This window comes from Amblyraja radiata, chromosome 12, assembly GCF_010909765.2.
Source record: "Amblyraja radiata isolate CabotCenter1 chromosome 12, sAmbRad1.1.pri, whole genome shotgun sequence".
NCBI lineage: Eukaryota > Metazoa > Chordata > Chondrichthyes > Rajiformes > Rajidae > Amblyraja > Amblyraja radiata.
Window position 1 is genome coordinate 6,488,164 of NC_045967.1, and position 118,313 is coordinate 6,606,476.

Consider the following 118,313-nt stretch of genomic DNA (forward strand, 5'->3'; position numbering starts at 1 on the left):
TGTCTACGTGGAGATGGTCGAATCACCGGTGAGGTAGACCGAACTCCTGGAGAGGCGTACGGACATGGCGCTGGATCTTCGCCGTCTGGCACGGAATGCAGGTGCGAGCCCAGTGGCCAACCTGCTTGCGCAGACCGTGCCACATGAAACGAGCGGACGCTAGTGCCGTTGGCGCCCGGATTGATGGGTGAGACAGTCCGTGGATAACCTCGAAAACCCTCCTGCGCCAGGCGGCAGGGACGATGGGGCGCGGCTGACTGGACGATACATCGCACAGGATCGTCGTTCCTCCAGGACCGAGAGGGACATCCTCAAGGCGGAGGCCGGAGATGGCAGTCCGGTAGGCGGGCATCTCACCGTCCGTGAGCTGTGCCTCTGCCAGGGCAGAATAGTCAATTCCGGGCGCCACCTCAAAAACGGCGTAGATAGCGGGGCGGGACAATGCGTCGGCCACCCGGTTCTTTTTCCCCTCGACGTAGCGGATAGATGTGGTATATTCCGAAATGTAGGCCAATTGCCGCTGCTATCGTGCGGACCTGGGGTCGGAAACCTTCGCCAGGGCGAAAGTGAGCAGCTTGTGGTCCGTGTAGGCGGTGAACGGGCGGCCCTCCAGGAAGTAGCGGAAGTGGCGCACTGCCAGGTACAGAGCCAGGAGCTCGCGATCGAATGCGCTGTATTTGGTCTGCGCGCGGTTGAGGTGCCGGCTGAAGAAGGCCAGGGGCCGCCAACCTCCGCCCGTCAGTTGCTCCAGCACGGCACCAACCGCCGACTCCGAGGCGTCCACCGTGAGAGCAGTCGGGGCATCTTCCTGCGGGTGCACCAGCAGTACGGCCCGAGCAAGGGACTCCTTCGCGCCGCCAAACGCTGCCACTGCCTAGTGGGTCCATTCGACGTTCTTATGCTGCCCACCCGCCAGAAGTTGATACAGTGGCCGCATGATGTGGGCCGCGGATGGCACGAAACAATGGTAAAATGCCACCATGCCGACAAACTCCTGCAAGCCGCACACCGTGCGTGGCGGGGAAACCGACGGATGGCGTCGACCCTGTCAGGCAGGGCAACCGCGCCTTGCGAAGTCACGCGGTGGCCGAGGAAGTCGATCTCAGTTACCCCAAAACGGCACTTGTCGAGGTTGATAGCCAAACCATGCTCGCTGAGCCGCTGACAGAGCTGCCGGAGGTGGGCGCAGTGCTCCTGCTGCGAGCGGCTGGCCACCAGGATGTCGTCCAGGTAAACAAACACAAAATCGAGGTCGCGACACACCCTCTCCATTAGGCGTTGAAAAGCCTGCGCAGCGTTCTTGAGGCCGAACAGCATCCGCATGAACTCATAAAGTCCGAATAGCGTGATGATAGCCGTCTTGGGTACATCAACCGGGTGGATCGGGATCTGGTTCGAGAACACTAACGCAATTATCAAAAAACCTCATCAGCGCCTCTACTTCCTGAGAAGATTACGGAGAGTCGGATTGTCAAGGAAGACTCTCTCTAACTTCTACAGGTGCACAGTCGAGAGCATGCTGACCGGTTGCATCGTGGCTTGGTTCGGCAATTTGAGCGCCCTGGAGAGGAAAAGACTACAAAAAGTAGTAAACACTGCCCAGTCCATCATCGGCTCTGACCTTCCTTCCATCGAGGGGATTTATCGCAGTCGCTGCCTCAAAAAGGCTGGCAGTATCATCAAAGACCCACACCATCCTGGCCACACACTCATCTCCCTGCTACCTTCAGGTAGAAGGTACAGGAGCCTGAAGACTGCAACAACCAGGTTCAGGAATAGCTACTCCCGCTCAGCCATCAGGCTATTAAACCTGGCTCGGACAAAACTCTGATTATTAGCAACCACTTTCTGTTATTTGCACTACCAGTTTATTTATTCATGTGTGTATATATTTATATCATGGTATATGGACACATTTATCTGTTTTGTAGTAAATGCCTACTATTTTCTGTGTGCTTAAGCAAAGCAAGAATTTCATTGTCCTATACAGGGACACATGACAATAAACTCACTTGAACTTGAACTTGGTTATAACCCCGTACCAGATCCACTTTTGAAAATATTGTAGCCCCAGCTAAATGGGCGGTGAAGTCCTGGATGTGGGGCACGGGGTATCGATCCGCTGTTGTTGCGGCATTCAGCCGGCGGTAATCCCCGCAAGGTCGCCAGCCCCCGCTTGCCTTGGGGACCATGTGGAGTGGGGACGCCCATGGGCTGCTTGAAGGGCGGACGATCCTCAAGGACTCCGTGCGGAATTCCTACCGTGCCAGACGCAGTTTATCCGGCGGCAATCGGCGTGCTCGTGCATGGATAGGTGGGCCGGTAGTTTGTATAAAATGTACCACTCCGTGACTGGGGGTCGATGACCGAAACTGTGGGGTCAGGATGTCCGGGAACGCGGCCAAGACCCGAGCGAAGCGGGAATCCACGGACGACAGGGGGCGTCCCACCGGCTGATCCAAACGTAACGTGATCGGCTCCATCGTAGCGGCGTTGACCAAGCGCTGACGCCTGATGTCCACCAGGAGGGAATGCGCCCGGAGGAAGTCAGCCTCGAGCAACGGCTGGGAGACATCAGCAATGGTGAACCGCCACGAGAAATGGCAGGAGCCGAACACGATCGGGACCATGCGCGCTCCATACATGCGGATGGGGCTGCCATTCGCCGCCGTGAGGACGGGCCCCTGCTTACCGGAATGAATGTCGGCGAGCGAAGGGGGCAGGACGCTGAGCTACGCTCCAGTATCAACGAGGAAGCGGATCCCGGAGCGCCGATCCCAGGCGAAGAGGCGGTGAATTTGGCTGGCCGCCGCGGGGACTATTGGCAGCCGGCCCAGGCATTTCCCGGGAACGTGCACGGCTGGCGGCATTGTCGTGCTGCAGCACCCCAGCGCTGATGGTAGTAGCACCAGCACCTCATGTTGGTGGTACTTGGAGCTTGCCGGCTCCTGTTGGTGGACTGCAGGTGCAGTACCCGACATGGCCGCGGGGGGGCGATTTTACGGGCCGTCGGGCTGGAGCTATCACTCCTTCCACAGCTCCCCTGCCCCACCGGAGGAAATCGGGAGCTGCCGGGGTGACGTCATCGGCGCGCCTGCCGACGGCCAGCGCATTGACGTCATCAGGTCGCGTCGTCCTCAGTACGTCCCCGTGGCTGCTGACGGCCAGCGCGTTGACATCATCAGGGCGCGCCATCCACAGCGCGTCGGCGCACCTCCCGAGGGCCCTGATATCGGCGAAGGAGACGTCCGTGAGCTGAAGACGGGTGTAGGCCGGCAGCAGATGGAGGTAAGTATACTCAAACAACAGGCACGGCGTGTGCCCATCCAGGAGAGCAACCATCTCCTTTAGGAGGCTAGATGGCCGTCGGTCGCCTAGGCCCTCCATATGAAGGAGCCTAGCAGCACGCTCCATCCTGCTGAGTCCATAAATCTGGAGCAGGAGCTCCTTAAGGCTGAGATATTTATCGGTGACCGGGGGGGGCTGCGAGGAAGTCTGTGACCTCATCAACCGTGTCCTGGTCGAGGGCCCCTACCAGGCAATAGAAGCGGGTGGCATCGACTGTGATGCCCCGCAGGTTGAATTGGGCCTCCGCCTGCTGGAACCAGATGTGTGGCTGGGTGGTCCAGAAGGTGGGCAATTTTACCGAGACCGTGTCCAGAGACAGGGCCTGGCCGGCCTGTGAGACGGTAGGGCTTTCTCCTTTCTCCATCATGACGACAATGGAGCGTCGGGGTCACTAATGTGGTGCGTAGATCTCGAAACGAAAGAGAGGAGGTATTTCGAGAGGCACCTTTATTTGTGTTCCTCCCGGTTGTAGGGAAGTCCACACGAGAGAAAGATGGCACCCAAACCCCTGCCTTTAAACCCTCTGGTTAAGGGCTGCCTCCGGACTGAACCACTCCCGTGCCGAGGGGTTCGACAGTTAGGGTGGCCCGACCCTTGGGAGCCGCCACATATGTATGTATGTGTATATGCATTATATATATATATATATATATGGGTGTGTCTATATACACACTGAACTTTTTTCTCGTTTATTATATTGTTTACAGAGTAGTATGTTTACATATTTTGTTGTCCTGCTGCAAGAAAGAATTTTGTTCAAATGAAAGTGTCTGGAGAAGGGGCTCGACCCAAAACGTCATCCATTCCTTCTATCCGGGGATGCTGCCTGGCCCGCCGAGTTACTCCAGTATTTTGTGTCTATCCTAAGAATTTCATTGTTCAGTCTGGGACATCTGACAATAAAACACATTTGACTAATTTCACTTATTTATCATGATTCCAACCGATGAAACTTTTTTTTTTTTTCCAAATTTGTCCTACGTTGGGTTTTCTCTGCACAGATTGAGTTAGCATATCATTAGTACCCAATTGTTTGACCAAACGTTTTACATGAAAATAAAATAAACATCAAATAGATTGTTCAAATAAACTGTATCCAAATTAATTTGTAAATAAACAAATGTGATCCCAATCACTCCACGTTGAAGAAACAGTACAGCTCTGAATGAAAACCAGAATATTTTGAAAGCAGTGTCGGCCACACAACCATACAATACAATACAATTTTATTTGTCATTTGAACCTCATAGAGGTTCAAATGAAATGTTGTTTCTGCAGTCATACACACAAGAAAAAGACCCAAGACACAACACAATTTACACAGACATCCATCACAGCGCATCTCCTCCTCGCTGTGATGGAAGGCAAAAACTTATCTCTCCCCTGCACTCCCCATTCCCCTCCCGATGTCAGAGTCAAAGCCCCCGGCGGGCGATGGTAATTGTCCCGCGGCCATTAATGCCGCGCCGGGTGATGCAAGGCCGCGCTCCAGGTCTTGTTGTTGAAGCCCCCGGCGTGCGCTAGCAAAGTCCCGCAGCCATTCAAAGCCGCACCGGGCGATGGTAAGTGTCCCCGCTCCAGGCACTCTTCGACCCCGCAACTCGGGCGGGAGAAGTCGCCGTTGCGGAAGCCCCGAAAAGCGGTCTCCCAGCAGGGACCCGCAGGCTCCCGGTGTTTCTGTCCACCAGACCTGCAGTTGGAGCCTCCGAATCTCCAGGGTCGGGCCGCAGCAGCGCGCCACCACAGCTCCACCTGCTCCGAACTCGGCCAGCTCCGCGATGGTGGGTAAGTCCGCAGCTCCGCGACTGGAGCCCCAGGTCGTTCCGGTTAGAGGCTGCTCCACGTTGCTCAGCCCCAACGACAACGGAGACCCGACAGGGAAAAGGTCGGGTTCTCCGGGCAGGGGAAAGATTTTAAAAGTTTCCCCCCCACCCCACACCCCCCACACACACATACCCCGTCAAAAATAAATAAAAACTACATTGAAACGAGACAAAAAATAATTTAAAAAAGACAGACGGACTGCAGAGGCCGCTGCGACGTGAGTCGCGCCGCCCACCGGAATGAAACAACACTTTAGTGAAAAATATATTCACCTTTCCAAATGTGGTTCATTCTTCAAATTCCCTGTGATAATGGTAAGTCAGACTCTCCAGCACTAGTATTATTGTAGTAAATGTATGCTTTACCTCAACCAGAACTTTTTTTTATAACCAAGAGATCCAACTACCTTTGGAGGAACAGCACCTCACATTTCACTTGGGCAGCTTACAGAAGTTATCTCTAACTTCAAATAACCCTTGCCTTCCTCTCTCTCCGTCCCTAGTTCTCCGACTACTTTCACCGTCCTTCTGATTAAATTTACTGATTGGATGCCTCGTTCTCACCTTCCCATCAGCTAACAATGAACCGTTCTACATTTTCTTGACCATCGTCTGCTTTGATTTGTCATTTTCACACCTTATCCGTCCCTGAGGGACACTCTAGTGTCCCTCTTCCCTGACTCTCAGTCTAAAGAAGGGTCTATCCCAAAACGTCACCCATTCCTTCTGTCCAGAGATGCTGCTTGTCTTGCTGAGTTACTCCAGCATTTTGTTTCTATCTTCGACTCAAGTGCAAGTTGAGTTCCAGATGTGTGCTATTCTTGTGTCATCGTGGCATTTACTTTTCTATACCATTTACTGCAAACTCCCAACATTCCATTTAGAGTCAAGAGTCAAGTGTGTTTTAGGTTAGTTTAGTTTATATTGTTTACAGTGCACTACGTTTACATATTCTGTTATGCTACTGTAAGGAAAAATTTCATTGTTCTATCTGGAACATATGACAATAAAACATTATAACTTTTAAAGATATAATAATTTCTATTGTCATATGTCCCAGAAAGAACAATTAAATTCTTACTTGCAGCAGCACAACAGAATATGTAACCAAAGAACATTGTAACAATGTAATAAACAAGAATAAACAAGAAAAAAAAGTGTATACACACACACACACCAAACAATAACAGTGCAAAAAGACAATAACCAATTCCCCAAAGTCTATGTAGTTCAGAGTTTATTTGAAGGTTGTAGTGATTGATAGGCTGATGGCTGTAGGGAAGAAGCTGTTCCTGAACCTGGACGTTACAGTTTTCAGGCTCCTGTAACTTCCTGATGGCAGGGATGAAATGAGTGTGTGGCTAGGGTGGTGTGAGTCTCTGAATATGTTGGCTGCATTTTTGAGAGTGCGACTCCGGTAAATCCCTTCGATGGTGGGGAGGTCAGAACCCGTGATTGACTAGACGGTGTTCACCACTTTGTGCAGTCTTCTTCACACCTGGGCATTCAAGTTGCCGAACCAGGCTGTGATGCAACCAGTAAATATGCTCTCTACTGTACACCTGTAGAAATTCAAGAGAATCCTCTCTGACATACCAAATCTCCACAATCTTCTCAAGAAGTAGAGGCATTGATGGGCTTTCTTTATAATTACATCAGTGTGCTGGGTTGAGGAAAGATCTTCAGAAATATGCATGCCCAGGAATTTGATGTCCCGACGATATAGACAGGTTAGTGGGTCCTCAGGTACACAAAAATGCTGGAGAAACTCAGCGGGTGCAGCAGCATCTATGGAGCAGAGGAAATAGGCAACGTTTCGGGCCGAAACCCTTTTTAGTGGGTCCTCATCCTTCCTCTTCCAAAGTCCACAATCAGTTCCTTGGTCTTATTGACAGTGAGAGCCAGATATTGTTCTGGCACAATTTGGTCAGTCGATCGATCTCATGAGACCATTCTTCAGACAGAAAGAAGATAAAAGTTCCTGGAACATCTTCAGCTGCAGATGCAGATGAAAGATCTTGTGTCTAATGGGTTGGCTAATGGTATTAAAATAACTGCAGTGAGCAATGTAACAACTTCATTTATAGTAGAGGGAGACTGACCAAATGATTTTCATCTGCATCCAGTAATCTTTATTATTATCTATTCTCCTCCTGGCTCCCTCTGCTGGTATACCAGCACAACCACAACCTATGTTAACACAACAATCTATCTATCTATTATACTAAAACTGTCATCTTGTTTGTTTCTATGTGTGTGTGTATGCGTGCGTGCGTGCCTGTCTGTGATCTCTGATTCGGTGATGTCATCAAATTACGGCAAAACGGTACACGATATCGCTACAATTTTTGGACCACCTTACTCACGGTTGGTTTGCATCTAGTTTCATTCAGATTGATGTCATATTTCACAAGTTATTCATATTTTTTAATTTACAAACCCCCAATCTGAGAAAAATGTTCTTCCCTCTGCACTCACAGCTATGACATCACAATGGGATTGTAGCCCTGCATGCTACAATATTGCTATCCCAGGACACTGAGTCCTGCCAGCCCTAGCAAGTGCAATCGCAAGCTACAATGTTGCAATCCCTTCTTTTTAATATCCCTGGCAGCAAGGATTTTTTTTAAAGTTTAATGAGGGAGGGTGAATAAGGGGAAATGAGCAGTTGGGGACTATGGGTCAGTGCTGGAATATAGCGTTGGGGGAACAGCATGTGTGGGGGAATGGGTGAGTGGTGGAATATTGCGTTGGAGAACGGGTTGCGTTGGTGGACCAGGCTCCCGTGGGAGCTATGGGTGAGTGGTGGAATATTGCGTTGGGGGTCCAGGCCTCCCATGTGACAGAGACCCAACGGGTCCCACTTGGTCTAGTACACTACAATACTGTATACAACAATTTACTACAGGCAAAACATACGGTGCTGGAGGAACTCAGCGGGCCAGGCAGCATCAGTGGAGAGAATGGATAGGAGACATTTCCAATTGGGACCCTTCTTTGGACTTCAGATTCAGTCTGAGTCTGAAGAAGGTCCTGACCCAAAACGTCGCGTGGCCATTCCCTCCACTGATGCTGCCGGACCCAATGAATTCCTCCAGCACTTTGTACTTTCCTCAAGATTCCACCATCTGCCGTTCCTTGTGTCTCCAATATACTACAGGCAACCACTTTTGTGTTTCTCTGTTTCCCTTTCTTCAGGTGTAAGCTGTTGCTTCTGTTCATACGTTCATAGGTCATAAGAGGAGAATTAGGCCATTCAGCCCATCGAGTCTACTCTGTCTCTACAGTAATCTACGGCAATTAATTCCACAGCTTCACCACCCTCACGCTAAATAAATTCTTACTCATCTCCTTTCTAAAGGTATATCCTTTTATTCTGAGGCTGTGCCCTCTGGTTCTAGACACTCCCACTAGTGGAAACATATTTTCCCCGTTCACTATATCCAGGCCTTTCACTATATCCAGGCCTTTCACTATTCAGCAAGTTTCAATGCAATCCCCCTCATCCTTCTCAACTCCAGTGAGTACACACCCAGAGCTGTTAAATACTTATCATACATTAACTTAATCATCCTCTATCATTCTCGTAAACCTCATCTGAACCCTCTCCAATGCCAGCACATCCCTCCTCAGATATAGGGCCTGAAATCGCTCACAATACTCCAAATGCAGTCTGACCAGCACCTTAATGAATGCATGATAACATTACGTAGTATTCCATACTACCGATTCAACCTGCAAATTAATCTTTCATGAAATCCTGTACCAGCACTCCCCAAACCCTTTGCACACCCGGTTTCTGAATCCTCTCCCCATTTAGAAAATAGTCTATGACTTTATTCCCACTACCAAAGTGCATAACTGCACACTTTGCTATACCGTATTCCATCTGCCACTTCTTTGCTCACTCGCCCAATCTGTTCAAGTCCTTCTGCAGACTCCCTGTTTCCTCCACGCTACCTGCCTCTCCGTCTATCTTAGTATCATCCGCAAACCTGGCCACAAAGCCACCAATTCCCTCATCCAAATCATTGACATACTACGTGAAGAGTAGTGAAACCAACACTGTCCCCTGCCGAACACCACCAATCACGGGCAGCCAATCAGAAATAAAACCCTTTATTCCTACTCAAGCTAAAAGGTTTTACTATAAGCCCCACTGCAGAGACTGTGCCACAGATTTCTGGACTGCAATTCCAGTAGACTACTGATGGAAAATTACACTGTTCATGGAGATTTAATAATAATAATAATAATGGATGGGATTTATATAGCGCCTTTCTAATACTCAAGGCGCTTTACATCGCATTATTCATTCACTCCTCAGTCACACTCGGTGGTGGTAAGCTACTTCTGTAGCCACAGCTGCCCTGGGGCAGACTGACGGAAGCGTGGCTGCCAATCTGCGCCTACGGCCCCTCCGACCACCACCAATCACTCACACACATTCACACACAGGCAAAGGTGGGTGAAGTGTCTTGCCCAAGGACACAACGACAGTATGCACTCCAAGCGGGATTCGAACCGGCTACCTTCCGGTTGCCAGCCGAACACTTAGCCCATTGTGCCATCTGTCGTCCCAGATTTACATGTAAGGAGTCATTGAATGGTTGACCTTTGAGTCTGTACCAGATCTATGTACGAGAAATTAATCTACATCTACTTCCTTACCTTCTCTCCATAATTCTGATTTTTTTTTCTTTCTGATACTGTAAGAAAGTTCAGATAAGACACTCTGGGCGGCACGGTGGTGTAGCAATAGTGCTACTGCCTTAGAGCGCCAGAGACCCGGGTTTGATCCTAACTGCAGGTGCTTTTCTGTACGGAGTTTATACGTTCTCCCCGTGACCTGCATGTGTTTTCTACAAGATACGATACGACATGATGGAACTTCATTTATCCCAGGAGGGAAATTGATCTGCCAACAGTCATAAAACACAAAATACATGAAACATGACATTAAAGTGACGAATGGAAAGGATTGGGGATGTGCGAAGATTGGGGATTAGAATTCCACCAAGCTTGATATTGTACAATGTGGTACTGCAAAACTTCTTAAACCTTTGTATTAGAAAGTGTGAATTTGTTCTTCTTCTTGCGTATGGCGTGCACAGCCTAAAGTTGGAGGACAACTTGTTCTATTTGATCTTATTTGATTGTGCATGCCGGGTTGATTGCATTCGTCGAAACAGGGCGGACCACGTGAAGGTTGCAATCTTCCACCCCTGTGAATTTGTTGACTGGAAAGGACCCTAACAGGAATGACAGTGGAACAGCAATGGCAGGAATTTCTAGGAACAATTCGGAAGATGCAGGATCTTTTCATTCCAAAGAGGAAGAAAGATACCAGAGGGAGAATGAGGCAACCGTGGCTGACAAGTGAAGTCAAAGACAGTATAAAGCAAAAGACAAGGCATATAACATTGCAAAGATTAGTGGGAAGCTTTTAAAAAAAACACCAGACGGTAACTAAAAAGGCAATATGGGGAGAAAAGATTAAATACAAAAGTAAGCTAGCCAATAATATAAAAGAGGTAACAAAAGTTTCTTCAGGTATATAAAGAGTATAAAAGAGGCAAGAGTGGATGTTGGACTGCTGGAGAAGTAATAACGTGGAATAAAGAAATGACAGAGGAAATTTAAAAAAAATTTGCATCAGTCTTCACAGTGGGAAACACCAGCAACTTGCCGGAAATTCAAGGGACTCAAGGGGTGGAAGTCAGTGGAGTGACTTATCACTAAAGAGAAAGTGCTTGGGAAGCTGAAAGGTCTGAAGATGGATAAGTCGCCAGGGCCGGGTGGACTGCACCCCAGGGTTCTGAAAGAGGTGGATTTAGACATTGTGGAGGCAGTAGTTGTGATCTATCAAGAATCACTAGAGTCAGGGGTGGTTCCAGACGATTAGAAAATTATAAATTTTACTCTGCGGTTCAAGAAGCGAACGAAGCAGAAGAGTGGAAACTATAGGCTGGTAGTGGTTTAGTGGTTGGTAAGATTTTAGAGTCCACTAGACCAAGTTGGGTCCCGTTCCCCCAATGCAATATTTCACCATTCTCCCACACACCCGCTCCTCTCCCTCTATCCCCCCCTCCCCCACTCTCCCTCCTCAACTCCCCCACTGCCCTCCTCTCCCTCTATCCCCCACTCACTACCTCCCCCCTCCTCTCCCTCTATCCCCCCCTCCTACCGCACTCTCCCTCCTCACCTCCCCCACTTTCCCCTCCCTCTCCCCTCCCTACCCCCCTCCTCTCTCTCTATCCCCTTGCTCCCCCACACCTCACCTCCCCCCTATCCTACCCTCCCACAATGAAAATCACGATGTTCCACCAAACTACAGCTGCCGCGTTCAAAGTTGTGCCGTTGTCGGCTGAAATTAAGTTAATGTTAATAAAGTGAATGGAGGATCCGTGGAGGGGTTTGTAAAGTAGAAGGAAACTTACCCGTGCAGCCGTTGGGTCCCCTTTGTGAGACCAGGCAAGTACAGCAAAAAAAGACATGGCGATTTAAAAAAAAAATTAAAGCCGGGATCCCGTTGTGATGTCATAACGTCGTACGCTGCTGACGGGCAGGGCAAGTGGAAAAGCTATTTTTGTAAAAGAGGTTTTTTGTAAAGTTTAAAATGTGAATAACTGGTAAAATATAACATCAATCCAAACAAAATTTGCCACAGCACACACCAGGACAATGGTAAGGTTGGCCAAAAATTGTAGCGCTATCGTGTACCGTTTTGCCGTGGTTTCAGGATCACACTAACACACACGCACGCATACAAACAAGATGAGAGTTTTAGTAATATACTAGACTAAGTGGGACCCGTTGGGTCCCATTTTCACACACGGGAGGCCTGGCCCCCCAACGCAATATTCCACTACTCACCCATAGCCCCCAACTGCGCAGGCGCGGCTGACGGGTTCCCGTTGTGACACTCCTGATCCCCCCTCACCCCTTCCGCCCCTTGCCCTTCCACCCCCCATACACTCACTCCATCCCCCCCATCCATTCTTAGTGGCTCTCCAGCGGCGCAGCCATTCCCACCCATTGGTTTCCCATTGAGACGTAGAATACGCAGGCATTACTGCACATGCACAGCTGACGGGCATGGCAAGTGGAAAAGAGATATATTAATGCTTAAAATGTGAATAACTCTTAAAATAAAACAACAATCTGAACGTTAAAGATGAGATTTATTCTGTTCAGTTCTTTCTAGTTGCGTCTTGTTGTATTCTGCTCCTCACTGCATCTCAATGTCTCTTTGCTGTTGATGAAAAAAAAGACAATTTTAATATAGAGAGATTATAGATAGAGGGAGAGGAGTGGGGTCAAACTTTAACGATGAAAATCTGAGAATTTACCTCAGAAGTCATCATTCAACCAAGCATGCCTTTAATGACACCATTCTTGGTTGATGTTCCATCCTTCAGGAAAACTCTGACATTTTCCTTCACCTTTCCTTGGCTAAGAACCACATATAGTTGTCCATACTGAAATACCGGTTTCTCGAGGTATATCAACACTTTCTCCATGGCTTGCCCTTGCATTTTATGGATTGTCAATTGACTGGACTGGATGGGGAATTGGGTCCGCTGAAGGGGAATATGTTTGCTCTTTGTCAAATTGAGCATTATCCTAGGAATGAGAACATTCCTTGATGTTGATTCTGGCAACGATCATATTATTGTGTCGCTCTTCCACAATCATCCGCGTTCCATTGCATAGCTTTGGGGGCAGGGCAAGGAGAATGAATCCAAGTTCCTCATTAACATGATCGGAGATCCTTTTTTCAACTCCAATTTGTGTGGTGGTAAACCAGAGATGTCGAGTGAATCGAGGAATTCTGTTGGGAAGTGAGTAGCATCAGTTCCCTCAGTGACAGCAATGAAAGAAAAGCACTTTAATGATTCGAGGGAAACGTCTGATGCATGGAGAATTGATGCTTCTCATCGTATCGTTCTGCGGAACCAAGATACAATTGTCAGAGAATAATTCTACAGGATTGCCAAATGCGGGATAGGTTAAATCAAAACAATCCTCCAGTGTTTTTGCTGATAGAACTATGTCTTGTGGCATTTCAATTTAATCGTCTTCATTCTTTAAAATCTCGTCTTCTCCAACTTTCAACAAAAATTGACAATAATCGCCTTCTCCCTCTTTCAATCGCATATTCATCTGCAATTGATACTTGGTGAAAAGTGTCCACAAGTAGGATTTCTTGATGCAAGAATTTTCAACATCAGCTTTCCCCTTTTCACTACATGAAGGAGTTGTCAAAAATCACCACAACAAATGCCGTAAGAATGCCGCCAAAAGGCTTACTGTTGGTGCATACATCTTGAAGAGTTCTGTCCACTGCTTCAAAGCTCTACCTCCTAATCATTGTGCATTCATCCCAAAAAATGAGTTTCAAACGTGCCGTGTTAGAGTTCTTCGCAATGTTGCAGAATGTATTCTCGTTCACTTGGATGGGTATTTTGAATCGTGAATGTGCATTTCTTCCACCAAGCATTAATTTAGCTGCTATCCCAGAGGATGCTACAGCAATAACCACATTACCTTGACCTCTAGCTTTGGAGAGGATCAAATTGGTGATAAATGTTTTTCCCATTCCTCCTGGTGAATCAATGAAAAACATTGAAGGAAGTTTCCTTTAAGGAGTTGCACACCTGGTTATTACACTGATCTCTGCTCAGCATTCAGCAGAGGCTCCTCAACAAATTGCTGTAGTTCAGTTCTATTGTATTGCAATTCCTGCAGCAATTCTGGATTGTCATCATCAAGGTGCATTCTTCCATTTCTTGTTTGTGGCAAATGAATGCATTCATTGTTTTGTTGTAATTCTCAAGCCTGTCTTGAATATACAACATAGCCTGATCATGATGCTTCTCTTCAATCATGATATTAGGATCACTCATTGTTCTCCATTCTTTGTACTTGAAGCGGGGGCTGTTGAGGGGGGGAGTGCAAGAGTCCTGCAGCCGGCTTGCGGACTCACTCAGCACGGCTTGTGGACTCACTCGCTCACTCAGCACAGCTTGTGTACTCAGTCACTCACTCAACACGGCTTGTGGGCTCGGTCACACAGCACGGCTTGGAGCAGAGGAGAACGGTGAGTAAGGTGGCGAGAAATCCTAGTGATATAAAAACAACGCAGACCGGAAGAGGACAAGATGAGAGTTTTAATAATAGTTTAGATAGACTAGACCAAGTGGGACCCGTTGGGTCCCTGTCACACGGGAGACATCGTCCCCTAACGTAACCCATTCCCCCAATGCAATATTCCACCACTCATGCATAGCCCCCAACTGCACAGGGGCGGCTCATTTCCCCTTATTCCCCAACACTCCCTCCCCCTCCTCTTCACCCTCTCTTTTTAAACTATAAAAATTTGACTTTTCACTTCCAAAAATCCAATTGCACTTGCTGCCAAAACTCAGTATCCTGTGATTGGCAACATTGTAACGGGCAGAGACAGCAAGTGCAATTGGATTTTTTACAGTGAAAAGTTAAGTGGGCAGTTTATCTAAATGAGATCCCATTGTGACATCAAAGCTGCTAACTGCCACTGCAACTTGAACTGATTTTTCTCAAACTGGATTTAGTAAAGTTCAAAATGTGAATAACGTGAAATATACCATCAATCTGAACAAAACTTGATACAACACACCACAGGACAATGTTGAGTAAGGAGGTCCAAAAATTGTAGCACCGTTTTCGTGTCGTTCTGGGAGCATATGGGCATGCACGCACGCAGACACACAGAATCACAGACAAGATGAGAGTTTTAGTAATATACTAGACTAAGTGGGACCCGTTGAGTCCCAGCATCACACGGGTGGGCTAGTTCCCCAACGCAATATTCCACCTCTACACCAATTCCAATATTGGTGGCCGGGGAAGGGGGGGGGGGGTGCTTTCTGGAGCACTAGTATGGGTGTTGTGGGCTGAAGGGGCTGGTTTCCAGAGGGTTACTATGGACATTGTGGGCCGAATGGATTCTTGGGCTGGCAGCTCAGTCACTCAAGCCTGTTCTACTGGCAGCTCACTCATTCACGGCTGGTGGGCTGTCAGTTGACTCACAGCTATTCCTTGAAATTCCATTTCAAGCTGGGTGCAAGGACACCAAATTCAAGTGCAATTTCGTACCATTTCTAGCAGGGTGCAAGGCCACTAAAGACAGCGAATCGTGACCTCTCCCTCCTCCATCTTGCAGAGACTGAGCCATGCCCACACTTCTGGGTTTTATAGGCCCTCCCCCTCCCACCAGAAGGGGTGTGGCCTTCATGGCGTGATTGACAGGAGAGAGAATCTCCACATTTTTTAAACATTAATTACTCTTATTTTTCAACGATGGGAAAAATCCTCGGCACCTGATGAGCGGAAGGGGGCCGAGGAAGATGGCCAAAAATCACAGCCGTACATAGTAGCGTTTTTTCTAAAATCAATATAAAGTGCAAACAGGAAGTGGTCAAGATTAGACTTTTAATTATATAGAAGGCAAGGCAACATTAATTAGGCAAGGCAACTTTAATTAGGCAACACAGCTTTAGCATTTCCAACCCAAATGCAACACAGCTTTAGCATTTCCAAACCAAAGGCAACACAGCTTTAGCATTTCCAAACCAACATATGTTCAGTGTTATTCACAGCTCAGACTGAGAGATGTGACCATCTCGCTCCCCCATCTTGCAGACTGACTGAGGCACTCAACACTTCCGGGTTTTATAGTCCCTCCGGAAGGGGCGTGCCCTTCAGGCGAGAAAATCTCAACATTTTTTTAAACACTAATAACTCTTTTATTTTTAATCGATGGGAAAAATCCTCTTGTCCTGCACAGCGGAGGGGAACTCTGAGTAAGATGGCCAAAAATCATAGCCGTAAGTGGCAGTGTTTTTTCTAAAATCAATACACAGAACTACAGGAAGTGGTCAAGATCAGACTTTTAGTAATATAGACTAGATTAATTGGAACCCGTTGGGTCCCAGTTACACGGGAGGCCTGGTCCCCCAACGCAACCCATTCCCCAGTGCAATATTCCACCTCTCACCTGTTACCCCAAGGCAATGGCGGGAACGTTCTGTAGCCAGGGGACGGGGCCAGCTTCAGGCAGGAAGCGTCCTGCAGCCAGGGGAGGGGGACGGCTTCAGGCGGGGCCAGTAGGGGGCTGGTGGGGGGGGGTGTGGGGGAGGGTGTGTGTGTGGGGAATGGGGTGGGGGGGGGGAAGGGAGGGGTGTGGGGGAGGGGGTGTGTGGGGGAGGGGGTGTGTGTGGGTGAGGGGGTGTGTGTGGCGAAGGGGGGGTGGGGGAGAGGGGGTGGGTGGGGGAGGGGGAGGGGGGTGTGCGGGGGAGGGGAGGTGTCCGGGATAGGGGGTTGTGTGGGGGAGGGGAGGGGAGATGTGTGGGGAGGGGGGTTGTGGTGGAGGGGTGGTGTGGGGGAGGGTGGGTGTAGGGGAAGGGGGGTGGGTATAGGGGAGGGGGTGTAGGGGAGGAGTGGGTATATGGGAGGGGGGTGTAGGGTAGGGGGAGTGGGTATATGGGAGGGGGGTGTAGGGAAGGGGGGTTGTAGGGGAGGGGGGTGTAGGGAAGGGGGAGTGTGGGAGGGAGGTGTCTGGGCTCACCGGTTCCCGACCCCGGCTCCGACCCCAGCCACACTCCTGGCTGCAGGACCCGGCTTCGGACCCGTCCCAAGCACCTGTCACGCTCACAGCCCGCCCCCGCCCGCGGAACACAGCCCACACTCCGCTGCTTCAACTTTATTCTCGGCGGCTTCTGGACGGGCTCACGGATTTAGCCCCGCCTCCGGGGTTTTGTTCTCCAGCGGGTGCCGGAAAGGGCGTTACCTTCACGGTCACTGACAGGTGAGAAGACAAATCTGTTGTTTTCACGATTTTATTAAACCTTCATAACGTTTGTAATCTTCCACCGATCGGAACAAAACATGGTGCCTTGAAACAGAGGAGAGCGGTGAGTAAGGTGGCGAAGAAATCCTAGCAATATATGGAACCGTTGTTCTCGGAGGCCCCACCACGCCAGGTTATATTTTTATCAGTGAAGTACCTGATCACCTGATAATTATCATAATTATCATAATTATCATAATTGGGAGATCTTTCATACTCTTTGCAGCAGATTACTGTAGGTGAATTATTTTGGAATAGCAATAGCCAAATCAAAAACAAACCTTACCGGCTGTAAAGTATCTTGTCTGTGTCAAGAATATATGTTTTTCTTTGTATTTTCCTACTCTATATTTCTAAATTACTGATCTTGCTTGTGGCCAGTATCAGAATAGCAGGTAAAACAAAGCAGGAATTTAAATTACTTTTGCAAATTCGGTAGGGGGCGCTGCACTGGCAGCAGCCTGTCGGCAGCGTGTCCGTTTTTTTCCCCAACTTTTTTTTCTTTTTTTAGTATGTTTAAAAGTCTGTTTTTAATGTTTCTTTGTGTGTTATGTGTGGGGGGTGGTGTGGGGGGGTAAGGGGGAAACCGTTTCGGCCGCCTCTTCCATGGAGAGGCGATTTTTTCAGGTCGCCTCCCCCGTGGCCTAACAGCAAGGTTCGGCGCGGACTTTCCCGGAGACGCGCCTGGAGCTTCAGCGGCGGGCACAGCGTGGACTCTCGTTGTGGAGCGGGTGAGACCTCGCTGGAGGGGAGCGCTCCGTTACGCTGGCCCGCGGCAGCCGGCAGCCTGAAGCCGCGGTCTGCAGAACTCCAGCTGGTGCGGCGTCTACAGCCCGGGATCCCTCGTGGAGGACCCGGGGGAAGAAGAAGCTTCCACCGCCGGCCCGCGGCCGTCTTCTACCGCGGGTGCGGCATGGACTTATCATCTCCCCTGGAGGGGAGCTTCGACCGCCGGCCCTGCAGACTGCGGTGCTTCCGGCTGCGGCACGGCAGGTACTTTAAAACTTTGACCGCCGGCCTGCGGCCTACACCAGCCTGAAGCCGCGGTCTCTGGTTGGGAAGAGCCGATCCTGGACCCACCTTGACTTTGACTTTGTCCCTTACCATCTGGACGCCCGCAGCAACGGCTGTGGAGGGTGGTGGTCCCGACCACGGGGGAAAATGGAGGAGGACTGGCCAAGCTCTGTGCCTTCCACCACAGTGATGAATGCTGTGGTGGATGTTTGTGTAAAAATGTTATTGTGGTTGTGTTCTTTATTATTGTACCGCTGCTGGCAACCCAAATACCACCGACCTTGGTTGTGTGGCAATTAAATTAAATTATTATTATTAAATATAGTCACGTGTCACTTGTTCATGCTGATCAAGGTGCCTACCTGAGCTTGCCCTATTTGCCTCCGTTTGCACCATATCCCACTAAATCTTCCCTATCCATATTCCTGTCCAGTAACTCTAAGACTTTTGCCTCCATCACAGTGAGGAGGTGTTTGGTGAACTCACTGTGGTGGATGTTAATTTGTGTTTATTGTGTGTTGTTATTATTACATGTATGGCTGCAGGGAACAGCATTTCGTTCAGACCGAAAGGTCTGAATGACAATAAAGGAAATCTAATCTAATCTAATCTAATCTAAATTTTGTAATTGTACCTGCCTCAACCACTCTGGCAGCTTTTGAAAAACCTGCCCCTTAGGTCCCCATTAATCTTTCTCCTCTCACCTTAAACCTAAACCCGCTAGTTTTAGATTCCCTTCCTCTGAGACATCAGACTTTTGATCATTACTCACTCACCATAAACTAAACCCGAGCAAATTCCCTCTTGTTATTGTTAATACAAAAATATGTTCCTTCTATACATCTGGAAATCAGTGAGATTTGCATTTATTGATCCATAGACCATGACTTCTCACTCAGAATAGTAGATGTTTAAGAAAAATAATGAAACAATAGCAAAGGAAGAGTTGTGCATTGAGAGTAAATACAACCAAAAACACAAGGAAAAAACAAACGGTTGGAGGAACTCAGTGGGCTGAGCAGTATATATGGAAGGAAATGGACCCATTATCTTTATGGTGAATGACAATGAGCAAAAGTTTTATCTCCCAGGGGAAGGGAGTCCACAACTAAAGGGTTTAGATTTAAGGTTTGTCCATTTCCTTCCTCAGATGTTGCCTGACCTAAGATCCTACAGCAGTTTTGCTCAAGGTTCCAGCATCTGGAATCAGTTTACACACATGATCTGGATAAACCACGTCTGCAGGAGGCGTCACTGTTTACCACAGGTTGTGGAGTTGGAGGTGGTCGCAGTCAAGGCTGTGCATCCGCTGGTCTGAGAGCTATGTGGTTTTGGGAAGTGGTCACCACACCATTATGTAACTAGAGAGACAATAGGTGACCACCAGACAAAAATAGCAGGTAGTGGAGGACATCTCTGACCAAACATCATTCATTTTTGAGTACTGGGAAGAGCAATGGTTTCTCTCAGAATTACAACAAGAGCCATATGCACACATCATGGAAGGCTCAGGTGCACGATTGGGTGGGTAGGGGAGGGGAAGAGAGGAGAGCTGTAGCAGCAGAGGATTTAACAGGCAGGTGTTTTTATAGTTACGGTTGGAATGTTGTCTCTGGATCCAGGGTCAAGGATGTCATCAAGGCACTCTGAAGAGGGAGGATGAACAACCAGAAGTCATGTTCCATATTGGAAACAATAACAAGGTAGCAAGAGGCATGGGTTTCTGCAGGAAGAGGTTTGGGAAATATGCAAAAGAAGAAAAAAATAGGACATCGAAGCTGTAGGAAGAAATTTCAGATGCTGGTTTATACCGAAGACAGACACAAAATGCTGGAGTAATTCAGCGGGACAGGCAGCATCTCTGGAGAAAATGAATAGGTGACGTTTCGGGTCGAGACCCTTCTTCAGACTTTTGCAGGACAAAAAACGTTCAGGAGCAAACATCAAACCATAGTTACACTTTGTCAGAAGAAGGGACTCGACCCGAAACATCACCCATTCCTTCTCTCCAGAGATGCTGCCTGTCTCACTGAGTTACTCCAGCATTTTATGTCCATCTTCGATGGTATTAACCTCTGAATTGCTGGTGAGTATCGCCAAAGAGAGATAGAAAAGATTAACGTGTCAATGGGGAAATGATATTAGGAGAGCGAGCCTTAAGTTTTTGATGAACTGGGACAATTTCTGCAGAAGAATAGGGCCTCTGCACACCAGTGTGGTTGCATTTCAAGGGGTATAGGGCCAATACTTTCATGCAGTGCCCTCCATAATGTTTGGGACAAAGACCCATCATTTATTTATTTGCAGCTGTACTCCACAATTTAAGATTTATAATAGAAAAAAATCACATGTGGTTCAAGTGCCATTATTAAAGGCCATTTTTATACAGTTTGATTTCACCATGTAGAAACTACAGTTGTGTTCATACACAGTCTCTCCATTTCAGGGCACCATAATGTTTGGGACACATGGCTTCACAGGCGTTTGTAATTGCTTAGGTGTGTTTAATTGCCTCCTTAATGCAGGTATAAGAGAGCTCTCAGCACCTAGTCTTTCCTCCAGTCTTTCCATCACATTTGGAAACTTTTATTGCTGTTTATCAACATGAGGACCAAAGTTGTGCCAATGAAAGTCAAAGAAGCCATCATGAGACAGAAAAACAAGAATAAAACTGTTAGAGACATCAGCCAAACCTAAGGCTTACTCAACTTACTCAACCAAAATCAACTGTTTGGAACATCATTAAGAAGAAAGAGAGCACTGGTGAGCTTACTTATCGCAAAGGGACTGGCAGGCCAAGGAAGACCTCCACAGCTGATGACACCTGTCATCCCCAAACACCTGTTTGACAGATCAGAAACACTCTTCAGGAGTCAGGTGTGGATTTGCCAATGACCACTGTCCGCAGAAGACTTTGTGTAACTCAGCTGGTCAGGCAGCATCTCTGGGGAACATGGACAGGTGACTTTTCGGGTTGGGAGCCTCCTTCAGACTCCTCCTTCTAGTTTGAAGTAGGGTGCTGACCCAAAATGTCACATATCCACGTTCTCCAGAGATGTTGCCTCCGCTGAGATACTATAGACGCACAAATATTCTGCTAACCAAACCACAAAGTGCTGCAGATGATACAAGCCTTGGAAGGGGTTGTAGCGAGATTTCTGTCCAGATGGCCTGCAAGTTGCTAATATGTATGGGATTTTGCAAAAGGAGCTATGCATTGCTGCAAAAGCATGCTTGGGATTGGTTGGGGAAATGTTGGGTTTCAATTATGTTGCAGTGCCTTCCCGCCGTTAATCGTGATTGGTCCAGGAGAGTGGCCTCACCAAAGATTATCTAGTGATAATGTTTCTTTATTTAATGGACGTGTTTCTCCCTAAGTGTTACATGTTGAAAATATGTTATGTGCTATTGTATGATTGGGCCAAAGAGTTGTCATTCTATGTATTTTGCAGCCGGTATCGGTAATTGGCTTGTAGAGGTTGCCTCCCCCAAGTACTTTCGTGCCTGTAGTTTGGAGGGGTATAAAGGGGGTGGGGAGCACATGGTGTGCCGATCATCTTGGGTCTGTTCTAGTTGCGCGAGGCTATGTTGGGCTCGAGTAAGTGGTAACAAGGATCGGTCCTGCGGTATTGTATACAATAAAATAGAGTTGGAATTCCAGTGCTCGTATTCAGTGTTTGACTGAACTAGACTGGGGGGGGGGGGGGGTTAGTTTAGATCCGGAATTAACTGTGGTATCAGAATGAATTCTGAAGTGTATAGACACATCTTATATGCTCAAGTTCAAACAAATGCCTTAAAACTCATTGGCCGGAGGTTCATTCTACAGCAAGTCAATGATCCCAAACATACTGCTAAAGCAACAAAGGAGTTTTTCAAAGCTAAAAATGGTCAATTCTTGAGTGGCCAAGTCAATCGCCCGATCTCAACCCAATTGAACATATGCCTTTTATATGCTGGAGAGAAAACTGAAGTGGACTAGCCCCCAAAACAAGCATAAACTAAAGATGGCTGCAATACAGGCCTCACCAGAGAAGACACCCAGCAACTGGTGATGTCCATGAATCGCAGACTTTAAGCAGTCATTGCATGCAAATGATATGCACCAAAATATTAAACATGACTACTTTCATTTACATGAGATTGCTGTGCCCCAAACATTATGGTGCCCTGAAATGGGGGGGGGGGGGACTATGTATAAATACTGCTGTAATTTCTACATGGTGAAACCAAAATGTATAAAAATTGCCTTTATTAAAATCTGACAATGTGCACTTTAACCACATGTGATTTTTTCTATTACAAATCTCAAATTGTGGAGTACAGAGGCAAATAAATAAATGATGGGTCTTTGTCCCAAACATTATGGAGGGCACTGTATGATTGGCGTTTGCAAGTGCTATTGGCAAAGCTTTAAAGTGGCTTGATGGGGGGGGGGGGGGGGGGGGGGGTGGGGGAGGTGAATGTGAAAAAAGAAAGGTTGATGGGGAGTCAGGTGAGGGGGCATTTATGAAGGCAGAGAAAAGGAAGCAATAGTGAGGGGCAACAACAGGAGCAGTTTACAGAAAAAGGAACAGGGCAAAAAGACTCAGTAAAAGGAAAAATGATAAGATTAAGTGCTTTTTATCTGAACACACGCAACACATAACTGAAAAGTTGAGTGAAACATAAACAGAAATAAAAAGTCTTGATCTGATAGACATAACAGAGAGAAATAGTTTAAGGTAACTATTTAAACTGGGAATGAAATATGGGAGATTTGACATTTTGGAAGAATATGTAGAAAGAAAATTTGGTGGTTCTATTAATAAAGGGTGACATCACTGTAGTGGGGGAGAATGATATGGCTCAGAAGAAATAGATTCAGTTTGGGTGGAAATTAAAAGTAGCATGCGTCGGAAGCCTTTAATATAGGTTGTATATAGATTCCCCGAATACTGTCATAGGATGGCGTATAAATCAAGGGGGGAGGTGATGGTAAGAAAATAATTACAATAATAATGGCTATCTTTAATCATCATATAGATTGGATAGGCTTAAGGATGAGTTCCTTACATTTTTGGAATTATTTCATAGTACAACTAAATAGGTTGACGAGAAAAAGGAGCAGAAGGGTTCTGAGAAGTAGAGACAACGTAATTGGAATGGGAGGAGAGTTTGTGGAGTGTAATGCCCTACTCCGCTTGATGGAACTGCTTTTCTGTGAATATAGACACAAAAAGCTGGAGTAACTCAGCAGGTCTGCAGCATCTTTGGAGAAAAGAAACAGGTCACATTTTGGGTCAAGACCCTTTTTCAGTCGGGGAAAGGAAATGAGTGATATAGATGGTGATATAGATAGATATAGACCAAATGAATGAAAGATATGCAAGAAAGTAATGATGATAAAATAAACAGCCCATTGTCAACTGTGGACTAGGTGAGAACGAGTTTTCTGTGGTCTTCATATTCAGTGTATCTGCATGTCATTCATGGAAGTACTACCTTATGCTACCAGAGTGAAATAATTGATTTAAACAAAACATAAACTTCATTGGAATAAGAGAAAATCCAAATTTCATTTAACTTCCTTTAGATTAAGCTCACATGCTGCTCTTGCAGTTCCCTCTTGTGGCTGAAGGAGATAAGCAGGAACTGGAGATTATAGATTGCTTGTCATTTATATTTGTTTTGCCTTGAATGTTAAAATATTTCATGATCAAACTATCTTTCCACTAGTCAGGTAATTGAAATGGCAACGATTTCTGACAATGGAGTAATTGTGAATGGTAATCTCTTGGGTTCTCAATTAACCGTTTCTTCTTTATATTAAATTCCTCTATGAACAAAGCTTTTCTGTTTGTGAACTCAATCATAATTACACATCAATCCATAAGGCCATGTATTATGACACTTGCTAGTGATTTAAATTACACTTCTGTTTCACTAGCTTGCTTGGAATCTTAACTACAAATCATAAGCTAACCAAGCTGATTGCAAGCAATTTAGTTTTCCTGTTAACGTTTAATGGAAGTTTTGCTTTTTTTTAATTATTCACAATTACAACATTTAATGCCTTTTTATATTTGTTGCTGAGAAAGTAGGGAAGAGTTCATTTCTTGATCTGCTATCCCTGGAGTAAATATATTCCCACAGTGCTTTCAGTTGTAGGTTCCAGGATTTTGGCTCAACAATGATGAAGAACAGTGATGCATAGATCAATTAGATCAAGATGGTGGGGCTTGGCAGAGAGTTTGTGGATGTAGTCTTCCATTACATCTGCCCTCTTTGTCCTTATTATGTTCATGTGCGCAACATATGGCATGGCCAAGAGGGCTTTGCCAATGACATGTTTTTTTGCCAGATCTTTTGGTTTGTTACTCATATTATGTACAGCATAATGGAATCATACCAAGCAAAATTCATAGAAAGTCACTGGAAAAGGTAAATTCGCAAAAAGAATCGTTTTTGAAATATGCACATTTTTAAAGTAACATATTGGAACTAAATTAATTTGGACGGTTCGCTAATATTAAGAAACTGAGAAACTAGGTAATTCTATGTGACAGGCTGAAAGACATTGTGTGGTTTTTCTACATCATCTTACAGTTGACAATTGGAGACACTAATAGAAATATATTTTTAAATAGGATATGTTGGAAAAGAACTAAATTACATCCAGGATCTAGGAGTAACATATAAATTACAGAAGTAAACTTTTCATTGAATATTTACTGCCTACACCATGATCCCAACCAAACTCATCTTCAAACTCTTAGGCCTGGGACCCAGCTCCCATCATTGCAACTGGATCTTTGACTTCCTGACCCATAGACCACAATCGGAGGATAGGTGACAAAACATCAACACCGTTGGCCCACAAGGACGTGTTCTCAGCTCCTTATTGTGACTCAGCAGCCAAACTCCATTTACAAGATTATAAATGACACCACTGTCATGGGTTGGACTCCAAACAATGAGACAGGGGACATGGTATTGGGGGTAGGCTACTGACATGGATAGAAAATTGGTTGGCAGACAGGAAACAAAGAGTAGTGATTAACAGGTCCCTTTTGGAATGGCAGGCAGTGACTAGTGATATACCGCAAGGCTCGGTGCTGGGACTGCAGCTATTTATAATATAGATTAATGATTTAGATGAAGGGATTAAAAGTAATATTAGCAAATTTGCAGATGACACAAAGCTGGCGGGCAGTGTGAAGTGTGAGGAGGATCCCATGAGGATGCAGGGTGACTTGGACAGGTTGGGTGAGTGGGCAGATGCCTGGCAGATGCAGTTTAATGTGGATAAATGTGAGGTTATTCACTTTGGTGGCAAAAACAGGAAGGCAGATTATTATCTGAATGATGTCAAGTTGGGAAAAGGGGAAGTACAACGAGATCTGGGGGGTCCTTGTTCATCAGTCACTGAAAGTAAGCATGCAGGCACAGCAGGCAGTGAAGAAAGCCAATGGCATGTTGGCCTTCATAACAAAAGGAGTTGAGTATAGGAGCAAAGAGGTCCTTCTGCAATTGTACAGGGCCCTAGAGAGACCACGCCTGGAATATTGTGTGCAGTTTTGGTCTCCAAATTTGTGGAAGGACATTCTTGCTATTGAGGGAGTGCAGCGTAGGTTCACAAGGTTAATTCCCGGGATGGCAGGACTGTCATATGTTGATAGAAGGGAGCGGCTGGGCTTGTATGCTCTGGAATTTAGGATGAGAGGGGATCTTATTGAAACATATAAGATTGTTAAGGGAATGGACACGATAGAGGCAGGAAACATGACAAACAAAGCTTGCGAACAAAGCTTTTCACTGTATCTTGGTTGGTACACATGACAATAATAAACTCATACTAAAACCATTATCAAAGATCTGCAAGCACTGGAGAAACAGAAAAATCTTAAATATAAATACAGTATAATGACACCACGCACAGGCTTATCCAATTTGTAAGATGAAATTATTCAAAGTTGGGAAATGGTGGTTGGACCAAAAACCCAGACTGTTATCGACTCTACAGTGCTGAAAAGAACTTCAATCAATTCTTTCTGGCACTCATAAAAATACCAGACATAATTTAAATAAGGAAACCACTGTTGATTTTTGATGCTTGATTGCTGTCTAAACAGAAACATGGCTAATAATAACCCCTAACATTTCCATCTTTACTTGTGTGACTAAAAATCATAGCATTTAGTTTTGTAAAGTTAAAATAACAGTTGTTTTAAGTGAATGGCAGTCAGAAGAGATTCACATCTTCATCACATTCATTCACATCTTCATCACTGACACTTTCAAATTCCTTGGAACCCACATCAGCAACAACCTCAAATGGAGGACAAACGCAGACCACAAGCTTTATTGTATTCGGATAAGGGGGAGAATGAGGGCCAGGGCAGTGTACTGTTCTGGATGTCAGATGTGGGAGGTCATGGAGTCTGAGTGCTCTCCAGACGTCCACATCTGCGCCAGGTGCGTCGAGATGGGGCTCCTAAGGGACCGCGTTAGGAACCTGGAGCAGCAACTCGATGACCTCTGTCTGCTCAGGGAGAGCGAGGAGGTCATAGAAAGGAGTTACAGGGAGGTGGTCACTCCAAGACCACGGGTGACAGAAAACTGGGTCACAGTTAGGAAGGGCAATGGGCAGAGGCAGGGACTGGTGAGTACCCCGGTGGCTGTACACCTTGAAAATAAGTACTCGTGTTTGAGTAAGGGTGGGGGAGACAGCCTACCTGGGGGCAGCGACAGCGGCCGGGCCTCTGGCACAGAGACCGGTCCTGTTGCTCAGAAGGGTAAGGAAAAGAAGAGGAGGGCAATTGTAATAGGGGACTCTATAGTCAGGGGGTCGGATAGGCGATTCTGTGGACGCAGACAGGAGTCCCGGATGGTAGTTTGCCTCCCTGGTGCCAGGGTCAGGGATGTGTCTGAACGTGTCCAAGAAATCCTGAAATGGGAGGGAGTGGAGCCTGAGGTTGTGGTGCATATAGGTACCAACGACATAGGTAAAAAAAGAGAAGAGGTCCTGAAAGAAGAATTTAGAGAGTTAGGTAGAGAGTTAAGGAGAAGGACTGGAAAGGTAACAATCTCAGGATTACTGCCTGTGCCACGCGACAGTGAGAGTAGGAATGGAGCGAGGTGGAGGATAAATGTGTGGATGAGAGACTGGTGCAGTGGGTATGGATTCAAGTTTCTGGATCATTGGGACCTCTTTTGGGGAAGGTACGACCTGTACAGAAAGGACGGGTTGCACTTGAACTCAAGGGGGACCAATATCCTGGCGGGGAGATTTGCAAAGGCTACTGGGGAGACTTTAAACTAGTATGGTTGGGGGGAGGGACTCAAATTGGGAAAGCTAGCAGTCAGTGTGTGAAGCAGGGGGCAGAGAATGGTAGCACTCTGACCCAAAATGTAGGGGAGAGAGAAGAAAAAGAAAATAATCAGAGAATAAGAGAGGGTGGGTTTCTTAAATGTGTATATTTTAATGCTAGGAGCATTGTAAGAAAAGTGGATGAACTTAGAGCCTGGATTGACAGCTGGAAGTATGATGTTGTGGCGATCAGTGAAACATGGTTGCAGGAGGGCTGTGATTGGAAACTAAATATTCCAGGATTTCATTGCTTCAGGTGTGATAGAATTGGAGGGGCAAGAGGTGGAGGTGTTGCATTGCTTATCAGGGAAGATATTACAGCAGTGCTTTGGCAGGATAGATTAGAGGGCTCGTCTAGGGAGGCTATTTGGGTGGAACTAAGAAATGGGAAAGGGGTAGCAACACTTATAGGGGTGTATTATAGACCGCCAAATGGGGAGCGAGAATTGGAAGAGCAAATATGTAAGGAGATTGCAGATATTAGTAGTAAGCACAAGGTAGTGATTGTGGGAGATTTCAATTTTCCACACATAGACTGGGAAACACATTCTGTAAATGGGCTGGATGGGTTGGAGTTTGTAAAATGTGTGCAGGATAGTTTTTTGCAACAATATATAGAAGTACCTACTAGAGAAGGGGCGGTACTGGACCTCCTGTTAGGAAATGAGATGGGTCAGGTGGCAGAGGTATGCGTTGGGGAACAGTTCGGGTCCAGTGATCACAATACCATTAGTTTCAATATAATTATGGAGAGGGACAAAACTGGACCTAGGGTTGAGATTTTTGATTGGAGAAAGGCTAACTTTGAGGAGATGCGAAAGGATTTAAAAGGAGTAAATTGGGACAGTTTGTTTTATGGGAAAGATGTGGAAGAGAAATGGAGTACATTTAAAGGTGAAATTTTAAGAGTACAGAATCTTTATGTCCCTGTTCGGTTGAAAGGAAATCGTAAAAATTGTAAAGAGCCATGGTTTTCAAGGGAAATTGGACACTTGGTTCGGATAAAGAGGGAGATCTACAATAGTTATAGGCAGCATGGAGTAAATGAGGTGCTTGAGGAGTATAAAGAATGTAAAAAGAATCTTAAGAAAGAAATTAGAAAAGCTAAAAGAAGATATGAGGTTGCTTTGGCAAGTAAGGTAAAAGTAAATCCGAAGGGTTTCTACCGCTATATTAATAGCAAAAGGATAACGAGGGATAAAATTGGTCCATTAGAGAGTCCGAGTGGCCAACTATCTGCAGAGCCAAAAGAGATGGGGGAGATATTGAACAGTTTCTTTTCTTCGGTATTCACCAAGGAGAAGGATATTGAATTATGTGAGGTAAGGGAAACAAGTAGAGTAGCTATGGAAACTATGAGGATCAAAGAAGAGGAAGTACTGACACTTTTGAGAAATATAAAAGTGGATAAGTCTCCAGGTCCGGACAGGATATTCCCTAGGACATTGAGGGAAGTTAGTGTAGAAATAGCAGGGGCTAGGCAGAAATATTTCAAATGTCATTAGAAACGGGAATAGTGCCGGAGGATTGGCGTACTGCGCATGTTGTTCCATTGTTTAAAAAGGGGTCTAAGAGTAAACCTAGCAATTATAGACCTGTTAGTTTGACGTCAGTGGTGGGCAAATTAATGGAAAGAATACTTAGAGATAATATATATAAGCATCTGGATAAACAGGGTCTGATTAGGAACAGTCAACATGGATTTGTGCCTGGAAGGTCATGTTTAACTAATCTTCTTGAATTTTTTGAAGATGTTACTCGGGAAATTGATGAGGGTAAAGCAGTGGATGTTGTGTATATGGACTTCAGTAAGGCCTTTGACAAGGTTCCTCATGGAAGGTTGGTTAAGAAGGTTCAATGGTTGGGTATTAATGGTGGAGTAGCAAGATGGATTCAACAGTGGCTGAATGGGAGATGCCAGAGAGTAATGGTGGATGGTTGTTTGTCAGGTTGGAGGCCAGTGACGAGTGGGGTGCCACAGGGATCTGTGTTGGGTCCACTGTTGTTTGTCATGTACATCAATGATCTGGACGATGGTGTGGTAAATTGGATTAGTAAGTATGCAGATGATACTAAGATAGGTGGGGTTGCGGGTAATGAAGTAGAGTTTCAAAGTCTACAGAGAGATTTATGCCAGTTGGAAGAGTGGGCTGAAAGATGGCAGATGGAGTTTAATGCTGATAAGTGTGAGGTGCTACATCTTGGCAGGACAAATCAAAATAGGACGTACATGGTAAATGGTAGGGAATTGAAGAATGTAGGTGAACAGAGGGATCTGGGAATAACTGTGCACAGTTCCCTGAAAGTGGAATCTCATGTAGATAGGGTGGTAAAGAAAGCTTTTGGTGTGCTGGCCTTTATAAATCAGAGCATTGAGTATAGAAGTTGGGATGTAATGTTAAAATTGTACAAGGCATTGGTGAGGCCAATTCTGGAGTATGGTGTACAATTTTGGTCGCCTAATTATAGGAAGGATGTCAACAAAATAGAGAGAGTACAGAGGAGATTTACTAGAATGTTGCCTGGGTTTCAGCAACTAAGTTACAGAGAAAGGTTGAACAAGTTAGGGCTTTATTCTTTGGAGCGCAGAAGGTTAAGGGGGGACTTGATAGAGGTTTTTAAAATGATGAGAGGGATAGACAGAGTTGACGTGGAAAAGCTTTTCCCACTGAAAGTAGGGAAGATTCAAACAAGGGGACATGACTTGAGAATTAAGGGACTGAAGTTTAGGTGTAACATGAGGGGGAACTTCTTTACTCAGAGAGTGGTAGCTGTGTGGAATGAGCTTCCAGTGAAGGTGGTGGAGGCAGGTTCGTTTTTATCATTTAAAAATAAATTGGATAGTTATATGGATGGGAAAGGAATGGAGGGTTATGGTCTGAGCGCAGGTATATGGGACTAGGGGAGATTATGTGTTCGGCACGGACTAGAAGGGTCGAGATGGCCTGTTTCCGTGCTGTAATTGTTATATGGTTATGGTTATCTATGGAAAAGCCCAGCAAAGACTTTTCCATCTCCGACAGCTAAGGAAGTTCAGAGTAAGGTCTCATCTCATGCTCCGCTTCTATACAGCCATCATCGAAAGCATCCTCACTTCATCCATCACAGTCTGGTTCGGCAGTCTCGACTCACTCTCCCGGAAGAAATTACAGCGCATCATCAACAGAGCATCCAAAATTATTGGCTTACCCCTACCATCCCTTGAATCACTTTACCACAAACGGACACTTCACATAGCCCGCAAGATCATCTCTGACCCCACTCACCCTGCACACTATGCCTTTCAGCTACTGCTCTCTGGGAGGCGTTACAGGACAATTGCCTCCAAAACAAACCGCTTCAAAAACAGTTTCATTCCCACTGCAATTAACTTTTTAAACTCTGTACGGTGAGGAAATACGAATAAGCATGGCCCTTATGTATTATGAAATGTGTCTGTTTGTATGTATATCTATGTTACAAGTTTAATGTTTGATGAAATGTTGGAACCTGTACCGAGCTGTACTGATGACAAATTCCACCAGCCTGGCTGTGTGGTCATTAAAATACAATACAATACAATACAATACATGATCAATCTGGTAATCTGGTTAAAATAGTTCTGGGGTCCAGATGTCAGCATTCAGGATATATAATCAAATTGAGCTTGTCGCATTCTCAAGATATATTTGTGCAGTCAATAAAATATTTCAGAAATATAAACTTTTGTAATGCACGAATAAATGACTGTTCTCTTCAACTTGCAGGTCTAGTCATATACAATTACAACTAAATTCCAAACGCGCCACAAAATTTCAATATTGCTTTATACGAAGATAATTAGATTTTATATTTTGTTAGATTTTAGAGATACAGTGCAGAAACTGGTCCTTTGGCCGACGAGAGATCACCCATACCCACGCGACACAGGGAGAATGTACACACTCCATACAGACAGCACCCATGGTCAGGATCGAACCCGGGTAAGGCAGCAGCTCTACCCCTGAGCCACTCTGCCGGTCTTTCAATTCAATCAAAGATAAATGTTCTTTTGTATAGTAGCATACATGTCACGGTGAAATTGTGTCAAAGGGACATGTATTTTACGAGTTATTTTACGATGTGGAATAAGTAAAAAGTGTTTTCGTAGTCAGAGATGGAATTTTGCTTTAGTTTTCATTACACCTTACAGGTAGAGTGCAAAGCAGTTTACTGATCAATTAAGTTCATTTGAAGTTAAATAATGCACAGACTGGTCCCACAATCAGCAACGTTATAATGACCTTGATATTTTGTTAATGTCAAGGAGCAGAAGGATTAGCAGATAGAATCATTATTGGGCCTGTCCCACTTTGGCGATTTTTTTCGGCGACTGTCATAGTCGTAGCAGGTCGCCGAAAAACCAGCAACTGGACCCCCCTACGACAATGTCTACAACAACCTACCTAGACAGTCAAGCTAACGACAACTGGCGACCCATTAGGACGTCCACCTCCGACCACACCTATGTCAACCTAGGTCCAAGGTACAAGCTACGACAAGGTAAGATTATTCAGTCGCCGGTAACTGTAGCCAGTTGACGTAGGTGGACGTAGGTAGTCACCAATGGAATTCACCGAAGTCAGCACCGGCGACAACCTACGTCATCCTGGCGACAGCACCTACGTCAGGCTACAATCGTTGGTGTCAAGCCAACGGGTCCCACTTAGTCTAGGTGCTAATAAAATTATTTGGACATGATCTTATGACATTCAGGGATCTCTTCAAAACTGCAGTGGGGTGCCAGTCCAGATTATATATTTAAATTCCCTGTGCACAAATTAATTTTAAAAGGGAGGAAATATTTTGGAAGTAAACAACAATTTTTTTTCCAAATGTAAAACAGTGAATAACGCTTATATGAAATAAAATTAGAGCATTCTAAAAATACTCAGCAAGTCTGACAACGACCATGAAGAGAGAAGCATCGTTAATGTTTCAGTTCAATGGCCATCATCAAAATCTTGTTCTCTCATTGCTCCAGGTTATTGTTTCGAAATATTAGGACTCTCAAGATTATTAATGATATTCTACCTCAGGACCATGTTCCTGCCATATCCCCAAATCTCTCAGTACCTTTCATATGCAGAAATCTGTTGAAATATGCTCTGAATAAGCTTAAATCATGGAGCTCCTACAACCATGCAGGGCAGTAAATTCCAAAGATTCATCACCCTCTGTGAATGAAGATTTTATTTTTCTCATCACAATTCTACATTGTCTGCCCCTTATTATGAGACATTGATTCCTGGTTCTAGACTCATCAGACAGGAAATAATTTTACCTGCATCCACCTGTCTGGGCCCTGTAAGAAGTATGTACGTTTCAATCACATCACATCTCAGTCTTCTAAACTTTAGTAAATGTAAGCCTAATCCTCACAATTTCTCCTCATATGACACACCTGTCACCTCAGAATCCAATCTATTGAATTTTCATTGCCCTCTTACTGTATTTAAAATGTATGTTCTTTTAAGTAAGGAAACCAAAACTGCACACAATACTTCACGTGCAACCCTACTGGGCATCACGGGTTCTGACCTCCCCACCATCGAAGGGGTTTACCACAGTCGCTGCCTCAATAAGGCAGCCATCATCATCAGCGACCCACACCACCCTGGCCACACACTCATTTCACCCTGCCATCGGGAAGAAACATAGAAAATAGGTGCAGGTGTAGGCCATTCGGCCCTTCGAGCCTGCACCGCCATTCAATATGATCATGGCTGATCATCCAACTCAGTATCCTGTACCTGCCTTCTCTCCATACCCCCTGATCCCTTTAGCCACAAGGGCCACATCTAACTCACTCTTAAATATAGCCAATGAACTGGCCTTAACTACCTTCTGTGGCAGAGAATTCCAGAGATTCACCACTCTCTGTGTGAAAAATGTTTTCCTCATCTCGGTCCTAAAAGATTTCCCCCTTATCCTTAAACTGTGACCCCTTGTTCTGGACTTCCCCAACATCGGGAACAATCTTCCTACATCTAGCCGGTCCAACTCCTTAAGAATTTTGTAAGTTTCTTTAAGATCCCCCCTCAATCTTCTAAACTCTAGCGAGTACAAACCGAGTCTATCCAGTCTTTCTTCATATGAAAGTCCTGACATCCCAGGAATCAGTCTGGTGAACCTTCTCTGTACTCCCTCTATGGCAAGAATGTCCTTTAAGGTACAGGAGCCCGAAAAATGTAACGCCCAGTTTCAGGAAAAGAGCCATCAGGCTATTAAACACTATAACCTCAAATAAGCTCTGAACTGCATAGACTCTTTTTCGTATAATTGCACTATTATTGTTTGTTTGTTTTTTATGTGTGTTTGTGTGTGTATATACACACATTGAACTTTTTTTTCTTATTTATTATATTGTTTACAGTGTACTATGTTTACATATTCTGTTGTGCTGCTGCAAGTAAACAATCATTGTTTTATAGAAACATAAAAACATAGATAATACGTCTGGGACATATGACAATAAAACACTCTTGACCTGCAAAAAAAAATCAATTTACCTTCCTAAAGGACCTGTCCCACTCTCCCGAGTTATTCACGAATTCTCCTGAGTTATTCACAAATTCTCCCGAGTTTTCAAACTCGCAGAATGTTCGTAACGAGTCCGTAGGAGTTGATTAATATATCGTAGCGGCTCATTATGCCAGCCGTAGGTACTCGGGACTATTTTTTTACTCGTGGACATTTTTCATCATGCTGAAAAAAACGTCCCGACTTACCTGATGCCCCGAGTACCTAAGCTGGCATAACGAGCAGCTACAATATATCCACGGACTCCTACGGCCTCCTATGGACTTGCTACGAACATTCTGCGAGTTTGAAAACTCGAGAGAATTTGTGAATAACTCAGGAGAATTCGTGACTAACTCGGGAAAGTGGGACAGGTCCTTAGCTGTTTGCTGGACCTGAATATTACCTTCCAATGATTATTACCTTTCAAGGACACCAAGGTCTCATTAAATGTTAACATATCCCAGACTATCTCCACATTAAAAATATTATTTTCCTGCATTGTGCACCAAAGAGGATGATCTCACATTTTTTTCAGATTATATTCCATCTACCAGGTTCTAGCCCAATCAATTATCTTGTTTATATCCTCTTGCCTATTTACACACTCCTAGTTTTAAAATATTGTTAAAGACATATTAGGAGGCTGTTTAACCCACCAACAGGTATGCTAACTCTCAAAGCAAACATATTCCCCATTAAATTTCCTCTAATCTATTAATTCTCACACTCCTGTCAACTCCACTGATTATTCAACCATCCACTTACACCAGGAATAGTGAACAGCGGCTAATTGGCCAACCAAGCAGCAACTCCTTGGGATGCCAGAGGAAATTGTAGCCTGTCAGATCCTCTGTTTGATCCGAATATAATAAACACACTCCAAGGACACAGAACATGTTGTTTATTCCTCCTCCATTCCTTTACATCCAGGTAACATGTGTCCTCTGACCTTCCTTACTCATAATAACACGTGATACATTTAAATACAATGTCAGTTACTTTGGCATCCCTCCCACATCAAACAAAAAGGATTTCCACATCATCATTTTATAAACTGAATATTCCAACACCATTTAGGATATGGCATTTGTTACATTGATAGCGCATCATTTTCACATGTCAACACTTCTCATAATCTTCATATTTCTTGGGTGGATTTCTCTGACGTTTTGGTCTGATCACTGCCTCTGTCTTCACTGGTACTGGATTCTGATCCATCATATCCCGTTCCACCGGTTCATCATCTCGATTCTGGTTTTGTATAGTCTCCACCTCAGACTCGTGCATTCTTGGCTCATCAATTTGGTAGTCTCCATTCTGATCCCTCAGTCTCAACTTCAGTCTGCAGTGTCCCTGGACTTCTTTCACAGCTTCAATATTGCCCTCAGTTGTATTGATGCCATTCCTGGTCACCTTGTGGCCCATAAACACCCATTGTGAAACACCAAGAAAACATTTGTCCACATTCACTGTCAATCCAGTGGCCTTCAACCGAGCTAGTGTCTGCCTGAACCTCTCATCATGTTCCTCATGTCTGGTACAATGAATAATGATATCATCTGAAATGTTTGCAGTTTGCTGGAATCCCTTGAATTGCTTTGTGAATTTCATATTGGTAAATTTCTAGTGCTGCATTGACTCTGAACAACATCTATCTATCTATCTATCTATCTATCTATCTATCTATCTATCTATCTATCTATCTATCTATCTATCTGTCTGTCTGTCTGTCTGTCTGTCTGTCTGTGTGTCTGTCTGTCTGTCTGTCTGTCTATCTACCTGTCTGTCTGTCTATCTATCTATCTATCTATCTATCTATCTATCTATCTATCTATCTATCTATCTATCTATCTATCTATCTATCTATCTATCTGTCTGTCTGTCTGTCTGTCTGTCTGTCTGTCTGTCTGTCTGTCTATCTATCTGTCTCATCTTGACCACTTCCTGGTGTTCTGTATATTGATTTTAGAAAAAACGCTGCCACTTACGGCTGCGATTTTTGGCCATCTTACTCAGTCCCCCTCTGCTGCGCAGGACAAGTGGATTTTTCCCATTGATGAAAAATAAGAGTTATTAGTGTTTTAAAAATGTTGAGATTCTCTCTCCTGAAGGCCACGCCCCTTCCGGAGGGACTATAAAACCCAGAAGTGTTGAGTGCCTCAGTCAGTCTCTGCAAGATTGGGGGAGTGAGAGGGTCACGTTTCTCAGTCTGAGCTGTGAATAACACTGAACACATGTCTACTAAACTGAGAGTGGTTTTACTGGCCTGTCAGTGCCATTAACGTAGTTTGAAAATATAGTTTGGAAATGCTAAAGCTGTGTTGCCTTTGGTTTGGAAATGCTAAAGCTGTGTTGCTTTTGGTTTGGAAATGCTAAAGCTGTGTTGCTTTTGGTTTGGAAATGCTAAAACTGTGTTGCCTTTGCTTTGGAAATGCTAAAGCTGTGTTGCCTTTGCTTTGGAAATGCTAAAGCTGTGTTGCCTAATTAAAGCTGCCGTGCATAATTAAAGTTTCCTTGCCTAATTAAAGTTGCCTTGCCTAATTAAAGTTGCTTTGCCTAATTAAAGTTGCTTTGCCTAATTAAAGTTGCCTTGCCTTCTATATAATTAAAAGTCTAATCTTGACCACTTCCTGTTTGCGCTTTATATTGATTTTAGAAAAAACACTACCACGTACGGCTGTGATTTTAGGCCATCTTACTCGGAGTCCCCCTCCGCTCATCAGGTGCCGAGGATTTTTCCCATAGATGAAAAATAAAAGAGTTATTAGTGTTTAAAAAATGTTGAGATTCTCTCTCCTGTCAATCATGCCATGAAGGCCACGCCCCTTCTGATGGGAGGAGGGAGGGACTATAAAACCCAGAAGTGTGGGCGTGGCTCAGTCTCTGCGATGGAGGAGGGAGAGGTCACGACTCGCTGTCTTTAGTGGCCTTGCACCCTGCTTGAAATGGTATGAAACTGCACTTGAATTTGGTGGCCTTGCACCCTGCTTGGGGTGGAAGATTGCAACCTTCACGTAGTCCACCCTGTTTCGACTAATCCAATCAACTCGACGTGCACAAACGGAAGATCAAATAGAACAAGTTGACCTACAACTTTACGTTGTGCAGGCCACACGAAAGAAGAAGAAGCACCCCGCTTGAAGTGGTAAGAAACTGCACTTGAATTTGGTGGCCTTGCACCCTGCTTGAAATGGAATTTCAAGGAATAGCCGTGAGTCAACTGCCAGCCCACCAGCCGTGAGTGAGTGAACTGCCAGCACCACGTGCTTGAGTGACTGAGCCGCCAGCCCAAGTCCATTCGGCCCACAATGTCCATACTAGCCCTCTGGAAGCCAGTCCCTTCAGGCCACAACACCCACACTAACACTCCAGAACCCCCCCACCCAGCCACTGGCCACCAATATTGGAATTGGTGGAGAGGTGGAATATTGCGTTGAGGGACCAGCCCTCCCGTGTGATGCTGGGACCTAACGGGTCACACTTAGTCTAGTACATAACTAAAACTCTGATCTTATTATCTTCCGGTTTGTGCGTTTTTTCTATTTGCGCAAAAACGGTATGAGATAGCGCTACGACTTTTTGCCAGCTCACTCACTGTTCTCCTCTGCTGCGAGTGCACCAAGTTTTGTTCCGATCGGTAAAAGTTAGCAAGGTTTAAAAATCTTAAAAAACGCGCTTGTGCAGATCGATCTCCCTCCTGCCAGTCAGCGCCGCGTGGATTAGTCTCTTCTCCTGTCACTCCCCGGGACGGTCCGCCCCTATCTGCGCCATCGTGGAGGTCCCCAACCGGAGACAATTTTCGGAGAGACCAGAAGCGGCCCAGCCTAGCACAGCCCAGCCCGGCCCGGCCCAGTCCGGTGCGGAGTCAGAGATGTCGCCAAACGGAAAGTGGGGACTCTGATCCCGGTGGAGGAAAACGACCAGCGACCAGCGCCCGCTGTGAGTCCCTATTGCACCTCCAGCTCCAGCCCCTTCCCCTCTAGTCCCCCTCGCTGGCTCATGCCCCCCTCCCCCGTGATACCCCCCTCTCCCTCATGGCTCTTCCCCGTATTTTCTCCGACCTCTCTCCACCCACCGCCCACACCCCCCCTCCCTCACACCGTCCACATACCCCCTCCTCCACACCGCCCACATACCCCCTCCCCCCACAACCCCGCCACCCAAACCCTCTGCCCACACCCCCCTCCTCCCAGACCCCCCCCCAGCCACAACCACCCGTCCCCCACAATCACCCCCGCCCACACCCCCCTCCTCCCAGCCCCCCCTCCCCCCGACCACAACCCCCCCTCCCCCACAATCCCTCCCGCCCACACCCCTCACAACCCCCTCACCCCACAACCCCGCGCCCACACCCACAACTACCCCGCCCACACATTCCCCTTCCCCCCCACAAACCCCCGCCCACACCTCCCTGCCCCACAACCCCCCCTCCTACACACCCATTCCCCCACAACCCCCCTCTGTCCACACCCATCCCCCCCCACAACCCCGCCCGCTCACACCCCCTCTCCCCCACAACCCCCCCCTGCCCACACCCCTCCCCCACCCACAACCCCCGCCCACACACACCCATCCCCCAAACCCCCTCCCACATCCCTCCTGCCCGCATACACACCTCCCCACCTACCCCACACACACACACCCATCCCCCACACCACCCTCTCCCCCTCTCCTACACCTCCCCGGCCACACACACACTCTCTCCTCACATGCCATACACACACACCCCACTTCACTCTCCTCCTCCACTCCCACAAATGAAGAGGAGGGGGTGGGAGTGCTGGGGGATGAGTGGAAATGAGCCACGTCTGCTTAGTTAGGGGCTATAGGTAAGTGATGGAATATTGCGTTGGGGACCGGGTTGTGTTGGGGGACCAGGCCTCCCGTATGACTGGGACCCAACGGGTCCCACTTAGTCTAGTCCCCTTATATCGGTAGAGTCCATAATGTACGAAAGTAGTTATTTTCTTTGACTCTGGGTCTAAATCCAACTGATGATAATCCCACTTTAATTCTAGCTTTGAAAATACTTTGCTTGTAGATAACTCATTGACAGTAGGTATGGGATGTCTCTTTCGTATTATTGCCTCATTTATACGTCTCGTGTTCACGCAAAGCCATACCTGTCCTTTTGGTTTGGTTACTACAACTGGACTGACCCATGACGCGATACTTCAACAGGTTCAATGACATCCTGTTCCATGAGCTCTTGGATCTTAGCTTCAACCTTTTCTCTTAATCTAAATGGAGTTCTTCTCGTTGGTTGTATTACAGTCTTAACATTTGGGTCTATCTTGAGTTTGACTTGACGATCACGCAATTTTCCAATGCCTTCAAATAATACTGGCTTGAACTTCTTTAAGTACGCATGAACTCCTTTAAGTACGCATATGTGTTCAGTGAGTTCACGACATCAGTTACCATGAGAGAGCCCTTGGGTTCCATGACTCACACGGGAAGATATGCAAACTCTACGCAGATAGCAACAGTGGTCAGGGTCGAATCTAGAGCACAGTAGCTGGGAGACAGGCAGCAAATAGAGGAGTACTGCAGAGCTTGGGCTTCAGCTATTCACAATCTATATGAAAAATTTGTCTGCAGGTACTACTCGTAATTCCATCTGGAGAATGGAGAAAGACTTCCTGTGGAGTAAGACGTGGATGCAAGGGAACTCGGGGAAGTTAATAGTTATATCTTGAAGAGTCCACATTACAGAAAAGAACGTGTTGAAGATCCAAAAACGCATTAAGATAGATAATTCACCAGGACCTGATCAAATCCTAGAATATTGTGGGAAGTTAAGGAAGCTATCATCGATAGCCATGGGTGCGGTGCCAAAGGACCGGAAAGTGGTTCATGCTGGTGTCTCTGATGAAGGCTGCAGGGCAAAACCTGGGAACCATAGACTAATGAAGCTTACATCAGTGATGCATAAGATAGTGGAGGCGATTTAGAGAGACAGAATATACATGGAATTTGGAAAGGCAAGGATCGATTAGCAAGTCATCATGGCTTAGTGCGTTGGAAATTGTGTCGCACCAATATAATTTGAGTTTACTGAAGAGGTGACCAAGAAGATCGATGAGGGTAGTGCAGATGACATTGTGCAAGCCCTTTGACAAAATAAAAGATTAATCTGGAAGACTAGAACACATGGGATCTGGCATGAGTTTACCAATCAGATACAAAGTTTGCTTGGAGGTAGGAGACAGAAAATGGCAGTAAAGGGTTGTCTTTTAGACAAGAGGGCTGTAACAAGTGTACCATCGGGATCTGTGCTGGGTCCACATTTATCGTTACATGTATTAACAATTTGGATAAGAAGGTAGGTGGCATGATTGGTAAGTTGTAGATGACACTGAAATTGGAGATATAATAATAATGGACAGTGCAGCTTATCTAAGGTTACAACGGATTTTGATCAACGTTCCAATGAGTCAGGAATGCCATATGGTTTAATTCAGATAAATGCAAGGCATTGCACTTTGCTAAGACAAACCAGGGCTGACCTACACAGGAAATGGTACAACTCTGCGGAGGGTTTGCTGAACAGGGAGACCTATGGATGCAGGTACATTTCAATGAGGTGGCGACAGGTGAACAGAGTGGTGAAGAAAGTGTTTGGTGCACTTGCCTTTATCCATCAGGGTATTGAGTACAGGAGTTGGGTCATCATGTTACAGGATGTTGGTAAGTCCACATTTGGAGCACTCTCTCCTGGTCTGGTTGCCTTGTTATAGTAAGGATGTCATTCACATTACATTTGATTTCCCTCTTATCCAAATCAGATTGTGAACAGACGGGGTCCCAGTGTTGATCCCTGCAAGACCAGTATTTGTTCCTGTTCTCTTTAACATGAGACAGAAACTATTTTAAAGGACCTGAGGTGCAACATTTTCACAGTGAGAGTGGTGCACGAGGTGCCAGAGAACGTGGCAGAGGTAATCTCAACATTAAAAAGACACTTAGACAGATACATCAATAGAAATGCTTTGAAGGGATATGAGCCTTGTGCAGGCAAGTGGAACCAGCTCAGTGGGGCAACTTGGTGGGCAGGGATGAGTAGTCCCAAAGGGTCTGTTTCCGTGATGTATAACTCTAGGACCAACTTAGAAATGTGATAATTTGGCCCTCCCAGCCAATTCATTCATATAGATTGTGAATTGTTTAAGCCAGAGCTCTGCAATAACCCACCATTCACAGCTTGCCAACCTGAGAAAGATCTGTTTTTGCTGCCTGTCAGTTAACCGACTCTCATTCAATGTCAGTACTTAATCTCTAATTCCATGCACTCTAACAGCCTCCTGTGTTTCGCTACTAAAATACTTAATTTTCTTAAAAAGATATCTTCAGAATCTAGGGGAAGGAACTCATTATCATTGTACATCCTGAATGCTGACCTCTACCCCTCAGAAATGTGGTTCTCATTTTTTTCTTCAAGGGAGGTTCAGAATGGCTAGCTAAACCAGTTCAAAAACACGTAAAATATGTTTTATTTTAAATATATTTACCTAGTGTGAGGATCCTCACCAACTGGTGGCAATGGATATAATATGGTGTCCCTGCCACATGTTTTGCACCATTCTCTTGAAGATGTTTTGCACCATTCTCCATCCGCTTCTTATTGGTTTAAATATTATTTTAAAATGTTGCTGCCCAAAACACTGAGATATTTGTTTCGTTGGTAAGTTATTCGATACTGGGAAATGGTTTGCTCGATGTGTAATTAGAGGGTGTACAAATAGCATGTTCAAATCCAGTGTCTTCTGTATACTGTAGTTCTTTGTGGCAGCCACATGCTGAGGGTGGATCATATTGGGGACTACAACCCCCAGAAGGCAACGCGACAACCCACACACTGCCTGACGTTGGCGTCGTCGCCGTGGCATTTTCAGTCGGCATAATGAAGGCACAGAAGAATGGGAGGTTCTAATCCTGTTCTAAATATATTATCAATAATCCCACGTAGCAATGCTTGGACCCATTCTCCAGACACGAAACATAACACAGCGATTAACAGCCAAATTGGGTGATTGCGGCCCTGTGAGGCGCTCAGAAGCATCTTGCCTGGGTAATGGCGCCGTTTGTTGTTGTAGCCCCGGTGCACCGTGGGAGTTGTAGTCCATCAGCTACCGGAGTGGCCGCCGGTCGCCGGGAGATGCGGGCCTTGGACTACAATTCCCATCGCCGCTCCGTGCTGCCCCCCCTCCTCCCCTCCTCCCAGCGTTTCATCGATGGCAATGTTTACTATACGTTGAAAGACGTCAAAAGCAGCGAGACGGGTCAAAACAGAGGGAAAGGTGGCAAGAAATAAAAGGCGATGCGTGGGATGTGGAGAGGGATCGAAACATTCTCCTAAGACGGACATCCCGCGGCTTGCGGAGGGTGGAATCCGATGAAGTTTGACGGCGGCGCCGGCCGAGGCTGCAGTGACGGCGGCCAAGGCGCCCGACGAGCCGCTCGGAGGAGCTCGCAGTCCAGTTGAAGGCACAGGTTGGATCAGCGGCGCCTTCGCATTCCCCCATCCCTCCTCTTGGACAATATGGTAGCTTGGAGTGGAGGCGCCTTGTGGCCGGGGCCTGCAACCGGAGGCCGACTGGGACCGACTGAGTGAGAGAAGGAAGGAGAAGCTTTGGAGACTCCGCTACCTCAGTAGCTACTTGAGGACTCCAGAAGGTTTTGCACGCTTGCACCTCTTGAACAAAGATTGCTTACCGACGAAAAGGTTTATGCAGATCGCCCCTTCCCCGTCGTTTTTGTTTTAATCGTGTACACCACATTATAGTTAACGTGACAAGAGTGCGTACACAAACCGGCACCAGACTTTCATTTTCACAGTCGCTCTTTTACACTGCCTTTTAACGTCAGCTAATAGAAGACTCTTGTTTGCGACACGTCCTAACTGGTTGCAAAGCAACGTTTGAGTTTTTTCTTGGGGAGAGAAGAAGAAAACAAAGCATCTCATAATTCAAAATTAACTGCAGTTCTAAGTAATTTGAAAGGAAATTGTGAGCCATAATTCTCCTTGCAATGTCTTTTCATATTACGTTATCATCGAAAGTCACGGAGTTTGGCGCATAAAATGTAAAAGTAATTTTATGAGCATTGCTTTTAGCGTTTCTAAACAATTTTAAACTGGTTTAAACCTCTGCAGTATTACGCAATTAAAAAAAATCAAATCAAATTCAAATCAGATTCTGAATGATGGGGAAAATGAAAAGTGTTTAAATGCAATTATGCTTTGAAGCCAGAGTATGCAAATATTGGAAAAAACTTGTCAGAACATATTGCAGTGGAGTTAATTACGTTGCGTTTAATTATATGGAACTGACCTTGGTTTGAAATCAAAGTAATAATTGCTGAAAAATATCAGTATATCTGAATAGGTGTTTGTTATATCTTCCTTGATTTTACAAATAACTGGAACAACATCAGTAGGATGCAAGTTATCTTTTATTGAAGATGTGGAAAGATTTGTATGTAAAGGCATTTACATGTATTTTGTGAAACAGAAGTCACAGATTTTTATTTGAGGAAAGATAGGAGCCATCCGTGTTTGAAACTTTGGTTGATAAAAGATTTTACAAAAGATGGCTGAAGAACCAACGCAGGCTGAGATTGATCCTGACTTTGAACCAAAAAGTCGTCCTAGATCCTGCACCTGGCCTCTACCAAGACCAGAATTGACAACTGTGAAGCAGGAGGATTCTGCCACAGGAACTCCCACTGAAGAAGAAAAGCAGGATGTGTCTGATGCAAGTGCTATAAAATCAGAGAGTGAAGTTGGTCTGAATGCAGAGGCTGGTTTGCAAAGTGGTGCAGCAAATGCTCAGCGGAAGAGTTCCTCGAGAAGAAATGCATGGGGCCATCAATCATATGCAGACCTAATCACCAAAGCTATTGAGAGCTCTCCTGGCAAGAGGTTGACACTGTCTCAGATCTATGATTGGATGGTCAAATCTGTGCCTTATTTCAAGGACAAAGGCGACAGCAACAGTTCAGCTGGGTGGAAGGTAAGAATTCAGCTTTTTGGGGTGGGGATTTTTTTTTTTTTTACTCATTCCAGATTTGTTCAAGAGTCTAAAGTGACATTTGCCATCTCGTTCAGTCTTTGAAACATTTTTGGTAAAGGATATCCTTTTTTTGCATTGCGAATGAGGGCAAGGATCAGTGCTTGTTTTACCACTTTATTCATGGTATTATTCACAGCTTGCAAATTGTATCCTCCAGGATCCTTTGTTGGCTTGTGTGCTGGTCTTATCTGGAGTGTTTGAATGCTAACTGTATTCTCGACTTCAGGGTAAATACCACTCTCTTCATGTTTCACATTGATACCTGTTGGTACGCAAATTATCTAAATCCATTCCTAATGTGGGCAAATGGGATCAGTTAATTTGGGCAATAACGTCAACATGAATGTAATGGCCAAATGGCCCGATTCTGTGCTGTACAACTTTATCGCTCTGACACTGCTTTCCAACTAATCCTTATGTAAAAAAATGTTTATATTGGAGGAATGTTGTGGTGTTGGAGTTTAATTTTCGGTTTGGCAGCTGCAGAGTTCCAAAATCTCTGGATCAGACTGTACATTCAGTTCTCTCTGTTGTCTTTTCTATATTTGATGCACTCTGCAGAAAAAAATGGGACTCGTGTCATCCAGAGATGGATTGTGTTGGATACAGTCAGCAATAGTACTTAACTTTTCCCACTCAGTCGCCATTAAATGCAAGCCGGAATCAACTGGTTAATCATGGGAAAGGATTGCAATGTTGATCATATGCTCAAACAAAATGTACTCTTTTTGACAATTTCCATCAGCCATGATTGGGAGAAGAAAGCATCCTCAAAATTGTTAGAAAAATCCTCGCCATCTAGAACAGAGCAAGTTTTGGTGCCCTCATTGTTGTTCTGTCTGATTTCAGTTATCTTGTGGGAGACGAGGAGTGAGCCTGCTGGCTTTTGGGTAAATCACTTGTATTCATAGCTCATTAATTATTTGTGTATTCATTCTCAACGTTAGCATTTTATTAGCAAAGGATTATTTTAAAATGGTGCTTGTGAGACTATTTTGCATTACGGGTTGAGTATTTGTAATATTATTTGCATAGCTTAGACAGCAAAAGACGTGGTTAAGATACTTTAACCTTCACGGCCTTTCACAAAAGTAAACCATTACTTTCAAAAACCTATCCATGGAATTGGACGGATGCTTTACTTACCACTTTTCGGAAGATTCCTCCCCAGTGCATGGCTATTATGAAAATGTGGCATATTGGCAAAAGGTGTTGGTCTCTAAAGGCAAGTTAGAGCATGAACTATTTTGAATGGACACCGTGCATTAAATATGGTAATATAATACTCTGGTAGGACAGTGTGTTTATCCCTTTTTTAAAGCATTAGATCGATTATCGTAAATCGATGCAGTCACAAGTTAATAATACAGTAATTTTAATTTGTTATTTACTTCGGTCTCTTCCCTAGAATTAGAGCACCAGGCTTCTTTTTAGAAGTTGGATATTTGAAAACGTGTCTAGTTTTTGGTGGGTTAACGTAACATTTTTTTTTAAATCCAGTATTTCTTGTAATCTTGATATTAAAATACTATTGAAATTTGTCTGCCATCATTGACTGCTTTAAATTGAAGTTTTTGAATGTTAAGGGCCTGTCCCACTTGGGCGTCATTTGCGCACCATTTACGCGACCTGCTAGCATGTGGGTAGCACGGGACGGGCGCATGGAGTGGTGTGGGGTGGCATGGAGGAGTATGGACTTCGGCCTGAACGAAATCTTTGCGCGCCACCGGTCTGTCGCCTGTCGGCCAAAGTGGGACAGGCCCAAGACCCTGGCGCATCACAACGTCTCACCTCCAACAGCAGCAGAAGCAGGCAAACAATCGCTGAGCTCAGCCTGGGGCTCACGGCCGTTGCGGATCCGGATACGCCCCCACTACTACTCTCAGAGCGGGGCCAAGACAATTGGAGATAGACACAAAATGCTGGAGTAACTCAGCAGGACCGGCAGCATCTCTGGAGAGAAGCAACGGGTGATGTTTCAGGTTGAGACCCTTCTTCAGACTGAAGAAGAATCTCGACCCGAAACATCATCCATTCCTACTCTCCTGAGATGCTGCCGGTCCCGCATTTGTTACTCCTGCATTTTGTGTCTATCTTCAAATGACGTCACGCGCTCCAGACGTTATGTGCGGCGCAAGATGTTACAGGCGACCGTCGCGCGTCAGTCACTACCGGCCTGTCACGTAAATGACGGCCAAGTGGGACAGGCCCTTTAGTTTGATTGTCAGATGCCTAAATGCATTTTATTTTCATTTGTATAGCACAGTTAGTGCATGAAGCATAATTAAGGCAGGCATGCTGAATGGCTGGCTTCTGTTGATCAGTAAGATTGTAGTAGGCTCTTACCGAGGGATTATTTTCCTGCACTAACTCCTTATCCAATACTTTCCTTATTACCTGGGGCAAATACCAACAAAGTACATCTTTGCTCAAATTCCACCCTGTCATTTAGTCAATCTTTTTCTTTTATGGACTTTTATATTGTTACTAGACCGTTGGGTCCCGTCCCCTCAATGCGCGGTTGTATTGTATTGTATTGTATTCAAATTTATTGTCATAGTCTCAGTTAGAGACAACAAAATGAATTTCCCTTACAGGCAGTATCATAAAAATAAATAAATAATAATAAATAATTAAACATATTAAAAATAAAATAGATTTTTTTTTAAAAAAGCACAAACACTGCAAGTCCACGACACAACATAACACAGTGGCACCAAGGTGAGGAAGGCACCATAGTCCAGCCAGCCTCCCCTCCGTTCTTCCCAGTTGTTCACTCGTGGTCGAGGCCTTCCTAGCACCCGCAGTCGCCGCCCCGGGTGGCCCGATGTTCAGGCCCTCACGCCGGGCTGGTGGAACGCTGACGCCGATCCCCGACGGTGAACATCCTCCTCCTGCGGGGGGAGGGGGCGGCCTGCGGCATCACACACGCACACTAACCAACTCCTCACACACACGAACCACTCCCCACACGCACACACTAACCACCCCCATTGATATTATATTAATATTATTAATTCACTCCTTTTACCCCATCCCCCGCCTTATCCACTCACGCATAGCCCCCAACTCGCAGGCGTGGCTAGATTCTTTTGCCTCCACCACAGTGAGGAGGTGTCTGGAGGACTCACTGTGGTGGATGTTAATTTGTGTTTGTTGTTGTTTATTATTGTATTATTGTATGTATTACTGCAGGCACGAAATTTCGTTCAGACCATAAGGTCTGAATGACAATAAAGGTAATTCTATTCATGGGTTGGGCTTCAACTATGATCTTTGGTGTTCAGTCGACAGGGCGATTTTTGAACAACGGGGGGAGGAGGGAGGGGTGGGAGGTGACGTCAGTCGCAGTGCGAGCAGACGGCAGGCAGATCCATTGTCACGTCATCAGCGAAAAACAGGCGTTTGATTTCAAAGTTTGATTGCATTTGTGAACATTTTTATTAATAACTCATTTTTATTAATAAAGCACAACATTTTCAGGTCAGATGATTTTGGACTCCAAGGGGTAAATCTCTACCAGAATATGTAAAAGATTTCCGGTTCGCGCGTCGTTTCTTTGAGAAGATGTGAAAACACACACACACACGCACACTGAACAGGCTGATTCCATATCATTGGAGCAAACTCCATTTATGGAGAGGATCTCATCACCTTCATTTTCCTTTATGATATACATTCCCACACGGGAATTTAAAAGCATCTTTTTTTTCTCCCTCATTTCATTTTCTTTTCTTGGTATCCAGCAATGCTGATTACATCAATTTAATTTCTCTTGTTCTTTGTCCTCCACAATTTTTACATGTGTTGCTTGCTACTTTAATTTCCTGTCTCACTTTGATCTCCCCCATTTTTGCTCTCGTTCTTCAAGTGAAATTCAATGCAGATTGAAGGTCAGTGCTATCTCTTTATATATTGGATGCTGTGTAGCCCTCCAGCCTAATTACTGATTTCAATAACTTCATACCCTAATAATAGCTCCGCTTTCTCTTTGAGCTAGCAATGTGGATTGGTTTTGCCAGTGTTTTAGGGGTTGGGAGAACAAAAGGGCTGATATTTGGGTTGGAGATCTGCTTTTGGAATACTGCTCTGGCAGAGTGTTGAGTAGCCTTGGTGTTGACCTTTTCTCACTTTCAGGCTTTTGATTGCTGAGTTCACTCTTTTTTGTGCAATAATTCACGTTTTCTGTTGTCTTGGATTTACCTTTTATATTATTTTTATGTTTGTTTTTCTTTCTTGTGTGCTGATGTGATTTTTGACATTTAGGCAGCACCTATTTTCCAGTTGATGTATTTTTACAGTGCTGTTTCCTTGCTTTTGCTTTATAAATGCTCTTCTATAATATTTTCCATTTTGACAAGGGACTTGGCGCCTACTCCTAGATGTTTTCAGCATTGGCAACTCACTAAAATAAATGAAAGCAATTTCTATACGAGTGGATCTAGTGATGATAAGATGATATTTTTATTTGAAAAGGTTAACATTTTGAAATTACAAAATGCTGTCAATGCTGAAAATTTAAATATTAATTTAAAACCTAATGAGCAGCATCATCGGGAGAAAATAGATTGGATGCTGGCAACCTTTTTCTATGTAAAATATGCCTAAACCTAGTATTTCCGGGATTTTTTGCTTAATAGTCATTCAGCAGTTCACTAACCAAATACAGAAATTCACCACATGATGAATTTCTAAACTGAGTGCTCTTTGTAAGCAACATTTGTCAATGAAGTCTACCATGCTGAAATTTAAAAACTGGATCAATGGGCAAGCTGAACATTGATTTATTTAGCGGTGTATAGTCAGTCATTGGAAACCTAATTGCCATGTGTGTATAGATTGCCTCATATTATGCATAATACTGGACCATTTCTTCTATCTTTGTATGTACTAAAAAGGCAAGAATATCAAGAGTGCTTATGCATTGATTTCAGTCCCACAATGGAACATGAACTTCTGAAATTGGAGGCTAACTGCTCATTAAATTACTGGGCTATTCAGTAATTGATACGTGTTTTATTTACATTTTAAAATTTTGTTTGAGTGGGAGTGCATGGAATCTTAAAGTCTGATCATTCTGTGTGCTGTTTTTGAAAACCATCTATGGTGTTGGCATTGTTTTGTTTTGAAAGGTGGAAGTGGGGATCAGTCAGTTTGTGTACTGGAAAAATACTCTTGGAAAAATGTAGAATCTTATGAAGTGCACCATTCTGTGTATATATTTCATCATGAGAGTGTAAGAAACTAGGTAACCAATCAGTCCCTTGAGCCCCTCCACCATTCAATGGGACCATAACTGATATTTTACCTCAGCGCTGCTTCTTTGTACTAACCCTCATATCCCTTGAAACCCTTACTATCTGAAAGCCGGTCACTGTCTGCATTTAATATGCTTGGTCACTGTAAAGCCTGTTTAAGTAGTGAATTTAAAAGATTCACAGCTCTCTTGGTGAAGCAACTTCCATTCAGAAGTCTTAACCCTTATTTGGAGATGGTGACCCATGGCTCTAGACATACCAGCCAGGGGAGATATCATCTCTGAATCTACCCTTTCAAGAACTTTAAGAATTGTGTGCAGTTAAACAAAGTCATCTCCTTTTTCATTGTCTGCATAACTCCTTTCATTATGACAAATTCACTGTCCCATGAATGCATGGCACTGCCCCATGAATGCATGGCCCTGAAATGTCAACTGTCCACATCCCCAGATGCTGCCTGACCCACCGAGTTCCTCCAGCATTTTATGTTTTGATTAATCTGATGAAATTTGGCTGCACTCTTTTCGAGTGCAATCTTGCCTTGTTAGACAGACTAGATCTGTTCACAGTATTCCAGACGTGGTCTCAACAGGCCTCTTTACAATTGGATTAAGATGTCTCCACAGGCACATACAAATTCTCTTGAACCCAAGGAAAGCCGCTGGACCGGATGGTGTACTCGGCAAAGTACTTAAAGCTTGTGTAGACCAGCTATCAGGGGTCTTTACCAAGATCTTCAATCTTTCCCTGACACAAGCCACCATACCACCTTGTCTGAAGTTGGCTACCATCAGCCCTGTCCCTAAGAAGCCAGTCATGAACAGTCTCAATGACTACAAACCAATTGCATTAACATCAGTAGTCATGAAATGCTGTGAAAGACTAATTTATCAGCACATTAAAGCCAGCCTCCTGCAAAACCTTGACCCTCATCAGTTTGCTTATAGAGAAACAGAGGATGTCATCGCCACTGCCCTCCACACTGCACTGAGCTATCTGGAACACCCGGGGAGCCATGTAAGGATTATTTTTATTGACTATAGCTCAGCTTTTAATACAATCATCCCTGACACACTAGTCAACAAGCTGTCGGACTTAGACTTTCCCCCCTCTCACCTGCGCCTGGAAAAAGGACTTCCTCACTAACCGCCCACAAACAGTCAAAATGGGCCCCCACTGGTCCACCCTCACACTCAGCACTGGTTCTCCACTGGGCTGTGTGCTGAGTCCACTCCTCTATGCCCTGTACACTCCCATCCACTCCACAAACTCCATTATTAAATTTGCGGATGACACCAGGGTGGTTGGACTCATAATCAGGAGGAGACGAGGCAGTGTACAGAGACGAGGTCCTGAAGCTGTCAGTGTTCTGCGAATAACCTGGCACTCAACATCAGAAAAACAAAGGAAATGATCATCGACTACAGAAGGCACAGAGCCTGGCCCTGGCCCGCTCTACATCAACGGGGACTGTGTTGAGAGGGTTTCCACCGTCAAATTCCTGGGAACGTACATCGCGGAGGACCTCTCCTGGTCTGCCAACACTTCAGCGGTGGTAAAAAAGACCCAGCAGCGATTGCACTTCCTGAGAGTGCTAAGAAAGAACAGTCTAGAGGAGAAGCTGCTGGTGACCTTCTACCGCTCCACCATCGAGAGTGTGCTGGCATATTGTATCACGGTGTGGTATGCCGGCTGCTCAGCAGCAGACAGGAAAGCACTGCAGAGAGTGATCAAAACTGCCCAGAAAATCATCTGCTGCCCTCTGCCTTCCCTGGAAGACATCTCCAGCTCTCGGTGCCTCTGCAGAGCCAGGAACATAATCAAAGACCCCTCCCATCCTGGACAGTTCCTGTTCAACCTCCTGCCCTCTGGTAGGCGTCCAAAGCCGGATAAACAGACTTGAGAACAGTTTCTTTCCCTGGGTCATCAGAACTCTAAATTCCTCAAATATCCACACAACATGAGAGATGCTGTCATCCATTCCACTATAAAACAGACCACTCAGCTAATATTTCTTTTTAAATTCTTTTAAAGTATTTATTACATTTTAAAATGTAATATTCTCCCAGTGCAATATTCTACCTAGGTATGACAAATATAATTTACCTACTATTTTAAGCAGTCAAATAACGTATTTGATGTGTTTTTATCTTGTTTTAACTTGTTTTGGTTGCACTGGAGTAGCTCTCCTAATGTTGTTGTATTTCGAAGTACAATGACAATAAAGGCTTTGTATTATTATTATTATTATAACAAAAAAGCCTCCCTCAAAAAAAAAAGCCACCACTTGCTGTACCTGCAGGTTAACTTTGTGACTTGTGAATAAAAACACCCAGCTCCTGTGAACTCCAACCCTTTCAATCGCTAATAATGCTGTCTTTCTGTCAAAGTGGATAACCTTGCATTTTACCCCCATTTTATTCATCTGTTACTTTATTGCCCTTTCACTTAGATAATTTGTATCCAGCCAAAGTCTCTTGCATCTTTTGTGCCTTGCGCAGTTACCTATCATCGTTAACCCTGGATATATGCAAGAGAATGCAGATACAGGTGCACAACCTTTTATCCGAAATTCCGGAAACCGAAAAGCTCAGAAAATCGGACATTTTCGGTCCTGGAAAAAAGGGAGGGTATATTGCCGGGGAGAGTAGGAATCCCTAGACCTAGTACAGTGAGCGTCCACCGAGGGTCGCCCGGAGAGGTTCCGCGGTCACCCCTCCGGGTGACCCTCGGTGGACGCTCACTGAACTAGTTCTAAGGATTCACAAAAATGCTGGAGAAACTCTGCGGGTGCAGCAGCATCTATGGAGCGAAGGAAATAGGTAACGCTTCGGGCCGAAACCCTTCCTCAGACTGCCCTATCAGTCTGAGGAAGGGTTTCGGCAACGGGAGGGGAGAGAAGGGAAAAGAGAGAGGAAGGATCTGCCGGACATGCTGTGTGTGTGTGTGTGTTTGTTTGGCGGAGTCTGAGGGGAGAAGGAGGGAAGGGAGGGAGAGGTCCAGCGGCGGGAACGGATGCCTGGGTCCGGGCGTGAGCTGAGGCCGAGGTTTGTGAATGTTGCTGCAACCCCCGGCCCGGCCCTCCGTGTATTGTTCACTGCGTCTTCCTGGAGAGAGGGGGGAGGGCGGGAGCCGGGGCTGCGTGCGTGAAGCACGGCGACTAGAGGGATGGGAGAGCTGTCCCGGGAGCGTGAGGGCACCTCCCCCTTCTCCATTCCCCCTCACACACCCCTCCCCATCTACCCCTTTCTTCCCCCTCTACCTCTCTACTCTCTCTCGGCCCGCAGCGATCTGCCGGATATGCTGTGTGTGTGTGTGTGTTTGTTTGGTGGAGTCTGAGGGGAGAAACGCCGGCACTAAGAGTGAGCGAACGCGCGGACAGAACGGACAAAAGCAACGATCATAGGTCGGAATAGGTGACCAAAGATCTTTGTAGGTGACATTTCGGGTCGAGGCCCCTCTTCTGACTGACTCAGGGGAAAGAGGAGCAAGAGCTATGGACGGTACTAAGGACAAGTGAATTGAAGATATGCCGATATCTCCCGTTTCCCTTTCCCTTGACTATCAGTCTGAAGAAGGGTCTCGACCCGGAATGTCTACCAACGCCGCTCTATGAACGTTGCTTTCGTCCGTCTCTCCACGCTTTCGCTCGCTCTTGGTGCCGGCACTTCTCCCCTCATGGTAGGTATGTTGCAAAGCCTACCTGAAGCGTCTTTGAAAATCTGCCGTTGCGGGTGTGCGCGATTTTGGCGCCGTTTAGAGGGGGTGGGTTTAAAACGCGATTTTCTCTAGGCTGTTCAAATCGAGGATGTTCAGCCTAGTTAATTATTAACGAAAAATCGCTGGAAGACCCCGTCGCAAAAGCTATTATTAGGTTTAAAGGCCTCGTATAATAGTTATAGTAGTTTAAAAATCAATCTCTAAACCCGCGACGGCCAGCAACCGCAGGGTCTCATAAAGCAAATAGCAGAAGTTAGGTTGTATATTTTTACATTAAAAAGGGCTTCTAAAGATCCCTTTATACAAAGTTTAATATTGCGAGTAGCTCAATTTGGCCCCATTATATCCCGCAGTATTTTTCTGGGCATTTGGGGGCACAAATCTACCGCGATGTGAACGTTCTAAACCAGCGCGTTCCACAGGATCCCACTGGAAAGCTGATTTAAATGGGCATTTATTTACAGCAATTGAACACTGAATTCCTTCCATTTGGTCTATAAATTAATGTAAATGAGATTTAAAAATCATGTTTTATTGTGAATTATTTGTGAATATTATTTGGACATTTAGGCTATTTAAAAATGTTAATAATTTATTAAGAAATGGATAGATGTTTAGATCTAGTAATTGAAGTCTGAAATTAGCTACAATTAGGTAACTAACTAATTATATGCTTTAATTTCAGGTCATCCAAGTAAGATTATTTTATATTTGTTTCAGAATGCTTCAATCTATGATAACTGAAAATTTCATTCAGTTCTCTTAATTTTTAAGAAAGTTATGGGCTTTTGACTGTTCACGATCACAACTTTTTTGTTATGTCCATAGAAAATCAATAGGGAACAAGATGCTCATTTCCGAGTATGAAAATGGCCATAACTTTTTAAATACTTGAGATATGAAAGTGAATTAGGTGTCAAATTAAACTTATTTTTATGCTTTATCTGATGGGATAAATTACAGACTTGATTTTTAAAATCTCAAAATTTTGTAACATTGCTACTCATGGCAGCTATTGGAAAAAGTCGACCCGAAATATCACCTATTTCCTCCTATTATCACGTATTCCTCATCAGAGATGCAGCCTGATCCGCTGATTTACTCCAGCCTTTTGTGTCTGTCTTCAGTTTAATCAGCATCTGCAGTATGTGCCGTTTAATATAAGGCATGTGCCGTTTAAAAAGGAAGTGATAAAAAACATTTAACAACACCTAAACTGTTCCCCCGCAACGCTGCGAGAGGCATAACTGAAGTCGGGTCGGGGTTACTGAAATGACGGAGGTTAAGCTCCGGTGCGGACTACGCGTCAGTTCATTGTATTTCACAGGAGTGGACCATCTTGCGCGCTATAAGATCTTTGCTCCAATTGATTTGATTACTCTAGAGCGGGGCCCAATTGGGAGAAATAGGTCCTATCGGCTAATGGCCGGCCCTGACCGGGTAACTGCCGGGATCGAGGCGCAAATTCGCGACCTTGCGGCCACGAGCCGAGCACTCTACCACTGAGCCACATGTTAAAATCTACGCTAAAAACCTTCCGTTCGGAAAACCGAAAAATCCCGAAATCCGAGAAGTGTCTGGTCCCAAGGCTTTCGGATAAAAGGTTGTGCACCTGTACTGTAATCTGAAGCAAAAAAAAAGAATTGCTGGAGGAACTCAGTGGGTCAAGCAGCATCTGTGGAGGTAGAAAGATATTCAGCATTTCGGATTGAGACCCACATCTGGATATAATAATTGATTTCCCCTTCATCAAAACCAGATTGTGAAGAGCCGTGGTCCCAAGGCTGATCCCTAAAGGACTCTGCTCATAGACTCCAAAACTAAAAATGTTCAATTTATTCTTAAGGGCCTGTCCCACAGTACGAGGTAATTCAAGAGTTCTCCCGAGTTTCCCCTGATTCGAACTCTGAGATTTACGGTAATAGCCGCTCGTAGGTACTCGGGTCTCTCGTGGACATTTTTCAACATGTTGAAAAAACTTCACGAGCTTACCGCGTTTCCCGAGTACCTGCCGTTAGCGTTACGAGCCGCTAAGAGACGTCCCGAGCTCCGACGTACCCGCTACGTACATTCTACGTACTTACCACGAGTTTGATTTTTTTTTAACTCGGGAGAGCTCTTGCGTAAACTCATATAGTGGGACAGGCCCTTTACTCTCTTTAAGGTGAGGGAAACATTTTTAAAGGGATCTGGGGAGCATTTCTTTCCACTAGGGTGATGGTTAGATGGTTAGCCTCCAAACAAAGCAACAGGGAAAGACATTTGGACAGGCTGGGAGTATGCAAAATATCTTGCAGCTTCAATTTATCATATGGATGGGAAAGGTTTAGAGGTGTACGGGTCTAGGTGAGGTAGGCACCTTGGTCGGTATGGAGGAGTTGGGCTGAAGGTCCTGCTTCCGTGCTGTATAAGTAGATAACTCTCTGTTAACCAGTCCATGCTGCTATATTCCTACCAATACCGTGTGCTCTTATTTTGTTTAATAGTCTCATCTTATTGAAAATCTAAGTACTCCACGTCACCTGGCTTTCCCTTATCAATCTGTTGGTTGTGATTTCAAAATATTCCCAAAGATTAGCGAAACACTATATCCCCATTTTATAAATGTATGTTGACTTAGCCCAAATTTGTTATTATTTTCCAAGTGCCTGTTGTTAATTACAACACATTCCCTCCTACTGAGGTCAGGCTGACTGGTCCATAGTCCCCTCTATCATAGATTTCTCTATCCATCCTTAATATTGAAGAGAAAGTTTGTGGCTTCATATTTTTTTTAATCAATATGCAAAATATCTTGCAGCCTCAATATATCACTTGTGTAGAAAGGAACTGCAGATGCTGGTTTCCATTGAAGATAGACATCTCTGGAGAAAAGGAATAGGTCAGTCTGAAGAAGTGTCTATCTGAAACCTCACCTATTCCTTTTCTCCAGAGATGCTGCCCAACCTGCTGAATTACTCCAGCATTTTATGTCTATCTTCAATTTATCACTTGCTTCCTTTCCTTGAGTGTACTTCTTGTCTCTTTCTTTCCCACTGGTTTCTCAAACTAAAGCTCTGGCCTAGGGAAATGCATAACATAGTTTAAATTATACAGTTATACGATAGTTAGAGTTAGTATAAATTTAAATTTGGGGATTAAATTTAAATTTGCTCCAGCAGCTACATTGTTGAGAGAAAATGGACGCATGAATGGGAGAGTAATACCATCCATCCTTGCGTTATGCTTTACTTGTGCACTTTCAACCTGGGCTATTAATTGGCCTCAGACGCTTGAGGACGGACTAAATATATTTTGAGTTTTTAGAAATAAGTTTTTGTAAGAGAATAGGAAAGATCACTTGTATCTGCAAACAAGTTTCTTACTATACTTGTAACTTGCTACATGTTTGTATATGACAATAAACCCAGTCTGTCTTGACCCGACTATGTTCATTTCAAAACATCCCACCGTGGAAGAGAGTATCAGAGTATATTCATAGCAGGTTATCTGACAGGCTTAAATTACAAAGTACAATGGAAAGTTTAGCTTTCGTTGTATATTTGATTAATTTTTGTCAATCTTTGGCCAACATGAAGAATCGGTGGTTTTGAGTTTTATGTGGTTAAGTCTCCGCTCTGCCTCATTGCTCCCCGATATTGTGCTTTGAAATTATCCCAGATTATATGTTAGCAAAACACTTTCTGTTAGTGGTAAACATTGCAAATAACTGGAAAAAATCCAAGACAACTGGGATTATAATAGAGACAAACCAGCTGCATAAAATTTGCCTTTAATATTTGTAATGTAGCAGACAGGAAATGCATATATTCTTTAATTATGGAAATGCACATGCTAAACATTGACATGAACTGTTGGGTTCTTCTCTGCTTTGGATAGAATGGTCTTCACTTAATTGCTGCATCATTTTTGGCCGTGTCTTTGCCTGTGGCATAAATGAAAGTGTAACCATTGTTTGATGTTTGCTTCTGAAAGTTTTTTGTCCTGCAAGCAACTTCAAAACAAGATTTTTAAATTTTATTTTGACGGGTCAAACTTCTCTATGAAACCAAACTCTTTCCGAAGATTTAACTGCTGCACTTTAATCCTTTGGAAGTATTGGAATAAGAGAGAGTTGGCTAACATAAACTTTATCCAAGGATTCTGACCACCGCTCAATTGCTCCCTGTACTGCAAAACTATAGAGGAGTGTTCATGCCTCAATGTTGCTGTTTTCTTTCAGTTTGCAAACATTTTGAAAAAAACACAATCTTGGCTTCAGTTTCCAATTTTTTGCACCTTTTTAAAAATTCTGTACTAGCCTTGGTAACTTACCTTAAGTCGGTCAAAGATTTATTTTTATTCTGTTTTATAGTTTAGTTTATTGTCACTCGTACCGAGATACAGTGAGATGCTTTTTGTTGTGTGCTAACCAGTCAGCGGAAAGACTATACATGACTACAATTGAGCCGTCCAGTTTACAGATACAGGATAAAGGGAATAACGTTTAGTGCAAGGCAAAGTCCGGTTAAAGATGATCCAAGAGTAGCATAGTTAACATAATGCTGCTGTTGAAGTAGAGGTTTAAAAGAGTGAGGTGATTGTAATGGGCGATTGCAGATCTACTTCTGGGACCAGCATGCAGAGAGTCGTCTGGCTTGGGCACCATCTTAGAATGAATTATAGATTATATACCTTCGAAACAACGAAGCCTATACAAGGGATAAATTGTCCTAAACATGGGCCCACTGGCAATTTTATATAAACTATTATAAACTGTTTTTATAAAACTCATTATGAACTTTAGTTCTGAAACTGCACAAATTGAGAATCAAATAGCTAATTAGAAGTGCTGGAGTTTCTGATGCTTAAAAGAAAAGGCTTTGTTTGCTCCCCCCTGATCCCGTTCAGTCATTTCAAGTTACAAGAGAAGTACAGACGTCACCTTGGCCACAGCTGAGTGAAATTTGAGACCCTAGTACATAGACTGTAAACAGGCATGCAGCTGTTAGTTATGTAACCAGTATAAGATTTGTTTAAAGTCTATGGAAATTGAACTTCAGAACATAAGCAGAGTAACCAGTATCCCTGTTGAGCTGAATTATGTTAGCTGTGGCCAATGGTTCCAGAGGGCATTTGGACCGTGCTGGGTAAATAATTCTTGGATGTGCTGTGCCTGTTGGTATTTGGACAGTGCTGGGTAAATAAGCCCTGGATGTGCATGTGCATGTGCCTGTTGTAAATTGGAATGTATTGACTGACGCCACAAGTGTCACTTCACTCCACACAGTCTCAATGGTGTTTGTTTGGATTCCTTGATTGGGGAATCTCGCTGTTCAAATCTGGTGTAGATTCAGTGTCCCTATTCTTGTGAATGGTAATTCTTGGCATGGAGAATGCAATTTGCCTTTTTTAACTTCAATTGAAATAATGTTTTTAATTGTCTCCAAATGTCAGCCACATTTTGGGTTTGGAAACGAGGTCCAGGCAGTTTTGACAGGGGCTGTCCACGTCCCCTGTGCTGGATGCCGCCCTAGTGTTTAGTTGGCACAATTGCTCTTTACATCCAATCTAAATACATGTACTAGACATTTATCCTGGGCAAAAAGCCCGATTTCAGCTTGATTCGATTCATTGGATCTCATTGCCTGGCCTCCATAGTAGTAATATTTCAAGCTTGGTTATTAGGATGAGAGTTAATCATGGCTTAGCCATTTGAAATCACTGTTCCACAGACTAAATGTCAAGGATCCTCAAAATTGATTCAAGGGATGCAGTATCTTCAATCTTTTACATTTTGGGTCCATTGGTATCAATATTTTAAGCTCTGGTCTTTTAAGCCAAGAGAAAGAGGGTGATTTCATCTCCTGTTCCTTCTGTAATTCTTTGAGTTTGGTGTCTTTCGATGAGTTAGAATGAATTCATTCGATGAGTCAGCTGAATGGGCTATGGCTTTTGCCACTGGTATAAACTACATTCTTCCTGGTAATTTTGTAGGGGGTTTTCCACAGCCTGTTCCTAATAATCCTAAATCACTTTCAGCATAAATTAAAATGTAACTTTTATTTTCCAAAGTCTAATGTGTTAATGATCAAGTGTCCAGCTGATTGCCATACTACTCTAATGTTAACATGATGTTGCTATCCATTCTGTTCCCAATATTGTCTTATGCAAATTGTAATTTGATTTGGAAAAAGCTGGCATGAGTAGAACAGTGACTTCTTTGTTTTTATCTCTAATCATTTTATGGCAGTCAAAAATTTGCAATGTTTCACAGAGAGCTTCTGACCAGTAGTTTAAGGCCATAAACCTATGACTGTGAATTGACGATGTGACATTGGCAAGTAAGACGTGAGTCGTTTTCCTGTCAGAATTTTGCCTATTTAAATGATTCTGTTTCCTTTCTGAAAGTGTCTTTTAGTTTTGCATTGTAGGAATGACTCCCTCCCATTCTGTAATTTGTTTTTTGTGACTTAGATGCTGTCCACGTTTGACATTTCTGTATAGAAAGCCTCCCATGTTTACGTGGGTGAGAGTGGAGCTGCTTGTGTTCTGAGACAATGCTCTCATTGTGAGCTTAGAATTGGAGAGAAATAGTACTGAAACGAGACAACACTATCTGATTTAACTGGGGCTACTATAACTTCAAAAGAAAAGTTAATCTTGCCAGCGATTTCTTTTTTGTTTTTACTGAGGTTCTGCTCTTTATAAACTTGTGGGTGAGAAATGTCCACCCTTTAGTCTGTATGGTAAATGAGTTGGTGCATTTAAAAGAAAAAATCTACAACTTTGGTAATATTGTCTTTGTATTCCTCGTCTTATTTCACAATCTTAAATTTGCATGGTTATATTCAAACACAATTATGATGGTTTTGATGGTTAAATTATAGGAGAGGTGCGACTTTTTTAAAAATCATTTTAAGAAATAAAGCATTCCAAGTTAGAATTTGAAATGGGGGGCTGGGAAGGGTGGAAATGAAACATTTAATAATTAACAGTCCAGGTTTAAAACATTTATTATTTCACTAGATTTTAAGTGAGATCGTACTGATGGATAATGTCAATGTGGCATGCAAGTGAGGATATAAGTTTATTTTGATTTGTGACACTATAATTGGAAGGAGTTATTTATTTAGTCTAATGGATGGAGTTGTCTATTGTTTAGTTTAGATATACAGCATGGAAACAGACCCTTTGGTCCACCGAGCCTGCACCGACCGACCAGTGATCCCCGCACATTAACACTATCCTACTCCCACTGGGGAACATTTTTATTTATGGAAAGCCATTTAACTTCCACACCTGTATGTCTTTGAGGTGTGGGATACACTCAGCAGCAAAGGCATTTGAATCTACTTGTTCTCCCACATATGGGAAGCATGTTCGGTAATCTATAATCTCATCAAGGGCACTAAATGGATGCTATTTTTGTGCTTGTAACCAACCGTGAACCAAGGAAGCTTGCTTATTTATACTGTATTATTAAATAAATCAGTGTGATATTGTAAAGTAATTTGTCGTAGGAAGAAAAAAGATTACATTCGCCCACCTATTTTCATGAAGCAATGTCTCCAAGAACAATTTCTTATTTGGTTGAACAAAAAAAACGACTTTCCCTTTTTAGTGAGACCAATATATACTTCGTTTTTCTCAAGGAGGTGACTTGACCTGGGTCATATGCTTCCTGCATATCATTATACTGAACATTCAATGATGTTTGACCAGAGAAGTGTGATCTATTATTCATCTGCATTTCACAGTTTTCTGAAAGGTGACTGTATAGGGTGAAAATCCTTTGAGAGTTTTTAAAATCTGAGATGCTTGAGATGATGCACTATCCTTGTGCTTGTGTGGATCATTGAATTAAGTCTCGGACTGGAACCAAGATTTGTTTTGGTTTGTATTGCTCACTCCATGGAGGGAGCAGTACTATCAGAACAATTTGGAACCAGTTTACCCTGATCTTTCTATCAGACATTTTTGTCTAAATGTCTCCATGTTGGATTATCAAACTCTCCACATACAATGATGTAGTCATTTTCTTTAAGCTTGGCATTCTCCTTGTATTGGTAATACATTACTTAAAATACTACCTGCCCCTGAATCTGGAGCGAGTCACTGGCGTGAAACTGGTCCTTGATTAGATGTAAAATACTACTACTTGTATAATAGCAGGTGTTAACAGACCATGCATGAATTTGGTGTTTGGGACTGATTTTGTGTTGGATAGTGAATGATTGATAACACATGTGCCTGTAAGCTATTTTAACCACAGGTCTGATTTCCTTCTGATGACTTCATAGGCTTGGACATGCCTGAATCTGGTAGTATTTCAGCTGTTACTAACCATAAAATCAGACTCGAGGCTGTGCTTTTTTTCACCCTATGTTCTTTGGCTTGAAGACAGTTAAGTGCAATAAATATTCCAGTGATGTGGTGGATTTTTGCTCTTTTATCCAGTTCTGTGAAACGTGGGCCTGGTTGGTCATAAGTGTTGCACCATTTGCAGATTCTAGACAATTATGTTTAATATTAATACAATGCCAGGGACAACAATGTAATTTTTGGGTAGTATTTTTTTTTAAAAATAATAATAAAATTTAAAAAAAAAGTTTTCCAAAGTGTACAGATGAATGCCTAACAGGAAATGTATGTGATTTATAGACTGGATTTTATTTTAAAGGAGGGGTAAGGTATGAATAGAGTTGCAATGAAAGTATTTTAAAATGTTGCCTTTGGGTGCAGGAAATACTGTAAATCATAATATGGAAGTGGATGAAAGACTAATATATCATGAGGATGTTTCTCGTATAAAGTCCATTGAAGTATTTGAAAGTGAGCAAATGATCGTGTCAATCTGCTGAGGTGTGTGGCTAACAAAAACAGGCCAGTATTACTGCAGTAATTTGCAAATTTGGCAGAATGACGGCCACTATCATGCCATTAATCCAGTAGTGGGAACAAATCATATCAGATATTTATTAAAAGTCTGATCTTATATGTGTGTGTGTGTGTGTGTGTATATGTGGTTATCATTGCAAAACACTACATGGTAACGATCAAATTTTTACATGTTCCGATTGACATTTTTCCCGTCGAGGCCGGGAACACCTTATCTCAACATTTTATGCTTTATTTCTCGACTTATTCTCAACTCATTACTGATAAAGTCTATAAAAGACAAAAGACTTTGAAATTGAAACCACAGCTTCAATTGAGGACGTCACAATGGCTCAGCTAGCAGTGATCAGCCTCAATGAAGATTTCATCCTATATTTGACACTATATTCGCAATTAAAGCTTTAAAAATGACACCTTGCACAAGATGTTTACATATTCTAATTCACATTTTCCCCCTCTAGGCAGAGAGCACTTTCACTGAACATTTTATGCTTTATTTCTTGACATTGCTGATTTAAAGTAAAAAAAAAAAATCAAAATGCCTTGAATTTCAAACCAACCAGATTCAACTGATGACGTCACAAGGGCAGCTTCAACTGGTGACGTCACAATGGATAGACTAGCAGAGGGAGGGTGAAATGTTATTGCAACTAGCAGGGCAAGGGCAATTGGATTTTTTTTTAAAGCACTGCTGAGGGAGGCAAGGGGAGTGCTGGAATCTTACGTTCGGGGACTGCTTGAGTTGGAGGACCACGCCTCCCGTGGGGGCTACTGGTAGGGACGGGTGCGTTGGGGGAGCAGATCTGCACTTGGTCTAGTATATACTATTAAAAGTCCCATCTTGTATGTATGTATACGTGTGTGTGTGTGTGTCTGTATGTGTTTTTCTACCTTCATCAAAACGCTACACAGTAGCGCTTAAATTTTTACATGTTCTGATTCGCATTGTTCCCCTCCACGTAGTAATCCGGTTCACTTAAGATTTCATCCTATATTTCACAAGTTATTGACAATTCAAGTTTATTAAAAAAAAGGCAAAAAATGGTTCTCACACACAGCCTTTTTCCAGGACTTTCCACTGAAGATGTCACAATGCCACTCACAGTGCACTAATCACAAAGGGCTCTCAAGCTGCAGAGTGCCACAATGACATCACAATGGGACGTTGCCAACGATAACCGCAGCTTCTCACAGACAGCCTTTTTTCCAGGAGCTTCCAGTGATGATAATCACAGTGGGCTCTCAAGCTGCCGAGTGCCACACCCCCTGCCCCCAGTTTATTGTCATGATACATTTGTGTCATGTATATCGTTCATCATTTTTGAGACATTTTAAGACATTCTTCTAGTAAGATAAAACTGCTGCCTTGCTTCATTGCAAGTCTAAAAAAACTCTATAGACGGGAGATGCCACCGAGTAGAAAAACCTGATTTGAGTAAAACATTGAGAAAACTTGACATTACATCTGGCATAATATGCTGGAGTTCTTGCGGAGCATGGAGTTCATATGAATGTATCTCCTCATCGCCAGCTTGAACATAAACCTTGTCTTTAGTTTTTATTTTACAGTAAAATACATGATTGGTTCGTTAGTTTCTGTAATTCCATTTTCCAGGAGCTTCCAAGTAAATTCCTGAGTGCAAATGGGATCATTTCCCAATTTAGCTTTATTGAGGAAACCAACAGCACAATTATATTTGTGGTTTGTATGATCCTGTTATTTGCACAAATGGACCGGCACTATTAGTTTTATATTTAATGTTATGATAGGTTAATCGTTGTTGATCCTTTTCATGGATTATTTGGTATATTATATATATCTATATATTACTAAAAGTCTGATCTTGACCGCTTTTGGCTCACTGTGCTGTGATTTCCGAGAGAACGCCGCCACCTACGGCCGTCATTTTTGGCTACTTCGCTCAGAGCCCCTCTCCGCCTTCCTGGACCGGAGGATTTTTCCCATCGATGACAAATCAGAGAGATATTAATGTTTTTTAAAACATCGCCCTTCTCTCTGCTGCCCCTGCTGGAGGGAGGGGGAGGGACTATAAAGCCAGGAAGTGTGTGCCTCACTCAGTCTCTGCAAGATGGAGGAAGCCAGAGGGTCACGTCTCTCTGAGCTCTGAATAACTGAACTGTGAGTGCCATTAATGTGGTTTGAAAATGAGATTATGGTTGGTTTGAAGTAAAAATGCACTGCAAATGGTTGTTTGGGTTGAAGTAAAATGCACTGCAAATGGTTGTTTGGGTTGAAGTAAAAATGCACTGCAATGGTTGTTTGGGTTGAAGTAAAAATGCACTGCAAATGGTTGTTTGGGTTGAAGTAAAAATGCACTGCAAATGGTTGTTTGGGTTGAAGTAAAAATGCACTGCAAATGGTTGCTTGGGTTGAAGTAAAAATGCACTGCAAATGGTTGTTTGGGGGGTGTTTGGGTTGAAGTAAAAATGCACTGCAAATGGTTGTTTGGGTTGAAGTAAAAATGCACTGCAAATGGTTGTTTGGGTTGAAGTAAAAATGCACTGCAAATGGGTGTTTGGGGAGTTTTTGGGTTGAAGTAAAAATGCACTGCAAATGGTTGTTTTGGGGGGGGGGGGTTGTGTTGAAGTGAAAAGGCACTGCAAAGGGTTGTTTGGGCGGGTTTTGGGTTGAGGTGAAAAGGCGCTGCAAAGGGTAGTTTGGGGTTTTTTGGGTTGAAGTGAAAAGGCACTGCAAAGGGTTGTTTGTCTAAACCTGACAACTTCCTGTTTGCACTATATTGATTTTACGTAAAACGCTACCACTTACCGCTGTGATTTTTGCCCATCTTAGTCTCCCTCCGATGATCAGGTGCAGAGGATTCTTCCCATCAATGAAAAATAAAAGTGTTATTAGTGTTTAAAAAATGTTGAGAATCTCTCTCCTGTCAATCACGCCATGAAGGCCACACCTTTTCCGGTGGAAGGGGGAGGGATTATAAAACCCGGAAGTGTGGGTGTGGCTCAGTCTGCATGATGGGGGAGGGAGAGGTCACAACTCCGTCTGAGCTGTGAATCAACTGAACACACTGAATGTCTACTGAACTGTGAGTGTGGTGTTTTGAGTGGTTTTATGGTGGTTTCACCTTGCTTGGAAAGGTATGAAACTGCATTTGAATGTGGTGGCCTTGCACCCTGCATGAAATGCTATGAAACTGCATTTGAATGTGGTGTTGTTGCACCCTGCATGAAATGGTATGAAACTGCATTTGAATTTGGTGGCCTTGCACCCTCCTTGAATGGTATGAAACTGCACTTGAATTTTGTGGCTTTGCACCCTGCTTGAAGTGGTATGAAACTGCACTTGAATTTGGTGGCCTTGCACCCTGCTTGAAGTGGTATGAAACTGCACTTGAATTCGGTGGCCTTGCACCCTGCTTGAATTGGTCGGAAACTGAACCTGATTTTGGTGGCCTTGCACCCTGCTTGAAGAGGTAAGAAACTGCACTTGAATTTGGTGGCCTTGCACCCTGCTTGAAATGGTAGGAAAATGGATTTGAATTTGGTGGCCTTGCACTCTGCTTGAAATGGAATTTCAATGAATAGCCGTGAGTCAACTGCCAGCCCACCAGCCGTGAGTGAGCTGCCAGCACATCAGGCTTGAGGGACTGAGCTGCCACCCCAAGAATCCATTTGGCCCACAATGTCCATACTAGCCCTCTGGAGACCAGTAGTCCCTGCAGCCAACAACACCCATACCAGTGCTCCATAACGCGCCCCCCCCCCCCCCATTGGCCACCAATATTGGAATTGGAAGAGGTGGAATATTGTGTCGGGGGACCAGCCCTCCCGAGTGAACATGGGACCCAACGGGTCCCACTTAGTCTAGTATATATATAAAATCAAAATCCTGGCATATTCAGCAGATCGGGCAGTCATTGTAGTGAAACGGTTACGTTCCAGTTCAATACCACTAAGTCATTCAGGGGATTGAGGGAATGGACTTCTTGCTGGTAACAAAAAACTATGGCTATCACTCGGTTTGCTATTATCCTTTGGGTGGAGGAAGTGGTGGGGGAATCTTCATATTCCTTTAAATCCACACCCCTTGTTTTTGATCCTATATCAGGAGTGATTAGATACTTAGTGCTGGAGGACTCAGCAGGTCAGGCAGCGTCTGGGTGACGTTTCGGATTGGGACCCTTCGTCAGACTGATGAAAGGTCCTGACTCAAAACTTCATCTATCCATGATCTCCAGAGATGCTGCCTGACCTGTTCAGTTACGCCAGCACTTTGTGTCTTAATTTGTAAGCCAGCAACTGCAGTTCCTTGTTTGTTCATTCTGAAAGTAGATGCTTCCTATTTATTTTCTACATCCCTCATAATTTTCTACACTTCAAGTAAGTCTCCTCTCAATCGCTTATCTTCCAAAGAACGTAACCCTACCTCGCACAATATTTCCCTGTAGCTGTAATTTTCTAGTCCTGGCAACAGCCTCCTAAATCTCCTCCTGCACCTTCTCCAATACAGTCACATCTTCCCTATACTGTGACCTGAATGTTAAGAGAAACTCACACTCATTGTGTATAATTCTACCCTGCCTGCTTTCTGGTCCTTGCCTTTGCGACTAAAGCAGGGGTGGGGAACCTTTTCATGTTGGAATGCCGCATTGTTAGCTGTAATCTAATAAGGCTGCATCCAAGAAACTTCAATTAGATATACTTCAAAATGTACATTATTTTGTTAAAATAGCCCTCATGACTTACTAATGTTTTAATTGTGGCTGTCAGTCGGGGAGGATTATTTCGTTGAATCTTCTTTTACTCTTTGGTACTTTAAATACGTTCATTATAAGATTAAAATAAAAAATAATAAAAGATGAACAAAAACATATTAATAATAATAAAAAGATTTGTTCTACAAAATGTTGATTCATTCAAAAGGCTGCACTTAATGGTCTAGAAGGCAACAGGTTCCCCACCCCTGGACTAAAGGAAAGTTTCATGTAAGCCTTTTTAACCACTTGCTTTACCTGTCCTGGTTAAAAGGTGGGGACTGGAATCAAACTGGTAGAACTGCCTCAGGCATGAAACTGTGTTAATCATACCTTAAAGTAGCTGTTCCACAAGCAAAATAGACCAATCTGAGATGGTGAAATAGGTTGTACAGATGGGAAGGAGTGGCCATGGGATCCTTGGCATTGACTCCAGAGCCTATAACAACACATGATCAGCCATGTACAAGGCAACTTGCGAGTTACTGCTTGCCAAACGACTTCTGCTGAAGGATCCACACTTGTCCACATTAAGCGGCATTTGAATACATTGAAATTAGCATATGAGTGCTCATAGTACTCTGAAAGCATCAGCACTGCCCGATTCCTGAAATCTATAGTGACTGGGAAGAGAGTGGGACAGCCGATGAGAGAACCAAGCTTATCCTTGACAATCTACTGTGATAGTTTTGAGAGTACTAACCATTGTTTGGTCATTGTGGGAATAAAAGTTAAGCCTGGACATTGAGAACATCCTCCATTTTGTTGTGTGGTACTTTTTCATTTTCCTAGGGTTTGCGAGGAAACAAAGAAACTATAACCCATGGTTCTGTAAATGCTAAATAGAAACATTCACGATGCAACTAGTTGACTCCACAACGAGTGGAGGAGATCAAAGTTCTTCAGCTCTCTCTCTCTCATCTGGTCAAAATAGATGGTAATTCATGTCGTTGTCTATAAGCGAGTTCGGTATTCCGACTGCGCATGCCCAGGTCATAGGTCACACAGTCTCGGCAACGTTGGTGCTGCATTGTGTGCAGGCTTGCATTTCGTCCGTGGTCGGGGTCAGGCCTGGCTCTCCATTGCTGCGGATGCTATTGAGTTGTTGCTGGGCAGTCCCCGTCCCCTCCCCTGTGTCCCGTCCCTGTCGGGGTGGCCCTGGGCTGGCGGGGCTGGCTCCAGCTCAGCTCTGCCTGTCTCGCCGGGTTGGCCAGCAGCCCTCCACCTCCACCGCCCCTCCCCTCAGGGCGACACCAAGATCCTGCTGAAGATGGGCAGCCGCCGGCCCTGCTCGAAGACGGGGCGACTTGGAGCCGTTGCTACTGGAGTCGTCCTGGTCGGAGAGAGAGTCTGCGGACGGGCTCCTGCCGGCCATGGACAGGCCCAGCACCCACTGGAGCTGCTGGTGCTGTTGGTGATGGTGGTGCTGGCGTCAGCAGCAACCTCCTCCCCCTCCCTTGCCCAGCCCCAAGCCCAGAGCCCGGGCCAGCTCCAACTCCAGGTCGGGGCTGAAGGCCATCCGCAGCGCGGCCTAGTTGAGAGCCGGGCCGGAGGAGGCTGAGCCCAGGCTTGCGCTCTGGCGCAGATGAGGCCGGGACCATCGCTCCTCCTCGGGGTAGTGGATGAAGTGGCAGCGGGTACTGTAGAAGCAGAGCCGGTGGTGTGGAAGGTACGGCACGGCTCCGTATTGTACTTGGGGTGCCAGCTGAGGGAGCGCAGCACTACTAGGCCATGGGCGAACTGGCACTTGTCGCCATAGCGGCCCATTGGGGACCGGCTTCCTCTGGAGTTGGAGCGGGGTTGGGCTGGAGTTGGTGCTTCTTCTCCACGCTGGCTGTGGGTTCTCCGCGTTGGCTATGGGCCTGGGGCCGCTGGTGTCTTTGGCCCGGCGGGAGAGGCGGAGGTGAGCTGGGGTTGGCACCTCTCCGTGCTGGCTGGGGGCCGGTGTCCCGTCAGACCGGATGTCTCCGGCCTTCCCCTGGGTGGGGATGGAACACTCGAGTGAGGGGGGAGGAACTGGGGACGGTCCAGTGGGGGTTCAGCTGCGCTTGCGGTGCCAGGGACCAGGGTTCGATACTGGCTGCGATTGAGGCGCAGTTCTGTGCTCGCGCAGCTGGCGGAGAACCGGTCCAGTCTCCCCTCCCCCCGCCCCAGTCACCCACTGAAAAAAAAATGAGACCCAAACTATACTCACTGAATTTACAGCCCTTCGTTCGATTTTTATTTATAGCGTTTGTCCTTTGACAATCCCACGATTCCTTGCGTTTTTCGGAATATCAAACTCATTTATAGGGAGACCAGTACATGCATGGTGATGATATGGCTAAACACATTTTCAGCCATCCTTGACCAGGAAAGTCTATCTTTGCCATATACGTGTCTTCAACCAATTTGATTCACTCCACATGATGAAAAGAAATTGCTGGATATCTATCTATCTATATTACTAAAAGTCTGATCTTGACCACTTCCTGTTCTGTATATTGATTTTAGAAAAAACGCTGCCACTTACGGCTGTGATTTTTGGCCATCTTACTCAGAGTGCCCCTCCGCTGTGCAGGACAAGAGGATTTCTCCCCTCGATAAAAAAATAAAAGAGTTATTAGTGTTTGAAAAATGTTGAGATTCTCTCTCCTGAAGGCCACGCCCCTTCCGGAGGGACTATAAAATCCGGAAGTGTTGAGTACCTCAGTCAGTCTATGCAAGATGAGGGAGCGACAGGGTCACGTCTCTCAGTCTGAACTGTGAATAACACTGTGAGTGGTTTTACAGACCTGTCAGTGCCCTTAATGTGGTTTGAAGATATAGTTTGGAAATGCTAAAGCTGTGATGTGTTGCCTTTGGTTTGGAAATGAAAAAAGCTGTATTGCCTTTGGTTTGGAAATGCTAAAGCGGTGTTGCCTTTAGTTTGGAAATGCTAAAGCTGTGTTGCCTTCGGTTTGGAAATGCTAAAGCTGTGTTCCCTAATTAAAGTTGCCTTGCCTAATTAAAGTTGCCTTGCCTTCTATATAAATAAAAGTCTAGTCTTGACCACTTCCTGTTTGCGCTTTATATTGATTTTCGAAAAAACACACGAGAATCTGACTGAAGCTCGAACTCAGGATTAGATGAATAGTGATGCTTTATAACCTACGGACCTATCTCCAAAGTTGTATTATTGGTAAATTACTCCATTCTTCTTTATCATGCCTTTTTCTTTCTCACTTTCTATCTATACAAAAAACTCCAAATAGAAGCAGAGTTAATATACAACTGATAAAGGAAGACCACTATTATTTTGATAATTGGACTCCCACCTATTAGCAACGTATGATTGATATACAAGAATTTTTTTATCATGATATGCACATGCTTCTACATGCTTTTATTATTTTTTAAAAATGAAGAAAAAACGCTACCACGTACGGCTGTGATTTTTGGCCATCTTACTCAGTCCCCCTCCGCTCATCAGGTGCTGAGGGTTTTTACCATCGATGAAAAATAAAAGAGTTATTAGTGTTTAAAAAATGTTGAGATTCTCTCTCCTGTCAATCATGCCATGAAAACCACGCCCCTTCTGGTGGGAGCAGGGAGGGACTATAAAACCCAGAAGTGTGGGTGTGGCTCAGTCTCTGCAAGATGGAGGAGGGATAGGTCACGACTCGCTGTCTTTAGTGACCTTGCACCCTGCTTGAAATGGTATGAAACGGCACTTGAATTTGGTGGCCTTTGCTTGAAGTGGTAAGAAACTGCACTTGAATTTGGTGGCTTTGCACCCTGCTTGGAATTTCAAGGTATAGCCGTGAGTCAACTGCCAGCCCACCAGTCGTGAGTGAGTGAGCTGCCAGCACAACAGGTTTGAGTGACTGAACCGCCAGCCCAAGAATCCATTCGGCCCACAATGTCCATACTGGTGCTCCAGAAAGCCACCCCCCCCCCCCCCCCCCCCACTGGCCACCAATATTGAAAAGGGGACTTTGAAGGCATGATTGAGGAGCTGGCCAAGGTAGACTGGAATGGGATCCTAGCAGGAATGACGGTGGAACAGCAAAGGCAGGTATTTCTGGGCATAATCCTGAAGACGCAGGATCATTTCATTCCAAAAAGGAAGAAAGATTCTAAGGGAAGTAGGAGGCAACTGTGGCTGACAAGAGAAGTTAGGGATAGAATAAAACTAAAAGAAAAGATGCAGAACACAGCAAAGAGTAGCCGGAAGCCAGAGGATTGGGAAACTTTCATATTACAATAGAAGGAAACAAAACGAGCAATACGGGCTGAAAAGATGAAGTACGAGGGGAAGCTGGCCAGGAATATAAAGAAGGACAGTAAAAGCTTCTCTAGATATGTTAAGGGAAAAAGAATAGCAAAATCAAATGTGGCTCTAGAAATAGTGGACGCATTGGTGATCATTTTCCAATGTTCAGTAGATTCAGGATCAGTTCTTGTGGTTTGGAGGATAGCTAATGTTATCCCACTTTTCAAGAAAGGAGCGAGAGAGAAAATGTGGAATTACAGACCAGTTAGCCTGACTTTGGTGGTGGGAAAGATGCTGGAGTCAATTATTAAAGAGGTAATAATGGGGCATTTGGATAGCAGTAAAAGGATTAGTCCAAGTCAGCATGGATTTATGAAAGGAAAATCAGGCTTGACTAATCTTCTGGAATTTTTTGAGGATGTGACAAGTAAAATTAATGAAGGGGAGCCAGTGGATGTAGTGTATCTAGACTTTCAGAAAGCCTTTGATAAGGTCCCACACGGGAAACTGGTGACTAAAATTAGAGCACGTGGTATTGGGGGTAGGGTGTTGACATGGATAGAAAATTGGTTGGCAGACAGGAAGCAAAGAGTAGGAGTGAACGGGTCATTTTCAGAATGGTAGACAGTGGTGAGTGGAGTGCCGCAAGGCTCGGTGTTGGGGCCGCAACTGTTTACCATATAATAATGATTTGGAAGAGGGAATTAGGAGCAAGACTAGCAAGTTTGCGGATGACACAAAGCTGGGTGGCAGTGTGAACTGTGAAGAGGATGTTAGGAGGTTGTAGGGTGACCTGGACAGGTTGAGTGAGTGGCAGATGCAGTATAATATAGATAAATGTGAAGTTATCCACTTTGGTGGCAAAAACAAGGGGGCAGATTATTATCTCAATGGGGTTAGATTAGGTAAGGGGGAGGTACAGAGAGACCTGGGTGTCCTTATACACCGGTCTCTGAACGTTGGCGTGCAGGTACAGCAGGCAGAGAAGAAAGCTAATGGAATGTTGGCCTTCATAACAAGAGGATTTCAGTATACGAGTAGAGAGGTTCTTCTGTAGTTGTATAGGGCTCTGGTAAGATCACATCTGGAGTATTGTGTACAGTTTTGGTCTCCTAATTTGAGGCAGTGCAGCGTAGGTTCACGAGATTGATCCCTGGGATGGCGGGACTATCAAATGAGGAAAGATTGAAAAGACTAGGCTTGTATTCACTGGAGTTTAGAAGGATGAGGGGGATCTTATAGAAATATATAGACAGGCTAGATGCAGGATAAATGTTCCCAATGTTGGGCGAGTCCAGAACCAGGGGCCACAGTCTTCGAATAAAGGGGAGGTCATTTAAGACTGAGGTGAGAAAAAACTTTTTTACCCAGAGAGTTGTGAATTTGTGGAATTCCCTGCCACAGAGGGCAGTGGAGGCCAAATCACTGGATGGATTTAAGAGATAGTTAGATTGAGCTCTGGGGGCTGGTGGAATCAAGGGATATGGGGATAAGGCAGGTACGGGTTGTTGATTGGGGACGATCAGCCATGATCACAATGAATGACGGTGCTGGATCGATGGGCCGAATGCCCCCCTCCTGCCCCTATTTTCTATGTTTCTATAAGGGGAAATGAGCCGCCCCAGCGCAGTTGGTGACTATGGGTGAGTGTTGGAATATTGCGTTGGGGGAACGGGTGAGTGGTGGAATATTGTTTTGGGGAACGGGTTGCTTTGGGGGACCAGGCCTCCCGTGTGACAGATCCAACGGGTCCCGCTTGGTCTAGTAATAATAAAACTTCCTTGCTGTGATGCTAATAACTTGTCATAGATACATAGAAAATAGGTGCAGGAGTAGGCCATTCGGCCCTTCAAGCCTGCACCGCCATTCAATATGATCATGGCTGATCATCCAACTCAGTATCCCGTACCTGCCTTCTCTCCATACCCCCTGATCCCTTTAGCCACAAGGGCCACATCTAACTCCCTCTTAAATATAGCCAATGAACTGGCCTCAACTACCCTCTGTGGCAGAGAGTTCCAGAGATTCACCACTCTCTGTGTGAAAAGGTTTCTTCTCATCTCGGTCCTAAAGGATTTCCCCCTTATCCTTAAGCTGTGACCCCTTGTCCTGGACTTCCCCAACATCGGGAACAATCTTCCTGCATCTAGCCTGTCCAACCCGATAAGAATTTTGTACGTTTCTATAAGATCCCCTCTCAATCTCCTAAATTCTAGCGAGTATAAGCCAAGTCTATCCAGTCTTTCTTCATATGAAAGTCCTGACATCCCAGGAATCAGTCTGGTGAACCTTCTCTGCACTCCCTCTATGGCTATAATGTCCTTCCTCAGATTTGGAGACCAAAACTGTACGCAATACTCCAGGTGTGGTCTCACCAAGACCCTGTACAACTGCAGTAGAACCTCCCTGCTCCTATACTCAAATCCTTTTGCTATGAAAGCTAACATACCATTCGCTTTCTTCACTGCCTGCTGCACCTGCATGCCTACTTTCAATGACTGGTGTACCATGACACCCAGGTCTCACTGCATCTCCCCTTTTCCTAATCGGCCACCATTTAGATAATAGTCTGCTTTCCTGTTTTTGCCACCAAAGTGGATAACCTCACATTTATCCACATTATACTGCATCTGCCAAACATTTGCCCACTCACCCAGCCTATCCAAGTCACCTTGCAGTCTCCTAGCATCCTCCTCACAGCTAACACTGTCCCCCAGCTTAGTGTCATCCGCAAACTTGGAGATGTTGCCTTCAATTCCCTCATCCAGATCATTAATATAAATTGTAAATAGCTGGGGTCCCAGCACTGAGCCTTGCGGTACCCCACTAGTCACTGCCTGCCATTGTGAAAAGGACCCGTTTACTCCTACTCTTTGCTTCCTGTTTGCCAGCCAGTTCTCTATCCACATCAATACTGAACCCCCAATACCGTGTGCTTTAAGTTTCTATACTAATTTCTTATGTGGGACCTTGTCGAAAGCCTTCTGAAAGTCCAGATACAACACATCCACTGGTTCTCCCCTATCCACTCTACTAGTTACATCCTCGAAAAATTCTATAAGATTCGTCAGACATGATTTACCTTTCGTAAATCCATGCTGACTTTGTCCAATGATTTCACCACTTTCCAAATGTGCTGCTATCCCATCTTTAATAACTGACTCTAGCAGTTTCCCCACTACCGATGTTAGACTAACTGGTCTGTAATTCCCCATTTTCTCTCTCCCTCCCTTCTTAAAAAGTGGGGTTACGTTTGCTACCCTCCAATCCTCAGGAACTACTCCAGAATCTAAAGAGTTTTGAAAAATTATCACTAATGCATCCACTATTTCTGGAGCTACTTCCTTAAGTACTCTGGGATGCAGCCTATCTGGCCCTGGTGATTTATCGGCCTTTAATCCATTCAATTTACCCAACACCACTCCCGACTAACCTGCATTTCACTCAGTTCCTCTATCTCCTTTGACCCGCGGTCCCCTGCTATTTCCGGCAGATTATTTATGTCTTCCTTAGTGAAGACGGAACCAAAGTAGTTATTCAATTGGTCCGCCATATCCTTGTTCCCCATGATCAACTCACCTGTTTCTGACTGCAAGGGACCTACATTTGTTTTAACTAATCTCTTTCTCTTCACATATCTATAAAAACTTTTGCAGTCAGTTTTTATGTTCCTTGCCAGTTTTCTTTCATAATCTATTTTCCCTTTCCTAATTAAGTCCTTTGTCCTCCTCTGCTGGTCTCTGAATTTCTCCCAGTCCTCTGGTATGCTGCTTTTTCTGGCTAATTTGTACGCATCATCTTTTGCTTTGATACCATCCCTGATTTCCCTTGTTATCTACGGATGCACTACCTTCCCTGATTTATTCTTTTGCCAAACTGGGATGAACAATTTTTGTAGTTCATCCATGCAGTCTTTAAATACCTTCCATTGCATATCCACCGTCAACCCTTTTAGAACTAATTGCCAGTCAATCTTGGCCAATTCACGTCTCATACCCTCAAAGTTACCTTTCTTTAAGTTCAGAACCATTGTTTCTGAATTAACAATGTCACTCTCCATCCTAATGAAGAACTCAACCATATTATGGTCACTCTTGCCCAAGGGGGCACGCACAACAAGACTGCTAACTAACCCTTCCTCATTACTCAATACTCAGTCTAGAATAGCCTGCTCTCTCGTTGGTTCCTCTACATGTTGGTTTAGATAACTATCCCGCATACATTCCAAGAAATCCTCTTCCTCAGCACCCCTGCCAATTTGATTCACCCAATCTATATGTAGATTGAAGTCACCCATTATAACTGTTTTGCCTTTGTTGCACGCATTTCTAATTTCCTGTTTGATGCCATCCCCAACTTCACTACTACTGCTAGGTGGCCTGTACACAACACCCACCAGCGTTTTCTGCCCCTTAGTGTTTCGCAGTTCTACCCATACCGATTCCACATCCTCCATGCTAATGTCCTTCCTTTCCACTGCGTTAATCTCCTCTAACCAGCAACGCTACTCCACCACCTTTTCCTTTCTCTCTATCCCTCCTGAATATTGAATATCCCTGGATGTTCAGCTCCCAGCCTTGGTCACCCTGGAGCCATGTCTCCGTGATCCCGACTATATCATAATCATTAATAGCTATCTGCACGTTCAACTCATCCACCTTATTACGAATGCTCCTTGCATTGAGACACAAAGCCTTCAGGCTTGTTTTTACAACGCTCTTACCCCTTATACAATTATGTTGAAAAGTGGCCCTTTTTGATTTTTGCCCTGGATTTGTCTGCCTGCCACTTTTACTTTTCACCTTGCTACCTATTGCTTCCGCCCGCATTTTACACCCCTCTGTTTCTCTGCTCACCCATTTAAGAACCCCACCACCTCTTATTCTCTGTTTATTATTGTTTTCTTCTTTCCCCCCTACATGTTGGGTCTGAATGCTTTCCTTCTCTGCCTCCTGCCTCACACACTGTCTAATAGCTTTCTCTATTAGAGTCCCTCCCCCCAACCGTTCTAGTTTAAAGTCTCCCCAGTAGCCTTTGCAGATCTCCCCGCCAGAATATCGGTCCCCCTCAGGTTCAAGTGCAACCCATCCTTTTTGTACAGGTCGCACCTTCCACAAAAGAGGTCCCAATGATCCAGAAATTTGAATCCCTGCCCTCTGCACCAGTCCTTCAGCCACGCATTTATCCTCCACCTTGCTCCATTCCTACTCTCACTGTCGCGTGGCACAGGCAGTAATCCCGAGATTGTTACCTTTGCTGTCCTACTCTTTAACTCCCCTCCTAACCCCCTAAATTCTCCTTTCAGGACCTCTTCTCTTTTTTTACCTATGTCATTGGTACCTATATGTATCACGACCTCGGGCTCCTCTCCCTCCCCTTTCAGGATATCTTGGACACGTTGAGACACATCACAGACCCTGGCACCAGGGAGGCAAACTACCATCCGGGTCTCCCGACTGCGCCCACAGAATCGCCTGTCTGACCCCCTAACTATAGAGTCCCCTATTAGTATTGCTCTCCTCTTCTTTTCCTTACCCTTCTGAGCAACAGGACCGGTCTCTGTACCGGAGGCCCGGCCGCTGTCGCTACCCCCAGGTAGGCTGTCCCCCCCCAACAGTGCTCAAACAGGAGTACTTATTGTCAAGGTGTACAGCCACCGGGGTACTCTCTAGTCCCTGCCTGTGCCCCTTGCCTCTCCCAACCGTGATCCACTTGCCTGCCTCCTGTGGTCTTGGAGTGACCACCTCCCTGTAACTCCTATCAATGACTTCCTCGCTCTCCCTGACCAGACGGAGGTCATCGAGCTGCTGCTCCAGGTTCCTAATATGGTCCCTTAGGAGCCCCATCTCGATACACCTGGCACAGATGTGGACGTCTGGAGGGCTATCAGACTCCATGACTTCCCACATCTGACATCCAGAACAGTAAACTGCCCTGGCCCTCATACTCCCCTTACCTAGGATACAATACAAAACAAACAGCTACAATACAGTACAATCAGCAGGGATCTGACTCACAATCAGCTGCTCCCTCTTGTCTGCTTCCACTCTCCCAATCAGCGGCTTCCTCAAACCCACTTGTTTTTGAAGTGGAACTTGGAACGTTGCAGATTTCAGCTCCTCCCTCTGCGACCTCTCCAACGGCTCTCGGGCCATATGCCAAACTATTCCACTACTTTTATAACACTGAAATGTTAGGTACCAAGCAAGTAAGGACGTATCTATGAAGAGAGAAACAAAATTAATTTCAGATATGATATCTATTAACCTTTCATGATCTTTAAGCATTGTCAACCTATTTTGTTTTTATTTTGGTTTTGCAGCATCTTCAATTTTTGCTTTTAAAACGTACTCATTTTTTTTACACAAAAGAGGATCTTTCCAGCTTGTAAATCCACAGACTGCGTTTTGCCAGAATCTCCAGCTCCAGACATCATTATAGCCTTGATATAAACATGGACCAAATAACTGAATTTAACAAATAAGTGAAAAAGGATTGGCCTTAATGGTAAAGCAGTATGTCATCACAGAACTCTTATAAAACTGAGGCCAGTGAACTTTAATGGGGGGAAGTGGTTTACTGATTGGAATCATTTATTGCACAAAGGAGGATGTTGTGATCGTTTGGAGAATAATCATTTCAAATCTATGATGTCACTCTAGGAGATCCTTCAGGTAGGATCCTAGATCTTTGGCTGCTTCACCAATGACCTTCCATCATCAGGTCAGCAGTGAGGATATTTAATGAACATTACACAATGATTGGTTTCATTCACAAGAGCACAAAACAATAAATCCACCTCTATATGCAGCAAGAATTATTCAACGTTTGGGTGTGGACAGTTAGTGACTTATCAATCATACTACACAAGTGCCAAATAATTATAATCTCCCGCGTGAGAGAGAATAATGCCCCTCCCACATAGGAAACCTGAACGGAATCCTCTGGAGACTTTGCACCCCACCCAAGGTTTCCGTGCGGTTCCTGCAGGTTGCAGGTGGTTGCCGGAGGTTGCAGGTAGGGAGACTGACAAACCTCCGGGAACCGCACGGAAACCTTGGGTGGGGCACAAAGTCTCCAGAGGTTTCCGTTCATGTTTCCTAAGTGGGACAGGGGCATTACTATCCACCATGCTTTTATTCAATGGCATTGCCATCATTGGGGCCCCGTCCCCCGTTCCCCCCCCTCCACCCCACAATCCATATCCTCTAGATCATCATTGATTAGAAATGTAATTGGCTTCAAGAACAAGTCATATCTGGGCATCTTGCAGGGGCCGACTCTCCTGATTCTCCAAAGGGTTTTATCCATTACAATGCCCAGCTCAGGAATGTGAGAATACGCTCCAATTTCTAGGTGGCTCTAACAATAGAAGAAGTTTAGTGACATCCAAAATGTATCATTTTGCATGATTGGCACCTCAACCGTTCACTTCCTTCAGCATCGGTTGTAGCAAGCGCCTCACAGTGCCAGAGACTGGTTCAAATCTGACCTTGGGTGCTGTCTGTTGGGAGTTTGCAGGTTCTCCCTATGACCGTGTGGGTTTCCTCCAAGTGCTCCAATTTCCTTCCACACCCCAAAAATGTGCAGGTTTGTAGATTAATTAGCCTCTGTAAAATTGCTCCCAATGTGTCGGGAATGGATAAGAAAGTGGGATAACGTAGAACTAGTTGTGAATGGGTGATTGATGGTCAGCGTGGACTTGGTGGGTTGAAGGGCCTGCTTCCAAGCTGTATCTAAAATAAGTAGAAACAATGAACTGTAGTTGCTGGTTTACAAAAGACAATGCTGGAGTAACTCAACAGGTCAGGCAGCATTCTAAAGACCATGCATTGGTGATGTTTCAGGTCAGGAATCTTCTTCGATACAGTTGCTGATTACTTAACATCAAACCCCTTACTGTACTTGCCCCATTGCCTTGATTTCCTTACTCTCTTGGCATCTGTCTTGAATATACTCTGATTTCCACAGCCCTCTGGGGTAGACCATATCAAACCTTTATCACCCTACGCATGAAGACAATTTTTTCATCTCGTCGGTAAAGCTGTTCATTCATTGTGAGACTCTAAACCTCTGATCCCAGACACCCTAACCTGGGAAAATATAATCCTCCTGATCTATTCTGTCAAGAAATTCAATGAGATCAACTCTCATTCTTCCAAACATCAGAGTGTGTTCCCTCCTAAGATAAATCCAGAAATCTATGTGGTGAGCTTTTCTGTATGCTCTATTTGGGAATGAACACCAGACCCTGCACAACATTCCAGGCATGGTCTTGCTCGCACCCGGTGTAATTCAAGATTCAATTTAATTGTCACGTGTACCAATTAAGGTACAATGAAATTTGGATTGGATTGGTTTGGATTCAATTTATTGTCATTATCTCATAAGAGACAACAAAATGGATTTTCCTTACAGACATTTTTTTTTTAAAGCACAAAACACAGAAGTCCACGACACAACATCCCCACAGCGGCACCAAAGTTCCCCACTGTGAGGGAAGGAACCAAAGTTCTGTCAGCCTCCTTGCTGATCTTCCCAGATGTTCACCCATGGTCGGGGCCTCCCGAGCATCCCGCAGTCGCCGCTACGGGTGGCTCGATGTTCAGGCCCACTCGCCGGGAATGATGGAACCCTGACGTCAAACGGGAGAACATCCTCAGCGGCCTGGACCTCTAAATTGGACACCTCACACCGGAGTCCGCGGCTCCCAAAGTCCACAGGCCGAGCTGGCAGAGATTCACGCTGGCGACCCCCGGCAAAGGGTCGAAAAATAGTTGCATCCTCACCAGGAAGCGACTGAAGAACGGTTTCCCCCTTACCGTACCCTCTTCCCCCTCACATAAAAAAACAAAAAAAAACCCCCAAAGAACGTACTTTAAACATAACAAAAAATAAAAAAGATACTGGACTGAAGGCGGAGGCAGCCATGACAGCGCAACCGGATGTCCCGAAATTTGAGTTACCATACAGCTAAACTAAGTAAAAAGCAAAAATACACACAGCTCATAAAATAAAGTTTAACATAAACATCCACCACAGTGGAATCAACATTCCTCACTGTGATGGAAGGTAATAACATTCAGTCATCTTCAAGTCAAGTCAAGTGAGTTTATTGTCATGTGTCCCTGATAGGACAATGAAATTCTTGCTTTGCTTCAGCACACAGAACATAGTAGGCATTTACTACAAAACACATCAATGTGTCCATATCCTACTTACCCTTGGACCATGACCCCACTGACGAGCACCAGGCCACCATTTCTAGCACCATCACCGACTTCATCAATTCCCACGCCCTGCCCGACCAAGCCTCCAACCTCATCGTTCCCCAGCCCTGCACGGCCCGTTTTTACCTTCTCCCCAAAATCCACAAACCCGGCTCTCCCGGCAGACCCATTGTCTCTGCGTGTTCGTGCCCCACCGAACTCATCTCCACATACCTTGACTCCATCCTATCCCCCTTGGTCAAATCCCTCCCCACCTATGTTCTAGACACCTCAGACACTCTCCGCCGCCTCCACGTATTCCACTCTCTGGGCCCTCACCCCCTCATCTTCACCATGGATGTCCGGTCACTCTACACCTCCAACCCCCACCAGGATGGCCTCGGAGCCCTCCGGTTCTTCCTCGACCAGAGGAGCAACCTATACCCAGCCACTGACACTCTCCTCCGCTTAGCGGAGTTGGTCCTCACCCTCAGCAACTTTACATTTGACTCCTCCCATTTCCTCCAAACACAAGGCGTAGCTATGGGCACACGCATGGGCCCCAGCTACGCCTGCCTCTTTGTCGGGTACGTTGAACAATCCATGTTCGAGACGTACCAGGGCCCCATCCCCGACCTCTACCTCCGTTACATTGACGACTGCTTTGGCGCCATCTCCTGCACCTACACACAACTGACTGACTTCATCCACTTCACCACCAACTTCCATCCGGCACTCCAATACACCTGGACGATTTCCGACACATCCCTACCATTCCTTGACCTCACCATCTCCATCGCAGGGGACAGACTCCTGACCGACATACATTACAAACCCACTGACTCACATGGCTATCTGGACTACACGTCTTCCCACCCTGCCCCCTGTAAAGACTCCATCCCCTACTCCCAATTCCTCCGCCTACGCCGCATCTGTTCCCAGGATGAGACATTTCATACCAGGGCATCGGAAATGTCCTCGTTCTTCAGGGAACGGGGATTCCCCTCCGCCACCATAAATGAGGCTCACACCAGGGTCTCATCCATACCCCGTAACACTGCTCTCTCTCCCCATCCCCGCACACGCAACAAGGGCAGAGTCCCTCTGGTCCTCACCTTTCACCCCACCAGCCGGCAAATACAACACATAATCCTCCGCCATTTCCGCCACCTCCAACGTGACCCCACCACTCGCCACATCTTCCCATCTCCCCCCATGTCTGCCTTCCGCAAAGACCGCTCCCTCCGCAACTCCCTCGTCAATTCTTCCCTTCCCTCCCGCACCACCCCCTCCCCGGGCACTTTCCGTTGCAACCGCAAGAAATGCAACACCTGTCCCTTCACCTCCCCCCTCGACTCCATCCAAGGTCCCAAGCAGTCGTTCCAGGTGCGACAAAGGTTCACCTGTATCTCCTCCAACCTCATCTACTGCATCCGCTGCTCTAGATGTCAGCTGATTTACATCGGTGAGACCAAGCGTAGGTTGGGCGATCGTTTCGCCGAACACCTCCGCTCAGTCCGCAATAACCTACCTGACCTCCCGGTGGCTCAGCACTTCAACTCCCCCTCCCATTCCCAATCCGACCTCTCTGTCCTGGGTCTCCTCCATTGCCAGAGTGAGCAACAGCGGAAATTGGAGGAACAGCACCTCATATTCCGTCTGGGGACCTTGCGTCCTTATGGCATTAACATAGAATTCTCCCAATTTGGCTAGCCCTTGCTGTCTCCTCCCCTTCCTTAACCCTCTAGCTGTCTCCTCCCACCCTCCCATCCGCCCGCCCTCGGGCTCCTCCTCCTCCTCCCCTTTTCCTTCTTTCTTTCCCCCACCCCCCATCAGTCTGAAGAAGGGTTTCGGCCCGAAACGTCGCCTATTTCCTTCGCTCCATAGATGCTGCTGCACCCGCTGAGTTTCCCCAGCAATTTTGTGTACCTACTATAATATAAATATATACACACATGAATAAATAAAATGATAAAGTGCAAATAACAGATAATTGGTTATTAATAATCAAAGTTTTGTCCGAGCCAGGTTTAATAGCCTGATGGCTGTGGGGAAGTAGCTAAATAGCCTGATGGCTGTGGGGAAGTAGCTAAATAGCCTGATGGCTGTGGGGAAGTAGCAGAGGAAGATAATAAATCTTCCTGTTAAAGTTCCTGATTGCTTGCTTTATCTACATATTAACTTCCAATGTAGTAAAATGTGTGACACTTAATTGCATAGATTACTTTGGTAGCTACTCCCAATTCCATCACATCTGTGATGAAGCACATGGATAGCAGGCAGTTCAGAACATATTTTCACCCACCGATTTTCCTCCCTGGTCATACACGTTCTTAGCCAAAAAATATTCTGTCGTTCCTTCATGATTGCTGAGTGTAATTCCTGGAAATCATTATCTAATTGGAGGAACAGCACCTCATATATCTCTTGGACAGCTTACACCCCAGCGGTATGGACATTGATTTCTCGAACTTCAAATAGCCCTTGCTTTCCTCTCCATCCCCTCCCCTTCCCAGTTTTCCCACCATTCTTACAGTCTCTGACTACATTCTATCTCTGTCCTGCCCACTCCCCTGACATCAGTCTGAAGAAGGGTCTCGACCCGAAACGTCACCCATTCCTTCACTCCAGGGATGCTGCCTGTCCCGCTGAATTACCCCAGCATTTTGTGTCTATCTGCAGTTCTTTCCTACCAAGTCAACTAAAGCTGTGGATTCATTAAAGCAGTAGTATGTAGTTTTTAAACTCCAGTTGCATGCTGAACAGACTTGTGATTTTTATTTTTATCTTTCATATTTGCAAGGCAATTACAATGTCTCCAGTCTTTCTGCAACCTCTGGCTAGAATAGTTTTGTGCGTCTAGATGTTGATACTTTAATAATGCGGAGCAGAGTGCAGGAGAGTGTGGCACTCCTGCCATATCTTCTGGGCACAATTCTCGTTATTGTTCTCACAGCTGCCACTTGCAGGCCAAATATTAACTCCCACATATGCAACTTTAGAGTGAAAACCACAAGTGCCAAAAATCTCTGCGGTTGACTCTTTACACATTCGTTGTGGCATGTTGGAATAGTTTCCCCACAAAATAAAGTGCAGTAGCCGCTCTTTACAGGCATGAGATTTCTCTGCGGATTTCCGCGGATTTTGAAATTCGGTTAAAAAAACAGAAATGTATCTAAATCGCCGTTATAATGGCTTTCTGCGAGAAAACAAGTTATTGACATTTAACTTAAAATTAAAACAGCCCCCCCCCCCCCCACTTGCCCCGCCCTCCTGTCTTTACTTGACTGGCATCAAAAGGATACCCCATGGGTCCTCAGCACGGCCTTTCCACAATTTTCAGACTGCTATCTTTTTTTCTCGCTTCACAACGGCGACCCGACAGTTTCCTTCTATTTTAATTTCTGCCCCCCCCCCCCCCCCCCCCCCCCGGGCTATGGCTGGGGTTGCACCCGGTGCGGGGACCGGGAGCAGGCAGAGGGTAGGTCCGGGAGGGGGGAGACACCGCGCCGGGTACCCTCGACCTCCCCCTCCCCTGGCTCCATGGAGGGGAAAGTGGGGGAGGTTAGGAGGTGGGGGGATAGAGGGAGAGGAGGGGGGAAGGGAGGGGAGAGGGCTTATGGAGGGAGGGAGTGACTGAGGGTTGGGGAAACGAGAGGAAGGGAGAGATGAGGAAGGGAGTGGGGAAGGGGAGGAGGACAGGGGAAAGAAGAGGGAGGGTCAAGAGGAGGGGGATGGAGTACTGGGGGATGAGGGGAATGGAGGAGGATAGGAGTAGGAAGAGGGATGGTCAGGTAATGCAAATATTCAATGCAAAGTTATTAACTTTAACTTAACTTCTGCCGTTAGTGCGGGCCCGTCAGCCGATCATGCGCAGTTGGGGCTATGGCTCAGTGGTGGAATATACCCTTGGGGGGACCAGTCCTCCCGTGTAAGGGAAATGTTCAAGAAGGAGCTGCAGATGCTGGAAAATCGAAGGTAGTCAAAAATGCTGGAGAAACTCAGCGGGTGCGACAGCATCTAGGGAGCGAAGGAAATGGGCAACGTTTCGGGCCGAAACCCTTCTTCAGACTGGGGGGCGGGAAGAAGAAAGGAAGCAGGGTGGGGGGGGAGGGGTGCGGGAAGAAGAAAGGAAGAGGAGGAGCCAGAGGGCTGAGGGAGAGCTGAGAAGGGGAGGAGACAGCAAGAGCTACCGGAAATTGGAGAAGTCAATGTTCAGGCCACTGGGATGCAGACTTCCCAAGCTGAATATGAGGCGCTGCTCCTCCAGTTTCCGGTGGTGCTCACTCTGGCAATGGAGGAGACCCAGGACAGAAAGGTCGGATTCGGAATGGAACCCATCCCCGACCTCTACCTCCGTCCGTTACATCGACGATTGCATTGGTGCTACCTCCTGCACCCACACACAACTCACTAACTTCGCCACTAACTTCTATCTGGCACGCTAATACACCTGGACCATTTCCGACACTTCCCCACCATTTCTTGACCTCACTATCTCTATCTCAGGTGATAGACTTTTGACCGACATCCACTACAAAACCCACTGACTCCCATGGCTATCTAGACTACACTTCTTCCCAACCTGCTTCCTGTAAGGACACCATCCCCTACTCCCAATTCCTCTGTCTACGCCGCATCTGCTCCCAGGATGAGGTGTTCCACACCAAGGCATCGGAAATGTCCTCATTCTTCAAGGAACGGGGGTTCCCCTCCCCTACCATAGATGAGGCTCTCACCCGGGTCTCTTCTATACCCCACAACACTGCTCTCTCTCCCCATCCCCTCCCACTCGCAACAAGGGCAGAGTCCCCCTAGTCCTCACCTTCCACCCCACTAACCATCACATACAACAAATAGTCCTCCGTCATTTTCGCCACCTCCAATTTGATCCCACCACTCGCCACATCTTCCCATCTCCCCCCCTGTCTGCTTTCCGCAAAGACCGCTCCCTCCGTAACTCCCTGTTCAATTTTTCCCTTCCCACCCGCACCACCCCCTCCCCGGGCACTTTCCCTTGCAACCGCAAGAGATGCTACACTTGCCACTTTACCTCCCCCCTCGACTCCATTCAAGGACACAAGCAGTCGTTCCAGGTGCGACAGAGGTTCACCTGCACCTCCTCCAACTTCATCTATTGCATCCGCTGTTCTAGATGTCAGCTGATCTACATCGGTGAGACCAAGCGTTGGCTTGGTGATCGTTTCGCCGAACACCTCCACTCGGTCCGCATTAACCAACCTGATCTCCCTGTGATCAACTCCCCCTCCCATTCCGACTCCAACCTTTCTGTCCTGGGTCTCCTCCATGGCCAGAGTGAGCACCACCGGAAATTGGAGGAGCACCACTTGGGCAGTCTGCATCCCAGTGGCCTGAACATTGACTTCTCCAATTTCCGGTAGCCCTTGCTGTCTCCTCCCCTTCTCAGCTCTCCCTCAGCCCTCTGGCTCCTCCTCTTCCTTTCTTCTTCCCGCCCCCCCCCCCCCCCCCCCCCCCCGTCACCCTGCATCAGTCTGAAGAAGGGTTTCGGCCTGAAACATTGCCTATTCCTTCGCTCCATAGATGCTGCCGCACCCGCTGAGTTTCTCCAGCTTTTTTGTCTACCTCCCGTGTAAACCAGCAAGGAACAGGTATCATGTTACAAGTAGGTGTCGGTGTAATATAAAATATTTTCAAGTGTAAACAAGCAAGGAGTTGGTGTCATTTTAAGTATGATTATCACAAATTTTATTTGTAAATGAACACAAGAAAACGTGTTATTTTAAGGCACAATAAAAAAATTTCCAGTATAAATTAAGGGTAAGCAGGTAAGAAAACAGTGTCATTTCAAGGTACAATTATTAAAAATGTTCTGCATAAAGGGGGCATTTGGAACCCTACCAGTGGGCAATGCACCCTGGTCCCCATCTCTCTTCCCCTTTTTTCATATTTTTCCTGTCTCATGCCTGTCTTTAGTTCTGACAATGTAAGCTGCTTTATTTTAATACAAACCAGGATAACTTCAGCAAAAGGCCACACTCTACAACATATGGACTCCTTCAAACTGCTAAATATTTGTGTATTCCTTGACTAACATTCTTAAAATATATAAATATCTGCAAAACCTCTGTATTGTGTTCCAATGCAAACATATTTTGATCAAAGCAAAAAATGTGCTCAGTAAGTATGGTGGTGATGTTTTTATGCTTATGGTCAAAACAGGAGGGGGCGTCTGCCTCATGGTCAACTCTGCGTGGTGCTCAGATGTGGCAGTCCTATCTGACTCCTGCTCTTTGCACCCGGAACACCTGGCTGTGAAGTGCCGTCCCTTCTACCTACCGAGGGAATTCACCTCCATCACCCTGACCGCGGTCTACATCCCACCCCAGGCTGATGTTCATCTGGCACTGAGGGAGCTACACACCGTGGTCAACAAGCACCAGATGGCTTACCCCGAGGCATTTACCACCGTAGCCGGGGACTTCAACCAAGCCAACGTTAAGAAATCGCTCCCTAACTTCCACCAACAAGTCTCCTGCAGCACCAGAGAATCAAACACCCTCGCCACAGCTACACGACCATCAAAGATGCCTATCGCTCGATCCCTTGCCCTGACTTTGGTGAATCCGACCATACCGTGGTGCTGCTTCTTCCTGCCTACAGGCAGCAATTGAAGAGCGCTCCCCCAGAGGTGAGGACTGTGCAGAGCTGGTCGGGGGGAGAAAATCATTTTTTACACAGAGAGTGGTGAATCTGTGGAATTCTCTGCCACAGAAGGTAGTTGCCTGTTCATTGGCTATATTTAAGAGGGAGTTAGATGTGGCCCTTGTGGCTAAAGCGATCAGGGGGTATGGAGAGAAGGCAGGGATGGGATACTGAGTTGGATGATCAGCCATGATCATATCGAATGGCGGTGCAGGCTCGAAGGGCCGAATGGCCTACTCCTGCACCTATTTTCTATTTTTCTATGGAAGGGGGGGGGGGGGGGGGGCACAGAGGAACAATTCCAGGATTGTTTGGAGTCTGTAGACTGGGCAATGTTCAGGGACTCGGCAATGGACCTGAATGAATACGCCACAGTCGTTACAGACTTCATAAAGAACTGTGTGGAGGACTGCATCCCAACAAAAACCTTTCGAGTGTTTCCTAACTAGAAGCCTTGGGTGAACCATGAGATCCGCACTCTTCTGAAGTCCAGATCCCGGGCAATCAGGTCTGGAGATACAGAGGTCTACAAGAAGCCCAGATACACCCTTGGTAAGGCCATCAAAAAAGCCAAAATGAACTTCTGCTCCAAGCTGGAGGATGAGACGGATGTTCGGCAACTGTGGTAGGGCTTGAATGCCATCCCCTCCTACAAGGTGAAATCAGGAGGCAGCTCAAATGTCAGCGAAGCATCACTCCCTGACGAGCTCAGTGCGATTTACGCACGCTTTGATAGGGAGAACACTGATGTGCCTTCCCGAGCCCCCATTTGCCGTGATGGTATTTCAGTCACAGTCACAGAGGCCGACGTCAGAAGGTTCTTCAGGGGGGTGAACCTCGGAAAGCGCCTGGACCTGATGGCATACCTGGTCCTGTTCTAAATACCAGTGCAGACCAACTGGCTGGAGTTTTTACGGACATTTTCAACCTCTCACTTCTGAGGTCTGCGGTTCCCACCTGTTTTAAAGGGCCATCAATGATACCGGTGCGCAAGAATAGCAAGGTGACGTGCATCAATAACTATCGCTCAGCCCCCTGCTTTACTCACTGTATCTCGCTAAACTTTTTTTCCCTGTTGCCAGCCGGGCAACCTTGGCAGCTTTTTAGGTTGCCAAATGACAGTTTAGGTGGTCATTTAAGATGGCTTGCATGACACGTGCTTGGACGAAGTGCGTAGTTACCAGTCGGAATTATGCTCAATGAAGCATTCACATATAATTTCTGCTTCAAATAAAGTCACAAACTAACATATTCACCAATCAAGATATGATATATACCACAATGACATGCAGCAAAATTATAACACAGTATCTCAACTCTTTTTACACATTGCGATTAATGCAATTTTTATTATTTCCACTTCCAAACAAAAATGTGGATGGATTATTCAGTGTATGATCAACCTGTGTCAATAAATCCTGGACCATGATAACATATATGCTTAACCATGCACACTACAGATTGATGCAAGCATGTTTTCTGTGAAGGACCGAAAATTATCATGACATGGCCGTAGCATGGGTCGTTATTGCTATTGGTACAAAAACACTCTCGCTTCCCACATAATTTATCCACAACAAAATATACAGGTTGCAAGGAATTTTCTAAAGGCATTTTATGATAATAGCTGTTAAAACTGACTATACCCATCTGACAGGTTAAACATTACACTAACTAACAAGAGATGGCCAAAGGACATAAATGCAGCATATGTTCTTTTGGTAATATGTTTAAAGGTGTCAAGATGCCACATTACCGGACATTCATATTAGATGTATGTGTTGTGAACAGCAATGAAGATACCCAGTTTGTAAGCAACAATTTTTTAAAATTGTTGATAAACGCTTTTTCCATCATTCCCACTTCAGAATTAACGTAAAAATTTCAACTGAAATATCTCCTGACCTAATTTGTGATGTATATGACCGACCGTAGAAGTAAAACCTGGATAAATCCAATGTGTAGTTGTGAATGTTGCTCATTAAATAACTACAGTACTGATACTCCATATTAAGAGCGTTGATTTGCCATCAAAATGAATTCTGTAATAACGTGTCAACGATAGCAGTGACAATCGAACACTGCTGTTTTAATGTTTCACGTGTTCACAATTTAATTAATCCATCTTTATGGATTAAAGCAAATAATAACATTGGGAATTAAAACATATTTCCAGCACAATAGGGTCGTGGGGGGGAGGGGTGAATCAGTGCAGGATGCATAGAAGGTGGTGGTGGGGCTTGATAAGGCAACCGGTGCGGATTGGATGGATTGAGGCAGGGGAATTAGTGATGTTGGTTGGAGTAGGTAAAATTGTGAGGAGAGCGCGGGGGATGACAGAGGGTTGAATGGGGGGATCTGTGCAGGATGCATGGGGGGAGCAGTGCAGGATGGATGGGAAGGGGGGGGGGGGTCAGTACAGGATGAATTGGGGGACCAGTGTAGGATTGATGGGGAGTGGCAGGAGAATCAATGCGAGGTGGATAGGGAGATCAGTGCAGGATGTATAGATGGGGGGAGTAGATGAGGACGGGAGCACAGGGGATGTCAGTGAGGACTGAATAGAGGCAGGAATGGGGATCAGTGCGGGATGGAGAGGAGGGGTCTCAGGATAAGGGGAGTGGAGGGGGGCGTACAAGAGAGGGAGAGAGAGAGAGAGAGAGAGAGAGGAAGGGGCAGAGGAGGTGGGATGGAAGGCCAGCGCTGCTTGGACAACACCGGCATCATCGCTGCAGGCACGGACATCGCTATCAAAATATGGAGGGGACTGGGGACAGAATATCTTGGCGGCCGCGCGCGCATGGGCACACTCACACACACGAGGCTTCGGAGGCCCTGTGAACGGTAATTTCAACTCAATCCAGCGCTAAATGTAGCTCAACTCTGCTTGTCTCGCCTACAGCCCTGTCTCAATCCAGACAGGGCTGTAAGTTAACCTGGCGGGACAGGCAGAGTTGAGCTGGGTTTAGCGCTGCTTCTCTGCTCGGGCTGTGGGCCTGGGGGCACTACTCCCGTCTGACTCCTGACGTCTCTGGCCACCCCCGGGTGGGGACGGGGATGGTCCAGTGGCGGTTCGGCAGCGATTGCAGCGCCGGAGAGCCGGGATCGATCCTGGCTGCGGTGCAGGTCTGCCGAAAGTGTTTTGGCACGTCTCCCTCCTCCAATCACCGCGCTCTATCCTCAGTCGTCCCCCCTCCCCCACTTCCGCCTCTGACCGACACCTCCCTCCTCCAAGGGTTTGTTTTGTAAGCACTGTTGGCGGAGTGGCAGCAGCGGCCGTTATCAGGGCGGGCGGGGGCTGGGAGGAGATGGAGCTGCTGCTGCTGTGCGGGGCCCGTCATTTACTCCGACCCTCCGTCACGCCACACTTTGCATCTTTCCCACAACCGTCGCCGACACAAAACGTCACGTTCCTTTTCTCCAGAGATGCTGCCGGACCCGCGGAGTTTTTTGTGTCTATTTGAAACAAGTTTATTCATGGATAACTCCTTGAGATGGACAGTCATCTCGTTTTCGAGGGGGTCCAACATAGAACATACAGCACAAGACATAACATACATAGAGGCTCTCATTGACCCACCTACCCACACACCAATCCCAAAACCCCTCCATCCCCACTTGTTATAGTTTATAACAATTGTTAATTGGCTTTACATATCCAATAATAATAATAGTTATGTGTTACAGCATAATGTTGATGCATAATACCATATACTACCTATCATACATCGTACGTTAATACATACTATCAACATTATTACATGATATATTATTTCATGATATTGTGACATAATACAATATAAGACCTTGTTACACTATGCAATACAATAATACATAAGTTTAATGGCCATGCATATACAATAGTTATGCCAAATGATCACACACAGAGCAAGCTAGATAAAGGAGCTCGAAGACTCTAATACTAGAAACAGGCACATGGTTTTATAAGGAAGGGTAAAAGTGTATTTTTAAATAGACGAAATGAGCTAATAGTTCTTATGGTACTAGGCAGAGTGTTTTAGTCAGAAGGAGCTTTGAATTTAAATGCACGTCTCCCAATTTCTTTATTAGTTCTTGGAATGAAAAAGAAGGGTTGCTGAATATGTCTTAGTGAATATGAGGGTGTGTATGGTAATAGGTCTTGTTTTAAATAAGAAGGGTAATTGAGATGGATGCATTTAAAGATGAACTGGAACCAGTGGTAGCATCTTCGAGTGTGGGGGGATAACCAGTTTAGAGTTTCGTACATAGAACAGTGGTGAGTTATATATGGACACCTTAAAATAAATCTGCAAAGACTATTATAAACTACATTGAGGGGTTGAAGATGTGTATCAAATGTATTCTATCTTCGGGATAAACCAAGTTGCCAAGCCGGGCAAAATGACTCGCCATTTAGGTTGCCCGGCGGCACTTTGAGTGGTCAGTGGCACCCGGGCAACCGTTAATTTTGAGCCCTGCTGTATACTCATGACTGCGTAGTCGGACATAGTGTGAACTCCATCATCAAGTTCGGCGACGACACCACTGTTGTGGGACGAATCGCTGATTGTGACGAGTCAGAGTGTAGAAGTGAGATCGACTGATTGACCAAATGGTGCCAGCACAATAACCTGGCTCTCAACACCAGCAAAACCAATGAACAGATTGTTGACTTTGGAAGGGGTAGGATAGGGACCCACAATCCTGTTTATATCAACGGGACAATGGTGGGAAGGGTCAAGAACTTCAAATTCCTGGGCGTGCATATTTCTGAAGATCTTTCCTGGTCCCAGCACACTGATGAGATTATAAAGAAAGCACATCAGCGCCTCTACTTCCTGAGAAGTTTCCGGAGAGTCGGTATGTCAAAGAGGACTCTCTCGAACTTCTACAGGTGCACAGTAGAGAGCATGCTGACTGGCTGCATTGTGGCTTGTTTCGGCAACTTGAGCGTCCAGGAGCGGAAAAGAATGCAGAAAGTTGTGACCACTGCCCAGTCCATCATCGACTCTGACTTCCCTACCATCGAAGGGATCTATCGCAGTCACTGCCTCAAAGGCTGCCATCATCATCAAGGACCCACACCATCCTGGCCACACACTCATCTCTCCGCTGCCATCAGGTAGAAGGTACAGGAGCCTGAAATCTGGTGCATCCAGGTTCAGGAACAGCTCCTTCCCCACAGCCATCAGGCTATTAAACTCGCCATCAAACAAACTCTGAACTATCACAGCGGGTGAGGCAGCATTTATGGAGCGAAGGAAATAGGCAACGTTTCGGACCTGAAACGTTGCCTATTTCCTTCACTCCATAGATGCTGTCTCACCCGCTGAGTTTCTCCAGCATTTTTGTCTACCTTCGATTTTCCAGCATCTGCAGCTCCTTCTTAAACATTGCACTTTATCTGTTTATTTATGGGTATATATATGGTCTATGTTATATAGACACACTGAACTATTCTGTATTTATGCTTACTATATTCTGTTGTGCTGTAGCAAGCAAGCATTTCATTATCAATAAACTCTTGACTTGACTCTTGAGTAAACTAGAATATAGTCAACCCAGGATGTTCTTGCATATACATTTTTTTAAGTGAATGCATGTAAGATATGCATGGTCGAGACAGAGGAATTAAGAACCAGAGAATATACATTTAAGGTGCGAAAGGGGAATGGAACTTGAAGAGCAACTTTTTTCAGAGGGTGATGGGTATGTGGAAGGAGCTGCCAGAGGCAGGTAATATAACAACATTTAAAAGACACTTGGGAAGTTACATGGATGGGAACGATTTAGAGAGATATTGGCCAATCACAGCCAAATGGGACTAGCTTAGATGGGATATATTGGTCGGCATGGATGAGTAGGGCTGAAGGGCCTGTTTCTGTGCTATTGAGGAAATGCAGCATAAATTCACCAAGTTAATTCCCGGGATAGCGGGACTGTCATATGTTGATAGAATGGAGCGGCTGGGCTTGTATATTCTGGAGTTTATAAGAATGAGAGGGGATCTTATTGAAACATATAAGATTAGTAAGGGTTTGGACACGCTAGAGGCAGGAAACATGTTCCCAATTTTGGGAGAGTCCAGAACCAGGGGCCACAGTTTAAGAATTAGGGGTAAGCCATTTAGAACGGAGATGAGGAAAAACTTTTCCACATGGAGAGTTGTGAGTCTGCGGAATTCTCTGCCTCAGAGGGCAGTGGAGGCCAGTTCTCTGGATGCTTTTAAGAGAGAGCTAGACAGAGCTCTTAAAGATAGCGGAGTCAGGGGAGCAGGCAGGAACAGGGTACTGATTGTGGATGATCAGCCGTGATCACATTGAATGGGCTACTCCTGCACCTATTGTCTATTGTCTGTTGTCTATATTGTCTATGCCTCTTTTATAAAGCAAAATAAAAGTTGTAACATCTTATGGATTGAGCAAAAACGGGAAAATCTGGTCAAGTGTTGCACATCTGAGCGCACAGTAGTAATCAACTACTGAAAAGTAAAGCATGATTAATGTTTTGGGTGTCAATTTTCAGTGGGATTGAAGCCGTTTTGTTTTAAACTTTTCCCAAGTAGTTTTCTAACCTGTATTTTTGTCATTCTTTCAGAATTCCATTCGACACAATCTTTCTCTGCACAGCAAATTCATCCGAGTCCACAATGAAGCTACCGGGAAGAGCTCGTGGTGGATACTCAATCCTGAAGGTGGCAAAAGTGGAAAATCGCCCAGGCGAAGAGCAGCGTCAATGGACAATAATAGCAAGCTTGTCAAGAGCAAAGGAAGAGCTGCCCGGAAAAAGGCTGCCCTTCAAGCAGCTCAGGAGGGAAATGCTGATAGTCCAAGTTCACAAATTTCCAAATGGCCCGGCAGTCCTTCCTCGCGCAACAATGAGGATTCTGAGACTTGGACCAGTTTTAGACCAAGAACAAGCTCTAATGCCAGTACGTTAAGTACTGGACATTTGTCCCCCATAATGCCAGAACAGGAGGACGTGGAAGATGAACTTCATTCTGCACTTGTCTATCCCAGCTCTTCGAGCAAGCTGCCATCAACGCTCACTGAAAATATAATTGAAGAACTTGAACTCATTGATAGTTTAAACCTCATGTCAGCATCATCTGCATTGTTGCCAACTCCACAATCATTATCCACTGGATTGATGCAAGACTCAACCTATGCATTTAGATCACAAAATTCTGTCTCTGGATCAAAGGCTTCCACCTATGGAAACTCTTTCTATGATCCATCAGAACTGACATCTGTGCAAAGCCACTTTAGTGTACCCGCAACTCTTGAAGCTCTCCTGACTTCTGATTCACCGACTCATACTGATGTGATGATGAGCCAAGTTGACCCTGTAATGCCACAGACAGGAGGTCGACTAACCAGTGAAAATTTGATGCTGTTGAACATCGGGTCTCTCAGCAGTCCATCTGCAGAGTCGAAAGTTAATCAGCCCAGCCAACAAGAAAAATCTGCAGGATCACCAGCCACTTCTATTAATGCTAATACTTTACCTCATACGTTGAGTATGTTGGGACCACCATCTGACGCAAACCACATGCCCACTTTGAAGGCTCAGCTCCAGTGCCCAGTAAGCCAGGCTTTGCAAATTGGTTTGCCGTCCACTGTCAACTCGAACAGCAACTCTTCAGGAGGAGTTAATATGAATCATGAGAATTTCCCCCGAGATCTTGATTTGGATATGTTCATGGAAAGTCTTGACTGCGATGTGGATTACATAATTGATCATGACCTCATGGATGATGAAGGACTTGATTTCAACTTGGATCCGATTGCCACTAACCCATCTTATCCCAGCACTTCACAGTCATCTTCTCGTAGCTGGGTGCCAAGTTAATTTCCAATGAATGTGTTGCCGCAGGTAACTACTATCTTTTGAGCACTGTCATCCAAACTGGTGACAACAAGCTGAAAATTAATTTTAAGTTTTAGCCTGAAGTGTGAAAAACAACTTGGTCATAGCATTCGTAAAGCAGGCTTGCTTTCCAAAGTATTTGATTTCCTTTGTGCTAAAGCGCATTGTCAGTTGCAATGAAGGGAGAAGGACCAAACAATGATTGCTTTAGTTTAGTTTACTTCAGAGATGCATTGCAGACACAGACCCTTTGGCCCACCGGGTCAGCGCCAACCAGCGATCATCCCGTACAGTAACACTATCCTACACACTAGGAACAATTTTACAATGTTTACAGGCCAATTAAGCTACAAATCTGTACTACGATGGAGTGTGAGAGGAAACCGGAGCATCCGGTGAAGCCCACACTGTCTCTGGTGCTGTAAGGCAGCAACACAACCGCTGCACTATGTTGCTGCCCTAATTGCTCTTGCACAAGCCCTCGTGTCTTGAGTGGTATAAAAACATCTGTAGGCAGAAACAATTTTTTTGATGCAAATAGTGAAGATGCTTGACTTGCCATTACGACATGTTATTGCCAAGAATTTGTTTTTATGCTTCTGCTTGAGATTAAAGGTGAACCTGGAAATTGTTAATAATTTATTATGAATAACTGATTTTAGATAAATTCCTAAGATCAACAAGGCTTTGTGAAATTTCTAAATAAAAATAAAATGTGAAGACAGATATAAAGTACTCTCTGGCATGCACACTTTTACGTAGTACTTAGTACTGCTTAGTAAGTACTCTGTAGTAAGTAGTACTTACTAAATAGTTACTGAGTACTTGGATACTCTTCTGACTACCACTGACAGATTCTGGCAATTCTTTCTGAATATTTAGTCCCGCAATTTTTAAAATCTGAATTTAAGACCATAATGAAATGACAAATTGACACCGACAACCATTCTGGAATTGATTTGTATCTCTGTAATGTTCAGGTGTGGATATATAAAATGGAGTTCGCAGTAGAAATGGTTTAATTTGAGAAGTGAGGATGCCTTTGAGAAGTTATAATGAGTGATTTTAATTAATAAGTGGTTTAAACAGGGCTGTGACTGTTGTTAGTTTAGTTTACAGATACAGCATAGAAACAGGCCCTTTGGCCCACCGAGTCCATGCCAACCATCAGTTATTCGAACACTAGTTCTATGTTATCTCACTTTCACATACTGCACACTAGGGGCAATTTACAAAAGCCAATTAACCTATAAACCTGCATGCCTTTGGGTGGAAAAAGGAGCATCCGGAGATAACCCCACAAGGGGAACATGCAATCTCCATATAGACAGCACCTATAGTCAGGTCTCTGGTGCTGTGAGGCAGCTCAATGCTGCGCCACTGTGCCATCCCTAGCGTTCAAGGTGTTTTCATTTTAATTTGCCTGATATTTCATGGCATTAGGATTTCTGCCGATCCAGTACATTACTAGTTTTTGGATTGGGTGCAGTCTGCATATGAATCCGCATATTTCCATTCCTGCTAAATCAGAAGTTTTAATTGCAAATGGCTGCCATAAACCCCTTGCGCCCCCCCCCCCCCCCCCCCCCCCCCCCCCCCCTCAAAAGTGTTAAAATCGATTCACGTCCATTTAATGAGTTAAAACTATTTTAATCTTCTTGTATAATTACTACTTATTGTTTCTTGATATGGGAAGAATTTGTTCCTCTGCTGGCAAACAGGATTTAATTTAATCATTGTAAATACGCTGTTAAAACAATAATGGAATGTCAACTAAAAGCACTTCAGATGGGTCAATAAGAAAATGGCTTTCTTTAATAATAACCTATTATAACTTTAGTGTTCATATTACCTTGGGTTGGCTTTTATCTCTCTATCGGTTCCTACAGTCCTGTACCCTCAGCTGTCTATGTTCCTCTAATTGCAGTTTTTCTGCTTGATAACCCTCGCTGCTAATCTTATACAATAAGAATTGCTTTTATTTTTGCAGAAGATATCAAGGGGGTACAAGAGCCAGGGAGGTGGGCACTATTGGAGAGTTGGAAATTATTGGTAAACACAAAATGCTGGAGTAACTCAGTGGGTCAGGCAGCATCTCTGGAGAAAAGGACCTATTCCTTCTCTCCAGAGATGCTGCCTGACCCGCCGAGTTACTTCAGAATTTTGTGTTAATTTTCAGTATAAACCAGCATCTGCAGTTTCTTCCTCCATTGGGAATTATTGGTTTATTAATGCCAAGTGCACAGAGATACAGTAAAAAATGTTTTTGCTTGCTGTCCAGACATATCATACCACACAGGAGTACTATCAAACCTGTGCGGCCAAATTCGACTATAACTCCTTCTGCATGTTTGACAACCCTGTGATGGACTGGATCACAAACAACGATGCGGAGAACAGGAAGGAGATAGAGAACTTAGTCAGCACAACAACCTCCCCTTCAGTCAGCAAAATGAAGGAGCTAGAACATACAACAGTGCAGCACAAGAACAGGCCCAAATATCTGTCCAAAAGTCTCTTAAATGCCTCCATCATATTGGCCTCGGCCATCGCCTCTGGCAGCACGTTTCAAGCACTCACCGACCTCTGTGTGTTTAATAAAAAAGTTATCCTGCATATCATCATTAAACTTTGCCCCTCCCACTTTAAATCAATATCCTTTAGTATTTGATTTTTCCATCTTGGGGGAAAAAGTTCTGGCTCTCTACCCTATATATGTTTCTCATCATTTCATATACGTCTACCTGATCTCCCTGCAACCTCTGGTGTTCCGAATATAATCCAATGCTGTCCAACCTCTTCCTGTAGCTAATACCTCCAAATACGGGCACCAGTCTGGTAAAACTTCTCTGCACCCTTTGCAGAGCCTCCACAACCTTCCTGTAATGGAGTGACCGGAACTATATGCAATGCTTTAAATGTGGCCTAAGCAAAATCCTATTAAGCTGCAGTATGACTTCCTGAGTCTTAAACTCTATGCCCCTGATTTATGAAAACAAGCATATCAAATGCCTTCTTCTCCATTCTATCTACTTGTATTGTCACTTTCAGGCAATTATGGACCCCAAGTTCCCTCTGTACATCAATGTTGTTTCGGGTCATGCCATTAATTATATATATTTCTCTTCACATTTGACCTCCCAAAGTGCAACACCTCACACTTGCTCAGATTAAACTCTGTCTGACATTTCTCCGCCTATTTCTGCAGTTAATCTATATTCCACTGTATATTTTGACAACCTTCCTCCTAGTCCGTGACCCCAGCAATCTGCAAACATATTAACCATGCTGTCTACGTTTACATCCAAGTCATTTACATAAATAGCAGTGGTCCCAGCACAGATCCTGCTGAAGTCCATTGGTCACTGGCCTCCAGCCTAATTATTGTCCTACGACCACAACCCTCTGTTTTCTATCAGTAAGCCAGTTTTGAATCCATATAACTAAGTCACTGTTAATCCTGTGCATCTTGATCTTCTGGATCTGCCTACCCTGGGGAACTTTATCAAATGCCAAGTGGACAATGTCCACCGTCTTACCTTCATTGGTCGCCTAAAAAAAACTTGATCACCGTAGAAACAATAGTCAAGTCAAGTCACTTTTATTTCTATAGCACATTTAAAAAACAACTCTCGTTGACCAAAGTGCTTTACATTGGTGGAGGTACTAACGTTATACAACATTGGTTCATAGATTAAGTACATACATAAATACATACATATAGCCCTCCCTCAGAGGACGTCAAGAAAGGCTTGAGAGTAAAGATGAGTTTTAAGTCTCGACTTAAAAGAGTCGATGGAGGGGGCAGTTCTGATGGGAAGAGGGATGTTGTTCCACAGTCTAGGAGCTGCAACCGCAAAGGCTCGGTCGCCCCTGAGCTTATGCTTAGACCGCGGGATGTTCAGTAACCCCAAGTCGGCCGATCTGAGGGACCTGGAGAAACTTTTGAGCCAAGAGTGTTTTATGCTCATATGTCCTGACACAGAACATGAGATTCTTACTTGCAGCAGCATAACAGATATATAAACATGGTACTCTGTAAATGCTATAATAAACAATGAAAAAGTTCAATATATTTTTTTTTTAAAGCAATAATAGTACAAAGACAAAAACAATGCCCCTCAAGTCTATGTAGTTTGGAGGTTATTTGATTGTAGTGTTTAATAGCCTGATAGTTGTTGGGAAGAAGCTGCTCCTGAACCTGAATGTAACAGTTTGGAGGCTCCTATGCCTTCTTGATGGCAGGAGTGAAATGAGAGCATAGCCAGGGTGGTGTGGGTCTCTGATGATGCTGGCAGCCTTTTTGACTTCTGTCGTAGATGCGACTCCTGTCGTAGATGTTGGGCAGTGTTCGCCACTTTTTGTAAACTTCTTTATTCTTGGATATTTGAATTACCGAACTAGGCCACAATGCAACCAGTCAATATGCATCGAGAGTCATAGAGGCTTCCAATGTGGAAACAGGCCCTTCGGCCCAACTTGTCCCATCTACATTAGTCCCACCGGCCTGCGTTTGGCCATATCCCTCTAAATGTGTCCTATCCATGTACCTGCCTCAACTACCTCCTCCGGCAGCTCGTTCCATGCACCCAACACCCTTTGTGTGAAAATGTTATACCTCAGGTTCCTATTAAATATTTCCCCCCCCTCTCCCTCAACCTATGTCCTCTGGTTCTTGATTCTCCTACTCTGGGCAAGAGACTCTGTGCATCTACCCAATCTATTCCTCTCATGATTTTGTGCACCTGCATAAGATCTCCCCTCATCCTCCTGCGCTCCAAGAAATAGTCCTAGTTTGCTCAACCTCTCCTAACAGCTCAGGCCCTCGAGTCCTGGCAACATTCTCGTCAATTTTCTCTGCATCCTTTACACCTTAACAACATCTTTCCGATAACATGGTACCCGAAACAGAACATAATACTCTAAATGTGGCCTCACTAATGTCTTATGCAACTGCAACGTGACCTCCCAACTTCTATACTCAATGCTCTGACTGATGAAGGCCAATGTGTGAAAAGCCTTTCTGTCCACCTTATCTACCTGTGATGCCACTTTAAATGTACTATGTACCTATACTCCTCGATCCTACTGCTCTACAACACTCCCCAGGGCCCTACCTGTAGAAGTTCAAGAGAATATTCGTCGACATACTGCATCCCCTTAGTCTTCTAAGGAAGTAGAGGTGTCCATGGGCTTTGTTTATGATTGCATCTATGTGCTGAGTCCAGGACAGATCTTCAGGGATATGAAGATATCCCAGTTTTTGACTCTCTCCACCATGTCCTGTCGATGAAGGGTCGTGGATTGTGGATCTGTGGCCATCCTCGTCTAAAGTCAACAATCAGTTCATTGGTTTTACTGACATCGAGAGCAAGGTTGTTATTCTGGCACTATTTGGTCAGACAATTGATCTCCCTCCTATATTCTGAGTCTCAGCTTGATTTGAGAACAGTTCTGCTCAAGACTGTAATAAATTGCTGAGAGTAGTGTATGTAACCCATCATACATAGAAAGTTAGGTGCGGGAGTAGGCCATTCGACCCTTCGAGCCTGCACCGTCATTCAATATGATCATGCTGATCATCTAAAATCAGTACCTTGTTCCTGCTTTTTCCCCATATCCCTTGATTCCTTTACCCCTAAGAGCTGCATCTAACTGTCTTGAAAACACCCAGTGAATTGGCCTTCACTGCATTCTGTGGCAAAGAATTCCACAGATTCACAACTCTCGGTAAAAAATAAATTCCTGATCTCAGTCCTAAATGGCCTACCCTTATTCTTAAACTGTGATCCCTGGTTCTGGACTCTCCCAACATCGGGAACATTGTTCCTGCATCTAGCTTGTCCAATCCTTTAAGAATTTTATATGTTTCTATAAGATCTCTCATTCTTCTAAATTCCAGTGGATGCAAGCCCAGTCGACCCATTCTTTCATCATAGGTCAGTCCCGCCATCCCGGGAATTAACCAGGTGAACCCTCTCAATAGCAATAATGTCCTTCCTCAAATTAGGAGACCAAAATTGCACACAATAGTCCGGGTGTGGTCTCACCAGGGCCCTGTACAACTGCAGTTGGACCTTCTTGCTCCTAAACTCAAATCCTCTTGCAATGAAGGCCAACATACCATTAGCTTTCTTCATTGCTTGCTGTACCTGCATGCTTACTTTAAGTCACTAATGTACAAGTACACCCAGATCTCGTTGCACCTCCCCTTTTCCTAATCTGACACCGTTCAGATAATAATCTGCCTTCCTGTTCTTGCCACCAAAGTGGATAACCTCACATTTATCAACATTATACTGCATCTGCCCACTCACCCACCCTTTCCAAGTCACCCTGCAGCCTCACAGCATCCTCAATATATATATATATATATATATGTAGTAGTAAATAACTGGGGAACCAGCACCAAGCCTTGTGTCACCCCACTAGTCACTGCCTGTCATTCTGAAAAGGAACTGTTAATTCATACTCTTTGCTTCCTGTCTGCCAACTAGTTCTCTGTCCATGTCAATACCCTACTCCCAATACCATGTGCTCTCATTTTGAGTACTAATTTCTTGTGTGAGACCTTGTTAAAGGCTTTTTGAAAGTCCAGATACACCACATCCACTGGCTCTCCCATATTCATTCTACTTGTTACATCCTCAAAAGATTCCAGAAGATCAGTCGAGCATGATTTCCCCTTCATAAATCGATGCTGACTTTGACCAATACAGACCAGATTCCCCACCATTGACTCCATCCACACTCCACACTGCCTCGGGAACATAATCAAAGACCTTTCCCACCCTAGTCACTTTTCCTTCTCACCACTCCTGTCGGGCAGAAGATCCAGAAGCTTGAAAAAGCGCTGCACCAGACTTGGGAACAACTTCTTCTCTTATCAGGCTTCTGAATGATCCTTCCGTAAACTAGGATACGGTCAGATTCTCATCTACTTTATTGCAGACATTGGACTTTGTCATTGGAAAGGTTGCTCTAGAATGCTGAGAACTATATTCTGGAACAATGATGTTGAAAGTGGAGGAGGATTGACCGAATCCAGATGTTCTAGGGATGAATATAGGGTTGGGACATGGTGTCTGCCACGGACCTGCGATCAATTTGGGAGTGAGGCAGCAATGTCTTGCCCTTCCATTTCTTCCTAACCACACTACCTCTTCCAATTCCATTCAGTCCCTGTGTGTGGGTCTCTCTCTCTGTCCCCCTTTCACTCGCTCTGCATCTCTCTCTACCTTCGTCTCTCTGTATCTCTCTCTCACCCCCCCCCTTCATTATTTTTGTGTTTATTTTGTGATTTTACTAAAATTATAATAACATATACAATTTGATAGATACTTGTTGATTCAAGGTTGTTCACAAAGTCTTGCATGGCTATTGGTTCATATTCTTCAACTGAGAATATGCTTTTTCAGTGGCTTGGGCAGAGAATCTGTCTCTTCCTCTTGCAGCGTGTGGGATGAGTAGGAAATTTGTATCGAGACTTTTTGATTAAACCGTTGCATTATATCCACTAGAAGAGTGCTCTGCGCAGCTGGATTTTATTCTGTCTTTTCAGTTTTTCTTTATTCTTTGTAGAAAATGTCTCCTGCTACTGTGGGGAGCAACTAAATTTAATAATCCTTTTGTGCAAGTGAAAGGTAAATCCCCACTTTATTGTTGCCCTTACTGGGATTTTAAATACCAAAAGACTCAAAAAGAAATATATAAATTAACATTGGAATCTTTGATTTTAAATGCATCCTTTTTGTTTTTGCAGGTTTGTTGTTTGTCAGCTGTGGCAGTCAGCTCCCCTCACAAAGAAGTTTTATTCAAAACTCATCCAGGAGTCGAGCATCTGTTCCTGTTTGGCAATATTCTGACAAAATCGTCGAGGAAGACATTTTCTTTCTTGCTTGAAACCCATCCAAAATAATTTTCTGGTGCAATTCTATTATGTCATTGTGCCAACATAGTCCATTTGAAAATACTTATAACATTACAAAGAATTTCTCGGAAGGAATTGCACACACAGATGGGGATGTTTATTTTTATCCTGTTCTCTCCTGCCCTTTTGGTGCAATGATCCGTGATAATGAAAATAGTGCAAATATGTAGAAACCTAACAGTTGAGTAAATGTGATACTCAAAACATTTTTTTAAAGCACATAACATTAAAAAAAAACCTAATATGTAACAAAGCTTTCCTCTTTTAGAGCTTGTGTTGAAACACTACATGAAAGAAGTCATTCAAACCAGATTTTGAAGAGCACCCCTTAAAATAACTTTGCCATACAACATGAAAAATATTAATTGATCTCAATAGCGTTGTGGTGGTGGACTGATGAAGTGAAATATCACATTGAAGTACAGAGGCTGCAGTCTGAGGATTTCCACCTTTCTTTCTCTCTGACACCTTGGATTGCATTCAGCATACATGTTGTGTTCAGCTCCAATTGAGAAAAGTCAGAACTGTTGTAAATAGTGATTGAAATAGAAAGAAGTGTACAAATGTTTTCCAGTAAGACTGGTGACCTAAATTCCTTTTGGAATAGATTATAATCTATACAGTCTATTTCAGCATCACCAAGTCATTCGAACCAATCCATAATATACACTCATACCTAATTCTGTAAATTAGTATTATACATTTAAAAAACAACAACAAAACCATCAGTTTAAAGCTATTGTACAATTTAATTTTAGTCTGCTTCATATGGATGCTTTGATTCTAGCAAATAAAATGTTTATTTCCCCCCCACCCCCATTTTTGCCTCGCCAATCCCATTCCACTTTTGCAAATTGAATTTAAAGTTAAATGTTTAGTGAATTTTGGAATTCTGTCTCATAGCCTGTGGCTCGTTCTTTGAGAGAGGGAGATTGGTTTCATCATGTAATATTGCTCAATAAAGGGGAACATTGAGCACTTCACAAATTTGGGATTTTTCCTTCAAATTTAGAATGTCAATTGAAAATGTCACATAAATATAGAAAAATTCATTCCACTACAATTTGTGATGGTTTCCATTTTAAATTGTGCCTTCCACTTGAGCACTTAATCTTGTCCAGCTTCATGGTGTAGCATAGGGATTAAACACATAGTACTTGCCTTTGTTCTTATGACTAAACTGCTTTCACCCTCATTTTTGCTGGCTATGTACTCATTGCTTGTATGAAACCCACTTTTTAAAATGCCCTTGTTATATGCACATTCTAAATTAGCTGGTTGCCATTGGTGAGATTTTAAAACAAGGCAAAATTGTTCCTCTTGGATGGATGTAAGAAAATCCCAATGCAACCTTTAGGCAAACAAGCCAGCATGTTCTTCCAGTGATTTGGTTAATATTGAGCTTTTGACTAGTATTATTCATGCAAATTATCTAGCTTTGTATTTCACCACAATTTGTGGGATCTTGCTGAGCACTAGACTGCTGTTTTATCTCTGACTAAACTTCAAAGCTACACCATTGGCTGAAAAAGTACTTGGGACTAAATTAAGATTATGAACGGTGCTATTCTACAGTTACAGGATGATTGGTTGAAGAAAACTTCATGTTTGTCATCCACATGTCAGTTTCAAGGGGGAAAGTAAACATGTTGGATGATGAAAACTATATGTGATCAAATGTCTTTTAAGATTACAAGTTAGTAATCTGAACTATAAGCAGGTCTAAAGGATTCTGTAACGGATTAGTTTGAATAAACAACCCAGGGGTGCTTTGTGAGTCATTAAATAATTTGGATGACTTCATAATCTGGAAGTTTGTGGATAATGCCGACTAGAAATCATTTCTGGTGCTTCCTGGTGTTCCTTTAATGATGTACACATTAAGTTTTATAAAAGTGAAATAATCCTGTAGCTTTCTGGGCTGATGTTCCTGTTGCAGTTGCACAAGCCCAATGCATGTTGATCAAAACATCATGATGTTCACACTGAAGGATTAACAATTGTGACTTGATCATCTGTACATTTTATTAAGAAATGATCTTTATTGAAGACTGTGCTGATTTTTGCACACAATAGCCATAGATTCATATGGTAAATGTACGTATAGGAAGGAACTGCAGATGGTGGTTTGGACCAAACATAGACACAAAATGCTGGAGTAACTCAGCGGATCAGACAGCATCTATGTAGAGAAGGAATAGGTGATGTTTCGGGTCGAGACCCTTCTTCAGAGTCTGAAGAAGGGTTCCAGCCTGAAACGTCACCTATTCCTTTTCTCCAGAGATGCTGTCTGACCTGCTGAGTTACTCCAGCATTTTGTGTCTATCTTTAGTAAATGTACATGTTCAATTGACCCAGTCTGCTTTCATCCGGCCAAATCCCGCTTTGTACTCATGACTTCCATGAAACACTCCTTTTAAAAATACTTTTGTTACATGCAAAATCACAATATATAATGCATTAAGGCAAATTGTGAATCTGAATTGAAAAGTGATTCAAACCAAAAAAATAGTTTAATTAAGTAATTAATACTAGATGGTACAATATAATCTTTGCATTTGATCGCACAAGTATAAATGAGAAAATTATTACATTTCAGGTGTTTAATTTTTGCGTTCTGGGTTGAATTAACACCAGTCCAAACTTGGAATTAAATTTTAGAATTTGGTTTTAATGATTCTTTATACATTATTACTGTTGGTTCTTTGCAACCCAAAGCACTCCTCTAACGTAGCATCATGTTTTAAAACTCCCTCAGACCATTGCTGTCTGGTGCAAAGAAATGGGAAAGCATACCAAGTGTAGGTGACACCCACATGATGTAAATGCACACGCAGAATTCACAAAGCACTCCCCATAAATTTATGATCTAGAATAAAATTTGCTCACTTGGAATTTTAAAAAAAAGTAAAGAAACAATAATCTGTCTTGCATTTTTGCAGACGATGCAGCTTTGTGTAACAAATCTTTTTTTTACAGACCATTCGCTAGGAAAGGGTCCCCCACTTCTCCCCCATTTCCCCGCCCCCGTCATGGGATGAATATCTTTAGTGTTTAAATATTTTAACACGAGGCACCTTCATCCAGGCTTCACTGTGCACCTTGGATATTCAAAGTGACAATTGTTTCAATTGCCAGTACTAATGTCTTTAACTTAACGAGCAAAGTTCTCTTTGAAAAGGATCTTGCAATGATAATCAAGGTTCTTTCTCCCTTCATTCCCAGCATTCAAAAAAGCTCTTCCCGTTCCTTGCCTGACCAACAAAAATGTTAAGATGATTGGGTATCTCACCTTTATAGAGAAGTAAAATCTTTGGAGAGCATCCTCACCGCCCCTAACCCAACACCTTGTTTTAATGGAGACTCAAGAACTGCAAAGAGAAACATGGAAACATAGAAAATAGGTGTATGAGTAGGCCATTCGGCCCTTCGAGCCAGCACCGCCATTCAATATGATCATGGCTCATCATCCAAAATCAGTACCCCGTTCCTGCTTTTTCCCCATATCCCTTGATTCCCTTAGCCCTAAGAGCTAAATCTAACTCTGTCTTGAAAACATCCAGTGAATTGGCCTCCACTGCCATCTGTGGTGGTAGAGAATTCCACAGATTCACAACTCTGGAATCTTGAGCAAAACACAAAGTGCTGGAGGAACTCAGCGGGTCAGGCAGCATCTGTGGAGTGAATGGACAAACAACATTTTGCATCGGGTCACTTCAGTCTGAAGAATGGTCCCGAACCGAAACATCATCAGTCCATTCCCTCCACAGATGCTGCCTGACCCGCAGAGATCCTCAAGCACTTTGTGTTTTCCTAATTTTAATGACTAATGCCAATTATAGCAGTTCAGCCTCAGTCAAAGTTATGTGCCTTTATGACACGTGCTGTTATCATGTGTGCTGAGGTTGTGATTTTTGACATTGCCTATGGAACAGGGGCAAGTGTGATTGGTATATGCCATCACTGTGATACTTAATTCTGCCTGTCTCACTCATTCACATTGAATTATTTTTTTAAAATCTAAAACTACCAAGCGTTAGAGACAAGGAGCAGGTGTAAATGCCACATAAACACTAAAGAAATTAGTTTCTGGGAACAAATGACTTCTTATGTTCACATAAACCTGCCTTTACCTCTCAGGGTAATTCTGATTATATTGCTGGTATCAAAACACATTGATGTGTTTTTATTTTTCCTCTTCAGGGTCAGTATGCCAGATTCAAGTGTTTACAGACTAAGTTAAATTTTCAGATTGCACATTTTTGAAGAAAATATATACATAAAATGACAGTCCTTTTTTACTTAAGCTAGTAGCATCAGAGTTTGCTTTAAATGAAATTCTAGTTTCATTCAATAATTAGTAGTTTTGTAGCATAACCTTTGGTTCTAAACTTGAAGTATTTTAAATTTTATGCTTTGCGTAGTTCTAACAGATCTTTACAGTCTTTGTTTATGCAGCAGAATAACAATTAAATAGGTTTAGTTAGTATCAACCTGGGTATCCATCCCACTTGATGTTCTGAAAGGAGACCTGTTTAAAGAAATATAAAGGTTGATCAGGTATTCTTCAATGCTGGAGGACAATGTGAGGTTTGTTTATGTAATTTCATTTTGCTGAAAGTTTTCAGCCTTTGTGTAAACCCTTGGGCAAAACTGGATGGGTTTCCCCTTCAGAAGAGGGAAAGCTGACATATTTAGGCAAGTTTTATTCATCTCTTTAAAACTTGCTGTGTTTGCAAGCGGGATATCATTTATCTTTGCCCATAATAGTTGCATTGATGGTTAGGAAAAGGTATCTGTAGAAGGATCAAGTTGCACTTGCATATAGGAGGGTAGGAACCTATTTGTAAAATGTAGGCAAGCCCTGCATGTGTGTGTTGCTCTGAAACCCCCAAATGCTCTTAAAACTAAAAATAATGCTTCACAACCCAATGCTTCAGTGAGAGATAATGTTGAACTCTTATCCCCATATTTTATGTTGTAAATAAAATTATGTTAGTGTGAGCTTTGAGTAGAAAGCACTCTTGATAGGGGTTAAAATAATTCTCCTGTAGGAATGATGCACACAGGTAGACATAATTTCATTTACTGATGAGGTAGCATACAAATAGTGTTTTACTATTCTGTTTTTTTTTAGCTAGGTGCAAATTATTGGGTCTGCAAAGACGAAAGTAAAGAAATAGAAAATAACCACAGTCTGCTATTAGAGTGTGAATTTTATAATCTGTTAGTCTAAATTGTTTGGATTTTCTACAATATTATCTTTACAATAATATTTTCTTTTCCTTAAATTACTGAGTTCCTTGAGACCTGCCAATTTATCAGGATAATGACTGATGACATTTGCAGAGCTCAACCTAAAATCTCTGTAATGTTTTAATTATGCATTTTAAGAGTATTCTGTATCTGTAAAATGTTCATGTAAATGCTCCATGTGGTACTATTTTGGTACATGGGGTTTGCAACATTAAAATATATTTTATGAATGTGTGCCATTTAATATACCATATGTGATGATTTCTAAGAAATTACTTCCATTGCACAAAGAAGCATACTGTACTTCACAAATGTCTGACTTTTTAGAATAAGTCCTGTAATCGTCAAACTGTGCCCCTGGCTCTTTTCCCAACTTCTTTACTGTCCTCCCCCCCCCCCCCCCCCCCCCCCCCCCCCAACTTACTCCTCCTGTCTTTGCTCTGCTCTCGATCTCTGGGGGGGAAATGAAAATCTCTGAGAAGATTTTTTTCCAGTTTTCTTATTCCTCCCTCCTTATCCCTAAGATTTAATGGGATAAAGTTTCATTATCTATGAACATTGGGATTGCCAGAGCTTCTAAAAATGCATAGAAACACTTATGTATGTGTGGAAGCACTTAGAAGTAAATAAAATGAATGTTCATTGTTTTTTTTCCTAGAGCAGAGGATTCCCCAACTCGAGAGAAAGTGAGGGGGGCGAGATTTAAGATGGATCTCAGGGGCAACATTTTTACTCAGAGGGTAATCAATAGTTGGAATGAGCTGCCAGAAGAAACATAGAAAATAGGTGTAGGCCATTCGACCCTTCGAGCCAGCACCGCCATTCAATATGATCATGGCTGATCATCCATAACCAGTACCCCTTTTCTGCTTTTACCCCATATCCCTTGATTCCGTTAGCCCATGAGCTCTCCAACTCTCTTGAAGCTATAGAACTAGATATAATTATGACTTTTAAAAGACCATTGGACAAGTATATTGGTAGGAAGAGTTTAGAGGGCAATGGGCCAAATGCGGGCAAATGGGACTAGCCCTGTATGCCAACTTGATCGGCAAGGACAATCTAAGCTGTAAGGCCTGTGTTGTATTGCTCCATGAGTCTCTGCATGAGCAGTAATCTTGGCATTTCCCCTCATCGCTTCCACTACCCCTGCCAGAACCAGGGTTATTGAAGTTAATTATGTGAATGCGTCTCTCTGAGTGCATTGCCTGATATTTCTTTATCATTGTCATTTCTTTCTGGATTGTAAATGAAAGCAATCACACGTTAAGCATTTACCACGTGAGCAAGGCACTAAAGCAGGCTGCTGCAGATGGAACAGTTATGCACCATGTGTCAGCATCTTTGAAAGGAAATAGAAAACGCCTTTGCTCGTAGGGTTAAGCCTTCAAGGAGCTTGACCACAATGCACCAGACATTGGTAGGATGAAGTTTCACGACTGTAACTTCTGACAGTAAAGGTCTACGATTTGAATCCGTCAACCGCAGTCTGAAATACACAGTCACTGGGTGCTTGCAGGAAGAGAAGTAGCTATCCTGAGTCTCTTCCTAAAACCACATCTGTAATTGCTCTTTATGGTGGTATCAACCTTCATTTGCACGAATAATAAGTGAAATAAAAAAGTGTATATTGATAACTTACATAACTGAGTTGTGTCCATGATTTTTTATTTAATTTAATGTGTTGAGGGATATTGAATTTCCTCATCTCACCCCCCACCCCTTTTTGCAGCAGATTGTTGAGTCTTGCTTGTTAGGAGAGCTGGCATTAAAAAGCCGTCTCAACCATACCTGGCTTTGGCTGTTCAACAGTTATAGCATGAATTTGATGGTGGCAATTTAGGCTTGAATCAGAGCCTCAACAGTTGGTGCCAAGTGGGCTTGAAATGTTCATAAATTATTTTAACAATCTAGGTATGTTCATTTAAACTTTTTGATTGATTTGATGTGGGGATGATAGCAGACATTTGTTACCTTGCATGTGGATGTAAATGAACCTCAGGCTGCCAAGATCAATATAATAGCAGCTATCTGCAAATCAGAAAAGATACATTCTAACCCATAAATCCAAAACTCAGCTTATGAAGAACATTCATAGTTTAGATTTTATTACGGTTTGCACAGAAGAGACAATTTGCTCCACCACCATTACTGGTCAACGTTACAGTTTTCACGTCCTCTCTATGCCATTTGAAATTCTGACATGGGAAATGTGTAGAAAGCGAATTTGTTCAGAAACTTGTGGCAGGGATCTGTTGGACCAGTATCTACCAGAACCTGGTCCTATGGGTTGGATATGAAAACTGTAACATTGTAAATAAGCACTTGACCATTAAACATTTTCAGTATTGCACTACATTTTGAGACTGGACTCTGGCATTGCTGCTGCAAGTTTACTGGAAAATAACTTGCAGTGGATTTCAGGGAGATTCCGTGTCATTACTAATCCCTTATTATAAGGCATATTTTTATAAAATCAGCGTCTCAGAACACAACCTGCTCACTCTGCCGAGTGTTACCACATTTATAATTGCAGCATGTGGTAATGATACAAATATTTTAAACACTGGTGGTGCTTGATCTTGTACCTTCTATAAAAATGCATGCCAGTTGTTAACCCTAATGAGGGAGTAGTACACGTGATCAATAATGATTTACAGTTTATGTATTGCGCTTTGCTGATTGTATGCCAGTGGGAAAGGTAGAATGTTCATATAAATGCATTATTTTTGGTGTTAATCCAATTAAATGTTTTGTTAACATTAAAACATTTAAGTAACTTTATGAAATCATGAGGAAACTACAGACATCATCATGTGTTTTTAGTGATTTATTTTTATTTCACTTATTATAGTTGTGCAACTAACGATGCTGTCGCCATTTTGTTGATTAATAGTGTCCATTTCCATTATGCTGGTACTGATATTTCTCAAAAAGATTCATAATTGATCTATTGAGGCCCAGGTTATCAAAATACTGTGTAGACATTTCCATTTTTGGAAGACTAAATATATGTTCTGTGATTTTTTTTTAAATTCCCAGAAGAAATTTGTGTACAATAGAATCTTCTGCTTGACCATCGATATTAAAACAATAGCAAGTTTTCATTCTCAGAATTTTGTGTCTGTTTATTGCCTGAGTTCGCATCTTTCCCAGCTGTGCCTGAAAACATTGAGACTACTGGTGTGAATGCATTTCCGCATCTTGTTATATGTCGATTCTTTGTGCTATCTATTTGCACATAGTTAGACTAGATCAGCATGGAATCGCACTCCTTTTACATTGTGTCCAGCATGCAGAGCAGATATTAGAACCTGACATGATTTTCAACCCCTTGCCAGAGCTCCCGCCATGATTGAACTCAGTGTAGAAATGAAATTTTATCTGAAACGGAAGATGGACACAAAAAGCTGGATTATCACAGCTGGTAGGGTCACTCTGGTAGGGTCACCTATTCCTTGGATGGAACGTCGCCTATTCCTTTTCTCCAGAGATGCTGTCTGACCCACTGAGTTACTCCAACTTTTTGTGTCTGACAATAATAGACAAGAGACAATAGGTGCAGGAGTTGGCCATTCGGCCCTTCGAGCCAGCACCGCCATTCAATGTGATCATGGCTGATCATCCCCAATTGGTACCCCGTTCCTCCCTTCTCCCCATATCCTCTGACCGCTATTTTTTAAGAGCCCTTTCTAGCTCTCGCTTGAAAGCATCCAGAGAACCTGCCTCCACCGCCCTCTGAGGCAGAGAATTCCACAGACTCACCACTCTGTGAGAAAAAGTGTTTCCTCGTCTCCGTTCTAAATGGCTTACTCCTTATTCTTAAACTGTGGCCCCTGGTTCTGGACTCCCCCAACATCAGGACCATGTTTCCTGCCTCTAGCGTGTCCAAACCCTCTTATATGTTTCAACGAGATCCCCTATAATCCTTCTAAACTCCAGAGTGTACAAGCCTAAGTCTGTACCTTGTATCTTGTTGTCATCACTCCCGAAGAGTCCACCAGGGACTATACTGGAAGTTGATGAGAGTGGGTCTGGTCTAGCGGAGGCTGTGCAGTCTGTGGGCCTGGATGGAGGTCTTGAAGGTTGCGTAGGTGGACATGTCAACAGAGGATTGTGGGAGGGCATTCCAGAGGGGAATTGCTTCAGGGAAAAATGACTGGATGTAGGGAGTAGATGTGTGTTGTTGAACTACAAGTTGCTTGTTGTGGCTTCTTCTGGATCTTGTTTTCTCTTTGACGTACAAGTCATCGTCGGGGTCGATGTCCTGGTTGATCTTGTGAAGGATGGTCAGTCTGAGCATCTGCGTCTGGTTTCAAGGGAGTCCCAGTTTAAGTCGACGAGCATTTTGGCTAAACTGGATTGTTGTCTGAAGTCGCCGCACACAATCCGGGCTGCTCTTCGTTGAACATTTTGAAGAACATCTTTATTTTTCTTGGTGCCGGGGTTCCAAGCAGCGGAGGCATACTCCAGGTGCGGTTGGGCTATGGTTTGGTACTTTTTTTTTTGACAGTTTTAGAACAATGGTGGAAGTTTCTCTGGACGAAGTTGATCATCTTCGTGGCTTTGTTTGCAGCATAGTGTGACTGCTTTTCCCACTTCAGGTTGTTTTGTATAAAGACTCTGAGATATTTGTCTTCAGTGACTTACTGTAAGGTTTCGCCAAGCATAGAATACTTTGCTGATCTATCTTCGTTTATACTATCATCTGCAGTACTTTCCTACACATTTAATCTGAGACCGATCCGACTTAGTCAATTGCCAATTGACTGTTGAACAATTTGGAAGAATTTATTTTACACCAGAGTGGATACAAAGGACATTTATTATCACATACACCAGTTGGTGTAGTGAAATTTGACTTGCCATTGCAGCACACGAATAAAGATAAGACACAACATTAAAGAATTTAACAATAAACATAAAAACATCCTCCCACAATGGTTCCCACTGTGGGGGAAGGCAGCAAAGTCCAGTCCCGTCCCCTGTTCACCCATAGTCGGGTCTATTGTGGCCTCCGCAGTCGCTGCTACGGCAGTCCGATGTTTTCAGGCCCTCTTGCCGGGAGAATGAAACTCCGGCATCGGGTGAACACTCCTCAGCGGCTTGGAATGTCTGGAGCGGCCGCTTCCTCCCCGGAGACCGCGGCACCCAAAGTCCTCAGGCCGCGCTGGTTGGAGCTCCGACTCTGGCGATCTCGGATCCCAGGCTCCGCGGTGTTTTAAATCCAGTGCCGCCCGCGGCTGGACGCCCGCAGCCACAGCTCCTCGATGTTGGAGTCGGCTGTCACAGCACTCCGGAGCTTACCGCACGGCGACCCGGTAAGGCATCGCCCGCTCCGTGATGGTGTCCCCGCGCTGCGCCGCCGCCGAAGCTGGGGTTCCGGCTGGTCCCGACAGGAAACGCCGCTCCAGTCCGATGGTAGGCCGTGAGGAAGGGGCGAAGAAGCAGCTCGGAGGGAAGCCGCCTCTCCGACCAGGTAGGGACTAGGAAATAAAGTTTCCCCCTCCCCCCCCCCCACCACATAAAAGACTAGAAGACCTCCAAAATACTTTTAACTCACTAAAATTTAAAAAAAGGGTGAAAGGACTAACAGCTGCTGGCAGGGCAGCCATACTCGACGGCGCCCCCTTCGATGTTAGGTTAGTATAGTAAATAGGTTAGTATATTAACCTGTAGCATTTTAGATCTGTTATTCCATAATCGTTTTAGATTGGGTCAAGGTGCAAGCCTACCAGAGTGGTGATACAATGTGTGAAAAGGAAGAAAATATCTGGAGAAAGGTAATAATATTGTGTATAGGATATTTCTAAGTCAGTGTTTAGCGAATATTTCCACTTACAGATGGCTACTTTATACATGGTCTGCTGTAAAAGCCAGTGTCAACATTAATTTGTGAAGGTGTTTAGATGGTATGGAATAGGAAAGAAAAGTGTTTTTGTTGTATGATGAGGTCAAGTCTATTTGTATCATAAATATTTTGGAGACCTGCGAGTAAAACCTACAAGGGAATACCTATATACCCTGAGGATTTGGAATTTTTTCAAAGCTTAATTCTCAAAAAATAGACCCGTTCCAGAAATAGTCAATAAATGGATATTGGTATTGGGAAGTCTTAAAAATAATTAATTAATTAAAGAAGCAGCCTTTTGTTTAAGCAAAGCAAGGAATGAAATGGCATAAAATATTTGAAAAGAGAAACTAAAATAGTATTTTATCATTTTAGAGTCATCGAGTGAAACGTGGAAACAGACCCTTCGGCCCAACTTGCCCACACCAGCCAACATGACCCAGCTACACCAGTCCTGCGTTTGGCCCATTTTCCTCCAAACCTGTCCTATCCATGTACCTATCTAACTGTTGCTTAAACATTGGGATAGTCCCAGCCTCAACTACCTCCTCTGGCAGCTTGCTCCACACACCCACCACACTTTGCGTGAAAACATTACCCCTCAGATTGCTATTAAATCATTTCCCCTTCACCTTAATCCTATGTCCTATGGTCCTCGATTCCCTGGGCAAGAGACTCTGTGCATCTACCCGATCTATTCCTCTCATTTTCACCCCCCATTCATTTTTCTTTCTTTCCAACATTGCCTGCTCACTCCTCAACTATTCCTCTTTAATTCATGCTACTGTTTAGTCCATATTTACTGATTTAATAATCTTTTCTTTTGTGAACATCAAGGACGGTGGTACATTAGTTTTTCCATGAAAAGCAACACTTGTATTAATTTAATAGTATGTGGCCCTTCTTTCTAATAAAAGTTCTTATGGTGGCTGACAACTTAGTAAGAACAGAGAAAGAGAAAATATAAAGCACCAATCTTGGGGCAAAAGGGATAGATGGTTTTGAGGTTATGTGGACACTGCAAGGTGCAAATGAAGAAAAACTTAAAAATAGCCCAGTGTTTATTTTCCCACTTAATCATAACCTACATAAAAGGTTAAAGAACTGGATGATGTAACAACTCTTCTGTAGGATGTTTAAATCTAGTTGTTGAATTTGAATCATTTCAATAGGTTGGAATGAGTACATGAACTAAAAGTATTCGTTGATAGAGGGATTTGCATCTGAAATGATTCTCCCCAAAATTCTTAATATCCTACAGTTTGCTCTGGAAAAAACTTCTAAACCATAACCAAATTTCACATTAAACCTCCACCTAATTGAACCGATAACCTCTGTCTCCAAGACAAAAGTACTACTAACTTTGTTAGAGCACAGTTGCTTGTTATTTATCCAATTACTGATCAATCTATTTAGATTGGGTCCTTATTTTACGTATTGCAGATGATTTTGATATGAGTGTGGATTATCTTGTTTTAGTAATGACCAATACAGTCCCAAACATCAGAGATACAGCAGATGCTAGAATCTTGAGTGAAACACATAGTGCTGGGGGAACTCAATGGGCTAGTCAGGATCTGGAGAGGAATGGAGAATGTCTGAAGAAGGGCCCCGACCATAAACATCACCTGTCCATTCCATCTCCAGACTTACGTGACCTGCTGAGTTCCTCACTTAGTGTTTTGTTGATTGATTGATTGATTGATTATACCTTTAATAATCCTTTACAGGAAATTACAGTGCCACGACAGCTTCAAGACAGACATAACACCACACATTTCCTCAAATAGCTTCCATACTTAACAAGTTAAAATACAAGTTAAAATACAAGTTAAAATACAATGAATGAAAAAAAAAAAAAGTGCAGTTATTTATGCGCATTATATAACCTTATAGCAGCTGGTATACAAGACTTCCTATGTCTCTCAGTTTTGCACATTGGTGCAATCAGTCTCTGACTGAAGATGCTGCTCTTGATCACCTTCAGGGCATGGAGTGGGTGAGTGGGGTTGGTCATTATTGAACCCAGTTTGTTCAGAGTTCTGGCCTCTGCCACCTGCTGGACCGTTCGTTGCTCAGCCCCGACCACTGAGCCGGCCTTCCTGTTCTTGACATTAGGCACGGGATTATTTTTTTTAATGAAGACCTTGTGCTGATATGAAAGTACAGACAAACCCGATGTTACGGAAATTCATTACAAATCACCACCCACAAATTTGACATACAGAATAAAATGCACTCATGGAATTTGTAGGAAAATAAAAGTAAATAACTTTTGTTTGTCCTACTTGTTTCTTGGCGCATTCACAGATACCAGTTACATATACCCTCCACATATCACAGGGCTCATGTATCTTTCAATGCCCTTGCCGTTTTTAGAAGTGGCCAGTATATCTGTCCATGTCTACAATTAACTTTGGGCTGTAGAGAATATAAAGTACCTCATAGAAGAAAAAGGATTATGAGGCAGATAGAATGCAAGGTCAAAATAATTTTCCCATACTGTAGCAATGTTACAACATTTTGAGATTTTAAAAATCAAGTCTGCAATTTATCCCATCAGATAAAGCATAAAAAGAAGTTTAATTTGACACCTAATTCACTTTCATATCTTCAGTATTAAAAAGGTTATGGCCATTTTCATACTCGGAAATTAGCATCTTGTTCCCTATTGATTTTCCATTGACTTAACACAAAAGCTGTGCGAGGACAGTCAAAAGCCCATAACTTTATTAAAAAATTAAGAGAACTGAAAGAAATTTTCAGTTATTATAGATTGAAGCATTCTGAAACAAATATTAAACAATCTTACTTGGATGACCTGAAATTAAAGCATATAATTAGTTAGTTACCCAATCGTAGCTAATTCCAAAATTCAATTACTAGATCTAAACATCTATCCATTTCTTAAGGAAAGATTAACATTTTTAAATAGCCTAAGTGTCCAAAGAACATTCAGACAAGAATTCACAATAAAACATGATTTTTAAATCTCATTGACATTAATTTATAGGCCAAATGGAAGGAATTTAGTGTTCAATTGCTGTAAATTAATGGCCATTTAAATCAGCTTTCGAGTGGGATCGTGTGGAACGCGATGGTTAGGAACGTTCCCATTGCGGTGAATTTGTACCCCATATGCCCAGAAAAATACTGCAGGATTTAATGGACCCCCAAAACAGCTACTCGCAACATAAAACTTTGTATAAAGGGATCTTAAGAAGCGCTTTTTAATGTAAAAATAAACAGCCTACCTTGCGTTGTCCCCTACATGAGATCCGTCCCGTTGGCGGCGGTCACGGGTTTAGAGGATTATTTTGAACCTACTATAACAATTAAATAAACCAATATAGTTTAAAAATAGCTGCAGCGAACTAATGTCGCAGCGATTTTTCGTCAGCAACTAAGTAGGCTGAACAACCTCGATTTGAATAGCCGAGAGAAAATCGCATTTTAAACCCGCCCCCCTCTCAAAGGCGTAAAAATCGCGCACACGGGCAGCGACAGACCTGCAGCTACACTGAAGGTAAGTTTTGCAACATACCTACCCATTGTATCAAAACCAAGAGGACATTAATTGAAGGGAACAGAAAGGAGTTTTAAAGAGGATCTGAGGAGTGAGGGTTTTTTTTAACACAGAATAGTTGATATCTGGAATGTGCTGCCAGAGAACGTGGTGCAATAAAATTTAATTCCTACATTTACAAGGCATGTTGATAGATGAACAGGCAAGGCTCTGAAAGATATTGTCCTAATGTGGACAAATGGGATTAGTGTAAATAAGCAAATAAAATCAGCCCAGATTTGGTGGGCCTGTTTATGTGCTGTATGTGACTATGACGTTAAGCTCGAGTCTTGATCCCCTTTATATACATATACATATCACCATTACTCGAAATAAAGATTCTGCAGCTTCCATCACCTTAAACCATTCTGAGCTAAAACCCGTTTATGTTGAACAGAAAGAACACAAGCAAAACACTGAAAATAATTGATTAATTGAGATTGAATTTTGGGAAAGGAAAATCAATTTTAAGAGCAGTGAAATAGATATTCATTTAGGAAAGCTTAATATCATCATACCTAGTCAATATGGTTTCATAAAAGGCAAATCGTGTCTGACACCTTTGCTTGAGCTCTTTAAGGATGTAACAAGTAGTGTAGATGGAGTGGATCTCTCGTGTATTTGGACAGGTGGTTAACAAGCTGCCATAGTGCTGAACTACCATCTACCTCCATAATCATGGACAGGACAACATGTGACAAAAGCTTTTTCACTGACAATAAATGAAACTGTAAACATAAAAGTGCACAAATTCAGAGCTCATGGTATTGGAGGAAGTGTATCTGGTGATTCCAGTGCTGAGAAAAATCCATCTCGGAAAGTCTCAACAGAAAATCTAAACAGAATCCATCTCGTTAATCAACAGAAAATCAAATCAGCCCTCCCTCAGAACGACTGACCTTTATGAAACCTGGAGCTACTGGCACAGCTGTGAGTACAAACAAAACATGAAGCCTGGAGGTCGGGTGGGACGTGCTCCTGCTGCAGCTGAATGGGCGGCGACTTCAGCCCATCCCTCCCCAGTGTACGTCTCACTAACGTTAATCATTCCAGAACAGACTGAGTGCAAGGGAGATCTGGGCTGAACGCTGTGTTT

The 118,313-nt window shown here is 44.1% G+C and overlaps 1 protein-coding gene and 2 long non-coding RNA genes across 3 annotated transcripts; 2 read left to right on the forward strand and 1 right to left on the reverse strand.

Moving 5' to 3' along the window:
• Positions 1 to 12,274: 12,274 nt before the first annotated feature.
• Positions 12,275 to 13,756, reverse strand: LOC116978888. The gene is made up of 2 exons (XR_004413590.1): positions 12,524 to 13,756; positions 12,275 to 12,426 (listed from the first exon to the last, which is right to left on the reverse strand). It is a non-coding gene; the product is annotated as an uncharacterized LOC116978888 (long non-coding RNA).
• A 28,419-nt stretch (positions 13,757 to 42,175) lies between these two features.
• Positions 42,176 to 103,504, forward strand: LOC116978885 (forkhead box protein O1-like). The gene is made up of 3 exons (XM_033030144.1): positions 42,176 to 43,986; positions 93,344 to 94,621; positions 102,378 to 103,504. Exons 1-2 carry the CDS (start codon positions 43,564 to 43,566, stop codon positions 94,595 to 94,597), a joined length of 1,677 nt encoding a protein of 558 aa, XP_032886035.1. The 5' UTR covers positions 42,176 to 43,563; the 3' UTR covers positions 94,598 to 94,621; positions 102,378 to 103,504.
• Positions 103,505 to 106,171: 2,667 nt separating this feature from the next.
• On the forward strand, positions 106,172 to 108,035 carry LOC116978889. Its single transcript, XR_004413591.1, has 2 exons — positions 106,172 to 107,326; positions 107,551 to 108,035. It is a non-coding gene; the product is annotated as an uncharacterized LOC116978889 (long non-coding RNA).
• The last annotated feature ends 10,278 nt before the right edge of the window (positions 108,036 to 118,313 follow it).

Bases quoted from the DNA above. Each gene is read 5' to 3' on its own strand.
- LOC116978885 (XM_033030144.1), top strand. From the start codon at position 43,564: ATGGCTGAAGAACCAACGCAGGCTGAGATTGATCCTGACTTTGAACCA. The intron at 43,987-93,343 runs GTAAGAATTCAG...TCATTCTTTCAG, and splicing joins ACAGTTCAGCTGGGTGGAAG to AATTCCATTCGACACAATCT.